The 136,476-nt window shown below is 49.4% G+C and overlaps 4 protein-coding genes across 9 annotated transcripts; 1 reads left to right on the top strand and 3 right to left on the bottom strand.

Annotated features, from left to right (window-relative positions):
* Positions 1–9,130: 9,130 nt before the first annotated feature.
* Positions 9,131–20,920, bottom strand: Cd40 (CD40 molecule). 2 transcript variants are annotated; one of them, XM_042694688.1, is made up of 9 exons: positions 20,843–20,920; positions 17,445–17,523; positions 17,013–17,138; positions 16,548–16,694; positions 16,124–16,217; positions 13,694–13,755; positions 12,406–12,504; positions 12,291–12,319; positions 9,131–11,780 (listed from the first exon to the last, which is right to left on the bottom strand). In XM_042694688.1, exons 1-9 carry the CDS (start codon positions 20,882–20,884, stop codon positions 11,622–11,624), a joined length of 837 nt encoding a protein of 278 aa, XP_042550622.1. In that variant the 5' UTR covers positions 20,885–20,920; the 3' UTR covers positions 9,131–11,621. The 2 variants fall into 2 exon arrangements, with proteins under 2 accessions (XP_042550622.1, XP_042550623.1); XM_042694689.1 differs by having other exon boundaries at positions 12,418–12,504; positions 20,843–20,909.
* A 14,124-nt stretch (positions 20,921–35,044) lies between these two features.
* Ncoa5 (nuclear receptor coactivator 5) lies at positions 35,045–74,669 on the top strand. 3 transcript variants are annotated; one of them, XM_042694389.1, is made up of 9 exons: positions 35,045–35,181; positions 53,790–53,856; positions 64,592–64,906; positions 67,014–67,150; positions 68,607–68,733; positions 70,459–70,658; positions 71,961–72,281; positions 72,767–73,359; positions 73,848–74,669. In XM_042694389.1, exons 2-8 carry the CDS (start codon positions 53,819–53,821, stop codon positions 73,354–73,356), a joined length of 1,728 nt encoding a protein of 575 aa, XP_042550323.1. In that variant the 5' UTR covers positions 35,045–35,181; positions 53,790–53,818; the 3' UTR covers positions 73,357–73,359; positions 73,848–74,669. The 3 variants fall into 3 exon arrangements, with proteins under 3 accessions (XP_042550323.1, XP_042550322.1, XP_042550324.1); XM_042694388.1 differs by having other exon boundaries at positions 72,767–74,669; XM_042694390.1 differs by lacking the exon at positions 73,848–74,669 and having other exon boundaries at positions 71,961–72,304; positions 72,767–72,901.
* A 2,649-nt stretch (positions 74,670–77,318) lies between these two features.
* Positions 77,319–117,155, bottom strand: Slc12a5 (solute carrier family 12 member 5). Of its 3 annotated transcripts, none has more exons than XM_042694387.1 (26): positions 109,137–109,466; positions 103,112–103,206; positions 102,692–102,823; positions 102,250–102,396; positions 101,395–101,449; positions 100,639–100,769; positions 97,169–97,410; positions 95,549–95,760; positions 93,330–93,500; positions 92,993–93,091; positions 92,778–92,835; positions 90,204–90,378; positions 89,351–89,469; positions 88,916–89,014; positions 87,701–87,820; positions 87,233–87,337; positions 85,915–86,083; positions 83,845–84,040; positions 82,869–83,038; positions 81,702–81,833; positions 80,358–80,465; positions 78,696–78,818; positions 78,403–78,602; positions 78,123–78,137; positions 77,784–77,917; positions 77,319–77,580 (listed from the first exon to the last, which is right to left on the bottom strand). In XM_042694387.1, the coding sequence occupies exons 1-26, from the start codon at positions 109,186–109,188 to the stop codon at positions 77,489–77,491; spliced, it is 3,351 nt and encodes a 1,116-aa protein (XP_042550321.1). In that variant the 5' UTR covers positions 109,189–109,466; the 3' UTR covers positions 77,319–77,488. The 3 variants fall into 3 exon arrangements, with proteins under 3 accessions (XP_042550321.1, XP_042550320.1, XP_042550319.1); XM_042694385.1 differs by lacking the exon at positions 109,137–109,466 and adding an exon at positions 116,987–117,155 and having other exon boundaries at positions 77,398–77,580; XM_042694386.1 differs by lacking the exons at positions 78,123–78,137; positions 109,137–109,466 and adding an exon at positions 116,987–117,155.
* A 6,933-nt stretch (positions 117,156–124,088) lies between these two features.
* On the bottom strand, positions 124,089–132,575 carry Mmp9 (matrix metallopeptidase 9). Its single transcript, XM_042694478.1, has 13 exons — positions 132,435–132,575; positions 131,810–132,042; positions 131,311–131,459; positions 131,044–131,172; positions 130,775–130,948; positions 130,081–130,254; positions 129,267–129,443; positions 128,967–129,122; positions 127,281–127,578; positions 127,045–127,184; positions 126,780–126,930; positions 126,582–126,685; positions 124,089–124,404 (listed from the first exon to the last, which is right to left on the bottom strand). Exons 1-13 carry the CDS (start codon positions 132,573–132,575, stop codon positions 124,286–124,288), a joined length of 2,145 nt encoding a protein of 714 aa, XP_042550412.1. The 3' UTR covers positions 124,089–124,285.
* Between the last annotated feature and the right edge of the window lie 3,901 nt (positions 132,576–136,476).

Below are 136,476 nucleotides of genomic sequence, written 5' to 3'. Positions count from 1 at the left end.
AGATCCAGGAACAAGGCTTTGTGTGCATGTGCTTTCTTTCCTCTGTGGGTTTGCAGCTGGGAGAGAATTGCTGGGGCCTATGGAGACCCCATGTTTAACTTTTGTTCCTGCCACACCACTTCCAAAGTGGCTGCGCCATTTTAACAACGCCAGCTGCAATGTGTGAGCATTTCAATTTCGCCCCATCCTTGCTAACACTTGTTAGCATCTGCCTTTATTTTTTTTTCTTTTGGCCCGTTCCGGGGCTTGAACTTAGGGACTGGATTCTGTCGCTGAGCTTCTTTGATCAAGGCTAGATCCCTACCACTTGAGCCACAGCTCCACTTCAAGCTTTTTTTGGTGGTTAATTGGTGATAAGAGTTTCATAGACTTCCCTGGGCAGTTTGGCCTGGAGCTAGGACCCTCAGCTCTCAACCTCCCAAGTAGCAAGGATTGCAGGTGTGAGCCACTGGCACCCGGCTAGCATCTCTCTTTTTTTTGAATCTCAGCCATCCTGTGAGGCGATACTACACTGTGGTTTGAAGGGGCATTTTGTCCTGATTTTGATTTGTGTTCCCTGGAGACTAATGATGTCATCATCTTTTCGTGTGCTTATTGGTGATTTATGTCTTCTTTAGTGAAATGTCTATACAAATCCTTTGCCCATTTTAAAATTATATTTGCTGTTTAATTGTTGTATTGTAAAGCCTTTTTACATATTCCAGATATTTCTTGAGATCCTTATTCTTTCCTTTCTTCCTTCCTTCCTTTTCTACTTTATTTATTCATTAATTTATCTATTAATTTATTTATTTGATAGGTTACTGGAGATAGGAGTCTCACAGACGTTCCTGCCTGGGCTGGCTTACAGCCACAATCCTCAGATCTCAACCTGTTGAGTAGCTAGGATTTTAGGGGTAACCACTGGTGCCTGGTTTATTTCATTAAGCTTTTGAGACAGGCTGGCCTCAGACTCTCAGGCCTCTTGCCTCCAGATCCCATGTGCTGGGATTATAGACATGTACCACCCTACCCCTATAGTTTTATTCTTCAAAGGGAACTTTACATTACTAACTAAAATTGTGAAAGCAGAGACTTGCCATACAAAGGGGACTTGTAAAAACAAATACAATTCATTATGCAGTCAACAAATATTTGATGATCATGTCTACAGCCTGGGCACCATTCTGGGCACCGAGAGAGAGCCCAGGAGTGAGAAGACAGATGTCACATTCCTATTTGTATGGTGTTCACGGTTCTGGAGAAAAGCAAAGCCAAAGGGGGGGAAATCATGTTCCACAGAGACTAGAAAGTAGGAGATGGGGGGGGGGACCACACTAGTGGACAATCAGGGCGGACATCTCAGTGGAGGTGGCCCTTGAGCCGACAGCTAGAGGAACACTAACCTTGGCAAGATAAGGGGGGAGTTGGGGGGCAGCAGGAATAAGGGGGGGGGCTGAGCTGTCTGTCAGGACAAAAGGGCCAAGGTGACAAGAGCAGAGCAGACAAGAACAAAAAAGTCCCAAGTCCAGTCCCACAAGGCCTTGCAAACCACAGCAAAGGGCTCGGATTGGTCCTAAGCATCAGCGAAGGCCTGCTGAGGGTTTGCGGCGGTGGGCTGACGTGATGGATGCTTTTGAAGCCCCTGGGCTGCAGTGTAGCCCCTGGAGGGAGCAAGGTGGGGCGGAAGACAGCATGGTGGCTGCACAGGCAGAGGGGGTGCTGGCTGCACCTCACAAGAAGAAATGGGGAGCGATGTGAGATGCAAACCTGGAGGCTCTGGCCCAAGCTGCATCACAAGGATGGCGACCGCGGCTTCGGCAGGGACCTGCTGCCGGCCTCCCTCTGGCGACAGGCGTCTCCCAGGTCACGCTGGGTTTGCAAACCTGTTTTTCTTTCTGTACCAGCAATCAGGTAGCTTCTCCCTACCGGCCATGCAAGAGGCCTGGGGAGTCCGGTGACCTGGATTCCTAGCGGTGTGACCTTAAGCAAGTTGCCCCCTGTCTCTGGACATCCGGACCCTCCTCCGCAGAGGACACAGCCGGAGCCCACCACCAGGCCACAGCAGGTTTTGGGCAAGCGGGATGCGGGGGGGACTGCCCACTCAGTAAACAGCCACTGTGTGCCCTGAACGCCATCACCCCTTCCCAGAAGCCTGCCCTCCCTGCTCCAGCATTCCTGGGCTTCCCTCCTCTGCCCTCCCCAGCCCACCCTCCCTCCTGTGGCCCAGGTAAGCCCACTGCACCTGCTCCACTCCAATCAACACCAGCCCCCCAACCCCCTGCAGGGGCCCCGTGAGGCTCTGTGCTAATTCCTCTTCCTCAATCAGATGCTCTTGTAGCCTCTCCACTGATTGCCCTTTGTTCCCTGCCAGGCTGCGCCTCTAGAACATGCTCAGACCCGCCCACCACCAGGGCCCAACTCCACCTAGACCATCCTGGGGCGTGTGCCCAGCCTGCCAGCCCCACGCCTCCCGCCCGGCTCCAGTCATGGGGTGTGTCTAGGCTTGAACAGGTCCAGACCCACAAACCCATCATGGGCCCATCAGGAACATGTGGGCGTGCACACACACACACACACACACATACACACATGATGGTAATTCTAGCCACACACACATGCACAGGAGAGAAATATCAGCCAGCCTTGAGCAAAAAATACCAAGAGAGAGCTGAAGGCCCGAGCTTAAACCCCAGTACAAGCACACACACATGCATGCACGCACACACACACACACACACACACACACACATATAGCCAAGGTGTTCATAGTTGGGCCTACTAGTTTCTTCTGTCATAAATGCTCTTTCTGGAAGTTTCTTTTCCTTGGGCAGGATAGACTGAAAGCCATACTGTGAGTACTAGAGGGGATCAAGACACCTGAATGGCAACAAGGTTCCTAGAAAGGACCAGCACATTCCCCAGGAGACAGACAGACAGACAGACAGACAGACAGACAGACAGACACACACACACACACACACACACACACACACACACAAATGTTCCAGAGGAAGCACAGATAACCAGGCAGATCTCATTTCCAGAGCCTCCTCGCCTGGTGTCCAGCTCCCACTCCACCCCACCCCACCCGTGAGCCTGGGGCTCACGTCCCTTCCAGGCCCACAGCAGCAGGAGGTGCCCATGGCCTGGCTGCCAGGCCTTGTCAGTCCCCGAAGTGCCCTTCCTGGGAAGGGACAAGAAGAGGAGTCAGTCCTGCCTCATAGCCCCCCTGTAGCTAAAGCTGGCCTTGCTGGGGAGGCTTTAGGGTCCCACCCCAGCTGCTGGCTGTGTCCCCTCCCAGCTCAGTGCTCCAGGTGTGTGGAGGGGTCCCTTGGGAGGAGAAGCAGGCAGGATCTGGACTCTGGGTCCTTCAGCAACTTCATCCCTACAGCAGTCACCTTCAGAGGCCACCGGAGCCCCTGAGCTTGGAGGGGAGACAGGAGGGACTGTGGCCCAGCCTTTGCCCAGCCTCAAGACCGGTGCCCAGCAGCAATGCGCCAGCCCTGGCCCTCAGAGGCCCTGAAAATACCCAACGGCCTCCTGACCCCCGTGGCAAGCAAGGGGCTGCCTCCAGGCCCTCTTGGCAGCCCTACCCTGGTCCAGTCCGGGAAATTAAAGAGTTAATGTTTTGTTCTTCAAAGACCCTGTCCTCTGAGGCCCATTGATTGGTGGCTGGCCTTGACTAGAAGCCGGTAATTAAGGACAGAAGCCTCACTCTGGGTTCCGAGTCTTCCCCCCACCCCTCCCATCACCACCATCACCGCGTACACGTTTCCCTGGGTGAACCTCGCCCTGTCTCCCCTGTGCTGAGCTCTCTCACCTGGGAGGCACAAGGGACTCGGGACCCCTCGCACGCTGGGGTCCTGCCTCTGGGTTTGGGGGTGAGCCAGTGGTGGGAGAGGGAAAGCAGTCCAAGCCCTGCCTTGGGCCTCAGCCTTGGGGCTGGGGAGGGGTGAGGCAGTGGTGGGAGAGGGAAAGCAGTCCAAGCCCTGCCTTGGGCCTCAGCCTTGGGGCTGGGGAGGGGTGAGGCAGTGGTGGGAGAGGGAAAGCAGTCCAAGCCCTGCCTTGGGCCTCAGCCTTGGGGCTGGGGAGGGGTGAGGCAGTGCCTCTGCGGCCCTGCAGCCCTGCTGCCCCACAGCCAGCCCCCTGCCATCCACACAGACTTAGTCCACCGTGACTTCACCTCAGCCCTGGCTCCAGAAAGATGGATGGGCCGATGAGAGGATTGTGGGATGAGCAAGGAGCTCACTGTCTGCTGCTCCCTCACGAAGCTCCCCTGGGGTCCCCGCATTGGAGGGGTCGGCTGAGCAGGAGGTGACTGGGCCCCTGTCTGTCTCTCTCTGCCACTTCTCCTGGGGAAGCGGGTAGCTTAAAGCCTAGAAAAGGGGATAGGGGCTCTGCTCCTCCACCTTGGTTACTAACAAGGTTACTTTATCACTTGGCTAGTTGGCTGGCAAGGGTGACCCACCTTGTCCTCCACTCTGCCCCGCCTCAGCGCCCAGCCTGAAGGCTAGGCCTCCACCCACTGAGTGGGCAAGGGAGATGGCCAAGGGGACAGGGCCAGGAAGCAAGGCCCTCCTCCCTCCTCTGATTGGTCAGCAGGGGGCTTATGGACAGGCAACTCCTCCAGTAGGGAGAACGAACACACAAACACACATGCTAAATAGTAGCCCGCCCATGGAAACACCTGCTAGGGAAGAGATCACAAATACAACAGCAGAAGCAAAACAGTATAGCAGAAAGGAACGTCCGATGTGGAATGGAAGAGGGCCGGAAATTGGGTTTGAGCTCTGCTGTGTGGCTTTGAACCACTCACTCAACTTCTCTGTGCCAACGGTGCTCAGCTGGCAGGTTAACCATACTCCTGCGGAGGCTCGGGAGAGGATGGTCCTGGCGGGGAAAGGGCATGTGGAGTCCTATTGTAACACCACCTGCCACACCTACCCCTCCACACACACACACACACACACGCACACACACACACCTGTTCGCCCCCTTTCTGCATCCGCACCATCTCCAACTGACCTCTGACCTCCAGGAGACTCAGAAAGGTGAGCCCGGAGGCCCCTGCCCTGCCCGGGGCCTGCTCGCCGCGTGCCCCGCCCTGCCTGCGTGGACAGGCTGCTCCTCGGTCACAGGCAGCACAGAGCTCGGGGTCACAGGTCGCACGGGGCGGGCTGGCCCGCGGCCATAGAGCCCTTGCCCACCGCAGGGCCTCCAAGGCTGAGCCGGCGCCTCCGGGTCCTGATTGGATGTCAGGATCACAGGGGAACCTATGAGAACGCGCCAAGGCCTAGCCCCGCCCTCTCGCCCGCCCCCAGGGAGCCGCCTGTCCAGCGGCCTGGGGTCAGGCCCGCGGTGGCCCGGCCACAGCGCTGTCCAGACGGAAGCTGCCTCCTCTGAGCCTCGCCTTGGGCTTAAGCTGGGGTGTCCAGGGGTCACACTCACACCCCGTCCTTAGTGCAGGGCCCGGCCTCCTCCTCACGCTGGGCCGCGTCCCCAGGCCTCGGTGGGCCCCCTCCCCGCACCCCTGTGTCCCCGTTGACCATCAGCCCCGCCTGCGCCCCCAGGACCCCCAACACCGAGGCTGAGGCCGGGCTGGGAGAGGCCGCTGCCTGGCTGCCTCCTTCACCCCGGCCCTAATTAGTATTCCGAAGAGAGCTGTCTCCAGCAGGCCCCAGGATTTGTTTGCCAGCCGGCCAGTTCCCGGCTCCCCAGTTCAGAGTGAGTAATTCTGTCCCTCCCAGGCCCATTTAAGGGAGTGAATAATTAGTTACATTCAATTAGGCCCCTCGCTGCTCCTGTGGCTCCTGCCTGCCTCACTTGGGGGACAGGCTGGCTAATGAGACAGCGCGACCGACGCAGGGGAGCAAGTCAAACACAGCCGGCCCGGGCCCTCCACCGGGCTGGGAGGGGGCAGGGGGTCCCACAGGGCCTTCCTCCCCGGCCCCCTCCCAGGGCAAGTGAGAAGAGAAACAAGGAGGGGATGAAGGCAAAAGAGAGGAGGATGAAAGACACAAGAGGAAACAGGGTGGGCACAGATGACTCACACCTGTAATCCTAGCTACTCAGGAGACTGAGATCCAGAGGATCGAAGTTCAAAGCCAACCCCAGGCAGAAAAAAAAAACCCCACAACACTCTATGTCCAAAATAACCAGCAAAAAGCTGAGCTAGAGGCATGGTTCAGTGGTAGAGCACTAGCCAAATAAGCAAGGTGAGTACAAGGCCTTGAGTTCAAACCCCAGTACCGCTGAGAGAGGCTGAAAGAGAGAGAGAGAGAGAGAGAGAGAGAGAGAGGTGGAGGCAGGAGACAGGAAAAGCTGAGAATGCATCCAAGAGAATCTCCAGAAGAAAACAGAAACTGCCTGCAAGTCCAACAATAGGGGAGTCCTCACATAAATCAAGATCCTGCCATACAAAGGAATCTATGCAGCGATTAAGAAACATGTTGTCGATCTATATTTATTGGCAGGGAGAGACAGAAGTGTCTGCTGTTCACTGCTAAGCAAAGAAGACTGCTTACCAAACAGTACATGTAATGATATCCCATAATATCCCAAGTTAAAAAAATATTTTTGGCACCAACCACAAGTCTGGAAGGACCATAACTTGTGATTGGAAGCACAGTGGGAGGCTTATGGGGGGGGGCAGGTCTTATTTTTCTATCCCTGTTTATTGCTTTTGATGGGGAGTGTCTGATGCATGAGTATGACTTTTGTAATTAGCCAAAACAATAACACTTGTTCCAAAGAGAACACAAGTGAGGTGGAGGAGCTGGAGAGGGGAAGGAGGTGGGTACAGGCAAAAGCAGGAGGGAGGAGAAGAGGGAGAAGAACAGGGAGGGAGGGAATGGAAGTCCAGGCAGTCACCACAGGGTGGAGTGAGTCCTGGGGCCTGGGGAAGGCTGGGAAGTAGCTGGGTACCAAGGCCCAGCAGGATGTGCCAGTCATCAGAAAGAGCTCAGGACAGGGTGGGAGGGCACCGGAATAAAGGCTGCATCCATCAGCTGTACTTGCTGAGCCCCACCTGGACACACACACACACACACACACACACACACACAGACACACACACACACACGCACACACACACGAGATCCCCCACCCCCAACCACAGCATGGAGTTTTCTTTCTTTCTTTTTTTTTAAAACAAATTAAAACTGCATCTCTCCACACCCCTGCAGCTGGGTTGTAATTTCCTGAGTGTCACCCTTGGGGAGAGAGGTCCTGGGGGCATCGTCTCTAATAACTTCTGCTGCTCAAGGAATCTGAGGAGCAAATGGGCTGTGGACAGAGCCTACAGGCTGCGGGCAGGCCATCTGCCTGGAGGCCCATGGGGCTGGTGCTTTAGGGGGTGGCTGTGGAATTAGGGATTCGGGGCACCCAGTTTGGCTGAACTGGGGTCCTGTCATTCTGCATGGGGGTGCTCCCTATCTCCCCAGAGCTCTCAGCAGCCTCCTGGATGGCTGTGGAGGAAAGAAACAGCCAGCATAGACACTGGCCTAGGCTGGCTGTGAATCCACCGAGGGCCTCCATTTCCCCAGGTCTAAAACGGAAGGGGTAGACACAATGACATTCCAAGTCTTCCCATCTCAACTGTCTCTTGGGCACCGACAGAGTTGTGTTTTGGTTTGGTTTGGTTTGAATTTGGGATTAATGGTGTTTACGTGTTGGGAGATTTCACAGAAAAAAATAAATCTGAATTCCCAGCCACACTCAATCTTGCTTTTGCTGGGAGCCATGGAGCAGAGCTAATAGATGCTGAGCCCAAAGATGGCTGAGGCCTCTGCTGTCTGGGACTCCTGACCCTGCAGGCCTCCCTCTCCAAGCCCTGGGCTAGTGTGGGTCTCTGATCTCTGCCTCCTCTAGAGGTTGGCTGTTCTACCCTCAGTTTCCCTCCGCTGGCAAGCAGCTACCTCTTTTAAGTTTTTTGTTTTGTTTGAGTAGTGGTAGTGGCGCTACAGGCTGCAATGCTCAACCGTGGAAACATACCCTCAGCCCTTTATTTATTATTATTTTTTTGGTTTTGAGATAGGATCTTACTATCTTTGCCTGGAGTCGACCTCAGACCCGAGCTCCACCTCCAGGGTAGCCTGGATTACTGTCTTGTGCCACCCCACCCGGCCCAGCCCCACACAGTCTTGATGGTCTGTCAACATGTGCCTGTTTCCTTTCACTGCGTGAGTAAAACCACCAGTTCTGGGTGACCCCAGTTGGGTCCACATCTCAGCTCTGCCTCCTGCGTGAGACCTGGGCCAAGTCATGCGATCTCAGAGCCTCATCTGTGAAATGGGTATTAGGAGATCACACCTTCTGTGGGTTGTCATGGTGACTAAAGCACTGCCTGGAACGTTCTTAGAGCTGTGTCCCGCACATAGTAAGCTCTTAGCTTGTCACCGCACACTGCCCTGAGAAGGGGTGCACAGTTCATGTTTGTTGAGGAACGCAGTTCACAGAGAACAATGCGGAGAGGCTGCAGAGGCTCCAGCAGAAAGTGGAAAGGCCTCATCTCCAGTGCCTGGGCAGGTGGAGAGCCCGTTCAACCAAGCCAACCTCACTGAGGACTGCCAAGTTGGTAGAGTCAGGGTCTTTGCATGTTACTTTGGTGCCACCTCCTGGCTGCTGTGTACCTCACATCACTTCCTCAGGCAACCCAGAAACCATGGGGTTCCCTCTATTTTCACGCCGGTAGGACTCACAAGGCACCTCCCCTTCATGGCACATCAAGGACAAAAGTCCGACCCAGAAAGTGACCTTCCTGAGTCTACAGAAAGCTCCTGGCCCAGTCGCATGAGAATCAACTTCCTCAAGTTACCAATTCCACACTTCCTCCCTGTGAGACACACTAGAGACACAAAATGACACCATCTTGGACACAGGTTCTGCAAAACCCAAGGGGAAATTTCTCCCAGAAACCGGAAGAAGAGGGACTGCAGAGAGAGGAAAAGATGGGAACTGGAGATGGGTTGTGGACTGGCGAGTTGAATCCAGGAAGTGGCCGTGGAGATAAATCAGGGCAGAAGGTCCGCTGTGGCAGGGGTAGGCTTTGGGTTCATCCCTCCCATGCTCCAAGAAGGAGGCCTCTACCTACCCTTGAGTACCGCGCTCATTATGATATCGTAAAAAGGAAGTAGAGGACACAGGGAGGTAGAAAACAGGAAAATTTATTAGTAAAGCAAATATAGAAAGGTAATAGTATATAACCTATGGCTGCATGGGGCCCAGAACGCATTCCCCACCCCCCTCGACTTTTCCCTCCAAAGGACACGGAGCATGGGGTGTTCATCCTGCACCCCAGGTTGACTGAGAGCGTGCTCCCAGGAACTCAGTCTCCCAGGCACATACCAGGCCTACACGCTCACCAAGCACACCTTTCAAACCAGGGCAGCTCCAAGCCCAGCCATCCAAGGCCAGCAGCAGACATTATTAGCTGCTTAAGCAGCCACATGGAAGCTCAAAGTGTGATCCCTGGACAGCAGCTTCAGTCACACTCGGGGAACTTGCTAGAAGTGCACATTCTTGATCCCTGTCCCAGACTTGCTGAGCCAATGCACTGGCAGTGAGGCCCAGCAAGCTGTCCCCTAACAGGTGGTTCTGCTGCTGCTTCAGGCCAACCAAGCACCTCTGACTTAGGAGGAAACACAGGACCAACCACACTGGCCACGAGGCTGGCCACCGTTTCCCAGGTAGCCATGATCAGAAGATCTACAATCTCACAGAAGAGGAGCCTGGGACTTGGGCAGACGAGGGTCTGGTGCCTCTCTCCACCACACAGGCCTGAGCTCCACTTGCCTGGGATCTAGGTGGCAGAGGGAGATGAGGCCCCAACATTCCCCCTCCCCACGCCTCCACCTTGCTCCACTTTCTGCACTACAGGCTTCCACCTGGTGCCTCCAAATGGTCCTCAGAACGCTTCTGGGAAGCCTGCCAAGCGGGTGCCCGTCTCTTGGCTCCTAGCTGCCCTTATAGCCACCACTGGGGCAAGTGCTCCTCACCCCTAGCCTCCAGTTCACAGGGCTTGGGGAGAAATCCAAAGCAGCTTCTCACTGGGAAAGGCTGGGATCCCTGGGTTAACACCGGCCACTCTCGGTCTTTGTGTCTGGCCTTTGGATGGCACTTTGATTGGCTCTCCCTCCACCCCCTTGTCCTCCGGCCCTCCTCCCCTCCCCTCTGCTCCCACTCCATCTGCTGCTCCTCCTGACTAGGCTCAGTTGGCACAATAGGAAAAGAGAACAGGGCGGTTTATTTTTATCCTGGGATGCTGCTGGGGGCGGGGAAAGGGAGCAGAGGGGAGGTCAGAAGGCATTGGAAGTCCCAGCCTCTCCCTGTAAGGAGCTAGACACAGAGATTCCAGAGGGTCAGTGCAGGTCCTGGGGCTTGAACTCAAGGCCTGGGTGCTGTCCCTCAGCTTTTTCACTCCAAGCAAGTGTTCTACCACTTGTGCTGCAGCTTCACTTCTGGTTTTAGAGAGGTCAGGTGAGGATAAAAGTCACATGGACTTTCCTGCTCTGGTTGCCTTCGGATCCTGGTCCTCAGATCTCAGCCTCCTGAGTAGCTAGTCACTGGAATGAGCTACAGGCATGCCCCCTGCCCCACCCCCATCTCCCCATGTTTTCTCCCTCTGTAAAAAGAAGCAGAGATGCAGACCCCGTCTGCCTGGGAAGGCTGTCTGCGAGGACTGGAGTCAAGTGGGAGAATTTTTTTTTTTAAACAAAGCTGATACCAAATGTGAGCACACTTGGAACTGCCCTAAGGGGCAGCAGCCGGAGGACATGCTTTATCTCAGAAAATGCCCTCATTCTGAGAGGCTGACAGCAAATTAAACAGCTCATGTCACCTAGCATGTCCACCCCTGGTTTTCTTTCTACATGTTTGATGATTTTTTTTGTTTGATGATTTTTTAATTACATATGCATTATGCCAATTTACTCTCCTTTGGAAAAAAAAAAAACAATGAAGCATTATGGGAAAGCTATGCCTCCCTTGGCCCAGACATTACCACTCTCGAGTTTTAAGTTTTCAGTGCGTCTTTCCAGAGCCTACATAAATGGTTATTTTTGTTATTTTGCCTCCATAAATTATATATACATATATATATATATATTGTATCATACCTATACCCACAGATATCCTTACATAACTATGCAGCAGTGTACATATACCACGCTATATTGCATACACTGTCATACACTACATATACTCTAATATAGTGTATACATGGTGTTTTAAAGTTTCTGTACCGACAACCTGCCTTTTTGGCAGTGAGTTGGGCCCGTCCCTGACTTCCAGCCTCCCACGCGCTGCTGCATCAAGATCTGTCTCTGAGTACTGACCAGCTGGGCTGGGTCGGAAGGTGTCATGGGTGCTACTTGGTGCCCCACACACACCCTGTATTCCTCCACCTTCAAAAAGCAAGTGTAGAGTCTGGATGGCTCCAGGAGAGGCAGGAAAGTTCTAGAAGGTGATCTGTGGTCTGTGTCTGTGCTGGGGCTTCTCAAACCTGAGGGGTTCCGGCAGAGAAGGCGTGGCTACGCCAGTGCCCACCCCTTGTCTTCAGGCAGTCAGCTCGCAGCAGCTCCCAGCTCTCCAGCCACAGGGGCGGCACCCGTGCGAACGCCCCATCCCACGCAGACGCAGCCTCACCGCCTCTCCTGCACTGAGATGCGGCTTTCTTTGCCATCCTCCTGGGTAACGGGCTGGCAGCCGTGCATGGTCTCCTGCACCGGGGCTGCGGGGTTGTGGCCAGAGATGTCCTCCATCTCCACGGGGTCCTGACATATGTTCTGAGGATGGAGGGCCTGGGGAGCCAGGGAGTGAGCTTAGCCCAGCCACAGGCCAGCGGTGCCCCAGGGCCACGCAGCCCACACCTGGGAAGTGGATCCCCTCCCCTAAATGGTAAGGAGGTGCCTTGGGTGCTTCCTGCCCCCTGCTGGCTGCTAAGAGGAAGCTTCTAGAGTGGGAGCCAGCGGATAAGCTTCTCTGGCCTCCCACATTGGACCAAGATTCAAGATCCAAGGTAACCCCACACACACCACCACCACCATGGCAAAATCCAGGGAGAGGATAAAGAAGTGCCAGTGCTAGACATGGCCAACGGTGCCAAGGTTAGCTCGGTGGGGAGGTATGTGAGTGCACTGAGGGAGCCCAGGCTGGACCATGGGGACAGACCATGGGAACCCAGGAGCCAGTTCTGCTGCCATCCCACTGGCCACAGGGACAGACCCTGAACCAATCCTCCTGCTTTCCAGACAAAGAATCTATCTTCCCAGATTGCCAAAACCCTGCCCAGGGCACCAGAGCTGACCTACCTTAGCCTTCCGCTTCTTAGCTTCCTTTCCTAGGGGAGAAAGGAAGAGATAGGGCATTGGGAAGGCCGGATCGGCCTCCATAGTACATCCTTCTCCCTCCACATCCTCTTCCCACCTGAAGACTCACTGATATAGACAGACGCCACGAAGACAGCGCACAGGATGCCGATCACGACAGGGATCGCCACCAGGGTTCTGCTCCGAGACTGGGGACCTGGGGAAATGGGGACTTGAGCATGATCTACCCACAACTGTTCCCTCCTCCACTGTGGTCCCTTGGCCACCTGGTAAGCCCTCCAGGGAATGAGCTCATCTACCCCATCTCCCTACACCATCTACATCATCCGTGTCCCTATGTCATCTACGTCATCTGGCCCTTGGGCAGGTCCATATCGGCTGACACCAGTTTTTAATGCATTGAGGAAGCTACCAATATTCTTAGATGGGGGAATAGGAAGATTCATATTAGACATTAGTCCCTTACCCTTAGGAAAGACCATTTTGGGAGAAGCTAGCATCCACAGCTAGTACTGAGCAGCAGTGGCTGACCTGCCCACTTCCCAACATTCTCCACTCTGACGTTGAGGACAGCAAGATTTATGCCTGCTCTGCTCCATTTGTTACAGAACCATCAAGGGGGAGAGGAGAGTATTTCTTCTGTTCAAGCAATAAACAATGGCCCCACAGGTGCACAAGGGCCCCCCCCCACCCCGCTTTCTTAAAATAAAATTTTATTAGAATCAGATTAGAATGAAGTGAATGGGGCAGAGTCCTGCAAATGCAAGGTCAGATCCTGTCTTTATTTATTTCAAATTCTGTTGTTCATTATGATTTTTTTTACTTCTTTATGAGTTTTTTTTAACATTGCTTCAAAATCTTGGTTATTGCATTTCTATGGCACTATATTAAATGTCATGTCCCAACTGCCTCCTTACCCTAGTCCCAGCCCTGCAAAGAGGAAAGTCCATCTTGCAAAAAAGCGAAGAGAACATGCTTTCTCACCCATGATCTTTCCTACTCACTAAAGGACCTGTCTGGGTCCCTGTAGTTAATAGGAGTTTGTGATCTGTGCCAATCTTCCGCGTTCTCAAATCAAAACTGAGGCTCCCAGGGAACAATGTCACAACCTTCTACTAGCTACAGGATGGTGGCAGGTGGCAGGCACGGAGGGCCTCGAAGTGGTAAGAACCCTCACCAGATATCTGCGCCAAGCTTCAGGAGACGCTGCGCTCATCCCACTTCATAGATGAAGAAATGAAGCTCCCAACAGATGTGACTTGCCCTAGCTCTCAAGATAAGTGGCAGGGCTGGAATGCCCTCCCCTCGACTCGCTTCCTCTTCCCATTTCAACGACACCTCCCCTCAGTCTCTGTGTGCCTCAGTCTCCCTTCTCCCAGACTCACCACAGATAACATCAGAGTGCTTCGTTCCTTGCTGCAGCACCACCAGGTCTTTGGCTTCACAGCTGTGCAAAGACACACATGCACACGTGTGGGTGCATGTGCACATGTGCACACACGCACATGCATACACATGCACACACATAAAAAGAAACAGTAGGGCTTCCAACCATAAGGGAGAGGCAGTTAATGAGCAGGTCCAGGCCCACTGAGCTCGCGTGCATTTCAGGCAGCATCCCTCACTGGTTATTAAGGAAATGTCAGGAAGTCATAAGTGTAAAGGAAAGGTCATTGTGCATCTTAAAGAGTAGTAAATAGGAGAGTGGATAATGAACACCAGCTTCATAAGGCGGGCTGAAGTTCCTGTCTGCAAAGGCTGACGGGGAGGGGAGGGTCATGAGCTCTATTTAAGGCAGGACAGCAACAGCAGATAGTTCGGGAGAGGGGGAAGCATTGCAGGATATATTCCTGGCCTCCTCCTCCCCAGGCATGACAACTGAAAGACGCCCAGCTGTGGCCACAGCTGGAAATGTCCCACGGGGAGCAAAACCGGTGCCAGTCAAGATGAGTTAGTTTAAGGGTCTTCTGGGAAGATTTCTATATGAAAAGCTGTGTACAGAGTCCCACAGGATGTCAAGGGAGGAGCAGCAGTGCACCGCAGCTAAGTGGGGCAGTGTGTGCAGAGGGAAGGCAGGTGGCTGGCATGCAGGTAGCACTGAGAATCTATGGGAAACTAGACACTGATATTCAGCCAGATGACCCAACTAGTGAGGGATCAACTGGCCAGCAAGCTCAAGGAAGGTGAAATTGTACAATGCCCAGCTAGGAGCCGCCACAAGAAATGTGGGACCCTAAAGAGTGGGGGAGGGGACAGAGACGTTCGTGGCAAAGGAAAAACCGTTAAGGGTGAGAGATAAAGAGGACCTCTGTGAAAGCACAGAGGTCAGCATTGTGTAAGAGCATTTAGTTTATAAAATGAGTGTGTGAGAGTGTGTGTGTGTGTGTGTGTGTGCCGGTGGTGGTGCTTGAACTCAGGACCTTGTGCTCTTGCTTGGCTTTTTTTGCTCAAGGCTAGCATTCTACCACTTGAGCCACAGTTCCACTTCTAGCTTTTCAGTGGTTAATTGAAGATAAGAGTCTCATGGACTTTTCTGCCTGGGCTGGTTTCAAACCATAATCTTCTTCTGCCTCCTGAGTAACCAGGATTACAGGTGTGAGCCACAGCACCCAGCTAACAAAACACTTGTATATGTCTTCATCTTCAAGCCTTGTGAAAGGCTTCATCTCTCTTCTAGATAAGGATGCCAAGGCTCAGAGGGGTGATGGTTGCCACCAGCAGAACTGGGGGTCAGTGTACATGGATCAGACTCTACTATAGGAGTCTCCAGTCACCAGGTAAAGACTGACTAAGCACTTACTATGTAAGGCACTGTTCCAGGTATAAGGGATGGATCAGAAGAAGAAAAGAAAAAGCTGTATCTCAAACCAGGTATGATGGTTCACACTTGTAATTCAAGCTACTCAGGAGGCAGAGATAGAAGGATCCTGGTTCAAGACAGCATGGCCTGTCTTGTAGTTAGTAAGAGTCATAGCCAAGTGCTGGTAGCTCACACCTGTAATCCTAGCTACTCCGGAGGCAAAGATCTGAGGATCGTGATTCAAAGTCATGGGGGCAAGAAAGTTCATGAGACTCTTATCTCCAATTCATCACCAAAAAATCCAGAATTAGACTTTTGGCTCAATGAATAGAGCACTAGCCTTGAGCACAAAAGCTCAGGGACAGCAGCCAGACCCTGAATTCAAGCCCCAGGGCAAGCATACACACACACACACACACACACACACACACACACACACACACACACACACACACACACACACACACACACACACACACACACACACACACACACACACACACACACACACACAGTCATGTGGTAGTGACTATAATCTTAACTATGAGGGAGTTGTCAGTAGAGGGATCATAATATGAGGCTGGATGGGTTGGAAGAAGCACAAGACTCTATCTGAAAAATAACTAAACGTGTCTCCATGTGTGGCTCAGTGTGGCTCAGTGGTAGGGTACCTGGGACTGAGGAGATGGACGGGGACCATGCTGGGGAAATGTGACCACAGATGCCCCAGAAAACCAGTCAGGAAGTCTGAAGGAAGTGGAAGACTGAGGAATGGAAGCAGGGGTAGGAGGGTAATCATGCCACCCTGAGAACAGCAACTTTAAGAATGGGAGATTGGCAATGTCAACTACAGTAAGAGCAGACAAGAGCAACATGAGGAAAGATCAAACACAAGGTCACTCTGCAGAGTGACCAGTGGGTGAGTGTGTGCACCACGGAGGAACAGGGATGGAAGGGCAGGTAGCTGGAGAGATTAAGGTAGGACCCACCACCACTTTGGAGCCAGTCCTTGTACCTTGTCCAGGGTCGACACTTTTCAGAAGCAGATGAGTCATTCGAGAAGAAGCCGACAGGGCAGGGTTCACAGACTGTGTCAGTCATCTTTGTAGCTGGGGATGGGGTAGGAGAGCACATGTGTAGCTAGCTCTCAGGGATCAGTGGACAGGCAGGACAGGAAGAGCTAGCTGCCTGGAGCTCCAGGCGCCCTCAAAGCTGCAGCTCAGCAGCACTTCTCCCATCTTCTCTGCAGGCACAAACCCTTGGCCGGAGGCAGAAGACTGAAGATCCCATCCTCTGCTCACACTAGCAGGAAGGAGCCTCCAGCCCCTCCACCTCTGAGGCTACATGCCAACTGTGCCAACTGCCCAGACTGCCTTTGGGCAAGATCCGCTGGCTCTCATCTCCCACTCCTAGAGCTGATTCCCAGATGGGCCACTTACCAATCTGCTTGACTCCAAAGCCAGGGCCACACAGCGTGTGCAGCTCACAGCTCTCGCAAGCACGGCCCAGACAGTGCAGGCCCTTCTCACAGGTACAGACTGCATCTGTCTCCGCTGTGCCCTTCCTCAGGAACTGGAGCCCTAGATCTGAGTAGAGAGGAGAAGCAAGGATGGGAACCCACTTGCTGGACTAGACTTGACTAGCTCTAACGATGCCTTAGACCCTTTGCAAGTACAGATAACAACTTATTTAAGAGAAAGTCCTGCCTAGCAAGTGCTAGGCCCTGGGTTCAATCTCTAGTATAGCAAAAATAAATAAATAAATAAAAGAAATCAGTCAAGCCAAACTCCAATTGACCAATCAGAGCAGTCTGGCTACTATGATCTGAGTGGCTGTGTGCTCAGGAATATTAGCTGAACCATCATCAGCTCCTCCCCGGTTGCCCTCCCCAGCAGCTCACGTACTGGAGTCGCAGTATCTGTGCTGGTGGCAGCGGGTCTCTCTGTTCCAGGTATCTGAGAATTCACCTCTGCCGCACTGCAGGCAATCTGTCTGGGCGAACTCGGTACATTCATTCACCAACTTCTTTCCTGGAAAACATCAGGAATTATGGCATCTCTGGCCACTCAGGGAATCCGATTCTCCATTGAGAGCAGAGGGGCTCAAAGATGAATGTCTCAGACTCTTTGTGATCTGGTTGGGGAAGATGGAAGAGATAGGACCCCCAGAGGAGAGAAGGCAGAGGTTTACCTGGCAGAGAGGGAGCCTAGAACATTCTGACAGCTGGGCAGAGTTGGGGGGGGGGAATGGGTTATTTCTGACTTCAGTTCACAGTGGGTCTTCCTCTGCCAGCAAACCAAGGATCCCACTGTGGGACTAGAGGGTTGGCATCTCACCTGGCGGGCACAAATCACAGCACTGATTGTTCAGTGGGTACTGATTTTCTCTGCATGCGGTGGTCAGTTCTGCATACACCTGGAAACACAATTGTGCGACTGGTAAGGATCTTGAAGTCTCTGCTGTGGGGGCTCCTTGGCAGGAAGGCTGAAAGTCAGCTAGGACAGCTGCTGTCACTGTTGCAGAAATCCAAAAAGCTAAAAATGGAGCCCCACAGAGCACTGAGTATGTTTGTTTTTATCTAAACTGTCAAAAAAATCTGATTATGAAAGAGTCCAGAGGATCATTCTGGTATTTTACAAAAGCCATAGCACTGGAGTCTCTAAACAAACAGAGCTGCTGAACTCCTGAGTCTCCTCTTGCCAAAGATCCAGTAGGACCAGGAGTCTTTCATACCTACCCAGGACCCTGAACGCTAGCTGGTTTCAGTTCCACCTCATTCTTCTTCCTTCCCTCTCCAAGCACGTCTCCATCTCCACATCATCAGTTCAGTCAGACCCTCCCTTATAAAATGCTAAGACTGGGGCTGGGAAGGTGGCTCAGTGGTAGAGTGCTTGCCTTGCATGCATGAGGCCCTGGGTTCGATTCCTCAGCACCACATAAGCAAAAAAAGAAAAGCCGGAAGTGGCTCAAGTGGTAGAGTGCTAGCCTTGAGCTGAAGAGCTGAGGGACAGCGCCCAGGCCCAGAGTTCAGGCCCCACGACCGGACCAAAAAATAAATAAAAATAAAATGCTAAGATTGAGAGGCTAGAAAAGATGAACCCTAAATCCTTCCTTTTACAGATAATGACACTAAGCACTAGAGAGGATGAATCTAGTGCCCAGAGATCCCCAGGAACAGAAACAGAAACTAAAAGTCTTAACATACCCTCTTTAATCCATCAACTTCTTGTAGACATCACATCAGTGACATCTGGTAGCAACCATGCTATTAATTGCGTCTTGCTAATTTAATTGCATTTCTTTTAAATGAAAACCTTATATCTTTGCTAGTATCACTTCCCATGAATAAAAGGAAACTAAAAATAAACCCAGCAGAAACAAAACATTGACATTAAACCTCAGTTGGTTGCTCTGCTGGCTGAAAGCCAGCCCTCTACCTCAGTCTACTCTCGATTCCCGAACCTTTGAGAGGCATTAACTATATTATAGCTCCAGACTTTACAAAAAAAAAGGAAAAGGAGCTGGGTGCCCATGGCTCATGCCTGTAATCCTAGCAACTAAGGAGGCTAAGATCTAAGAATGGAGGTTTGAAGCCTGCCTGGGCAGGAAAATCTGTTGAGACTCTTGTCTCCAATTAACAAGCAAAAAGCCAGAAGTGGGGGTGTGGTAGAGGGTACCAGCTTTGAGAGAAACAGCTAAGAGATAGCACCCAGGCCCTGAGTTCAAGCCCCAGGATCAGCACACACAAACACAAACAGACACACAGTGAGGAGGATTTTTAGAACTACACAATGAGTTTGTGTTTTAGTTCTATATCCATGTCTGTCTAAGATCATCCTACACTCTGAGAACAGTCAAGAAAAAAAGCAGAGAATCAGACTTCAGGTTCCAAACTTTCTAACACACACTAATTTGTGTCTCTGATCTTCACTTCCTTATCTTTAAGGTGGGAGCAATAACACGTGCCCTGCTGATAGGCCTGGCATCGCCTCTAGCCGAAGTATGGGCTCATTCACAGTTTGACTCACATCTACATGAATATCTGCTAGAATACTCAGCTCCCTGGCTAACTGGCTGACCGCTGAGAATGTAGCTAATTGGTAGCTCTCATTCAACTTAGGTTTCTGAGCAAATTACTCCATGAAATGCATCTTACCTCACAGAGGAAAGGCTGCCTGGAAGGGGCATCCCAAGGTACCACCCTCTGAACCAGAACTTGCCAAGCCACCCTCAGAGCAATCAAATCCTTTGATCACATGAGAAAAACAGCAAGTTCCCAGGCAGTCTGTCAGTTTCCACTCCTCACAGCTGTCTCACGGTTACAAAAGGCCTCAGGAGCAGGACTCTTGTCACGTGACAGGAAGAGTCAGGAATCAGACAGATGGCGGTTCAGTCAGGCTGACCACTACCTAGCTAGGAGGCCTTGGATAATGCAACTTCCCTTCCTGAGCCCCAGGTTGCTACCCTGTATGAAGACATTGGGAGAAATCAGATAAGTCAGAGAATAGATGTAGTATTTCGCTCAGTCTGACATACAAGGAACACCTGGATAAACAGCACCTGTTACTGTTATCACAGCAATCTGGGCTCTACCTGCAGCCTAAATTGGAAGGGATGAGCTCAGACTCTGCTCTGAAGGAGCCCTGACCACCCTTCACCACACCTCCTCCCACAAAGCCCTTTGCTGCTTCTCTCCAGCTCCACCTTCTTCCTGCCTCCCTTCTCCCAGAGAGCCACTACCTGGAGTGAAAATGAAAGTTTGGGACTAAAGCAATTTCCTCACTCACTTTGCTCACTACCAAATTCCAACACCAAAGACCAAGGGTCATTTCTGTCCAGGCCCTAGTCCCTGAAAGCAGTGGGGGAGAGGGGGATCTGGGGGCTGGGATGAGAAGCCAGGTACATGGGGGATTCCCAGCCCTCAGAATGAGGAACTACAAAAAATACATTTGAGCCAAAAGTGAGTCAAATGTGGGCTTCTAAAAAATCCCGGAGACATGCTTGGTTGGACCCCAACCATTCTGGTGCTCGGAAAGACCCCTGCAGATCTCTTAACCAAAACTTTCTGGAGTCCCAAGAGTTCCCTAAGTCATCTTAAATTGGAGAGACAGAGGCATAACCTTGGAGATTTCCTCCTTGGTTTGAGGAGGAGAACAGGTGTGAAAATCACCTTTCCTACTCAAACTAAAAAATAAAATAAAGTATCGGAGTGTCTGCAACCATTCCTTGTTCTCAAGTGCCCTGGAACAGGCAGCCCCAGCTGGCAAGGAAACGATAACCAGGAGAGCCTGGCCTCTGTCCACAGGGGGAGAGGGACTGGAAAGGAACAGGAAACGAGGCAGACCAGCCCCTTCCCTTGGCCAGCCTCCCTCCCTGCCCTCTGAAACCACTTCCAGTGTCTCTGCGCAGCCCCCGAGGCTGCCCCAGACCCCAGCCTGGTGCTGATGGCACCAAGGTGGGGGCTGCATAACCTCCACTGTCCCACCGGCAGGGCCCTCCCCAAGGACTCTCTGTGGACGGCCCAAGGCAGAGAAGAGGGGCTGCCCATCTCGTCTTAAACCTGCATCCTGGGGGGGGGGGCGGCCTTTGCCCAGCTCCCCACACACCCTCCAGACTCCCCTACCCCCAGAAAGCAGCTGGGACGCTCTCCTCCCCGAAGTCTTGCTTCTCCTTCCCTCCCAGGCCCTACTCTCAAATCTCAGCCGCTCTCTGGGTCGGGACAGAAACTACTCACCGCTGTCAGCAAGCAGCCCCAGAGGACGCCGAGCAGCAGCATAGCGGGGAGCGGCCGGGGCGGCGGGCGGGAGAGGCGGCCGGGGCGGGGCCTCTAGTAGCCCTGGAGCCCAGCCCGCGGCCCCGCCCAGGAAAGGGGCGTGGCTTGCGGGGCCCAATCCCGGCCGGCCCCCAAGTACTCGCCGCTCAGGGATTTTCCCGGGGTCGTTCCCGGGAATCTCATTCTCCCGGGGGAATTTGGGGACGCGCTCCGCCCGGCTGGCCCCGGGGCTTCGTCCCTGCAAAGGTCAAGTGGACGGCCGACCTCTCGGGGGGGGGAGGGGGAGAGGGGTCCGGTGGGTACCGGGGAGCCACCCCGGGGACACCCCCCCTCCCCCGCGCCTTGGTGTTCCCCGCCTCCGGGAATTCCTGCAGAACCGAAAGCGCCCTGGCCGGGATAATCGGGCCCGAGGAAGTCCCCGCCGCCACCCCAGAAGACGGGAAGGCCGCAGCTTGGAGGGCGGGCGGGGAGGCGTTTCTAGGAAACCTCTGTCCCAGCTTAGTTGTGTTCTCTTGCAAAGGAAGTCCCCTCTTGAGGACGCAACTCCCGGCCTCCCCGTCCACCCTTCCATGCATCCCTGTCCATCCCGGCTTCCGACCTGGGGTGGACAGGCACTTATTGACCTTGGAAGAGCCCTTAGAAAACGTCAGCAGACTCGGACAGAGTCCCTGTCCCCTGTGACTCCCTGTCCCCTGTGACTCCCAAACAATTCCTGTACTGGTTGCTTAACCCTGCGCCTGGGCGCTGTCCCTGAGCTTTTTCACTGGTGTTCTACCGCTTGAGCCACAGCTCCACTTCGGGCTTTCTGGTGACGAGTCGAAAATGAGTGTCTCGGGGACTTCACTGCCCAGCTGGTTTCAAACTGCAGTCCTCAGCTCTCAGCCTCCTGAGTAGCTAGGATTGCCGGCTCAAGCCCAAAGCATTCTCCAACCAGTGCAGCACAGATCCTATGGGTTCTGGTCCTGGCTCTGCCATGGATGCACTGAGCCCGCAGGAGCCTCAAACTAGAAACACTTGGGATGATTGATGATCCTGAACTTCTAGGCCAAGTCAAGAGGCCAGTCTGCACAGACCAGGAAGGATGGGAGAAGAGAAAGTTCCCAAGGAAAGAACCCCCTCCTTGGGACCTTTGCTGCAAAGGCTGTGTTGGCAGCTCTTGTGGATTCCAGCCCCCATCTTCTGTCACCTCTAGGACTGTCCCAATTCAGGACATCATCTTTCATCTTAATTCAAGACATCATTTCTCATGCGGCCTCAGAAGCCTCACTCATTCAGTAAGGAACTGAGTGGATTCAATAATAGCCTTCATCACAAAAAGGATGTGAGATGGTGGTCTCAATCCAGATGTCAATGTCAGTGGCCCCTTGGATAGAGAGGATGGTGGTCAGAGAGTAAAAGACCCAGAAGCACCTAAATCAGCACCCAGAGGCCCTTGGTAAAGCCACCCAGATATGCCCAAGATGAAGAGAAAATTAAAACATCTTTTCCTTTGAAGAAAAAAAAAACCAATAGCACATTTTTCATCCCTTTGGGAGAGGGCATTACTATAATCACTTCAGCTATTACTTATTCCTTATTTGCTTGATTCCAAAATTGGGCCCTTCACAAAACTGCCGGGGGAAGCAAGTACACAGAATTAAAACATTAATTATATTATATAAAACATATCATAGCAGCAATTAAAGCATCTTAAATTAATGTGTGAAAGAATAAATAGTAGCCTTCGGTTTGCCCCATGGGGTGCAGACCAGAGAAGATAAAGGGAAGATATTTCCGTCCTTACACTTCCCCCCAGGATACAGCCTGGCAGCAAGGCCTAGGAAAACACAAAATCCTGTTGGGCTGAGAAGTGTAAGGAAGGAAGACAGTAAGGAGATGAGGTGGGGGAGGGGGTGGCAGTAGTCAAGAGTCCCACCAAACAAGGATCCCTGATGGAATTAGCAATACAAATAGAGCAAAGGAGCCAATATTTGGACATCACAGAGGAAACAGGCAAGTGAAGAGCATGCTTATCTACAGCAGGGCCAGGCGCTGGTGGCTCACGCCTATTATCCTAGCTACTCAGGAGGCTGAGATCTGAGAATCGTGGTTCAAAGCCAGCCCTGGCTGAAAAGACTGTGAGACTCTTATTTCCAATAAACCACTCAGAAAATCAGAAGTGGTGCTGTGGCTCAAGTGGTAGAGTGTTTGCCTTGAGCTGAAGAGCTGAGGGACAGCGCCCAGGCCGAGAGTTCAAGCCCCACAACCAACAAAAAAAATATCTACAGTATTGCCAGAATCTGGCAACTAAGGGTCCAAGCTAATATGCAAACCAATATGTTCCCCCTCCCCACTAGATTGAAGTGGTTGGTAGCATCCTCAGACTTAAGCCCACAGAATGACACAGTGCTAGGCTTCCTGGTCTGCATCTCTACCCAGCCCTACTCCCTAGATATATACCATGCCATCACCTCTAACTGACCAGCCCATCTCCTTATACCTCATCCTGCAAGGCTTGGATCAGATACCCCTCCCATGGGAACTCCTCTCCAGCAGGCAAATGGGATGTGTATTCCTAGGCTCTCTCTAAACCCCTATGGCTGCTCACCAGAGGAAGTCTCCAGTTCCACCACACTGTACTTCAATTATTCTGTTTATTTGTGGAACCAGTGTATTGAAGTGACTCAACTCCGTGGGGCATAATAATGAGGCTTTTCCTCCTAATCCCTGCCTTCAGTCATGCTGTGTTGAATTTCCTTTTTCCATCCCTTAATGACATCTTGGCAGATTGCATTACTTTTGGATCACTTTCTGTTGTTAAACCTCCATCCTTCCAAACTTTATTCTCAAACTCAATTTAAATCTCATTTTCTCTTCTCCCCTATTCATCTAAGGATTGGCTTCACGCAGGGTCTGTGTTCTAGGAGTCAAAAGCAGGGGAGAGGGAGAGAGGCCTGGTTGATGGTTAAAGACTCACTGTACTACGTACATCCTCTTTTGTGAACATGGGGGCAGGGAGAAGGAAAAGGCAAATGACCCTGTCCCTCAAGAATGTTCTTTCTTCCTTTCTGTCTCCCCCTCCCCATGCCCTTTCTCGAATGGAGTGGCAAGTATTCACTTGTGGCTTCTCATGGGGCTGCATGAATGATTTTTATGGGACTGTCCTACCGCAAAGGCCATCAGCTCAGGCCTGATTCCTCCTGCCTTGCCAGCCCATCCCCTGGGCCCTGTCACTGGTGGGTCAGTCTGCATAGGCAGAACGTCAGAAATGTGTTGCAGCCTGACTAATGACTATAGTGTCCACTTGACCCACATTGCACATGCATCCTCGCTGCTCCAAGACATCCCCCTCTTCCCTCCTCCTTTCTCCTCCCCTGCTCAGATAGGCACAGTACACTGCTGAGTAGACTATGTGGGGACCCATGTTCCAGACCCCTTTCTTGTAGTCACTCTCAAGCTCTGTGAGGATTCCTTCAGGGCCCACTCCACACCTCTTCAATTGGGAGGAAAGGGAATGGCCTCCCCCCATACTTCTTAATAAATCAAAGACTTCCCCATCCCCAGGTTGAAATCAGGTCTTGGCTAGCTGAGGTAGGGCCTATTCTGCCTCCTTTAGAAAACTCTGGAGGGAGAAGATCTGGTGAGATGGAAAACAAGATACCAGGGCCTCTTGGCTTTAGCTGTGGTCCTTATTGACAGTTCCTAAGTAACAGGCAGCATTTGCTCTATAACTTTTGGACTGGCCACTCCTCGCATCTCACTTAATTTATGGAAGGAATAGTGTTGTCCTGGTGCCTGCCCAGAGCCCAGGCATGTTTTCAGAGTGAGTGCAGAACTATACAACAGTGATCATGAAGGGGCCTGCCAGGACCTGCCTGTGTGCCTCCCCCCACTGTCCTGGGCTGCTGTCCTTTCCTCCCAGATGACCAGGATCTCCAGCTGGGATTCCCAGGCTTAACTGTGAACAAAAAATATTTCCCTTTAGCTCAGCAGAGGTGGGTTGGGATTTATCAAAAGGAACTAAAGAAACTTAAGAAAGAACCCAACCAGAAATTTGGAAAACCCGAGTCAACCAAACACATGGGTAAGTTTGACAAAGTTTAGAATTTCTTTGTTGTAGTCTGGCTAAAACTGCTTACTAAGCCAGGTGTCAGTAGCTCAGGCCTGCAATCCTAGCTACTTAGCAGGCTGAGATCTAAGGATTGTGATTTAAAGCCTGGGCAAAGAAAGTCCATGAGACTCTTTATTTCCAATTGACCAGTTAAGAGCAAGAAGTGGAGCTTTGGCTCAAGTGATAGAAAGCCACCATTGAGCAAAAACTAAAGGATGGCATGTAGGCCTTAAGTGCAAGCCCCAATACTGGCATATTCACACATGCATGAGCATGCATGTACACACACACACATACACACACACACACACACACACACTATACATTGACTTGACTGATTCTGTTTCCCACGCATGATTCTGAGATGGCTTGAGTTGCAAGAGAGAGAACCCAACTCCTTACTGCACTTCAGAGTCCTCCATGACTGGCCTTCCCTCTAACCTCTCCCTCCACTGTCCACTCCTCTGCTACCTCCAGCATTCAACCACCGCCAGCTTATACCGCCAAGCTTTGTGTGCCCCTTTGCAACTCTTCATTCATTCTCTTCCACCCCAGTCAGGTATGGGGCAAATGACATGTCCTCCGGGAGGTCTTCCCCTGACTACCTCCTAGAAAAAAGCTGCCCTGCCCTCGCTGAAAAAAAAAACAAAGCTTGTGAATTTAAATGGACGAGAATATTATTGGAAGGGCATTGGGCAGTTCATGGAGGCTAAAGAGTGAAACTCAGGCCAGGACTTCAGGAGGTAAGACATAGACAAGACAGCCAGAAAAAAGTTCTGACAACCATCTCTGTGCTAGCTGGCCTCCAAGACAGTTTTCACACACACACACACACACACACACACACACACACACACACACACACACACACACACACACTCTCCCATGATCCCTACCTCCTCCTTAGTCCCTTCCCTACTTGTACCAGGGTTGGTCTGTAAAACCACAGAAGCCTGCAGGAGTTACCATCGGTCACTCTGAGTTCAGGTATTAAAAACCAGAGTCTTCCTGCTCCTCGTTCACCCAGCTTCTTACAGCTGTCATAAAGATACATAGGATGCAAATGAAGAAGTCCGTGTGACAGGAACTGAAGCTGCCAGCTATCAGCCACTTAGGAGACCTTGAAGTGTACCCACTCTTCCTAGGCGAGCCCCATGTGACTTCAGACCCAGCCAGAACCTTGATTACAACCTCATGTGAGATTCCTCAACAAGCACCACCCAGACAAGCTGCTTCGGGATTCCTGTCCTTCCTAAATGCTGAGATCATGGATGTGTCCTGTTTCAATCTGCTAAGTTTTGGGTAATGACATGCAACAGATAGTGAACACAGTCTCTCACTGACTCAGAACGTGAGCAGCATTCTTCCAAGGTTCAAAGACTTCAGAGGTCCTGCATTTGGTTTATCTCCCACAAGCTGGCTGCCATCTGTATCTTTTTGGCTTCCTTAGTCAGGGCTTTCTGAGAAGTTAAAACAGCCCACTTGCCCTGCAGAGTTCCTCCAGATTGCTTCCACTGAGTGTCCCTTTCTACCAAAGATGGCATTTTTCTTCTTTCCCTTCTTCCTGCTTAAACCTAGGCACATACCAAGTCCCATACCTAAAGGAGACCCACTTATAGGGGGAAAGAGCCTCAAAAGCCAAAAAAAGTCTGATAGGTTACTACTCCTAGCCAAGAATGCCTGTAATCCCAGCAGTTGGGAGGCTGAGGCAGGAGGATTGAGAGTTCAAGGTCAGCTTTTACTACATTAGTAAGTTCCATACCAACCTAGGCTTCATAATAAGACCCTGTCTCAAAGGAAAGATCAAACAAAACACAGCTGGAGGCATGGCTCAGCCATAGTGCATCTGCCTGATTAAGCATGAGGCCCTGAGTTCAGACCCTAGTACCACCAAAAATTAAAATTAAAAAAATACAAATAAATATGTCAAACCGCAAAAAAAGACCCACGAGAAGTATGTTCTTTCAGTGAAACAATGGAGAAAACACTGGGAATTATGATCAAGAGCAGAGTTTGACATCTCTTCATTCAGCTGTAGCCAGTGCATAAACATGCTTTTCCTAGTTTGTTAAAACAGAAAAGCACTTTGTCCTATTCCTTGTATAGCACCCTGTTAGCACCTTACCCTCAGGCTGTCTGTATTCAGCATTTAGTTCCCTATTTTTGAGCCCCTGTGATCTTTTATTGTTTCAAGAGCATGTTTAGACCTTGGTAGAGCCAGGCCAGGAGTGCCAGAGTACCATCCCTGGAAGCAGCCTTCTTTCTCCCAGTGACAAAGAAGGAGTTGGTGGGTAAATGCCCCAATTCCCCTGTCCCTGGGTGTGGTGGCTAGGAGGTGTGTTCTGTACCCTCTCCCCAGTCAAGATGATGCTGCAGTTACTCCCAGTGTGACTTGCTCCCTAGCCTTCCCGGTGAGGACTTCCTTTGTTTCACTTCCCCATGCTCCCTTTTGTGTCTTCCTGGGGTTACCTCCCCACAAATTACTTGTACTCAAGTCTTTGTCTCTGTTTCTCTTTCGGGGAGACTGCAGCTAAAACCCCTTGATTGATTTGCAGATGGGGAACTAGCTGTCAGAGGTGACCTGGTAGGTAAAAATGTGACCTCTAGCATCAGAGGCTTGGGTCTAAAACCTTGTGCCGGGGCTGGGAAGGTGGCTCAGTGGTAGAGTGCTTGCCTTGCATGCATGAGGCCCTGGGTTTGATTCCCCAGCACCACATAAGCAAAATAAAATAAAATAAAATAAAACCTTGTGCCACCAGCTGTGTGACCTTGAACATGCTCCTAACCTCTGGTTGTTCCTCTGTGAAACCTGTCTAAGAGCTTACATGGATATTGGAAGGACTAAATTATGTCATTTTCTCATCATGATGTCTAATGAAAAAAAATGATAATCACTGATACTAGAAAAACTGGTTTCTAGAGAATACAGGTAGTCCACTTATTCTTACATAAGCACCTGGGACTCTACTGCCCCATTTCAGAAGACTCTCTTGCTCTGTCTCCCACAGGCCAGGGGCTTCCTGTCAGCCTGTACTTTGAGCACTCTCAGACATATTGATGGATTCTATGTTTTTCAGTGCTGTCAAATGCTGGGATAATGGAAACATTCCATATGTATACCATCCAATATGGCAGCCATTAGCTAGCTTACATGTGCCTGGTGAACAGTGGAATGTGGCTAGAGCAACTGAAGGTGTGGAATTGTGTTTATCCTTACTTTTAATAAGTACAAAGAGCCACATGAAGCTATTGCACAGCTCAGGGCTAGAGATAGGGAGATGGGCAACGGCAAAAAGAATCTTTTCTTCTTCCCCTATTCTCTCTCGCCTCCTATCTCCTCACTCAGCCTGAGCTATTCACCCCCTTCCTGCCAGTTCCCTGCCTCCTCTTCCTTTGTATGTGGCTAGGTTCCACAGAAGGAAGCAGCAGGGATGATGACAACCGTTGTATTTTCACACACCCAGCAAGGTGAAACAAGTTCCTTTGTAATCCCTGAGCTGAAAGACAAGGTGAGTACCTGCTATAAATACAGCTGAATAAAGATCTTTCTCCAGATGGCTTCCATTGTTCCCTTCTTCCCTTATAGTATTCACGCTGAGATAATTCCAAGCTTCTCAGATCCTCCATAGTTATAAAACATACCATTACCTCATTTTTGGTTCATTAGATTTACAGGTCACAAGACTACTTTGATCCTTACCAAGTTCATCAGTAATGGTTTTAAAATAATGGTTCTGTTTCAGTGTGAGCCCCCCCCCCACAACTTCCTACTTATGAATTCTTTTATCTTCTGCTTCCTACTTTTGACTCTCTAGTCTAGACAATGGGGGCTAATGGAGCTTCCCAAATGCTAGCATGTGTCTCATATCCACGAGGATGCACCCTGCATCCTTTTCTAACTTCACAGCAAATGCAGTAAGTGTAGTCATTCTTTTTCTGAGCCATCTCATCCCAATGGGTAACCCAGAAACAGTTGCCTGAATCATATATATGATCAACCATTGGCTCTCCCAGAATATATTTCCATGGTACCTTGTATTAACTCTGTACGATGCAGTGGAATACATGGGTAGACTTTGGATCCTATGTCACTTAACAATAGGGAAACTGAATCTCAGCTTCTTCATCTGTGGGATGGAGGGAAGGCACTTACCTTGCAGGGTAGTGCCTTTCTTTTTTTTTTTTTTTTTTTTTTTTTTCTGTCGGTCATGGGGCTTGAACTCTGGGCCTGGGCGTTGTCCCTCAGCTCTTCAGCTCAAGGCGAGCGCTCTACCACTTGAGCTACAGCGCCACTTCCAGTTTTCTGGTGGTTTATTGGAGATAGGAGTCTCACGGTCTCTCCTGCCCGGGCTGGCTTTGAACCGCAATCCTCAGATCTCAGCCTCCTGAGTAGCTAGGATTACAGGCGTGAGCCACCAGCGCCCGGCTTAGGGTAGTGCCTTTCTAAAGGAAGCAAGCCACTGAACTCATTAAGAACAAGGATTCTGGCCAGGTGCTAGAGCCTTAGGTCACTAGTTACCGAAGGCTGAAATCTGAGGCTCATGCTTCAAAGCCAGCCCAGGAAAGAAAGTCTATGAGACTCTTATTTCCAATTAACCAGCAAAAAGCTGGAAGTGGAGTTGTAGTTCAAGAGGTAGTATGCCAGCCTTGAGCAAAAAAGCTAAGGGACAGTGCCCAAGCCCCAAATTCAAGCCTTAGTAGCAGAATTCAAGCCTTAGTAGTAGTCCCTACCCACAATAAAAATGAAAGTTGCTACAAATGCACATCTCTGTGGCCTTGGGAACCTCAATGTTCTTATATATAAAGTGGGCAAACAGTACCTGTGCTTTAGGATACCGGGAGGATTAAGGATATACAGTTCTCATCCATTTGCCTGACTCAAAAAAAAAAAAAAAGTATTCACCCCTTCATATGGGCTGAGAGGGCCTCTTGCCCTAACCATCGACTATTGCTTTAGAGCAGGTTAAATGTTGGTTGTGATTGTTGTGGTGGTTGGTGGTAGTCATGGGGCTTGAACTCTAGGCCTGGGCACTGTTCCTGAGCTCTTCAGCTCGGGGCTAATGCTCTACCACTTGAGCTACAGTACCACTTCCAGTTTTCTGGTGGTTAATTGGAGGTGAGAGTCTCAGGCTTTTCCTGTCCGGGCTGGCTTTGAACCTCAATCCTCAGATCTCAGCCTCCTGAGTAGCTAGAATTACAGGCATGAGCCACCGGCACGCGGCAGGTTAAATGTTTTATGTGAGGTGGATTCTTCTGGTTGTCTAGAGAATTCTATGGACCCTTCTCAGGAAAAAAAACAGACCTGTAAATGCATGAAATATGACAGTGTCACAAAGGAAGCCAACTATATCCGTAGCCATACTGCCTCTCTCTGTCTCCTGGCTCATCTCCGGTCATCATGGTGTACCAACTCAGCTCTCCATTGGGGCTGAATTGGTTTGTTGGTATTGTTTTTGTTCTTTCTTTCCTCTCTGGCCTGTTTCCTAACCGTATGATGTGTATTTGGGGGCTGCAAGCCTTTGTAACAACTGGCTGCGTGAAGCCTGCTAATTGTGTAATAAAGACTCCAAAATTCCATCGATCAAAATGTGGCTTCTTGGATAATTCACCTTACACCAAGATCAACCTAAATCATCACCAACACCATGATTTGGGCTGGTTCCTTTAGGTAATGTCTCTTCTCTCAGCATGCTGGGGTTCCCAGTAAGGAGAATGACTGCTACGAAGCCCAAACTAGGGATGTAGATAGATCACAGAAAGGCCCTGGCGCTGTGTGAGGAGACACACAGCCAACTGATGTTGAATCTGAAACACTCATCCTTCAGATTCAGGCTCTTCCTACCTGGCCAGTTCCCCAGGTATGAACTGTACAAGGGAGACTTAACATCTTCAGCTTTAGTGCCTGTGAAGGGCTCTGAAAGTTAGCGACACCTGGGAAATAGCTTCTTGCTATGTTATCTCTGCAATTTTAATTACCCAGTCCAGTGGTTTGCAAACCTTTGAGAGCTCTTTTGGAAAAAAAAATAAGATTCTCATGGTAGCTCATATTTCTAGCACTCAGAAGGCAGAGGCAGAAAGATGGTCAGTTGGAAGCTAGTCTGGGCCACATAGCAAGATCCCATCTCAAACAAAACAAGCAGCAACAGCAAAATACATTTTCTCCAGTTCTGCCTAGGATTCACAGAATCAGAATCTCCTGAAAATCTCCAGCAAGCACCAACTTGCTGACCTGTGTTGCACTTTGATACTATCATTCTGTCTCTGTGTGATTACTTGCTGAAATTCTATTCATCTACCACAACACAGAGACAAATTACAAAATAGAGGGCTGGGAAGGTGGCTCAGTGGTAGAGTGCTTGCCTTGCATGCCTGAGGCCCTGGGTTCGATTCCTCAGCACCACATAAGCAAAAAGAAAAAAGCTGGAAGTGGCACTGTGGCTCAAGTGGTAGAGTGCTAGCCTTGAGCTGAAGAGCTGAGGGACAGCGCCCAGGCCCATTGTTCAGGCCCACGACTGGACCCCCCCCCCAAAAAAAAATTACAAAATAGATCTTTGGAGAATTTCAAACGAAAGGGGCATTAATCAACTTGATCTGGTCATCTGAATAGCATAAACACAAGATAATTTCTTTATTCTATAATGATAGACACTTATAATCCTAGCTACTCAGGAGGCTGAGGTCTGAGGATCATGTTCAAAGCCAGCTCAAGCAGATAAATCCAAGTGATTATTATCTCCAATTAACCAGCAAAAAAACTGGAAGTGAAAGTGTGCCTCAAGTGGTGGAGCACTAGCTATGTAAAAGCCAAGCAAGAGTGCAAAGCCCTGCATTCAAGCTCCAATACTAGCACACAGAAAAGATAATTTTTAAACAATATCTTCCTGAGTAAATCCCACGATTGTAGAAACAGAATGATTAAATGTGATATAGCAAATGTCGTAATTATCAAAACCATGTGGATTACTTTAAAAAGTAGGTGATGTTATGGCAACAATAGAGATCCCTAAATTTGACTCTCTTATAGAAAAGGATGTTATGTGATAAAGAGCTAATGAGCCCACTTGGGGATCCAGGCCTGATTCTGGGAGCTTTGTGTTGTGATATATGCACACTCCTTCCTTTTAACATACTTCTGACTGACCTCATGATGCTTGCATTATTTTTACCCTCTCTTTGCAGCTGAAGAAAAGGAGGGGTGGAAAGGTTAAAGAACAGCTCAAGTTTGCCCAGCTAGGATGTGGTGGAGAGGAGAAATGAACCTAGACCATTCAGATCAACACCTTAGGTTTGAATATACCAAAATGTTAGAAAATGGTAAATTCTCCCCCAGAAATTTAGAGCAATGGAGATCTGTTGTTTGCTTGACCCACTAGGTCACCTCCCCATCAAGGGGGGAAGCACCGAGGGCTGCCTACTCAAGCTACAACCCTCTGTCTCTACTCCACATTCTTTCCTTGCCTCTCTCAGCCAGTCCCATGGTCCAGGACTCCCATCAGAGTCAGCATTAACAAATGTGTAATGCCTTGATTCTTATCAGTTCTTATGAGCCCTTTGAGAATTAGGTATAAGATATATTAATCTCTCTGCCTAGAAAAATGCATCTATGCACCTAATGTTGGAGCTGGGGGTGGCTAGTCAAAAGTAGCTTTAGAAAAAAAAATTCTGGCTGAAAATCAAAACCACAAGGAAATATCTCAACCTAGTTAGAATAACCATTATCAAAAAAGATAAAAACAAATACTGGTGAGGATGCCGAGAAAGGGGAGCTTTAATACACTGTTGATAAGAATATAAATTAGAACATCTATTATAGAAAAAAGTACCGATTCCTCAAAAACTAGAAATAGAACTACCATTATCAGAAATAGAAATCCCATTATCAGGCATAATCCAAGGAAACTGTAATCAAAGAGCCATCTGACAGAAATCAGGTAGCATCTACTATAGCAGAGTTTCACTTTATGGCAAACCTTGCACCCTCTCCCAGTGAAAGGTTAGAAGCTATGCAAGAATCGGGTGTCCTTTGGCTTGGATGAGAATTTCTTATCTCAGAAGACATCATTGCTAATTGTTAAAAGCACATGTTTGAGCACAAAGCTGCAGAGGTTTCATTCTGGGCGTGCAGCATACTCTCCATCGAACCATGAGCAAATTAAATGATCTCAGCTTCCACATCTGGAAAAGTGGCATCCAATACATAGGATTATTTTGAGAATCAAATGAGATTTGTGAGGGATTTAGTGTAAGATGGACATACAATAAACGTTACCTATTTTGTAAGGCAAACATCTAAATGGAAAAGCAGCATGTCTGAACGCTTGTTTCTGTGTAAGACTCTCTCCTTATAGACTTAACTAGCTCCTCTATCATCAAAGACTCATGACATATTGTGTTATTATGACTTGTTTAACACATGTATTCTCTAATGGATTGTGAGCTCCCTGAGGACAAGAATTAGCTGCACAACCAAGCATAGAGTAAGTGCTCTTTAAACGCTTATCAAGTGGATCAATGAATACATGTTTTGGCTTAAAGTCATTACGCAAGTCAAGTGCAAGAAACCAACCATGTTTTGAATTGGGTTTGATTATCCTGATAACCTCTTCTCATGTGTTTTTCTTAAATTTTCATATTTTAGGGCCTACTTTAGAGAGGAAAGAATGAACATTTTTAAAGCATCTATGATTTGTCTTTGTCTGAAGTTTCACGGAGTCTATTATAAAACAGGAATTTCAATAACCATTTTACCTGTGAGGAAACTAAGGTTCCAAGTCATACCCTCTGAGGGTTCCTATTTCTTTCCATGACAGCACTTAGTCATAATTTGAAAGTAGACACTCGAGAATCTATATTTTTTGCAGTACTAGAGTTTGAACTCAGAGTCTTATGCTTGCTAGGGAAGCTCTGTATCACTTGAGTGACACACTCCCAGTCTTTTTACCCTTCAGCAGTTTTCAGATAGAGTCTCCATTGCACCCTTTCAGGGCTTGGACAGCAATCCTCCTACCTATGCCTCCCCTGTAGCTGAGATTAGAGGCAGGCTCATCACACAAGGCTGTTTTGGGGTGTTTTTTTTTTTTGCCTAAATTCTGTCCACTAGACCACTCTCTAAGAGAGCAGAGAACAATGCCTATCAACTAGGTATATAACAGTAAAGTTACAAGGCCATTACAGATAAACAATAAAACATTCAGTGAGTAAATGAGTGAACCTATGATGATGCCAGGTGTCAGAGAAACTGAGCTGGAAGCCTTTCAATTCCACAGCCACAGCTTTTACTTAGCATGCACTATTCACCAGCAGAAAAACTAGCCCCTATGGGGGTCTCAGGAGTTTCCAGGCAGGATTCATACAGGGCTGACTGTGATTAATAGAGTGTATTTAGAATCGTGTGAGCAAATTTCATTCCCTGTGACAAATAGACTCTCTAGATGAACTGGCCCGGGAAGGGGGGCGCGGAGCAGCGTTTTACAGGCTTCACGGTCGGCAGTTACAAGCTGGGGAATTCGTTTCTGACATTGAATCACTGTTCCACGATAAATAAATAACTCAAGAAGAACCTGTGACTATCTCCAGAAGCCTTTGGCCTCACAGCCGTGAAACGAATAGACACTACGACCTATTTAAATGTAAATTTAAATACAGCTCCCCCCGCCCCAGGCTTCTCTGTTCTTTGTTCCTTGCGATCCCGCGGTTGCAGGACTATAAATCCTGTTCTCCAATACACACTTGTTCAGGAGCTTGGGGGTTTGTTTTTAGTTTGACGCGACTAAGCCCAGGTATTTGGGGATTTTAAGTGCTCTGTTTCCACATTTGAGGAGGAGGAATGCTCCCTGGAAACAGAAGGCTCAGCTCCAGTCCTTGGAGGGGAGGGCGGGCCTGCAACCCACCGTCAACCTGGGACGCCGTTACTAGGCAACGCCCGGCGTTCTCAACCGCCACCTCAGACTCCCTCCCCCGCCCTCGTCGTCAAGGAGACCGACGCCTCAACTCCGTCTTGCCGTAAAACGCGCGCGCTCTTGCGACACCGCAGCGCCTGCCGCTGCGTGCGCGCCCTCTGCCCCCACCGCCACTCTCCGCCCCGGCCGCCATTGCCTCGTGCCCGCGCCGGTCGGTTGGTAGAGCCTTTGTCCTACAGCGGGCTGAGGCTCAGGCGACAGCGGCGGGCCTGAGGCGACGGAGCGTCCAGGAGCCCGCCGCGCTGGTAGCGGTGAGTGCCGGGAAGCGGTGGCCGTCCGCCGAGGCGTAGGGTTGAGGGGCCGGCGGTTGAGGGGAAGCTGAGGCGGGAGGGCCGGTGGACGCGCGGCCGCGGCCTCTCTTCTCCCGGGTGCGCGCGGGTCTGCGCATGCCCGGAGCGGGGCGCGGTCGCCGCCGGCTCCCGTCCGGCCCAGGCCCAGGCCCAGGCCCACACTCGGGCCTGCGCCGGCAGCCCGCGGTGGGCGGAGGTCGGAGGTCGGCGGCCGGTGGCGTGCCGTCCGCGTGTGCGTGAACTGTCGGTGGAACCGCTGGGTCTCCTGTGTAGAGCCGGGCCGCGCCCCTCCTCGGGTCCCTGCGGACGCGCGCCTGCAGGGCCTCGGCGCGGCGGTGGCGCAGGCGGGATTCGAACCCGCGCTTGAGGCGGCCGGTCTCGGGGAGGGGGGACGTGGGGACACTGTGCGGCGTCCTTGGAGAGCTGTCCCCCGACGTCGCTGCCTCGGGGCCTCCCTGACCGCATCCTCCAGGCTTCGTCTGGTCGTGCGACACCCCGCCCACTTGATAGTCGCGGACCCAGAGAACGGGACGCGGACCTGGGTCAGAACCCGTTGGCTTTCCAGGGTCCTGACGCGGGCACCTTCGGCTCCCCAGTAACGGTGTCTCCCCAGGGTCAGCCTCTCGCGTCGCACCTCGACGATGTACATCTGTACGATTTACTAAACCTTACCTTTTTTTTTTTTTCCTTTTAAACGGACTCTATTGCTTAAACGCGTTTGCTCAAAGCGGAAAACTTCAATCAGAAGCCTCGTAACGGGAAGCCAGTGATTTTTTTCTAATGCTCGTAAAAGAAAATAAATACCTATCTATTAAAATCAACATTGCGTCCTTGTTCCTCTTGAAGTTATTCTGCATCCCACACTTTGAGAAACGCTGCCCTAGGAGTACAGGGCTAATTGTCGTCCTTCTGGCTTTCATTCTGTACACAGAATTCCCACCTCCTGCGGCATAGCAGATCCCATGTCCCATGAAATTCCCCGGGGTCTTCAGGCATGGCAAATTAATACTATCAACTTACTTTCTTACTGACTTGGACGTGGTAGTCCCAGGGAACTGCAGAAACTATCCACCTGATGTGACTCCTGGGTTTTCTTACAGCATTGTACGAACCGTAGTTCAACTGATAGTTGATATTTCTGCCAACCTTGATGGAGCTTTATTGGGTTTTGACAACTCTAGATTTAATATTCTCTGTGTCAGTCTGGATGTGAAAAGTAACCTGTGTTACCTCTTCCCAGATAAGACCAAGCTTTACATTATTGTGGAAATTGTGGAGATCACTTGGCTATTTGTTAGGGTCTATTTTTTCCTTCATTCTGGTTTCTTTGCTTTTCCTTCAGCTCATCTAGATTTTTTTAAATGTCTGACGCAATCAACGTAAAACAAACGGCAATTTTCCTTTTCATGTGTGCTAGAGAAATGTAAGGCTCGGTAAAGTCTAGACACTAGCTATTCAGTACTTCTGAACAAATTTAAGGGAAGCATTGATTATTTGTAAATTAATTATGCGTTCTTAAGCTCTTTTTGTGTGAGAGCAGATTAAATTTGTAAAGGTAATTCAGAAAGATCAATCCAGACCATCAACCCTCTGCCCTCCCCACACACACATACATATACACCAAAGTCTGTTTCTTGTTCCATATTGTATTCCAACAAGATGCTCATGCCTATAGCTTCAGGTGGAAACCAGAAGATCAAGCAAGGTTCAAGACTAGCTTGGGCAAAATATTAGTGAGACCTCCATCTCAACACCAACCACAAAAAGGTGTGCATAGTGGCTGGCTCCTGTCCTCCCAGCTGTGTGAGCTCGCAAGTAGAATTTGGTCCAGGCCTGTTGGTACAAAATATTCAATACCCTATTTGAAAAATAAAGTAAAAAGGATTAGGGGTGTGGCTAAAGTGGTAGAGCACCTGCCTAGCAAGTGTCAAGTCCTGAGTTCAACCAGAAATCATATTCTTAATAACAGAATAGAACTTATTTAAGAATAAGGTATTTTTCCCCAAATTTTTGACAGCAGTCTTGTATAGAAGAGAATTTGATTTTACTCTAGTCCAGTTCTAAATTTCTACACATGGAGCTTTATCAGTGCTCGAAGCTAAAAGTAAACATCCATTAAAAAGGCTTTAGAAGTCCCAGGAGAAAAGATTTGATACGAAACTTCATTTTAATAACCAGTGCAGGCTGGGAAGGTGGCTCAGTGAAAGAGTGCTTGCCTTGCATGCCTGAGGCCCTGGGTTCGATTCCTCAGCACCACATAAGCAAAAAAGAAAAAAAAGGCCTGAAGTGGCGCTGTGGCGCAAGTGGTAGAGTGCTACCTTGAGCTGAAGAGCTGAGGGACAGCGCCCAGGCCCAGAGTTCAGGCCCCACGACCAGACCCAAAACAAAAAAAAACACAATGCAAGCATACCATGTCTATGGCCTGTAGATGGCAGTGCGTTTGTAAGCCTGTTACTATAGAAAGGTTGGAATTTAGTTGTGTTTTTGAGAGTAAAAACTTTTGAAGTTTTAGCAAGGATATATTTTAGTATAATATAAAGTAAGGAAAAGTTTTAAAAAATCCTATCCCTCACAAATGAAGTGGGAGTAAAGATTCAAATGGTGACTCATACCTGCCCTAAACTTTAAGAGAGTGGTTTTGGGTTGGTAAGATGGGTGCTTCTAAACGATAAAGATGTGATCTAGGGGGATAATAGGTGATTTGAGGACTTCTTTTGTCAGATATGTCTTCCAGTTCCAATTATCTGTCTCTAACCATCATGTGTTTACAGTTTTGTGCTCGCATGTGCACACACTCGCATACACCAAAGCTTGAACTAAGGCCTCATACTCACACTTGGCTTGTTTGCTCATAGCTGACTCCTCCAATCTGGCCTTTCTGCTGGTTAATTTGAGATGGATTCTTGAGGACTTTTCTGTTGGGGCGGGCTTTAAACCTCAGTCCTCTAGGGTTCAGCCTCCTGAGTAGCTTTTGGGAGGAGGGGCATTGATAGTAGTATGGGGCTTGAACTCTGGAGCTCAGGTTTGTTTTTTGTTTTGTTTTGTCAGTTGTGGAACTTGAACTCTGAGCCTGGGCACTGTCCCTGAGCTCTTCAGCTCAAAGCAAATGCCACTTCCAGTTTTTCTGGTGCTTAATTGGAAATAAGTCTTAGGGCCTTTCTTCCCTGGGATAGCTTTGAACTGAGATCCTCAGATCTCAGCCCCCTGAGTAGCTAGGATTACCACTGTGAGCCACCAGTGCCTGGCAGGGTCTCCCGTTTATTGGCAGATACTGTACCACTTGCAACGCATACCCAGTCAGAGTTTATAGGTTTTTTTTTTAATATATCACAAGAGTAAGTAGATGTAGACAGCCTTTTGTGTCTCCTATTCATAACTTAATATCTGAAAGTAGGTGTGGTTGGAAGGGAATTAGTTGGTTTTAAACTTAAAAACCCTTAAAAAAAAAAAAGGAAAACCTTCAGAGAAAATATATTTAGCTTTTAGTTCCCTCAATTTACATTGTTAGCTGTAATGATAGAACATACAGATAGCACGACAAATGCCAACTCATTTGCTCCTGCCAATCATCTTGTGGGGTAAGTAATCTAGTATAGTTTACTATATCAGATAGTAAATGTCTAAGTAATAACTCAGAGAGATTTCCTTGTCCAAGATCACCTATTTAGTAGAACATATTAAAGACAAAATTATTGAAGATAAAAGATTGTATGGTTAGTCAAGTTGGGAAATGTTGAGACACAGTGGGTGTTCTTACTCTAGAAATTCTCAGAGATGTCTATATACTAAAGATTATATACAATGTTCATGTCCAAGAGAAGACAATCTCATTGTTCCTTTTTCTCCCATGAATGACTTGAGGTGATACTGCTCCCCAAAATGGACTGTTTTCTACTATTATTTACTCTGTACCTTGTGGTTTAGTAATGATTATCATGTATCTTTGAAATAAGTACTTTTAAAGCTTAGTGTTAACTTTCTTATTGCAAAATATTTGTCCTGGGTTGGGAAGTTGGCTCAGTGGTAGAGCGCTTGCCTTGCATGCCTGAGGCCCTGGGTTCGATTCCTCAGCACCACATAAGCAAAAAAAAAGGCGGAAGTGGTGCTGTGGCTCAAGTGGTAGAGCGCTAGCCTTGAGCTGAAGAGCTGAGGGACAGCGCCCAGGCCCAGAGTTCAGGCCCCATGACCGGATCCAAAAACAAACAAAAACAAAATATTTGTCCTATGGATAACATATACATTTGTCTAGACTATCCATTTTTTGTTTGTTTTTTTGGGTCTGGTCATGGGGCCTGAACTCTGGGCCTGGGCACTGTCCCTCAGCTCTTCAGCTCACGGCTAGCCCTCTACCACTTGAGCCACAGCGCCACTTCCGGTTTTTTTCTTTTTGCTTATGTGGTGCTGAGGAATCGAACCCAGGGCCCCTGGCATGCAAGGCATGCGCTCTACCACTGAGCCACCTTCCCAGCCCCAGACTATCCATTCTTAAGTAAACTGTTTAATTAAAAAGATAGTGCCCATGGGCTGGGAAGGTGGCTCAGTGGTAGAGCACTTGCCTTGCATGCTCGAGGCCCTGGGTTCGATTCCTCAGCACCACATAAGCAAAAAGCCGGAAGTGGCGCTGTGGCTCAAGTGGTAGAGTGCTAGCCTTGAGCTGAAGAGCTGAGGGACAGCGCCCAGGCCCAGAGTTCAGGCCCCACGACCGGACCCAAAAAAAAAAAAAAAAGATAGTGCCCAACAGAAAGTTACCCTCCATGTTAACTGTCATTAATGATTATGAAAAGATAAGGGTAAACATACTGCCTGAAACAGCAGGGAAATGTGAAGTATACTGACATTTTAAAAATACCAGCATAATCGGGGCACTGGTAGCTCACGCCTATAATCCTAGCTACTCAGCTGGCTGAGATCAGAGGATCACAGTTCAGAGCCAGCCCAGGCAGGAAAGTCCATGAGACTCTTATCTCCAATTAAACACTAGAAAACCAGAAGTGGAACTGTAGTTGAAAGTTGGTAGAGTGCTAACCTTGAGCAAAAGAAGCTAAGGGACAGTGTCCAGACCCTGAGTACAAGCCCCAGGACTGGCAAAACAAAACAAAACAAAAAAAGAACTCAGGGACACTACCCAGGCCCTGGTTTTAATCCCCACAACCACAAAAAAATAAATACACAGACATATACACCAGCATACCTGCTGCTTTTAAAATAGTGGTTTTGTTAACACCAGCTATGAATATAGGATGATGATTTTCATTCTTTTTTTTTTTTTTTTTTTGGTCAGTTGTGGGGCTTGAACTGGTTCTGGGCGCTCCCCTGAGTTCTTCAGATCAAGGCTAGTGTTCTACCACTTGAGTCACAGTGCCACTTCCAGTTTTCTGATGGTTTATTGGAGATGAGAGTCTCAAGGACTTTCCTGCCCGGGCTGGCTTCGAACCATGATCCCCAGATCTCAGCCTTCTGAGTAGCTAGGATTACAGGTGTGAGCCACCAGCACCCAGCTTTCATTTTCATTCTTTATCTTATCACTTAGAAAAAAAAAAGGAAAGCGCTAATAAGTCAGGTGAGGGAACAAAAGACACTGTATGAAAGGAAATGTACTCATTACCTGACTCAAGTGATTAATTCCTCTATACATCACCTCTATAATAACAATAAAGTAAATTAAAAAATATAATAAATTTCCCTTCTAAGAACCAAAACTTTAGGGCTGGGAATGTGGTTCAGTGGTAGAGTGCTTGCCTCACATGCATAAGGCCCTGGATTCAATTCCTCAGCACCACATAAACAGAAAAAGCTGGAAGTGGTGCTGGGGCTCAAGTGGTAGAACGCTAGCCTTGAGCTAAAGAGCTGAGGGACAGCACCCAGGTTCAGAGTTCAATCCCTAGGACTGACCAAAAAAAACAAAAACAAAAATGAAAACTTTTCCTAACCATAATACTGAACTCTTGACTTTTCCTAACCATAATACTGAACTCTTGTTATATAAACACTATTGACCTATATAAAGACTTAAATATTAGTGCTGCTTAGTTGGATTGGACAACTAACATGTTATATCTTTAATTTTAGTAGTCCCTAGTTTGTTTCTGGAATGGCTGAATTATTGAGTATTAAACTGGTGCCGTAGCTAGTGAGCAAAATACTGAGAATTTTGAATTACAAGTAATTTGAGTATGCTTAATTATGCAATCAGATATGGAGATACTAAAAAACAATTTTATAACATCTGTCTAGGGTGAGAGATAATATAAGAACTCTTTTTACCAAAAATTTCATACCAAAAGAAAAAATAGATGAGGAAAATGGGATCTTAGTTTAAAAAAAAACTTTAAAAATATATAATTGAATCTTTTGTAGCCTTTGAGAAACTAACCTTAAGACAGCAATTATCAAAATCTGACCAGTCTCTATGCTTGGGAATATAGCTCAGTGGTAATACTAGGGAGGTCCAGTCTCCAGCATTACAGGGAAAAAAAGGAAGGAGGGAAAGAAGTTGGACGGGGAGCACAGAGGGAGGACATGGGGATATGGGGTAAATGTTTCCAAAGACATGGGAACTTTTTCCATTCTGTATATATTGCTTCACCTCACACTACCTGGTCAGATTCTCTGCCACATGAGTCATACCTCAAGTTTTCATGATAGTCTTGCTTAGGCCCTCCTGAAATCGGATTTTCTTATTTGTGCGTCCTCCCTGTGTTGCTAGGATAACAGTTGTGTGCCACAGTGCCCAGCCATTATGCCTCCCAGGTAGCTAGGACAACAGGCTGGTTCCACCCCACCCAGTCATTGGTTCTTACAAACTTACATTGGTAGCTTACAAACTTTTTGCCTGGCTGCTTTTGAACAAAGACCCTCCCAAGTAGAAGGATTAAAGACCACTGTCACCCTCCAGAAGCAAGACTTGGAGCTGCATGAGCCAGATAATACAGCTTTGTTTTGCAGAATTTAGAACTTTAGTTAGCAGTTTCTCATTAGCTAAAGAAATAGATAACATGCTATCAAAAAGAGAGAAACTGCTGGGTGCCAGTAGCTCATGCCTATAATCCTAGCTACTCAGGAGGGTGAGATCTGAGGATCAAGTTCAAAGCCAGCCTGGGAAGGAAAGTCCATGAGACTCTTACCTCAATTAACTGCCAGAAAACTGGAAGTGGTACTATGGCTCAAGTGGTAGAGTGCTCACTTTGACCTGAAGAGCTCAGGGATGGTGATTAGGTCCAGAGTTCAAGCCCCACGACCGACCCAAAGAGAGAGAGAAACTCAGAGTATTTTTTTCTTCCTTTTTGCAACTAGGTAATTGGGAGAAGCAGTTTAACACTTCATATTATTTGTGTGTGTATGCATGTGGGTCCTGGGGCTTAGACACAGAGCCTGGGTGCTATCCCTGAGCTTTTTTTGCTTAAGACAGTGTTCTACCACCAGAGCCACAACTCTACTTCTAGCTTTTTCTGAATGGCTTATTGGAGATAAGATTTGCACGGACTTTCCTGCAAGGTCTGGCTCAAACCCCAATCCTCAGATATTAGTCTCCCCAGTAGCTGGGATTACAGGTGTAAGCCACTGGTGTCCAGACAGATTACTTTTTAAATGATCAGAGGAAATTAAAGGGGTAGACCGACCGCTCACTCCTGTGAAAAGAGGACAATGACCTTATAATTATTAGTAGTATTAACTTCAGTACTCTAGAAACCTGAGTTGATGATTCCATTTCCTTTGGAGTTAGCAGTGTGTTTATACTTTTTATACTGTTTAAAGGGATTACATGTTGACAAATTTTAGTGATTGTCGTGACATTTTCTTTGTAATATGGATTAATTCCTTATGAGTACTTGTTTAGAAAGGCCCCTAAATGGTAAACCTACTTATAATGTAGAAGCTAAAGAATAAGTAGATAAAAGAGTACTAGTTCCTTTATGCATCACCTGAGAAATTTGTTAAACTACATATTCCTAGGCTTAATATTTAGATTCTGTAAGTTTGAGATATGGTTTGGAGCTTGACCTTTTTTAAACTATCTTTCCAGATGGTAAGGATACATCATCATCATAAATAGACATGTATATGTGTGTGTGCGAATATGCACATATATGTATGTATGTATGAGTGAGTGAATGAATGAATGAGGAGGAATAGAATTTGTTTAAAATGAATATAGTTGAAAGTTGTGAATCTCTTACACACAATATGAATATACTTGTCACTACTGAATTATACATTTACAAAGTGACAATGGTGGAGATATAGATCAGTAGTACTTAACATGCTGAGGCCCTGGCTTCCATCTCCAACTAAGTAAAAAAAAAAAAGGGGGGGGGGGCTGAGAAGGTGGCTCAGTGGTAGAGTGCTTGCCTTGCATGCATGAGGCCCTGGGTTCGATTCCTCAGCACCACATAAGCAGAAAAAAAAAGCCGGAAGTGGTGGTATGGCTCAAGTGGTAGAGCGCTAGCCTTGAGCTGAAGAGCTGAGGGACAGTGCCCAGGCCCAGAGTTCAGGCCCCACGACCGGACACAAAAAAAAAAGGGGGGGGGGGGGAGAAGGTAGACTTTTTTTTTGGTTACATGTTCTTTAATAAAAGAATAAGGAAGAATAGTTTGCTTTTTATTTTCTTTTCTTCCTGAATAGTAGATTGAATCAACAGATGGATGGCTATTAATTACTGGCTCCTCAAGCCATTAATCTGTTTTATATTCCTTTATTAAAGATAAAAATATGACCTTATAATTGTTTCTTTTGCCTATTCCTTTACTATCAAACTAATGTTCTCAGAATAACATTACTATAATCAGAATTTTTTTAAAATTTTATTTTGTAAAGATTCTGAGGGGTTATGGTTACATGAGTAAGGTAATAAGTACATTTCTTATTGAGCATTGTTACCTCCTCCTTTGTTTTTCTCCTACTATCCCTTCCCTCTCCTACCTCCTTCACTCCTCCCTGCTCCCCCAAGTTGTAAATTTCATCTCCAACATAGTGTCTTGTGAGTATCATTGTTGCAGTGGGTCATCCTATGTCCTTGTTTCAGCATTTTGTTATTCCCTTTCCCCTCTCCAAATTAGATAAATGTATATACAAGATGCAGGGTACCAAAATCAAGTACAGAGGCAACAGGAGATATACCATAGGGGGAGGAAATATCTTGAGTAGGTTAAATACTCCCTCTATCTTTTTAGGAAGATATACATACAGTAAAAATTGATTAATTTGTCTTCTGTAGTAGTATGCTTTGGTAATTCAATCCATAGCCTTCTAATAGGCCCTCTTCCATCAGTTTCTTCCTTTTCTATAGAAAAAGGGTTTCTCAATCTGCATGTAGTCTTAACATTCACTTCACTTGTCATTCATTTCTCTTATTCTTCCTCCTGTCCCCATGTTCTCAACTAAACATAGTTTCCTGATTTATTATGTCCTTCACACCTTTGAATGTACTAGGATAACTTTTCCTGATAAACTACTTAAGATCAAGTTTTTGTTTTTGTTTTTTTGCCAGTCATGGGGCCTGAATTCTGGGCCTGAACACTGTCCCTCAGCTCTTCAGCTCAAGGCTAGCACTCTACCATTTGAGCCACAGTGCCACTTCTGGCTTTTTCTGCTTATGTAGTACTGAGGAATCAAACCCAGGGCCTTGGGCTGGGAAGGTTGCTCAGTGGTAGAGCGCTTGTCTTGTATGCCTGAGGCCCTGGGTTCAATTCCCCAGCACCACATAAGCAAAAAGAAAAAAAGCAGGAAGTGACGCTGTGGCTCAAGTGGTAGAGCGCTAGCCTTGAGCTGAAGAACTGAGGGACAGCGCCCAGGCCCAGAGTTCAGGCCCCACAACCGGACCCAAAAAAAACAACAACCAAAAACCCAGGGCCTCATGCATGCAAGGCAAGCACTCTACCACTGAGCCACCTTCCCGGCCCTAAAATCAAGTTTTAAGTATTACTTTTAGGTCTTCCCTGTCTCCACCATCATCCTCAGGTCACACATGTGTGTTCTTCCCAGTCTTCTTCTGCCCAGTTCCTCTCCCTTGCTACACATTATCTCTGCCATAATCCTACTTTGTATTGTTATTATGTACATGTACCTCTCTCTCTCTTGCTGGTCCTGGGGCTTGAAACTCAGGACCTGGCGCTATCCCTGAGCCTCTGTGTTCAAGGCTAGCGCTCTATCAGTTGAGCCAAAGCATTACTTCTGGCTTTTTCTGAGTAGTTTATTGGAGATAAGAGCCTCACAGACTTTGCTGCCTGGGCTGGCTTTGAACCCCAATCCTCAGATTTCAGCCTCTTGAGTATCTAGGAATAGGCATGAGCCACCAGCATCCAGCTGTATTTCTCTTTTATTAAACATGAACTCCTCTAAGTTAGGGACTTAAGCCTTAAAGCAGAATAGATTAGAGCACAGGGAAATTAAAATTAATAAATATTAAAAGGGCCATATTCAGACATTAGAATCAGCAAACAAATGAAGGGGGAAAAAAACAGAGCAATTAGATCTCTCCCATCACGTACTTTTAGATGTTAAATTGCAAGAGTAGGGAGATATAAAGGTACTAATCTGAATCTGCCTTCTTTGAGACAAAAACACTGTCCTGAGAGGGCTAAAGAGACAAAAATGAGAGGCATATCCAAGAAAGGAAACTATGAAGTCTACCTAATGTCCTGTGTTTTGGACAGGCCTAAATCATACATACCATCATGATTTAGAATAATAAACAGCACCCATGTTAGCCACTCAGAACCATTGACTATAGAGATTGCTAGCCAACATGACCAGTATATTCTCCCAGCTCAAAAAGTATAAAGACTGAAGACAAGAGCTGCCATTTTGAGTCTTTACTTCCATTTTCTATGCAGAGAGCAAGAAATATTTTCTCACTTTTCCATTTCTCCCTACTTTAACTGTTAGAATAGCCGGGAGCTGGTGGCTCACTCCTGTAATCCTAGCTACTCAGGAGGCTGAGATCTGAGGATTGAGATTCAAAGCCAGCCCGGGCAGGAAAGTCCGTGAAACTTACCTCCAATAAACCACCACTGGAAGTGGCGCTGTAGCTCAAGTGGTGGAGCGCTAGCCTTGACCTGAAGAGCTGAGGGACAGTGCTCAGGCCCAGAGTTCAAGCCCCACCACTGACAAAAAAAAAAAAAAAAAAAAAAAACAAGAATAAAACAAGTTTTTGCTAAACCTTCTACATTGTGAGATTCTTATTGTGAGACCTCTTAAAAGTGCTTTTCATGTGTTAATGTTATAAACCTGTGGTTTTGTATAGAAACTGGGAAGCTGAAGGAACCCTCCCTTCCTTACCCTCTTCTGATGATATAAGATTAACAGGACTTGAATCTCAAAGGACATGGAAAAGGATTTAGCTTTGGAATTTTTCTCTCTAAATCTGTCTTTGAGCTAAGTTGGGGTTTTTCCCTACCTTCTCTCTCAGATTGGCCATCTGAAAGAGGAAAGCAAGCCAAGATAGGTCAGGGGAGGAGAGAAGAGTCCTCTGTTCATAGTGTGGCTCTGAGTAGTAACTCAGTTATGGTCTGGGGATTCACAATATAAAATCAGCTGAAAGCTGGGCACCTGTGGCTTACATCTGTAATCATACCTAGTCAACAGGCTGAGATCTGATGATCACATTTTGAAGACAGCAGGGCATGAAAGTCCATTAGACTCTTATTTTTCGATTAACCACTAGTAAGCTGGAAGTGCTACTGTGTCTTCCAAGTGGTAGAGTACTAACCTTGAGTGAAAAAGTTCAAAATCCAGGCCCTGAGTTCAAGCCCCATGGCTGACCAAAAAAAAAAAAAAAAAATCAACTGAAACTCTGAAGGGCATGTGGCTGGGAGTTGGTGCTGCTTCTCTCTCCCAACCTTCCTGGTTTGTTCTACCTAATGCTAAACCTTTAAGTTTGCTTAAACTCCAAATTTTTCCCAGTATCTGTGAGGTGGGGCAGAAGGACATGACACATATGTCCAGGTCACTACAAGCACTGGCCTTGAGCCTCTCTGTCCTCTTTCAGGGCCAAGGCAACATGCCCCCTGTCCTCCCACACCAGGATTTAGTTTATTCCAGTCACCCACACACACAGGCCCCTCTGGCCAGGAGTACATCTGCACATGCACCCAGGCTCAGCTCTGGCAGATGAGCACATGAGGGACTTAAGAGTGAATTACAATTTTCCTGTCCCAGTTTGTCTTTATCTCCTGAAAGAGCTCCCATGTACTTAACAATTGTACTTAAAATCAATGTTCCAGGTTAGGGCATAGCTGAAAGGCAAGAGGACTGCCCCCTCCTTAGTTCAACTAGAATTAATAAAGCATTTGATTGGTTGTTTTAATGATTTTAAGAGGTCCTATCCCCTTGAGTGGCATTAACTCTTAATAGGCTAATTCAGTCTACCTTTTCCACAGTTACTAAGATAGCCAAGTGTCACCGTTTCAACATAGATGTAATAATTTTCACTTAAATTCGTTGCTTTTTCCTTCTTGTTTTTAAGTGATTTTTTTAAAATTAATTTTAATTTTTTGCTGGTCTTGGGGCTTGAACTCAGGGCCTAGGCACTGTACCGTACCTGAGCCTCTTTGTGCTCAATACTAACGCTCTATCACTTTGAGCCACAGTTCCACTTCTGGCTTTTTTTTTTTTGAGTAGTCCATTGGAGATAAGAGTCTCAAGGACTGTTCTGACCCTGCTGAATTCAAGCCAGGATCCTCAGATCTCAGCCTCCTGAGTAGATAGAATTATAGGTATGAGCCATCAACACCTGCTTAAGTGATTTTAATGTATTTAACATTGTACTAGAAATCTATGGTCTATGTATGTCAGTTTTCTTTAAATGTGAAAAAAGGGTAATTTACGGGGTTAAAGATATTTAAGTTTAATACATGCAAAATGACCAACATGTGCTCTCTTTTATGTGAAATGCACTTGTACATTAGGAAATAAATTAATTTTGAGTCAATGACATTACCCCCTAAACTTGTAAGAGGTCTAAACTTTGATTTTTGTTAGTGCTGCAATCTATTATCTCACCTAATCCAAAGATAATTTTACTTCAAAGATAATACATATATACAAAGGTTTTATATGTGTGTATATGTTTATGTATATATGTGTGTACATAAATGTATATACATATACATTTGCCACACACACATAGTATATCTGTAATAAAAATACATTGTACCTTACTTAAAATTCATTTATTCTAAAAGCAAAAATATATGGGGCTTTACATATTAATGACAAAATAGATCGAAATATAAATTGTCATTCTTCACACTAAAATAAGAGCCAGGTGCTGGTGGCTCACACATATAATCCTAGCTATTCAGGAGAGTGAGATTTGAGGATCATTGTTCGAAGCCAGCCAGGGCAGGAAAATCCATGAGACTCTTAACTCCAATTAACCATCAAAGAGTCAGAAGTGGAGGTGTAGTTCAAGTGGTAGAGTTCTTGTCTTGAGTGAAAAAGCCAGTCAAAAGTGCAGGGCCCTGACTTGAAGCCCTAGTACCAGCACCAAAAACCAAAACAAAAGATATAATTGCTTCCAAAAAAAGATACAATTATTTCAATTAAAGAATAGAATATAGATAATCAAATAAGAGGAAATATATGGTATTCAAAGTGGGATAACTTTTAAAGGATTGATTTAGAAACAGAGCAAACATGTCCTTATTCCTGATTTCTCATTGCGCTTTCCCTGATTTTGCAGTATATCATCAGTCATCTTCATGAACATAGCTTGAGTGAGCAGCCCTCTCATTTTCCCTCCCAGTTTTGGGAATTTAATTAATATGTGGTGTCTGCTGTCTTTGTCAGTATGGTTTTCCCTGTGACACTTTTATTTTCATGTAATTTTATTTCATGTAATTCCAATTTAGTTATTCATTCCTGGTTGTTAGTTGGTTTTTAGCTAAGCCTTTTGGAGAGCTTTATTTGTAGGCAGTTACTGAAAGCATATAGGCTTCTGGATTCTTTCAACAACCAGTGGTACTATCATTTAAACATTGTGATTCATACTCCTCTTGTTTCTGTCTCCATTGTTTTCTGTTGCTGTAGCTTTTTAGTATAAAATGTAGTTTTCAGATAAGAGAGTTGATTTATGTTGTTAGAATTTTAAAAAATCAGAGCTGGGGGCCGGGAAGGTGGCTCAGTGGTAGAGTGCTTGCTTTGCATTCATGAGGCCCTGGGTTCAATTCCTCAGCAACACATAAGCAGAGAAAGCCGGAAGTGGTGCTGTGACTCCCAGTGGTAGAGCGCTAGCCTTGAGCTGAGAGCTGAAGGACAGCGCCCAGGCCCAGAGTTCAGGCCCCATGATTGACCAAAAGAAAAAAAAAATCAGCTGCATACACCTGTAATCTTAACTACTCAGGAGGCTGACATCTGAGAATCGCAGTTCAAAGCCAGCCCAGGCAGGGTAGTCCATGAGACTGACCTCCAATTAGCCACCAGAAAACTGGAAGTGGCGCTGTGGCTCAAAGTGGTAGAGTGCTAGGTTTAAGTGAAAAATCTCAGGGATAGTGTCTAGGCCCTGAGTTAAAGCCCCATGACCGACAAAAAAAGGCAGGCAAAGCAGAGTTCTTGGTACTATGAAAGAAATGTGTATTTTTATTCAAAGACCATTGTGTGAACTCTGTCTGACGTAGTTGTTTAAAATAAAATTGTGAAAAGTTAGGTATTACGTCATTCTCTGACAGTTCTTCATCCCGTTTATGGTTTTAATTTGCTCTACCAGTTTCCTTTAAAACACCATGTTTTCTAGGTTATTATCCCAGTTTCTTTCCTTTTATGTAAATCCTTTAATTTGGCACTAGTTTCCTTTATTAAAAAAATATTTAACTGAAAAGGACATTTAACATGTCAGACCAAAGTTATGCATCTTTTGGTGATTGTGATGATTTTGAATGTAATTACTGAACTTGGAAGTATCACCCAAGTTAAACTGAAGAAGACACTGAGATTGACTTTGGGTCTTAGAAGCAATTGACCACAATATAATAGAATTGGAAAGAAGCATCAGTTCCCCATTTCTGTTTGAAGAAGACATTCCATCTCTAATTAGGAAGACTCTAATTGCCACTGCTTTTTTGTTGATTATTTCTCCAATCATACTTCCTCATCTAATATACGGGAAGTTCTTCAAATTGTCTTTCCACCTTCATTTCCTTGTCTTTACATTAACATCATATTTCTTGAGTTTTATTATATAGCTCTAAGGATTTAAGAAGGAAATAATCTGTTTAGTACAAAAACTTCTTTACGTGCTGGGAAGGTGGCTCAGTGGTACAGCGCTTGCCTTGCATGCCTGAGGCCCCAGGTTCGATTCCCCAGCACCACATGAGCAAAAAAAAAAAAAGCCGGAAGTGGCGCTGTGGCTCAAGTGGTAGAGTGCTAGCCTTGAGCTGAAGAGCTGAGGGACAGCGCCCAGGCCCAGAGTTCAGGCCCCACGACCGGACCCAAAAAATACAAAACAAAACAAAAAAACCTTCTTTACTACTAAAAGTATTTGCATTTTCAAAGGAAATTTTGTTTAAATGAACCTCTAATTGACAGGAACACAAATTTTCTAAAAGTTCTGTGTGTATATGTCAGGATTTTTTTTTTTTTTTGCCAGTCCTGGGGCTTGGAACTCAGGGCCTGGGCACGGTCCCTGAGCTTCTGTTGCTCAAGGACAGTGCTCTACCACTTGAGCCACAGCACCCTTTGTGGCTTTTTCTTTTTATGTGATACTGAGGAATCTAACCCAGGGCTTCATGCATGCTAGGGCAAGCACTCTACCACTAAGCCACATTCCCAGCCCAGGATTTAAAAAAAAATACGGAGATTGGTGGTAATGTTGGTGATCCCATTTTTACAACTTTGGCCAAAAATCTCCCAACTGTAACCTGAGCAGTCCTCTTGAATAAAAATTCATGCCAAAAATTGAACATCTCATTTTTATTCAAATCTGTTTATTCTCCTCTGTTAAGATGGATATCAAACAACCCCTTAAATTCGAGTCATGCATATGACATAGCATACTACGTGTGCTAACCTCTAAAATAAAGTAATTTGAGGGGTAGAGGTATGGCTCAGGTGGTACAGTGCTTTCCTAGTAGTACAAAGCCCTGAGTTGTGTGGAGACCTTCAGGTTTAGGATGTAGCTGAGTGGTAGTGATTGTCCAGCATGTGCAGTGCCCTGGCTTCTGTCCCTAGCATGAGGAAGGGAGAAGAGCAATATATGTCTGAAAGCTCTCTTTTTTGCAAAGTAGCAGAAACCACCTCATATAAATATATAATTGCTAGTCTTGAATATTCTTTAATACCCTTTCAAGTAATTGCAGAAAAAAACCTTTACCACTTTGAAAGTAAAATATCTTCTTCATTTTTAGAACCAGTTTTACCTCAAAGATATAATCACTTTGGTCTCATAACTCCAATATGGAACACTCAGAATCAGAGACAATGTAATGCTCCTTTTCATATGCAGAATCAAGTTACTGCATTAAATGTAAACTTACCAACTAAAGTAATACTATTTGGAGCTGGCACACACCTGTAATTCCAGCATTTGAGAGACTGAGACAGAAGTATTCCTAGTTCAAGGCCTGTGTGGGCTACGTAGTGAAACCCTGCCAAAAATAAAAACAGGGGGGCCATGTATTCTGTGTTCTTACCTAAATGCCTGCTGGGTTTAAGCAGTTGGCTCAGGCCTATAATCCTAGCTCAGGAGGCTGAGATCTAAGGATCACAGTTCAAAGCCAGCCCAGGCAGGAAAGTCCAGGAGACTCTTATTTTCAATAAACCACTCAAAAACTGGAAGTGGTGCTGTGACTCAAAGTGGTAGAGCACTAGCCTTGAGCAGTACTCAGGGACAGCACCCAGGCCCTGAATTCAACCCTCACAACTGACCTAAATAAATAAATAAATAAATCACAAGACCATTTAATGATACATAGAATCAAGCTGGTGAAATGCTTATTTAAAAGAAATGATTATATAGTTAGTGTATTCCAGTGATATTTTGAAAGCTACTTTAATCCAAGATAATATGTTTTGCTGTGAATCATAAGTATTCTATATTGGAAGTTTGGACAAAGTCAGTGACTAAACTAGTCCAGTAAACCTAAACTGGTGTTCTTCACAATTACATGTAAAAGAATTAGATTCCATAATACCTGTCTTTATGTAGTATGTAAATTGGACATTTGTGAACTTTAAGAGTTGTACATTGTAAAACTACCCTACATAGTACCAAAGCTGTGGTCAGATATTATTGGCCATTTTTATACAGAAAATTTTTCTTATTTCCTATACTTTTGTAGAATATTGTCTAATTGAAGTAAGTAGCAGTTTAGATAGAGTATACTTTCTGACTATTCAGATTTAGGTTAACCTAAGTTTTATCAAAGCTATCTTTCTCTTAGGCATAATAAAACTTCTGATTTAAAATGGAACTATGGGTCATTCTCACTGAGGAACTCAAAAGTTGGCAGCATAGCAGGGTACAGTCTATTCCAGACTACTAAATTGTTCTTGCTGTGCCCTTTCACATGATAGGAAACTGCTTGGGATCTTTTTTTTTAATACATAATTACTGTTTTAAAGCACTCTAATTATTTGAGTGTTGAGTGCCATTTGAGTCATTAGATATGCTATTAATTGTTTAATACAGAAGAGGAACAAAACTGCAGCAGGAAGCATTTTGTCATTCATCTGAAATGTGCAAGTTTTAATGTATTCAGTTATTTGTAAGCCTGTACAATTATCAAGTTTTATTTTGGGGGATAAAACTGCATTGACTCTTAAAACATAGTGCTTTTCTATTTTTGTAAAGTCAGGTATGCTTTGTTTCTTTTAGCAAAACAGGCTTTAACTATAAGCTTGTAAGATTCCACTAATCTCTCTCATCTAGTTGTATGTGCTATAGTTTTCTCTAATGATAACTTTTTATGAGGAATGTTTCATTACCTAAATCCACTTTACCAAATAGCAATTCTTATTCTTAGGTACTTGTCTACGAAGATTATAGATGTTAACAGGTCATATACTTTGATTACAAAAAATTTAATTTTCTTCTGCCCTACATCCATTTTTGAAGATTCTTACCAACGTAATACAATGCAAGACACTAAAAAGAGGTCCTGCTTCATGAAATATTGGAAATTTTAAAACAATGGATTTCAGCCATTTGTGACATAGAATTATTTTCCCTTTATTTTTTCCCAAACCCTTTTTTCTTTCTTCCTCCCCCCCCCCCCCCCCAAAATAACAACAACAAAAGCCTACATTGTGGCTTTCTGGTACTTTAGAAAACAACCTTTTCCTCTCTTTGGTTGGGAGCTGTCAGGTTTAGAGCTTTGCAGGGTTTGACATGGTCAATTTTACACAAATTATGTGTTAGCTAGAAAACTGAGGGACATTCTTTACCTACCAAACCATGACATTGTAATGCCTTAATAATAAAAATTGTTGAAAAGTGTCTCTGCTGAATGGATTTTCTTACACCATCTGGTTGTCATTGGTTTTTTTTTTTTTTGTTATTGCTTTCATTTAAAATGTGCTGATGATCTTGTTTTTATTCCGTAGCATTGAACAGATGGGTTGATTATTCTTTTCAGATATTAATAAGGCAGCGGAAAGAAGAAATATGAATACGGCTCCATCAAGACCCAGCCCCACACGAAGGTAAAGTACCCTGAAGCAGTCAGTGAGTTACCTTGGGAGAGTTGGGCTCTGGGGAGTTAAGCCCAACTTCGTACGTCAAAGGTCTTTTCTGCCCCCCAACAAATCAGAAACGCTCAAGCAAACAATAAGAACATGAACCTGTATGACGGGCCTTGCTCAAGCTTTTTTAAAACACATCAGGAGATGCAGAGGAAGCTTTGTGTTTTCCGTGGCAAGCCCAGCAAGTTCAGCTTGCAACATGAGTTGCAGGCAAGTGGAAGAGGATAAACCTCTGTCTTTGCCCTGTTCACATGTCAATGGGAGCCTCCAAAGCAGTAGGAATGCCCCAGGGTCGCTGGTGTATGCCATGCTGCATTGCAGCAGGCAGCAGAGATTCGACTCTTCATTCCAAATGGCTGCCGGTCCAGATGTTAACTCGGGTTTATTGGAAAGAGCTGCTTGAGAGATTGCTGCCGTGCCTGTGCTGCAGATCCCCTGTGCTTGCATGCTTGGGTTACCTGTTTGAGGGGAAATAAAAAGGGCAATACATCCCACCTCTTAAAAGTCTCCCTTTTTCTTAGCTTTTCTGGAAATAGGGGGCATTCCTGGAATGTACCCTTCAGTACGTATAAAAGAGGTAATCCTGGTGTGTACCCTCAACATACAAATTAAATTGGCCCTTTCTTTCATGGAAGAATATTACCAATATTGTCATTTACACCAAAGAACAGTATATTATATATTATATCCAAACTCTGTGTTTCATAACAACACACAAGTGGACATTTGTGCAGTTTGGTATGGACTGCAGCTATGTATGATGTGTCATGTCTGGTATCTCTTCCAGGTTTAAGTGAATACTCAGTATGGATTTTGCCTTTGCCCTTCAGTAAAATGCATTTTCCACAGAAACTACATACCTAATTTATATCCCACAGAAAATTACATTTCCTACAGTAAGCTAAACACCGCAAAACACAGTGAAATCTTGTACTGCTATCACCACAGGATCTGGGGAAATGCCCAACTAAGCATGTACACATAATATATAGCTGTTTGCTTTTGATCAAAAACACCTATATATTTTGTCATCTACTTACACAAAAGAATGACTTGTGTAGTTCCTGTGTATACTCCTACTTGGATATAAAGGGAAGGTGATTTCCAGTTACTAAAAATACATTATATGTGTGTGCTCTGCAGAGTTTGTGCAGACCCTAGGGGTAAGGAAATGCTGATTTCAGGTGGATTCTTTGTTTATTCTGCTCACTCAGAAGTATAATTATAGTAACACCAGAGCTGTCAGGTGGATGCTCTGTATCCTGGTTTTATTGCAGAAGTGAGCATATACATTAGTATCTTTTCTAACCATAAGTATACCTGTAGCTTACAACAACAATACTGGTTGATTTGTTGGCATATGTGATTAGCAGAGTACATAAAATACCTTCTTCCATTAGGCTGCATCTAATTATGCTGCAAATTTAGGGCATTCCCATCTGTATTGTTCCTCATTAAACGTGCAATTGGGGGGCTAAGATGGTCAGAAATACAAGGCTCCTGTTGGAAGCTACAATTGCCAAATGGGTTGAAAAGAAACTTGATGTGTGTCCAATTGCCAAAAGGCACTAATGTGTAACTTTCTAAACAAAGCAGGAGGAGTTGTGGAATTTCTAACTAATAACATAAGTGACTCCACTAGTAAAATCTTCCCACTCTGTTATCTCTATAAGGCATGTAATCTGTATGTAATGTTATTTGTGTTTTTGAAGAAGGAAAATAAAAGTAGTTCTTTATTTAGACTGGCGGCTCAAGTAATAGAGTGCCAGCCAGGAGCAAAAAGCCTAATGAGAGCAAGAGAGGGCCCTGAGTTCAAGCCCTTGTACCAACACACAGACATACACATACACACAGCATGTAGATGTTTTTTTCTGCTTGAAATTAAGAGGGTGTTTTATTCATCCTAATAATTAACCTGTTGCTTTTACATTGCTACTTGATTATAGATACTCAGAATTGCAGTTTTAGAACCTCTGGTTACTGGGGCATTAAACTAAAAAGATTAATTTTAGCCTAGCCTAAAGTACAACTCCATAATTTCATCTATAAGTGAATAGGCTTATACTTTTTTACAAAAATATATTTCCACAAATAACCTTTTCAAATGAGCTTCTTACCAGGTAGTGCAAATATAAATATATACAAGTCATTATATACCTCTAAAATGTCACCTTCCTCAGAACTAAGTTATAAAAGGAGGTCATTTAGGGCTGGGAAGGTGGCTCAGTGGTAGAGCGCTTGCCTTGCAAGCCTGAGACCCTGGGTTTGATTCCTCAGCACCATATAAGCAAAAAAGAAAAAAGCCGGAAGTGGTGCTGTGGCTCAAGTGGTAGAGCGCTAGCCTTGAGCTGAAGAGCTGAGGGACAGCGCCCAGGCCCAGAGTTCAGGCCCCACAACCGGACCCAAAAAAAATAAAAGGAGGTCATTTAGATTTGGATAAAGCAATGACTTCCTTTTATATTAGTAACCAATAGAAGGGATAGCTAGGCTAATATAATTTGATCAGTAATCAATGTTCCCTTTGCAGTATGTCTCTGTGTTCCTCAGTATGTTATTTAACATGATACAGCCATGCTTATTTACCCCATACAGCCATGCTTATTTACCCCCAGGGAAGAAGGATAGTCACATATAGTAAAATTTGTTCTGAGCAAGGTGAGTCTGATAAAGCTACTTTCTATGTATATATGTAGACATGCCAAAATTAAATCCTCCCTAAAGTACTAACTGATGTTATTTTTTAATGTAATAAATGAAATAAGAAAAAGAAAAAAAATCATTCTGAGTGAAAGGTCTTGGGATTTTACCATGATTTAAAAAAAAAAAAAAAAAACATCTCGGAGCTGGGCACTGGTGGCTCCTGCCTGTAATCCTAGCTACTCAGGAGGCTGAGATCTGAGGGTCATGGTTTCAAGTCAGCCCAGGCAGGAAAATCTGACAGCTCATTTCCAATTAATGACCAAAAAAAAAAAAAAAGCCGGAATTGGAATTGTAGTTCAAGTGGTAGAAAACTCAGGAATGATGCCCAGGCCCTAGTTCAAGCCCCAGGGTTGGCAGATGCGTGCGCATGTGTGTGCACGTGTGCACGCACGCGTGCGCACACACACACACACCAGGGCTGGTATGCTGTTGAACAACTACAATCCCAGCCTCTTGAGAGATGGAGACAGGAAGATTGTGAAATTGGGCCAGCCCCAGAAAAGCAAAAGCAAAAAGGGCTTAATTGGCAAAATGCTTAGCTAGCATGCACGAGCCCTGGGTTCAAACCCCAGTATCACAGAGGAAAAAAGTCCAGGCAAATTGAACATTGTATTCAAAATAAAGCACTGTTTCAGAAACATGGTAGCTCAAGGTACCAAGCTACATGGGAGGCAGACATGGAGGGTTGTCATTCAAGACCAGCCTGAGCATAAAAATCCTCAACTCTTAACCAAAGGCTGGGTGCATTGCTACACAGCTGCTATCCCAGCTGTAGGGAAGCACAATGCCTGGACATAGTGTCACATGCCTGTCATCCCCATTAGCATGGGAGGTGCAAGTAGGAGAATCGCCACAGGCATAAAACATGACCCTTCCTCAAAAGCTTGAGGTTTGTCTCCAATGATAGAGCAGCCAACTAGTAAATGTGGGGCCCTGAGTATGCACTAGCATTTGGTCATTGCTCTGATCATACCTTATGTCTTGAAATAGTACCCCAATAGAACAAAAGTAAAATGCAACAAGTAGGAAAGATGAGTGACTGGTTAACCTGGAAGGGGCTAATCACTTACCTCAGAGTGTACTATTTATTTGGATACTTCCAGTTAAAGCCTTGACATGATTACAAATGTACCAATAACCAAAATGCCTTCATTTGGCAGCCCTAATGAGTCTTGTGCTCCCAGCCATAGAGGATGCCTTGTTCATAAGGAGAAAAACAAAACTCACTTACCTTTATGCCTCAGTGCTTCCTACTTTTAATAAGAAAATTGCCTGGTGCTGGTGGCTCACGCCTGTAATCCTAGCTACTCAGGAGGCTGAGATCTGAGGATCACAGTTCAAAGCCAGCCCAGGCAGGAAAGTCTGTGACACTCTTATCTCCAATAAACTACTAGAAAACCGGAAGTGGTGCTATGGCTCAAGCAGTAGAGTGCTCGCCTTGAGCTGAAGAGCTGAGGGACAGCACCCAAGCCCAGAGTTCAAGCCCCACGACCGACCCTCCCAAAAAAATCTTAATAAGAAAATTATCTTTAGACATACTGACAAGACCTTTATAGCACCTTGGTTTACTGGACTTTAATGTTGAATGTCAAAACACCTAGATATATCCTTGGGAATTTTCACAAGATTATCACCTCTTCAAGTGTCTCTGTAAACCACAGTTCTCCTGGCATTGCTCTGTGATGTGCTTCCCTAGTGACTCCAACTGTCACAGTTTAATTCTGACACTGTTGGCCCAACCAAGCGCTGAACTCTGCATGAGGGACCCCTACTGGATCACATTTTAGCCTAATTCCTAACAATTTAATCCTTGGACCACATGTTGGACTGCTTTGTATATAGTGCATAGTGACTGTACCAGTTGTCTCATGTTGATCCTGAGTATTAGCATTATCCTAAAAATGATGGATCTTCATTCACTAAATCATGATTCTGATTATGTCTTAGACATTCTCAATAGCTATCATCAGTACAACACTAGCAAGCTCAGTCTTGTGTCATGAATGTATGCATACTTGGCCTCCAAGTATTAGAAGTAAGTGCATTTCCTAAACCTTCCCATATGACCTACAGAAGAACAAGTAGATTTACTTGTCTAAATCAAAGCTCTGAGGAGGATTGTGAAAGATAGTAAACATGGCATCTCTGGTGGAAGTCAGTGGGAATTGGCTCATCACAAGTAGCCTGGCTATGGAGACATTTCCAACATGGCTTCAAGTGCTTTCTATTTGCCCGTAGGGCCTTCAGTAATTCCTTGCTCCTTGGGTGTGAGATAGCCCTAACAATAGATGGGCCTCACTATGTCTCAGGCTATGCATGATCTACAACAACACTTGAAGAATGAACAATTCTCAGCAAGTACCATCTCCACCAACAGAAACACCGTATTTGGACTTGCCTGCTTCCTAGGGAAAATGCATGGGCACTTAACGAATTTTGGATCTGTGATGTACACTATATGCCACCTGCAGCTCATGGCACAGTTCTGCACAAGTCATATCTCTAACAGCATGGAGCCATCATGGTGGGGATTCAGCATTGTACAGCAACCAGCATTTAGTTAATATTTGTGGACAATATCAGAAGCTGGGAATCCTAAGAAAATATTTTCGCAGAGTCAAAAGACTTGCCCTCCAAAGGAAAATATTCCAGTGAGCAGAAAGGAAGAAAGGACAACCTGTCCTCCTCAGAAAAGAGAAAAAGATGGAGACCTTTCTCCCTGACCAGTATAGCCAAAGCCAACCACCTCTCTGGATCTGAGGTTTCAGAGGCTTGATGAAGAGCAGCTCCAGTCAGTCTTTTAGGATGACTGCAGTTCTTGGTCTGTAAGCTCGCAAATGCCTACTATTCAACAAGCTCCTTTAGTCCCCAGCAAGAGAAGCACAACTACCAGCCATCTGAGCCATGGTTTTTCCTTCACCTGTCCCTCCTTTACCTCTAAAATGTTTCCCAGTGATATGGTTGTATTTTTCTCAAAGTGAAGAATATTTGCCTCTTTCCCCTGCTTAATAGGAACTTGACAGCAAAACTTGTGTTTGCCACCTGCTTCAGTTTGTGGACTATAGTGCTGAAATTAACTGCTGTTCATTTTCTTTTTAGCTCTTAGTTACCTTGTACTAGAGGGTATGCCGCACTGGTTTTCCTTAGTAATGCACCTCCTGTGATGATACTGTGAACTATACTGTGCTCCAGAGACTTGCTTGTAGCCTACTTCCTGAGGTCAAGCTTCTCATGCAGGACGCTCCGCACATTCAGCATCCTGCACACTGTGCCACCCTTTTCTTATCTGTGTTCTTGTTTGGGGAAAGATGGTAGGGTCAGTAACAGGAGCCTTTTTCTTCTGAGAAGTTCTTTGTTTGGGTCCCAAAGTGACCCTAAAAGGATTTTTGTTTGCTTTTATCTCCAGAACAACAGTATGGAAGACCATTGTTCATCTTTTGGAAAAAGGAAAAGAGCTTTACCCTTTCATTTTAAAAGTAATTTTCTTTCTTGTCCCTATTACCACTGTTCCTTTGGTTCTTTTTCCTTTATGATTGTCACCTCTTACAGTTTCATCCTGAAGGCAATTGAAAGAAAATTAGTGGTTGAGTTGTACGTGGACTTAGGATACATTGAGTGTCTTGTTTTGATATACTGGAGACATGGACCCAGACTTAGTCAAAATAGGATATAATCGTTCTACAGGGTTAGACTCCTGACAGGTAAGTAAAATTACAGGCTCACAACTATAATCCTGGCTACTTAGGAGGTTGAGTTCTGAGGAACATGGTTCAAAAGTAGCCTAGGCCATCTGAGAACCTCATCTCCAATTAAACACACACACACACGCACACGCGCGCCATAAGTGGGGCTATGGCTCAAGTGGTAAAACAACAGCCTAGAGGAAAAAGAAAAAAAGCTAAGGGACAGCAATTAGCCTGAATTCAAGCCCCTATGCTGGCACAAGAGAGAACCATGGGGTTTGTCATCACAGCTCAATAGTAGAGCACTTGCTAATACATATGAGGCCCTGAGTTCCATCTCCAGAACATTAAAAATAACTAAAGAGAATAAACATGGCATGTATAATTGTCCTAAGTCTGAAAAACACACAGTGACATAATGTTCTTAACCATATTTCCAGCAGCCCAAGGCTTTGTATTTGGCCTGTGGTCTGTCAGGTTCATGATATTTCAGCCCTGATTGCCAAGAACACTTGAAATCTGATTCCACCTCTAATGACAACTTCCAACTGTTCCCCAAGGCAGGTTTATCCACTGATCATTAATAATCCAAAAATACTTTCCACTTGTCACTTCTTATTGGATCTTGAATTTTGCCCCTACTGTACACTTTTTCTTATGTTACATATGTTAAGAGGATTAGTTGATAGAATAGGGAAAGTTGGAATAATCATTAAGAACTAATGTTTATTGTCATATTTAAATTCCCATTTAAATGCCATGTTTGCTTCACAGCAAGAATATTAGTGTACCTTCAAATATGAAAAGACGTGTGTGCCTGTAGTGCCAACTGATTGAAAGACCGAGACAGATCATCTGAACTGAGTTCAAAATCAGCCTGGGAAAACAGCACCTCCATCTCAAATGAATACATAAATGTGTAGAAACTAGGACTTCCCCCATAGAAGTGAAATTGGCATTTAAATTGTTTTTCTGTACCTGTAAAGGTGAAGTTTCCCACCAAGCTGATGACATTGTAAGGAATTCCTTGTACGTATAGTTGTAAATGACAGAAGAACAAAACATAGTATAAACTGCTCCTAGTGACTTACAGTTTAGAAAATAATTCAGCTCATGAAATATTTTACTAAATTCCTACCAGACAATACTGTTTGGTAGGGAAGCAGTGGACACAAGTACACTGGAGCACTGCTTAATGAAGAGACTGTATTCTGAGAAGATGTTAAGTGATTCTGTTTGTGAGCATAATAGGGTATATGACTACAACATCACTTGGTGATATAAATCTTATGGAAGCTCTTGAGCAAAATATAGTACATGATTAATTACAAGACAGTTTAGTAATTGCAGTATTAGAAGTATGTACAGGAGTGAGCTTCATTTAGCATATTTATAGAGTCTCCTATGTGTCAGAGATACTGCTACCTGGTGGATATATAGTACAAAGACACGGATAGTTTGTGTAGAACTTGCAGTCTAGTAGGATAGACTACTGGATTAGGGAGTAAATTATATTTCTGTGCCAAAACATGGAAAAACCGCAAATTCACTCCTGCTGCTCAAGTGAAGAAAGTAGGAAAGATCTAGGTAATTCACAGATGAAAGGCTCATAGGCAAGAAAGTGGAGAGGGAACATGAGGTTGGAGAAGATGGGAGCCAAGATCATTCAGGATCTACCTAGGTCTGGTAGAGATTTTGGAATGAATTCTAAGTTCTTGGAAAGTAATGAAGGGTTTTACATGTTTGGTTGGGTGGGTAAGGTCATTGTGCATTGACCATCAGTGTTACTAGTGGAGGTAAAATGAGCAGAACTGACACCAGTTTTGGAGAGAGGAAGAAAAAACAGGAGGAAATGTGGTTGGAAGAGTGAATAAAGCTTGAAGGGAAGGATGACATCTCGTTTCCTGGCTTAAGCCACTGCACTTGCCATTTTCTGGGGTAGGAAGGACTGAAGAAGGAGCCTATTTGTTAGTGAAAATTAAGAGCTTGGGGCTGGGTGCCAGTTTCTCATGCCTGTAATCCTAGCTGCTCAGGAGCCTGAGATCTGAGGATCTTGGTTTGAAGCAAGCTGGGGCAGAAAAATCCCCCTGAGACTCTTATCTCCAGTTAACCACTCAAACCAGAAGTGGCACTGTGGTTTAAGTGGTAGAGCAGTAGTCTTGAGCATAAAGAGGCTCAGGGTTAGCACCCAGGCCCTAAATTCAAGCCCTATAACCAACCAAACAACAAAGTTTGGGGGAAGGTTTTACAGAGGAGGTATTCTGTAAAGTTTGTCAGACATAAGACATTATACAAAGGTAAATACCATATCAAGAGAGAGACAGATTTAAAAAAAATTACCTGAGAAATTGGCTGGGAAGGTGGCTCAGTGGTAGAGTGCTTGCCTCGCATGTATGAGGCCCTAGGTTTGATTCCTCAGCACCACATAAGCAGAAAAAAGCAGAAATGGCACTGTGGCTCAAGTGGTAGAGTGCTAGCCTTGAGCTGAAGAGCTGAGGGACAGTGCCCAGGCCCAGAGTTCAGGCCCCACAACTGACCCCAGAAATAAAAATTACCTGAGAATTGAACAAGGAGAAATCAGCAGTTACTAAGAGTTGGGAAGATTTCCTGGAAGACATAGAACATACACTTGTCCATGGGGATTGCATGGGGTTTAGATTAGGAAAATTATTCCAATAGAAAAACCATATGAATAAAAATACTGAGACTAGCCAGGTGCCGGGGCTCATGCCTGTAGTCCTAGCTACTCAGGAGGTTGAGATCTGAGAATCGTGGTTCAAAGCCAGCTCGGGGAGGAAAGTCCATGAGACTATCTCTAGTAAACCACCAGAAAACAGGAAGTAGCACTGTGGCTCAAGTGGTAGAGTGCTAGCCTTGAGGTAAAGAGATGAGGGACAGTGCCTAGGCCCAGAGTTAAGCTCCACAACTGACCAAAAACAAAAAACTGAGACTATGTTATGTGAAGCCATAAGAATACCCTATATAAAAATGAGAAGATTGAAAAAGGAGAAGGTAATCCTAATGAACCAGATTGTTATAGATTGCTTCCTGGGATCATGAGATCCAAGCTGAGGTTGATACAGATGGAAATGCACCTTTTAGGATTGTAAGTAGGTATTTATGTGTTGGATGAGTTGGATTCCAGATTTGTTTTTGTTTTGATAGAGTGGTTTTTGGAAATGTGGTGCTAGCATAGAAATAAGGGCCTGGAGTGGGCATATAAATCTAGAGGGGATAGGAAAAAAAAAAAATGAGCAGAACTCGTACTAAATAGGAACGGAGGAGAAATCAAAGTTAACTTCCTAGAATTAAGCCTTGGTAACCAAAAAGATTTTGGGCAGAAGTGAGAAAGTTAGAAATGAGACTAAGTTAGAATGGGAAATTTTTTATTTTAAATGTGTTAGGAAAAGTTTCCAGTAGAGAGTAGTAGTCATAAAGAACATTGAAGTCAGAGCAGGACACATGTATCTCTGACTTTCAACACTTAAGAACAAAACAAAAAACCTTGGGCTAGGAAGGTGGCTCAGTGGTAGACTGCTTGCCTCGCATGCATGAGACCCTGGGTTCGATCAGTACCACATAAGCAGAAAAAGCTGGAAGTGACGCCATGACTCAAGTGGTAGAGCACTAGCCTTGAGCTGAAGAGCTGAGGGACAGCGTCCAGGCCCAGAGTTAAAGCCCCACAACCAGGTGGGGGAGGGGGTGGGAGTTGCAGGACAAGAAGAATCATTCATAATCCTTTAATGTGTGTAACATAGTTTGCTTGGCTTGGTTTCTATTTCCTTGATTGTCCTACTAAATACTTTGAGTGATTTTTTTTTTTAAAGATGACCCCTTGGGTTGCTTTATATGAGATTGTGCCTTTTGTTCTTTTTGCTCTGTTCTTTTTTTTCTTCATAAGTGTTGGCCCTTCATATGTACTTCCCCTTTGTAAAGTCTCTTTCAGACAAGTCTGATGGGAGAAAATAGATTTTGGGGGAAAGGTACTTTCACTTTGAAGACCTATTGAAACATGATAATTTGACATGTAAATACTGAGTTACACCCTGAACTCTGAATGATACTATGACCCTCGTCAAATTCTTTGGGATTTGATCATGCATTGTCTCTTTGATGTCATAATCGTTTGAGATTCTAGAATGTTCTTGACCTTATTTTCTGGCCAAACAAGTTACTGTGCCTAAAATTTCAGTCATGTTCTCACTGCCATGTTTTAGAGAAAAATGCTTGGAGGGTGAAAACTTCTATGAAGAGCTGAAAGGTTGGCTGCTTGCAGTTTCATTGTCTTAGCATCTTCTTGCTGCTTCCCACAGAGATCCATATGGCTTTGGAGATAGTCGAGATTCAAGGCGTGATCGATCTCCGATTCGGGGAAGTCCAAGGAGAGAGCCAAGGGATGGCAGAAATGGCCGAGATGCCCGGGATAGAGACATTCGAGACCTACGGGACCACAGAGATAGCAGAGACATTCGGGATCACAGAGATAGCAGAAGTATGCGTGATGCTCGGGACATGAGGGATCTCAGAGGCTTTCGTGATCTAAGAGACTCTAGAGATTTTCGAGATCACCGGGACCCCATGTATGACCGATACAGAGACATAAGGGATTCCCGAGACCCAATGTATAGGTATGTACCCTTCTCCCCAATACTGCATACTTTCCTGTTGAAAGCTGTATGTGTGTTTTGCTAAACTAATTAAAAGGCTGTTAAGGACAATGACATCAGTCTTGTATTTCCAGTGTCTATGAAGTACTATATACAGTGTTGAATTTTGCTGAATGTGATGAATTATGCTTAGTGAATAAATCTGGATCTTTGTGACAACATCATCAAATGAAAACAGAAGTGGAGGAGAAAACAAAACAGAGATGTTCAAGTAGCTAATAAATGCATGGAAGATAATAGCATTAGTCATCATAAAATGTCAATGAAATACCTCTTCACACCTAGGATGGTTATATTTTTTTCCAGAAACACGGAAAATAATATTAGTTATAAAATTATAAAGAAATTGGAACCTTCATACTGTGAAATGTAAAAATGGCAGATAGTTACTTGTGGGAAACAGCTTGCCAGCTACTTAAAAAATTGAAAAGGGGTCTGAGAAGGTGGCTCAGTGGTAGAGTGCTTGCCTTTCATGCATGAGGCCCTGGGTTCGATTCCTCAACACCACATAAGCAGAAAAAGCCAGAAGTGGGACTGAGGCTCAAGTGGTAGAGTGTTAGACTTGAGCTGAAGAGCTGAGGAACAGCGTCCAGGCCCAGAGTTCAGGCCCCACGACCAGAAAAAAAAAAATTGAAGGACTCAGTTACACAGGAATAGATATAACAGAACCATACACATAAGCTAAAAGGTAGAAACAATCGGCCCCTCTGAAAAGTAAAGCAAAAAGGGTTGAAAGTGTGACTCAAGTGGGAGAGCCCCTGCCTACCAAGCAGGAAGCCCTAATTTTAAACTCCTGTATTGTTTTTTAAAAGTTAAAATGACAAATTCTTGTTACAGGTTTTACTACGATGTTAAAAAAGCATAAGGAAGGGGCTGGGAAGGTGGCTCAGTGGTAGAGCGCTTGCCTTGTATGCCTGGGTTCGATTCCTCAGCACCACATAAGCAAAAAGCCAGCAGTGGCGCTGTGGCTCAAGTGGTAGAGCGCTAGCCTTGAGCTGAAGAGCTGAGGGACAGCGCCCAGGCCCAGAGTTCAGGCCCCACGACTGGACCCAAAAAAAAAAAAGCATAAGGAAACCAGCTACTGAGGCTCATACCTGTAATCCAGGCTACTCAGGAACCTGAATTCTGAGGATTAACATTTCAAACTTGTCCAGACAGAATGAATCAAGACTCCTGTTCCTCCACTTAACCAGCACAGAGTTGGAAGCAGAGCTGTGCCCCAAGTGTTGAATGTACCAGCCTTGCTCAAAAAAAAGCCACATGAGACCACGACAAGCCCCAGTGCTGGCACCAGTGAGCAAAAAGAGAAGGGGCATGAGATGTTCCTCCAAATAAATACCAGTTATTTTGCATTGATTACATATGGTGGCCTATGCTGAGCTTTTTTTTTTTTTTTTTTTTTTGGTCCAGTCATGGGGTCTGAACTCTGGGTCTGGGCGCTGTCCCTCAGCTCTTCAGCTCAAGGCTAGCGCTCTACCACTTGAGTCACAGCGCCACTTCTGGCTTTTTTTTACTTTTTGCTTATGTGGTGCTGAGGAATCGAACCCAGGGCCTCAGGCATGCAAGGCAAGCGCTCTACCACTGAGCCACCTTTCCAGCCCTATGCTGAGCTTTTTATACATATTCCATTCCATTTTTTTAAAGTATAATCATAGCCACAGAAATGATAGCCAATGAGTCCCAGATACAAGTCTCATTTGTCTAACACCAGAATCTTGTGTCTTAGAGGGACCTAGGTCTTAAGAATTCTGTTTTTTTTTTATTGTTTGTTTTGTTTTGTCGGTTGTGGGGCTTGAACTCTGGGCCTGGGCACTGCCCCTCAACTCTTCAGCTCAAGGCTAGCACTCTTTACTTGAGCTACAGAGCCACTTCCGGTTCTCTGGTGGTTTATTGGAGATAATAGCCTCACAGTCTTTCCTGCCTGGGCTGGCTTTGAACTGCGATCCTCAGGTTTCAGCCTTCGAGTAGCTAGGATTACAGGCGTGAGCCACCAGCGCCCGGCAAGAATTCTGGTTTTTATAAAATAGGATAAAGTTTTAACTTTGTGAAAATTTTCTCAACTTTTCAGGAGAGAAGGCTCTTATGACCGATACCTGCGGATGGATGACTATTGCAGGAGAAAGGATGACGCTTACTTTGACCGGTACAGAGACAGCTTTGATGGACGAGGCCCCCCTGGCCCAGAAAGTCAGTCTCGTGCAAAAGGTAAAAGAGGAGAAATGTTATGTTTCTATTACCAGTGGAACACTTTACAAAAGAAGAGGAGGTAACTACTTGGTTAATGACTTGGCTAAACAAGTTCATTAAAAGAGAAAACAGGCCTGTGTACTGGTTGCTCACACCTATTATCTTAGTTACTCAGAAGGTTACAATTTGAAGCTACCCTTGGACTCCCATCCAGCAAAAAGCAGGGCTAGAGATACGGCTCAAGTAGAAGAGCTCCAGGAAAACATGAGGCCATAAGTTAAAACTTCAATATGGCTAAAAAGAATGGAACTGAAGTTAGTTACATGCTGCTTTTTTGCCCATTGATCAGATAGCCTTTTCTAAATCACATGAGTTTTTATCATTTTTATTTACTATATCTTTAAAGCTTTTTTTTGGTGCCAGTCCTAGAGCTTGAACTTAGTGCCCAGCTGGGTGCTGTCCCTAAAGCTTTGTTACTCAAAGCTAGCACTTGACACCTGAACCACACCTCCACTTCTGGCTGATTATAAAGATTTTTATATTACTTCATACAGACTTGGCCAAGTAGAGATGGCTAAGAACCTCATTTTTAATTGGTTACAAAAATTTAATCACTTGCCTTTTGGTTAAGATCAAGTATAATAAAACTTTGTCACTTTTTTTTTTTTTGGGGGGGGTCGTTCATGGGGGTTGAACTCAGGGCCGAGGCACTGTCCTGAGCTCTTTTGCTCAAGACTAGCCACAGCACCACTTCTGATTTTCTGGTGGTTAATTGGAAATAAGATTTCAAGGACTTTCCTGCCTGGGCTAGCTTTGAGCCATGATCCTCAGACGTCAGCCTCCTGAGTAGCTGAAATTACAGACGTGATCTACTAGCACCCAGCATGTCACTTGTTTTGTCCAAACAGAAATGTACATTTGAATAATAAAATTCTATCAAATTCACTGAAAATTAAAAGCGTAGCAATAGCATTGACTAACTAATATGTAGAGAAATAGACACTGGTTGATCCTCCTTTTTTTTTCTTTAATTTTTATTTACTTAGTTCCTTTGTTTTTGTCTCAGACAGGGACTTGAACTCCATAATGGATTCTTTCACTCATTGGCTGGCACCACCTGAGCCACACCTTTAACCTCTGTTATTTATTTTTGCCAGTACTGTGACTTGAGTTCAGGGCCTCACACTCTTGCTTGGCTTTTTTGCTTAAGGCTCTACCATTTGCACCATACCTCCATGTCCCAATCCTTAGGTATAAATTCATAACACTTTCTAGAAGTATGTATAGCTGAAGAATGAAAGAAAGAGACTGTGCCCCTTGATCCAACAGCCTCCTTTTAATGAACTTATAATAAGCAGTAATAATAGTGGTTATTTTGGGGAAGTAGATTTGAAGATTGGTTGATTCAGAATCCTGTGACTTATTTTATAAGAAGATAGTCTTTATGTAAGTTTTTCCCTCTGGTGTCTTGTAGAGCGTTTGAAACGTGAGGAACGGCGTAGAGAAGAACTTTATCGTCAATATTTTGAGGAAATTCAAAGACGCTTTGATGCTGAGAGACCTGTGGACTGTTCTGTGATTGTGGTCAACAAGCAGACTAAGTAAGAACCCTTTGCCTAGCTCTAGTGAGAAGAGTCAACACAGAAATTGAGATTCCAACTTAGTAGCTCTGTTGACAACTTGGGCTATTCTGCTATTACATAAGTAAAAGGCAGAGTTTTTTGAGCTGTTGGTGACAGAAAACCCAATTCAAATTGGCTTTATCTTCAAAGGAGCAATTTTTAAGTTTGCTTGACTGGGAAACTCAGGCTACATCCAGGGTCAAACTGTATCATCAAGACTTGTTTCTCCTGGTACCTCTGCATGGCTTCCTTGGTGTTGCCCTCATTCTCATGGCTCTGGAGAACAGAATGGCACTGACCTAGGCATGTCTCATCTTAGCTCAGCAAACCTACTGGAAAGAGAGCTGTTCTATCCCAGTACTGCTACTGAAAGTCAACAGTTGTTTTTATTAAATTCCCCAGGTTTACTTTCTATCCATGATCCTGTCACTTTGGCGAGGGGTAAGGCCTGTTCTTATCCCTAGAGCGCAGGTGGGTTAGGCCGTCTAGAACCATGCAAGCTGCAAGTAAGAATGAGGGTAGCCACTAACCCAGAAAAGCAGTAGCTCCCCCTTGGTGGGGCACCTGTGGGGCACCTGAGATCCCTCATAGTTGAAAAGCAGCTCTCTGCATTTGTCAGCCAAGAATGAAGCCTGCTTTGTGACAGGCCCCTGGCGTTGCAGAAGTGTTAGGTGTCCACGCTAACCAAGCAAGAGTTTATAGCACTGTTCCCTTCCATCTCTTCACATTCTCTCCTTGAGGACATAAGGGAGAAGGGGGCAGAGCAGCTTGCAGGCTTGGTAGGTGCTATGTTCTCTTTCCCAGACGGTCAGTAAATAAATGCATGTGTTTCCTTGCAGTTTGGGGTTAAAGAGCTAATTTCAAGGCAGTGACTAGGGAAATAGGTGTTGAGACACCAAGGGCCGGCTTGCCTTGTTCAGAGACATGCTATTTTGAATATAGGTAGCTTTTTCTGGGCGCATGACAATAGCTTTCATTTTCTGAGCACTTTGTACTACCCCATGCTAGGTACTTTTATACAAATTATTTTTAATCTTCACAGCAATTATATCCCATGTTGTTATTATTTGTACTGGAGCTATAATGGTTTAATAAGCAGATACGCACAGCGCCTTCTACTATGTGGAACTCAGTCTAGTTGAGAAGATGACAAAAATAAGTATATAAGTGAAGAATCCTAATGAGAAGAGAGCATGGCAATCTGATTTAAATTGAAGGAGAAGTCAAGGAAATGACATAGGAGTTGAGCTATATTATTCCCATTTCATTGGTTCAAGATGAGAAGTACATCTGGTAAAAGGTAAAGGGACTTGCTTAAAGCTTCACGGCATTGCAGGCAAATGTTAAGGCCGCAATCCAAAGCAGTCTTTGTTGCACTGAAGCCAGCGCTTTTTGAGCTGTACTATGTAGGCTCCCAAAGGTAGGGAGCACCAAGTGTTAGGTAGCAGGTTTGTGTGTTAAGGAAGAATTGACCACTGGACTAGAGAATCAAGAGAAAGAAGGGTATTAAATACTGTGCCACTGGAAACACCTGTGTGAGCTCAGGTAAGTCACACAGTTCTAGAAGCCTAGAATCTTTGGAGCCTCATGGGCACTGAAGGTGGCCTAGAGTTTGAGTTCTGTGTAGGAGCATGTGCAACTGGCACAGTAGCATGCAGATTGTTGGTGAGGGACTATTTACCTGGAACCTGTTTGTTCTTACAGAGATTATGCTGAGTCTGTTGGGAGGAAAGTCCGAGACCTAGGCATGGTTGTAGACTTGATCTTCCTAAACACAGAAGTGTCACTGTCACAAGCCTTGGAGGATGTTAGCAGGGGAGGGTCTCCCTTTGCTATTGTCATCACCCAGCAACACCAGATTCACCGTTCTTGTACGGTCAACATCATGTTTGGAACTCCACAAGGTATGAAGGCCCAAGTAGGTCAAAATCCTAGAAGTAGTAACTAGTGCATTCATTCTGTACCATATTCATAAGAAGTAGGTTGGGGCAAATAATTTGTGTATTTCACTTGGATTATGGTAGGGTCCTTCTCTGTGTGTACTCGGAGGTTCTCACATAGTCATTGCCTTGTCTCTCATTCTCCTCTCATTCTCTGTGATGCAGTGCTGGGCCTGCTGTTCACTCAGTTATTAGCAGTGTACAATAAGTATCTTGGGAAAATATAACAACCAGCTCTTGTGTAAGGTGAGATTTGTAGCATTTGCCAATTTCTGTAGTGTAAATACTCCCACTGTGTCCCATTTTAAGCTACAACATGAAGTCACTGAGGGGAGAATTGGAAAGAAATACACACAGTTGGCTCACCTGTGGTATCCAGCTCTGGCATGCGTATGGCACATACTGCACTGAACATGATGGAATCCTTGTTTTCACAGTGTACTGGAGAGGTGAACAGAGGAGCTGTGAGAATAGGGGAAGGTTCTGAGCCCCTAAGAGGTACAAAACAGGACAAGTCCTCCAAAGTAGCTTTTAGTGTTTTGATCCCTAAGCAGTGAGACTCAATCATCTCATACCCTGCTCAGGGATCCTCCTCCAGGCTCCTCCAGCCTAGATGTTTCCTTTCACCCCATACCCCACACCCAGACTCTTGTTTTGGCCCGACCATTGTACCTGTATGTGGCCATGGAATACATAGTGATTTCCAGGGGGGAGTTTGCTCTAGGTGTCTGAGCACATACACAGAAGGTTCTGGCCAAAAGCCCTTTGACCACTGGTAGGAAAGGGAGGTTATTTAGGGCCACAAGTAGATTTTAATCCATTACTTTTGAACTGATGAATTAAAAAACAGTAGGGCAGATCTCTCCCAAGGAGCACAGTGGAGAGCCAAGCTTTACAGAGGGCTTTTTGGCCTCCTGCTGCTGGTCTAGAGACTGCTGGGCCTACCTCCTGCAGCTACTCCCCACATGGTCTGTTTGAATCTGCAGGAGCCTGTCATGTTTCTTTGGTTTTTACTACAAGTCTGTGATCTAGGAATTTCCCCCAAAAGAATTAGCTCTCTACAAAGGCTCAAGTGCTCCCCACCAAAGATTCCGACTCACCTCTCAGCTCCTTCCCAGCCCCGCTCATACCGCCTCACGTGGCTGTTGTCACTGAAATGGTTTTCTTTCTAGTCTAAGGAGGTTAGGAAGGGCTTGGCAGAGGGCAGCAGGTGGGCACGCCCTCTCTCCTCATGGGAGAAAATAATTGTGTCATTCCTTCCCACAGAGCATCGCAACATGCCCCAGGCAGATGCCATGGTGCTAGTGGCCAGAAATTATGAACGCTACAAGAATGAGTGCCGGGAGAAGGAACGTGAAGAGATTGCCAGACAGGCAGCCAAGATGGCTGATGAAGCCATCCTACAGGAAAGAGAGCGAGGAGGCCCTGAGGAGGGCGTGCGTGGGGGGCACCCTCCAGCCATCCAGAGCCTCATCAATCTGCTGGCAGATAACAGGTATCTCACTGCCGAAGAGACAGACAAGATCATCAACTATCTGCGAGAGAGAAAGGAGCGGCTTATGAGGAGCAGCACCGACTCTCTGCCTGGTGAGCTACGTGGCAGGGCCGAGGTGAAGTTCTGACTCTGCATTTCTCTAATCCCCAGGCTCTGTTGGGAGGGTGCCAGGCCCAGGGCTGATTGGGTGGGGAAGGGAAGGGAAGCCCATCTTTTGGGTTCTCCCATGGGCCATCCATACTGATATAACTACTGTAATGATAATAACTTTAGATTTGGGTCCCGAATTCTCATCCCTATGTAGTTATTGTGGCAGTGGGGTGGATTAACATCGCTGGCTCCTTGGTAGCCAGGAGGGATGCCCTTATTTATTTATGCCCTTATTTATATATAGTTCTCCCAGGGAACAAGGCTGCTTTTTGTAAACAGTATATACCATAAAGTGGCCGTTTTGGAAATTGATGTTATTGTCTGTACTGTGTGATTGATGTGACTATGATTGTTGTTCTTCCCTTGGCTACTAGGCCTCCTGCCCTTGGAGGTGCTTTCAACCAGATGCCTCCCTTCTGTCTTCCAGGCCCGATTTCCCGCCAATCACTCGGGGCGACCTCGGGTGCCTCGCTGAAGACACAGCCAAGCTCCCAACCGCTCCAGAGCAGCCAAGTGCTCCCCTCCGCTACACCCACTCCAGCTGCACCCCCCACCTCCCAGCAAGAGCTTCAGGCCAAAATCCTCAGCCTCTTCAATAGTGGCACAGTTGTGGCCAGCAGCAGCTCTACGTCCCCCTCAGTTGTTGCCGGAAACACACAGAACCAGAATTTTTCCACAGCAGCAAACAGCCAGCCTCAGCCAAGATCACAGGCCTCTGGCAGTCAGCCTCCAAACATTTTGGGACAGGCAGGATCTGCTCGGAACATGGGCCCCAGGCCTGGGGCTCCTACCCAAGGGCTCTTTGGCCAGCCTTCTAATCGCCTGACACCCGCCAGCAACATGGCTAGCCAGAGGCCTGTATCCTCCACAGGTATTAACTTTGACAATCCAAGTGTACAGAAGGCTCTGGACACTCTGATCCAGAGTGGCCCTGCTCTCTCCCACCTGGTTAGCCAAACTGCAGCGCAGGTGGGGAGGCCCCAGGCCCCCATGGGATCTTACCAGAGGCATTACTGAGGCTCAACAGCTCCACTACTCCAGTCCCCTGGCCACCGCCCACCTCATTCTGAGTAGAGTTGTTTGGAGGATGTTTGTTGGCGCTCTCCAGGTCTACATCAAATGTCCTAAGTTGCTATCACCTGCTCCCTCTCCTGCCCAAGGCTGCGCTGCTTATTACTTACAGAATCAGAATTTATACTGCAATTGGGAGTATATTGTTTTTTGTTTTAGTAGAAAATAAATATATCCGGGGTTGCTTGGGCAGTACAGGTGTGTGTGCTTGGTTTCTATGAGAATGAGTTTCTCTGGTCCTTGTCTGCTGGCTTTGGGAGAGGAAAGGAAGCAAGTCCCAGCAAGGCTGCATCTGGAATGCCATGCGTCAGATCAGTAGCCACCGCCTCTGTTCACTTGGAACCTACCAAGGCTTTCTCCTCACACGTCCAACAGAGCTGTGATGCCCACACTCAGAGGAGCAGTCGTCTCGGCAAGGAAGATGTACTGTGCCCCACCCCTCGTGGGGGCTGTGCTCCAGGACTCAGACCAGCTGCCTGCAGGCCACAGAAGGAGCTCTTCTGTCTGTGTCAGGGCAGTGATTTCTTCAGAGTTGTTTTGAGTCTTTGTTGTTTGTTTTGTTTTTTGTTTTTGTTTTGTTTTCATATCTTTGGAGAATCGCCAGTGGACTGGACAGCTCCATTTACCAACAGTTTGATGGGAACTGGGCTGAATCTGAGCTCACCCCTCTTCTCTGTAACAATGTCAGCACCTGGAGGAGTTGGGCTGAGAAGATGGCTCTGGGCATCTGGCAGTGGACATCCAACATTTCAGTGATTTGGGCTTTTGGCTCAAAAACCTCAGGCTTAGGGGGGCGGGGGTTCTTACATGTTTTTTGAGCAGCAGGGTAGGGACCATTTTGATGTCAGACTTTGGGTACTTGAACATGTTCTTGATAAAGATGGTGTCCATAACTTTTGAGTCAGAATGAGATTGTTGGAGAGAGGGTGGCCGGTTGCTGCTCTGAATGGAGCCAAAGGAAGCTGCCCTGTCCCTGGGGACCGCTATGCTCACTAGAGTTCTGTGGATGGAGTCTTGGGTGGCCATGGCAGAGTGACGAGGGCTGTGGCTGTACTGAATCCCGAACCAGTGGCTGGGCAAACGATAGTTTCTAATTTCAAGATCCCCGATGGCAGCAGTTAATGTTCTGGCCTGTTGGTGTTACATAGTGGGTTCTGGCCTGTTGGTGTTATATAGTGGGTTACTCCGCCCCCTTTGGAACTCGTGTTATTTTAAAAAAGAAATGAAATGATCACTTTTTAATTAAAATGAAAATGTCAGCGCTGTGTTCATCTTTCTTGCCTCATTGCAAGGAACTTTTCCAAGGGTGTGCTCCTTGTCCTCAGCCTGCGGTCAGCCAACTTGAGGCTTCATGTGCAGCTCACCTGGTACAGAGTGGGAATAGTTGACAGCAAAGGCCTGTGGCCCACAATAATGCTGGGTGGACAAACAGTGTCCTGTGGCAGGTCCTCTTGTTCTGAGCGTAGAAGACAATTGTGAAAGTCTTTTCTGGATGACAGCTGGGATAGGATCTTGCTTGCATCTCAGTTGCTTCTGTCTTAGACACTGAACCTCAAAGAGCCCTCCAGAGCCTTTATAATAAAGTTGGGGTAAGTGGCACAAACCTCTCTTAGGTTAGCAGCAACCAATGTTGACAGCAAGGCTGGACTTCCCGTAGAAATGGCTCACTGCCGCCCCGGATGACACAGTGTGACTTGGCACCTAGGAAGTGCCTCTGGCCTAGGAGCCGCTCCATGCCAGGGCTTGGGCCCAGCCCAGGGATGGCCACACACTGCCTGTCAGCAGGGCTTGGGGTTTCTCCCGAATCCTCTGGGGAGCATCCAAATAATACACTTCAGGCCATGAAGGGTATAATAAAATTATTTTTATTGCATTTTGTGCAGACGGGAGTCTAAAAAATTAATACAGTAAAAGCCTCAAAGCATTAAATGGGAGCATTCAACAATAAAGGAAAGAAGTGAGCCTCTCCTTTTCATATTGGCACAAAGAACACAAGATCAATACTGAGGCAGGATGCGGAATACTGAAACACTGAAAATTAAAGGCAGGCCTAATAATAGTAATAATTGTAATAATAAATACTCTTGATTTGGCTTGCAATCTCTCCTATTTACAAGGGTTTTCAACTTCATTGCATTGCCCTGCACATAGATCATCTAAAACAAAAGCAACACTATCACTACAAGGCTATTGAAATATTGCACTCAGAATAAAAGTCACTTGAATGGACATGAAACATCTAGCTACAGTGATTAGAAAGATAATTTGATGAGTGACGTGATAACATTCATAACAAATATTGCACATGTAGCACAGAGAACTCGGGTGTTTGTTGTGGGATGTTTGTCTCAACAGAAACTGCTCTTGCCAGCCAGACAGTCTGGGCCCAGATAGTGCAACTTTGGTACCCTAATTGGTGGTGATACAGCCCCCTACCTTCTGCCCAGCCCACCACTTGAGCCTAGAAGCTGAGCCCCCTGGTTCTCCACGGGAGGTCTTTCAAAAGGATGCAGGAAGCTGTCAAACACTTGGAACTTTCCACCCAGGGCGTGGACTAGTCAGGTCTCGGCCCGCGCAGAGCGGCAGACCTTCACACCTGCCTGGCCACACCTGACCTGGCTAGCTGGCCCCGGCTGCAGCGCTCTGCCCTGGGCTCGAAGGAAAGAAGGTGGTGAGGTCAGGAGCAGCCAGTGGCCCCGGCTCTGGAAAGGGGCAGGATGTCTAACTAGGTGCGTGGGTCTGGGCCCTGGGGCTGGAGGTACTGTTCCCAGTCCCAGAAGGCGCTGGAACGAGCATGCAGTGCCTGTCCCCCTCAGTGACCGTGCCCTGGGGAGGGGAGCAGGCCGAAAAAGCCTTCTCTAAGTTGGGCAGAAGACACCTCCGACGGCCCGGCGGGGGGCGCGGAAGCATCAAGCACTCGAGTTGGCGGAGCCGAAGGCCTTGGGTCCTAGTTCAGATGAGGGCGGAGCCGCGCTGAGAACCAAGCGCAAGTGACTGCGGCCTCCCCGGCCCGGGTGCCGGGAGCCGGCGCCGGAGGTCCGGGCTCGGCCCCACCACGCCCGGACGAGCTGCAGCTGGGGAACTACGGACGGGGCTCGGGAGGAAGTGGAGGGGCGGGGCGGGGGCCTCACCCCGCTTCCTCTGCGTCGCTGGAGGGCGCCCCCTCCCGCTCCGCGATCTCAGTCTTTGGCGAGGAGCCACGGGGTCGGGGGAGCAGGCGACCAGCCGTCCGAGGAGAGACGCCTGCTCCCCCGCGAAGGCACCAGGGCGGGCGGCCGCGGGCTTCTCTCGGTGTCCCCGCCCCTCCCCGGGCCCCAACTCGCGTGAGAGCCGTCGGGAGGAGTCAGCGCGTCCGCGGGGGGCGAACCGGGAAGACCCGGGCCCCCTCGCCTCCCCGCCGTCCCCTCCTCGCCTCCGCCGGGAGCTGGAGGGGAGGGAGGGAAGCGGAGGGCGCGCCGGGGACGGGGAGGAGCGCCAGCGAGCGGGCCGGGGCTCCGGGCTCGCGGGGACCCGGGCGTCCCCGGGGCTCCGCTCCCGCAGCGGCCGCGGCGGGGAGCCCGGGCGGGAAGGGTGGAGTCCGTTGCGCCTCTAGTTACATAAATATGGGGAGGGCGTTAAAAACACACGCGATGTCTCCTGTACACTATGTACAGGCCCCGTCGGGCCGCGCCCGCACCCGGGCGCCGAGGGGCCCGCCGACGGTGGGCGGGCGGGCGCGGGGAGCGGGGCCGAGGCCGTGTGGACGCCGCGGGGCCCCGCGGGGCCCCGGCTCCTCTCCGCGCCTCCCTCGCCCGACCTTTATTGCAACGTCTCCGGCGGCGGCGGGCCGAGGCCGGGCTTAGAAAAAGGGCAGCGCGCAGCCTGGGCCCCCGCAGACCCGCGGGCCGACGGGGCGCGCTCGGGGCTCCCATCCGAGTCAGCCCCGACGGGCGTGGCCTCCGGGCTTCCGGCAGCGGGGAAAGGGGCGAGGGCACGGGCACGGGGGTCTGTATGTAAACGGTGACAGCGGCGGGGGGCGCGGCGAGGACTCCGGGGCCGCGGGCCGGGCGCGCTCGGCCCGGGTGGTAGGTCCTGGCCCTCAGGAGTAGATGGTGATGACCTCGCGGCCGCCGCCGCGGACCAGCATCACCCGGTCCAGGTGCTCGGTGAGGACCTCGAGGAATTCCATGTCTGCGGGCGGCGGTCAAGGACAAACCCCGGCCCTCCCGAGGGAGGGGGTCGCGCCCCCACCCCCGCCCCCCTCCCGGGACCGTCCGGAGCCCGGGGGCCCTGTCCGCGGTGCTGATCCCCGACCGGCCCCCCCCCCCCCCCGCGCTCAGACCCCGCTCCCCAGACGGAGACCTCCCGCGTTCCCAATCTCAGATCCAGGATACAGTTTTCGTCGCCATTGCGGTTGCGGGGAGGCCCGGGCATGTTGAGCAACACGAGCTTGGCGTCCCGGGATTTCTCCACGATGACCTCGTTCAGCCGCACCGCCGTGTGCATGCGCCGCACGTTCGACTGGTTCCTGCGGGAGCAAGGGGTCACCCTCGGTCACCCTCCCAGCCCGGAGGGCGCTGCTGCGGCCTGGCCAGGGGCCCGGGGACCCAGGAGCACGGACCACAGGCCTCTCCAAGGCGGCTGATCCAGAGACTCCAGAGGTTAGAGCCTTGGAGGGTCACGAGAGCAGAGACCATTTAAAAATAAGTAAATATACATGCTGCGACACTTACAAGTTCTCCCATTCCCTTCAGGAAACACAAGAGAAGCAGAGAAAAAGAAAGAGAGAGAGAGAGAGAAGAGGGTCAGCAAAAGAGGAAGAGGCTGGGTCATGAGCCATTGTCCTCTGCCTTGGGTGATTGCCACCTGCCCACCGCCAGCCTGAGACCTCCAGCCCTCAGCAAGCAGGGCCAGAGAGGGGAAACCCTGGGTCTTCGAGGACCCATTGTGCTCACTGGTTCTGCCAAGGTGAACCACACCCCTCAGCCCAGCCCTTCACCCCCAGGCCCATACGGCTTCATGCTGAAGAAGTCCTTGATGCCCTCGGAGGAGACAGGACTGGGACCTTTGTTCTTCTCTGCCACCGACTTGTCCTTTGTCCAGGTGAGATGCACTTTCTCCGGATCTGTCTCGCCCTCCCCCTCAGGCTCCTCCCCTGGGGAAGGTGAGCTGCTGGGACAGCTGGGAGCACTCTGGTCGTGGATCAGTTGCACCTATGGGATGAAGGAAGCCACGGCAGGTAAGTCCTTTGGTTGGCCAAAAGTTCTGCTCCCAGCAGCTGAAGCCAGACCACCCCAGCCGCACACCTCCTCCTCCGGCTTCTCCTGGCTGTCTCCAGCCGTCTCTTCTGGGACGTTGAGGCGGAGCCGAGTGTTGGCTGGGTTCTTTCTCCGGATTGAGCCACGGGACTCATCTGTGATACTCTGGATCTAAGGCGTGACAGAGGTTGGTGCCAGTTCTGCTGGGAGTCTACACCCAGGCCCCTTCGGGACTTACCGCTAGAGCCCATGTTCAGCCAGGACCCGCACATTCCAGAAATGGACGATGGCTAAGACCAAATAGTTACCACACCTCTGACCTTACCACTCCTCTCCAAAGGCCAGATCTCCATGCCATCAACCAGATGGCTAGCACCTGGACAGCAAGGCTCTGGCATAGCCCTGTGGGTTTAGTGCTGTATTCGAACTATTATCAGTTCTGGCTAGTAAGATTTCTTTTCTTTTTTCAATTTGGTAGTACTGCGGTTTTGAACTCAATCTCATACTTGAGCCGTACGCTTACAGCCCTTTCTCACTTTTTTTTTGCGGGGGGGGGGGGGTCAGTTGTAGGGCTTGAACTCTGGGCCTGGGCACCGTCCCTCAGCTCTTCAGCTCAAGGCGAGCACTCTGCCACGGGAGCCACAGCGCCACTTCCCGTTTTCTAGTAGCTAATTGGAGATAAGAGTATCACAGACTTTCCTGCCCTAGCTGGCTTTGATCTGAAATCCTCAGATCTCAGCCTCCTTAGTAGCCAGGATTACAGGTGTGATCACAGTCGTGTGATTCCTTTCTCACTTTTGTTATTTTTTTTTTTTTTTTTGGATGAGGCCTTGCTAATGTTTTGCCCCAGACTGCCTGGAGCCCCAATCCTCTGAATCACCTCCTGAGTGGCTGGGATTACAGGTGTGAGCTCATTGCACAGGGTTCACATACCACTCACTTCTTAGCATTTTTACTAAACCTGAGATTAACACCCCCGTCTTTGGAGAGACCATCCTTTCCCAGCTCAAAGGGGCCCCGGTCAGTTCCCTGAGAGTTCATCAGCCACATTCTAAGAAATACACATATCCACCCTTGGGAGACTGAAAACCCTCATCCATAGGGCCTGCCCCCTCATTCCTCAAGCACCCAGTTCCTGGAGCTCTTCTGTCCCTGAGCCTGGGGGGCCATCACTCACTTCCCCCAAGGACTCTGCTCCCTGGGGTAGATCTTTCATCCATACTCCAGGGGACCAGTGCCTTGCACCAGAAGGCGCTTACCCCATAGGAAGCTCATCACCATTATCCCTGAAAGCCCCTCAATCAAACCCTAGGAGGTTTGCCCCGAACTCCTACCCATCAGCCATGACTTTAAATATCCATCTGTTACTCACCCTCTGCGACTATTCCTGAGCCCTTGTCTCCCACATGCAGCCCACACCTCCCCCTCACATATTTACCATCCGCTGTTCTCTCTTGGGCCCCAGGGGTCACGGAGGGTAAAATCCGTGGCACATGCCAAGGTCTCTCTGTCATGGTTAGGGGAGTTGGCAGGGCCCATGTACTAACACGGCTGGAAGCTGTGTCCAAGGGGTATGCGGGTTAAGGGCTATTGAAGGAGATGGTAGCCATGCTGATGGTCAGGGGTACCAGGCCTGAGCTCCCCTACGCCTGCGCAGACCCCAAGCAGACAGCAGCGTGAGCTCTGCCAGCCATGCCAGCGTGGCCTCACCTCCCGCTCCCGCTCGTTCTTGGTTAAGTGCATCTGTTTGAGGATCTGGGAACGCTGCTCCATCACCAGTGTCTTCTCATAGGTGTATGCTGAGATGTCGCTCTCGTGCTGTGGGCAGGCAGGGGTGGGGGGAGGGGAGGGAGGGAAGAAGGGGGGCAAGGGAGGACAGCATGAGCTCAGGGGTGGGCAGCTGGCCCTCCCTCATGCCTGCCTGTGCCCTGACATCTCTCCAAAGCTGGTGGGGGTAGAAAGCAAGGATGAAAGGGAGAGGGCATCGACCTGGGGAAGCAGGCAACTGGCTCCCTGCTCACCCAGCACAGGACCAGGGTGTGAAGGATGAACTACTGAATGAGTGCATTCATTACCTGAGTGAATAGAGGGGGAAAGGTTTTTTTTTAAAAAGAACAAAAGGATGAATGAACACATAGAGAGATGAATGGAGCAGCGGGTGAATGAATGCCTCGATGAATATACAGGCAGGTTAATGCATACACACAGGGACAGGTGGATGGAGAGGTAAATGAAGATCAGTGGCGTAAAGGACAGGATTGCAAACCCCAGAGCCAGCCAGTCTGGGTTTGAATCCCGCTCTGCCACTTACTGTGTGCTGTGGGGCCAGTTACTTAACCTCTCTGTACCTTAACATTGTAATCTATAAACAGAAACTCTGATAATTGTATCTCTCTCATTGTTGGTTGTGTAAATTACTGTTTACAAGAAACATGGAACGGTATTTGGTGTAGAATGAGAACAATTAGACATGGCTATTGTGTTTGCATTTTCTTTTCTTTTTAGTTTTTTGAGACAAGAGCTTGATCTGCAGCCAGGCAGGCCTTGAACTCACTTTGTAGCCTTGGCTAGCCTTTAACTCCATCTTCTAGTCTCTGCCTCTCATGTGGTGGGAGGTATACACCATCACACTTGGCTATAACCTGCTATTCTTATTGTTGTTGTTGTTGTTGTTTTATTTGTGCCAGTACTGGGACTTGAACTCGGGGCCAAGTTGCTGTCATTTAGCTTTTTTTGGCTCAGGGCTTGGTGCTCTATCACTTGAGCTACACTTCACTTCCAGCTTTCTTTTGGTTAATTGGAGATCAGAGTCTTATGGACTTTTCTGCCTATGCTGGCTTTGAACTGCAGTCCTCAGATCTCAGCCTCCTGAGTAACTGGGATTACGGGTGTGTGCTGCTGGTGCCAAGCAGCACACAAATGATCTTATGAAAGCGTGGATTCATACAGGAAAGGGGGTTGGAGGCAGGGAGCTGGGTGTTGGGGTTGCCCAACCTGGGGCTGGGGCCAGGAGGAAAAACATCAAGGGAGCAGTTGTTAGGGCGGGGTGCTCACCATCTCCACCACCTCCACCTCAGCGGTGATCCGTAAGTGGTACAGAAATGTGGTCAGGTCCTTCTTCATCTGGATGCTGTTGTCATCCATCTGGGCCACAGTGAAGATTCGCATCTTGCACTTCCGCCACACCTGCAAGGATTGAAGGAGACCCAGGAAGGCTGAGCCCAAGGCAGTGACGTCAGTGGCTCCCACTTGTAATCCTAGCCGCTTAGGCGCTGCGGGGGAGGGGAGGTTGGTGCTGACGTCTGAGGATCATGGTTCAAAGGCAGCCTGGAAAGTCTGTTAGACTATTATCTCCAATTAACTGCCAAAAAGCCAAAGTAGAGTTGTGGCTCAAGTGGTAGAACACCAGCCTTGAAAGAAAAAGCTAAGGGACAGTGACCATGGGCCCCAAGTTCAAGCCCTAGTACCATTTCAAAAAAGAACAAAGAACAAAAAAGCAACCTCAGGCCAGGCGCTGGTGGCTCACGCCTGCAATCCTAACTACTCAGGAGGCTGAGATCTGAGGATCACGGTTCAAAGCCAGCTTGGGCAGGAAACTCTGTGAGACTCCTATCTCCAATAAAACCGGAAGTGGTGCTATGGCTCAAGAGGTAGAGCCTGACCTTGAGCTGAAGAGCGCAGGGACAGCGCCCAGGCCCAGAGTTCAAGCCCCACAACCAACAACAACAAAAAAGCAACCTCAGTCAAAGGGACCTGTCCCCTTGCCCCTCCCACATACCCACTGACCTGAACCCCCTCTCGGGAGTCCTGCCCCACAAAGAGCCCCTGGCCCAGGCCTGAGGGTCCCCTATTGAAGTGTCATGTATATTTGCCTGGGTTGAGCATTGACCTCTTTCTTTGCAGTGCACCTCTCCGGGTTATCGGGTTAACGCAGCAGTTCCTGACCTCCCGAGTGAAGGAGGTGGTCAGAGCTCACCGGGGAGGAAGGACGAGGCCTCGGGCCCTGGCCCTGGCCCTGAACCGTGCTCGCAGGCACATGCACGCGCAGTCGCACAGGCGCTACTCGGGCTCTGGCCCTGGCCCTGAACCGTGCTCGCAGGCCCGCGCACGCGCAGTCGCTCCTCCGGCTCTGGCCCTGAACCATGCTCACAGGCACGCGCACGCGCAGTCGCTCCTCCGGCTCTGGCCCTGGCCCTGAACCGTGCTCGCGGGCGCTCCCACCTTGTGGTGGCGCAGCAGGAAGGGCAGCAGCATGAGCATGCCTCCGTCGTGCACGATCCACCAGACGTCGATGCTGCCCTCAGAGAAGCGCTCCGGGTTCCCGGGGAACATGGACACGTTCTTGGTGACCAGCAGGGCCAGATGGCCAGCTGTGGTTTCCCGGACCAGTTCTGGGGAGGTCAAGGAGGCAGAGGGAGGACGGTGACTCTCGGTCCCCTTGGCTCCCAGCAGCAACCACTAAGTCTCCTCTCCTCCCCCCTCTCCCCAGCTCCCCAGCCCGCCCGCCTGGCCTAGGCCTTAGGCTGAGCCGCCAGCATCTGCCGGATTCTCCTCAAGTAGTTGTTGGATGTGGAAAAGCCTATCAACCTCTCTGAGCCTCAGTTTCCCACCTGACAAATGGCAATGACACCACCTGGCTATTGGTGGCTAAGAGTCTATAATATGTCAGTTTGCTGAGTCCTTCCTGAAAGGAAACAGGGTTGTTTGGAGTCACCAGGGCCGCCTCTTGTCTACGTGATCTAGAGGAATCTCTTCATCTCTCGGGGTCACTCTGATAAAATGGAGAGAGCAGTGTCTGGCTCTCAGACGACTAATGGGAAAATTAGAGACAGCGTCGACTTGTCTGGTGCTCAGAATCCGTTCTGTCACTGTCTGTTGTACTGCTCTTCGGTGTTGTATTCTATTGTCAGAGAGTCTGGTGACTCACAGGAGTGCAGTCAGAGCGTGGAGATGGACCAGAGCTGAGACGCCGACCCTGACCACTGCGTCTGAAGCTGTGTCTTCCCCGTGCTCTGCCCTGTTCCCCTCCCAGGGCCTGGCAGCCATGCCAGTACCAAGACTGCCCCATTCACAGCTGAATCCCAGCACCAGGTACACGTGCCCATGCTGAATCCACCCATGTGCTGAGCTTGGAGAAATCCTCAGGCCCAAAGAAACCCACTGCCAGCCGGCGCCCTCCCCAGCCCACGGGAATCACCGATGAAGTTTCTCCAGGTCTGATGATCTTCCTTCTGCCGCCAGTTACGGGGCCAGCCAACCAGCACTGTGTTGTGCTGCAGTCCTCCGAGGCCCCCAGACTGGATGAGGTGGGACACGCCGTCACGCAGGTTGGAAGAGATTACCACCTGGCAGAAACCCTTCACCTTCTCTGCCTCCATCAGGCGCCGGATCGACTGGGGGTGGGGGGAGGGGGGCAGTGGAGAGGAGCAGCCTCAGTGTCCTGGCAACGTATTGGGTCCCTAGCAGCCTCTCTCCCACCTTCCCTCCATTCACCCCTATCTTCCTGAAGCTCAGTTCTAGCACCAGAATGATGCATGGCTCCCGTCACCTACGGTCCTCATTCCTGCCAATGAATCATGACTGCCCCCTCCCATCCTTCCACCCTGCTGTGGCTCACAAAGCCCCCTCGCCTGACACGGTTCCTCAGTCCCCGACACCTTTTGTCCTGGCTGTACATTACGTCCGGGCTCGCCCCGCCCAAATGTCACCACCCTCCACCTACACAAGAATTAAACTGAGTTTCTCTGTGTGGCCAGACAAACCAGTGTGTGTGTGTGTGTGTGTGTGTGTGTGTGTGTGAACTCAAGGCCTGAGTGCTGTCCCTTAGCTCAAGGCTAGTGCTCTACCACATGAGCCACAGCTCCATTTCTGCCTTTGTTGCTGGTTAATTGGAGATAAGAGTCTCATGAACTTTCCTGGGCAGGCTTTGAATCACAGTCCTCACATCTTAGCCTCTTAAATAAGTCGGATTACAGGTGTGAGTCACCAGCACTTGACCAAAACCATTTTATTTTAACAATAATGATAAACTCTTGAAGGGCATGTTTAGTCTACACTAGGAGAAAAGTGGTTTTTATTTTCTTATTCCTGTTTCATCAATGAGGAAATTGAGGCTTAAAGAAATTAAGGCTTGCTGAAGGACACATGGCTGTTATTGTAGGGAGCCTGGTCCAGGAAGTCTCATTCACCCCTAACTCTCTCAACCAGGGCCTTGATGTCAAACAGAGCGAGGTTAATTTCCATCTCTGTCACCTCCTGGCTGTGACCTTGAGCAAGTCACCCAACCTCTGTCCTTATCTGCCAAATGGGGGGTCATGACAGCCACCCCACTTAGGAACAGGAAGAATGATCGCACACATGGATGTGAGAGCTTGCTATCCGTGTGGCAGTCATCACACTCGTACATTGCATGGCTCCACTTCTATGAGCCCTACCTCAGCACGCATCGACAGCCAACAGGGTTGAAGCCTTCTGCAAATGTGCCATCCTCTCCACCAGTGGTCGCTTTGGGGGCTAGCACTGAAACTTGAACTCAGGGCCTCACATCACATTCTCCCTTATCTTTTGCACACTGAAGACTGGCACTCTACCACTTGAGCTCCAGCTCCATTTCCAGCTTTTCTTGCTGGTTAGTTGGAGGTAAGAGTCTCACGAACTTTCCTTCCTGAGCTGGCTGCAAACTCTGATCCTCAGATCTCAGCCTCCTAAGTAGCTAGGATTCCAGGCGTGAGCCACCAGTGCCCAGCTGGCACTTGCTCTTAAACATCTCCTCTTCCCTGGTGCCTAGCCCAGTGCCTGGTCCACAAGCACACTCAGTCACTGCATGTTGAATTGTACTGACCAGTCGGGGCCTGCAGCTCAGGGCCCTGACAGATTGGTGTGAACGGCTCAGTGAGGCAGAAGCAGCAACTGTCACAAGCCATTAGAGGTGCCCCTCCCCTGTCTTCCTTGGTCTCCCTCAGGCCCTCTTTTCCCTTTCGACTCCTATTCACAATCCTGAGGGGAGAAAGGCCTGAGCTGCAGGCCAGAACCCACCAGGTTCCAAATACCCCTCAGTGCACCATACGCAGACACCTGCTGCCCCGGCCCACAGTGGCCACACATGCCGTGCATGCAGGCACAGACCCCGTGGATGGAGACAAGAGCAGGTAACATGGAGACAGGCACCTCAGTCTTTGATCCCAAGGCGCAAGGAAGGAAAGTATAGATAGGCAAAGACTTTCCCTGAGTGTCCTGGCCTCCCCCAACCTCCCACAGCCCTGCTCACCTCCTCTGCTCGCTGGGCCTGGGGATGGTTGTCCAGAAAGGTGCCCTCAAGGACAGAGCCCACAATGGTCAAGCCCTTCCCTGCCTTGAGCTGGGAGGTCAGAGAGAGCAGCTGTGGGTGCACCACATTCTGGTCCTGGTCCACGCGCACCAGCACCAACAGCTGGGGCCTGAAGAGGGTGAAGTCATGTGACTCATCAACCGGCCACCCACCACACACCCATCCGCAGCTCACCTGACCATTGTGCCCTGTGCCCCAGCCACCTGTGCCCAGCACCTGAACATCCTGCATCCATTTTCCTGAGTGACAAGCCAACCATCTTTCCCACGTATCCATCCACCCTCACCCGCCATCTCTCCATCCACCATGCTCATCTGTCTATCCATTCAGCCACCCACTCATCCATTTTATCCTCCCGTCATTCACTCCTCTCCTTATTAATTTACCTTCCATGGATTAGTCTCTCAATCACCCACATATCCACCACCCACTGGACATTCACACATCCATCTACCCCAGCTACTGTCCCGTCCACATACACACTTACACATCCTTCTATAGTACTCACTTAACTCACAGTCCTCCAACCCCTCCCTCAATCTAATAACCTTCTCCAAGAACACGTTCCAGGCTAGACCCTGTGCTGATTATTTGGGAATTGGAGCCCATAATGCAAGACCCAATGTCTGGAAATCTCAGTTTGGCCAACATGAGGACAGGCAGCCAGGTCCTAGGTAGAATCCAGAGTTCCGCCATTCTCTTGGCAAGATGGAACCTGGGGATAGGGATGGAGGGCTGGGCATGGAGCCCTGGGTGTTCAAAATAGCCAGTTAGGAAGTACCAGGCAGGGTAGCAGAGAAAAATTCTGGGTCCTCTCTGGCCTCTGATCTTCAGGTAAATAAAAATGGAGGGAGAAATCTAGAATCTCTTAGGAGAAAGATTCTCCCTTCCTCCACTTAGCTCCCAAAGCAAGAGAACAAATTCTACATGCTCTAATATTTATCCGTCACCAGTGGCACCTTCTGCACAGATCTGTGCGCTCACTACATCCCCAAGGCAGGAAAGGGCTTGCTATAGATCATGCATTCACAAACTTTCTGAACACAGGATAGAATGAATGAATGAATGAATAGGTGAGCACAGGGTCGGGAGGTTGGCATGGTGAGTCGATTTGGAGAACCAATGTCTAGAAATCAGTTCAGCCTTGATATGGCCAGGAGAAGCCAGGGTTGTGTGATACCACTCAGCAAAACAAAGCAAGTAGAATAAGTGTAGCCCTGCTCCCAGTCTGTCTCTACTTGAGTCCCCTACCACTCACCTCCAGTTCTTGGTGTGGGGGGGCCCTTCCTCTAGGCGTAAGAGGGCGTAGCGAGCAGCACTGAGAGACAGACCTCGGATCCCATCACCCCACTCCTTCTCTGCCCTGGAGACCAGAAAGGAGATCATCACATGAGGCCAGAAAGCCAGGGAATCGCAGGGAAACCCATCCGCACAGAACAGGCTGTCTAGAGTATGGCCGTCACTCCTTAGAGTGCCCTAGCACACATAGGGTGACCGTGTTGCTCTTGCTACTTGATTCAATCCAGTCTTGGCTGTTATCATAGAAAATCCCTTCTAAATCTACTATCTTACCCTTTCTGTCCACTTCCCAACGCCTCTGTCCCATCCCCTAATCCACTTCAAATCACTCATTCCCTGATGCCCAACATCCCAACCACAGCACCCTTTTCTGCTCCTCCCTCCACCTTGTACCCTTCAGCCTTACAGGCCCCATCCCCACACCTACCCACGGTACTCGATGTATTTGTAGATGAGGCCAGCAATGAGCATGGCCACAAGGGCGTAATACCAGGAGCAGATGAACATGAGGGCCAGGCAGAGGCTCATGCCCAAGAACGAGAGGGTCCTGGACAAAGAGAGACCAGACTCTGAGCCCTGGCAGGGCTGTGGCTGGAGGTGGATTGACTAACAAGAGTTGGGAGTGGTTGCTGGCCAAGACATGGGTGACTACAGTCAGGTCTAGGGGATCTCACACTACTGTGGCCATGAGATCTTTGAGCCACAGACAGCACAGCTCCACCTGACTCCTGAGTCACCATGGTCCCTTCTCCCATGTCTTAACTCTGCCAGAGAGCCCCAGCTGGGTGGGCTCTGAGACAGGGCCCTAGAGATGCTAGAGGAAGCCCCAGGAAGAAGCCACCAGCAATGCAGAAACACCAGGAAGTGCGGGGCTTCCCTGCTGCTAGTTGTGTTATCCCCAAGTCTTGCTGTGACCTGGATCAGTCCTGGCCCCTATTTGAGTTCAGTTTCCTTTTTATAGGATGCATGTCCAAGCACCAAGCCATTAAGAAAGACCTTCAGCTCCTTGGGATAAGCATTTTCCTGGGCTGGGAAGGTGGCTCAGTGGTAGAGTGCTTGCTTTGCATGTATGAGGCCCTGGGTTCGATTCTTCAGCATCACATAGGCAGAAGTAGCACTGTGGCTCAAGTGGTAGAGCACTAGCCTTGAGCTAAAGAGCTCAGGGACAGCGCCCAGGCCCAGAGTTCAGGCCCCACGACCAACCAAAAAAAAAAAAAGAAGAAGAAGAAGAAAAGCATTTTCCTGGGGTGCTCACCAAGACCCCAGAAAAGCAGTACAGTGACCGTGACCATGTCCATTTCACGAGCAGGGAAATTGAGTTTCAGTGACACTATAGCACTAGGCCAGTTCTTCACAGGCAGGAAGTGGAAGTCGTGTTTTGAATTCAGGTCAGGCTGACTCTTAACCTCCATACCATCTTGTAAGGGGCTGAGCATCAGAGACAGGGATGGCTATTTGTGATTGTGTTGTATTATTATTTAGAATTAAAAGATCCTCTCTGGGGTCTTTGTCATGCTAGTTGGCTACAAATGCTGGAGGAAATGGGACGCCACATTTAGGTTTGGACTCCTAGGGGACATGGGGCCCTGGGTGGAGGTCAGAAATGATTTTGGGGATGGCAGTGGGGGCCAGAGACACCCACCAGTGGTAATATCGAAAGCGTGGCCTCCAGTTGGGCGTCCGAAGCAGCGTCTGCACCGCACAGGCCAAGTTCACAAACATGTAGCACATTAGGAAGAACCTAGAACACAGGAAGACCTCAGGAGGCAGGTCACAGAAACAGAAATGGAGACATAAAAGGAAAGAGAGGGACCGAGGGGGAATAAATTGAAAGGCGGCTAATCACACTCTGGTGTGTAAGAAAGGAGTTCAAAGGTCATGTCTCTTTATAATACACCTGGTGTATTATACATCCTGGTGGTGGTGGGGGGCGGGGGGCTTCTCTATAGAGCAAAGGATGGGCTGCTTTGATCAGCAAGGCACTTTCTGGGGCTGTAAGGTGTTTGAATGGGTTGTCATGTCGCCAGGTAGAGAGGCCCAGGGAGTCCACACAGAGGACACGAGGATAGGCACGCACATGGACAGGATGGGGGCGACCTCATCCAGAGAGGCAATGAGGATGCCGATCTCACAGATGCAGGCAGTCAGCAGCAGTGCCCAGGTTGGCTCTCCATTGGCTTTGCCATGGCCAAAGACCTAGGGACAGAGCAACCATTATCAAAGGGCTGAGGCCTTATGAAAATTTTGTCTGTCTCACCTAGGCTTGAGCATCAGGAAGCAGAGAGAGAAGGTTTCTGCTGTGCCTTGCCCACTTTGACATGAATACCCTGGTGCAACGATGTTCAGATGACCCCTGACGGAGGAAGATGCTCCAATGCGGCAGATAGAAGAGGAGCTATCAAGAGTTCAGTTAGTGGCTGTGACCGTGTGCTCATAAATCATTTATTTTTGTGCTGATACTGGGGCTTGAACTCAGGGCCTCTCAGTCTCCCTTGGCTTTTTCACACGAGCTCTACCACTGTGCCATGCCTTTACTACTGGCTTTTTGCTGACTAATTGGAGATAAGAGTCTTTTAGATTTGTCTGCCCACGCTTCAAACCAGCCTATTAAGTAGCTAAGATTATAGGTGTGGGCTACCAAGCTATAAATCTTTAAAAAAAAAAAAAAAGCATCACCCTTTGACAGCCCCTCTGAGTCCCTGATTAATGCTGGAGCTAGAAGAGGCACATTTATTTTTCTCCTAAGAGCAGAAAAGAAGGCATTGACTGTGGGCCAAAATCCCAAGTAAGGTCTACCCATCCATCTCTCTTAGTACAGTGCTGAGCACACGTGCCCAGGAGGGGGCTCGAGGCTGGGTGTGGCTCCAGTTTGAGGAGGGTTCTAGCTGGGTGGTCTACCTGGGAACCACTGTTCTCCTGCCCACACTGACCTGCAGGAAGGGCACAATGCCATCCCTGGAGATGGCCTGCAGCAGGCGCGGGGCCCCCGTGAGGCTCTGCAGCCCAGCCCCACAGGTGGAGAAGAAGGAGCCGATGACAATGACCCAGGGAGATGGCCACGCCAGGGTGCCCACCACCAGGTTGCCATTCACAGCTTCACCAAACCTGGAATAGAGCAGTAAAGTCAGGAGATGCTGATTGAGAAACGCCACCTGGAAGTCCGGGGCGGATCTTCTATCCAAGGGCAGGACCAGCAGTATGCCAACCACAGAGTGAGGCTCTGGAGGAGTCAGAGGAGACACACAGCCCTATACATCCTGCGCAGGTCCTGTCGGTGGGGCCCTGGCGAGTCACCCTACTGAGTCTCAATTTCCTCAGCTCCAAAATGATTATAAGCCTATGTCATGTAATTGGTGTGAGAATAAAGGAAGCATGGTATGTGAAATTTTAGTACCATGTCCAGAACAAGGTACTGTGACTGTAGTAGATGTTTTTGTTGTTATAGTTGTTTTCTGTTTGTTTGCTTTCTTTGTTTGTTTGTTTTGGTGGGGCTTGAGCTCAGGGCCTGGGCACTGTTCCTGAGCTTCTTTTGCTCAAGCCTACTGCACTTGACCTATAGTGTCACTTCTGGCTTTTTCTGAGTAGTGTATTGAAGTTAAGAGTCTCACGGACTTTCCTGTCTGGGCTGGTGTTGAACTGCAATCCTCAGATCTCAGCTTCTTGAGTAGCTAGGATTACAGATGTGAGCCACCAGTACCCAGCAGGTAAATGGTTATTATTAGTGTTATATTATCCTGGGCAAATCTCAGCATAGGAGCAGGTGAAAAGTGGGCCTCGGCATCTCCTGGTGGTGTAAGAACAAAAAAGTAAAAAATAAGCCATGACCATCTGACGACGATACCACCTCAGAAAGGAAAATGTAGGATGGGCAGTGCCAGGTGCCAGTGGTTCACACCTATAATCGTAGCTACTCAGGAGGCCAAGATCTGAGAATTACAGTTTGAAGCCAGCCCAGGCAGGAAAGCCCATGAGACTCTTGTCACCAATTAATTACCAAAAAGCCAGAATGGAGCTGTGGCTCAAGTGGTAGAGCACTAGCCTTCAGCCCAAAAACTCAGGGACAGCACCCAGACCCTAAGTTCAAGCCCCAATACCAACATACAAAAACAAAAACATAGTAATTGCCATAACCAGTGCAATTTTCCTGCATAGTTGAAGTGTTTCTCTAGGTTCCACATAATACCTAATTCAATATAAGTGCTATATAAGTAGTTATTATGCTATGTTCTTTAGGAAATAAAGGAAAAAACGTCTGTACATGTTTGATACAGATGTCATTTTGCTGTGTATTTTCCATTTGGGTGGTGGAGGAGGACTGACTAGAAAGCAGCCCACTTCCTCTCGGAAGCGTCTTAAAAAGGAAATGTGGGAGATGGTGGCTCAGTGGTAGAGTGCTTGCCTTGCATGCATGAGGCCCTGGGTTCGATTCCTCAGCACCACATACACAGAAAAAGCCGCATATGGTGCTGTGGCTCAAGTGGTAGAGCGCTAGCCTTGAACTAAAGAACTAAAGAGCTGAGGGACAGTGCCCAGGCCCCGAGTTCAAGCCCCATGACTGACCAAAAAAAAAAAAGGAAATGTGCCAGGTACTGGTAGATCATGCCTGTCATCCTACCTACTCAGGAGGCTGAGATCTGAGGAACATGGTTCAAAGCCAGCCTGGGCAGGAAAGTCTGAGAAACTCTTACCTTCAATAAACTACTCATAAAAAGCCAGAAGTAGTGGGATGGCTTAGGGGTAGAGCGCTAGCCTTGAGCATAAAGATGATCAGGGACAGCACCCAGGCCCTGAGCTCAAGCCCCAGGACTAGCCAAAGAAAAATAAAAAGGGGGGCTGGGAAGGTGGCTCAGTGGTAGAGCGCTTGCCTTGCATGCCTGAGGCCCTGGGTTCGATTCCTCAGCACCACATAAGCAAAAAGAAAAAAGCCGGAAGTGGCGCTGTGGCACTAGTGGTAGAGCGCTAGCCTTGAGCTGAAGAGCTGAGGGACAGCGCCCAGGCCCAGAGTTCAGGCCCCACGACTGAACCAAAAAAAAAAGAAAAAAGAAAAATAAAAAGGGTGTGCTATAAGATGGTGCTGGCCTATACAACCCTGGGGCTCCGGCACCCTCTATTCTACTTTGAGGCCACTGCTATTGCTCTTTATTTAAAGTCTATTTGCAAGTGTGGTTATAACTTCCCAAGACCTTGACACCTCCCCACCCCTAGAATCTTGGACAATGACAAACCCAGAGACATCTAGCATTTGTTAAGTAAATTAATAAAAGAACAGTGCTTAAACTTCAGGAAAATGCTGTTCTCTTACTGAAAATGAGACATCATTCGAGCAACCTCGAACTGGAATGACATGAGAAAGAAGACATGCAGCACTAACAAGGCAAGCCTGCCAGGGACCCCACAGGCTCCTCCCCGCCCCCCCCCCCCCCCCCCCCGCAGTGTTGTTTCCCACAACTCAGCTTCCTATGCCCACCCATCCCCCGGAACATGCTTGACCCTAATTGTCTTACTTGTCCCGCAGGACGACGCCTTCGATGCAGGCTCCAAACAGAACCACGGAGCTGATGTCTGCAGCAGAGGATGAAGGAGAATCCCCAAGTGTGGAGGTTCCCCACACCACCACGACACACACCCTCCTAAACCAGCCAGGCGAGGCCGCAGCCTCGGCAGCCTCTCTCTAATTCTTCCCACCCAGGCCGGTGTCAAGCCCAGCAGTGCAGGATACAGACAGCAGAGGTGGTGGCGATGGCCAAGATGGTACCAGTGGGGATGGACTTCTGTGCGTCCCTGAGGTCCCCAGAGCGGTTAGAGCCCGCCATGATTCCTGTGAGCAGAGGAAAAGCTCAGACAAGGGCTGAGGCCATGGGACACCAGACAAGGATATTGACTCATGTAAGTCCTTGGTTTCTTCTGGACTTAATTCTCCCATCTATCCAAAGGGACTGCGCTGTGGACTCCCACTACTGTGGTCCAGTTTCAGACAAAGACTTCCGGACCTCACTGACTCTTGCCTACCCATCCATTCCCCAACAGAAGCCCTCCCTCTCTGAGTTCCCCTTCACCTGTGACAGAGGGGAAGTAGATGCCAACCAGCAGGGTGAAGTAGGAGGTCATATCACTGAAGACATAAGGGTGGTCCATGTCAACAGGAGCGCCATCTACCAGGTCCACAGAAGGCATCCCATGCTTTTCCACAATGACCCCCTTGGTCAGGTAGGAGCTCCAGAGGTTCTCTGTGGGGGAAGAGAGATGCTCAGGAGAAAGGCCAGAGGTCAGGAGATCAGAGCTTTAGGATCAAGGGAAAGTGATGGGCAAAAAGTAAAACTTAAGGCCAATGAAATCTCCCTCCCCCTGGGCCTTTGTTCTACTTTCTTTCCAACATTTCCTACACTCTTGCTTTGGGCCAGGCCATATGTAAAGATTTCATAAACGAACAGTTTGATCAATAATGGATATATGAAGATCTATCTTAGACGATCAAATATGTCCCCCCTGAGATCATTGAGATCATCACTCCCCTCCCCCTCCAAAAAAACCCACCCTGTATCTCTCTTCTCAGTGATGGCATCAGCAGCAAATCAGATGCTTTGATGCTGTCCTCAACTTCAAAATATCTCTACCAGCCAGCTGCCAGTGGCTCACACCTGAATCCTAACTACTCAGGAGGCTGAGATCTGAGGATCACAGTTCAAAGCCAGCCTGGGCAGGAACCTCCATGAGACTCTTATCTCCAATAAACCACCAGAAAACCGGAAGTGGCACTGTGGCTCAAGTGGTAGAGCGCTCGCCTTGAGCTGAAGAGCTGAGGGACAGCTCCCAGGCCCAGAGTTCAAGCCCCGTAAAAAAAAAAAAAAAAAAAATCTCTACCTTCTGCCCACTACTGCCGCTTAATATTTTTGTACATGTCCCATCTCTTCCATGCACAATCTCTCTACCTTGGCCCTAGGGACATATTGGGCCCCATGGTTCTTTGCTATGGCGGGCTATCCAATGGCCCTGTAGGAGTTTAGCAACATCCTGGCCTCTGCCCACCAAGTGTCATAGCACCCCTCCAGGTTTTGTTTGCTTGCTTGTTTGTTCATTTGTCTGCTTGTGCCAGTCCTAGGGCTTGAATTCAGGGCCTCACACTCAGTCAGCTTTCTTGCTCGTGGCTGGTGCTCTAATACTTTAGCCACACCTCCAGTTTGGTTTTTGGTGGGTTAATTGGAGATCAAACTCCCATGAACTTTTCTGCCCAGGCTGGCTTTGAGCCTTGATCCTGAGATCTCAGCCCCCTGAATAACTTGGATTACAGGTACACAATCAGGGGGCCTGAGAGAGCTAGCCATACCATCCTGACGTGCGTGTCAGATCTTAGACACGCTACTTGATTTCTCCTGGACTCAATTTTCCCATGTTTCCAGTGGGGACCGAATTTCCGGGATGTCCACCATCAGCCCCCATCCACCTCTCCAGCTGGTTGACCAAAAATATCTCCCAGTGTAGCCAAGTGCCTGCTGGGTAGCGCTGACTGAGAACTCCCTTTCCATTCCCACTGACCCCTCTGTCACTCAGCTCATCCTCCTGTGCACATGGCACCAGTGTCCTCTTGGACTCCCATTGCCATAGGCAAATACTCTAAACTCAACATGCTGCCAGGGCCAGTCACAATCTGGCTCATGGCGGCCTCTCCAGATCACGGCTTGCCCTCCTTCCTTTGTACTTTATGCCCTAGTCGGACAAAATTACTCGTGGATGGGCGGACACAATATGCTCTTCTGTGTCCACATGTGTTACACAAGCTGTTCTTAGGTGTTGGCGTACCCTTATTTCTTCAGTATTACTGACAAATCTCTTATTTGTCCTTCAACGTCTCCCAGGTGTGTACATAAAGCCTTGTCTTGTCACTTCACAGACACAAGCACTCGCTCCTCCCCTGGGACATCTCTGTTCACTGAATACACATCATGTGAACCATAATTTATTTACTAACACATCTATCTCTGTCACTACACTCCTTGAGACCCAGGACTGTGGGAGATACACTTTATATTACAGTACTTGGCCCACTGTTGGTCCTTTGCAGGTATCCAGTGAATATGAATTAAATTGGTAGCTTTCTTCCCTACTAGAGTGTAATACTTGTCATCTCTTCCCCCCTATAATGAGGACAGAACATGGTCCAGAGTAGGTGCTCAATTAAAACTAATTGAACTCAACTGAGTCCCAAAGAGGGCCCCTTAACCTGACCTACAATCCCCGTGGTGCTCCCTTGCTACCGGCCCTCCTCTCTCCCCCAGACCTTTGATGAGGCCACTGGCAGCGCCAGGGATGCCCTGGATCTCCGTGACATTGTTTTGGGTGAAGTACTCATCACAGGTGGCATTGAGAAGGTGGGAGGAGCAGAAAAGGCCCCAGAGCCTTGTGGTCACGGTCTCATTTCCTTCCCAGGCCAGCTTGGCACAGACATCAAAGCCGTGGCGAGACAGAGTGCGATTTCCCAGGAGGCAGATCCTAGAGAGAGACAAGACGAGAGGCCTGACCTTGTTCTGCCTTTTCACCAGAACCGCCGGGGGAGCCTAAAAAAAACCAAAAACAACCCACAGAGCCAAGGCCCCACGTGCAAAGGCTCTGGCTTGATTTGGAGAGAGTCTGGATATCAGCGTGGGTGGTGTTGTTGTTTTGTTTTATTTTTGTGGCAGCGGTAGGGCTTGAACTCAGAGGCAAGTACTGTCCTTTAGTTTTGGTACTCAGGCTGGCACTCTACCACTTGAGCCATAGTTCTGCTGCTGGCTTTTGCTGGTTAATTGAAGATAAGAGTCTCATGGATTTTTTTTTTTTTGCCTAAGCTGGCTTTAATCTGTGATCCTCAGCTCTCAGCTTCCTGACTAGCTAGGATTAGAGGAGTGAGCCACTGAAGCTGTTTATGCCATTCTTATATGCCAGTCCTAGGGCTTGAACTCGGGACCTGAGCACTATCCCTGAGCTTTTTGCTCAAAGCTAGCTCTCTACCACTTAAGCCACAATGCTACTTCAAGCTACTTTTTTTTGCCAGTCCTGGGATTTGATCTCAGGGCCTGGGCACTGTCCCTGAGCTTCATTTGCTCAAGGCTAGTACTCTACCAGTTGAGCCACAGCACCACTTTGGGCTTTTTCTGTTCATGTATACTGAGGAACCAAACCCAGGGATTTATGCATGCCAGGCAAGCGCTCCACCACTAAGCCGCACTCCCAGCCCCTTCAAGCTATTTTTGAGTAGTTTACTGGAGATAAGTACATCATGGACTCTCCTGTTTGGACTAGTTTTGAACCATGATCTTCATATCTCAGTCTCACGAGTAGCTAGAATTACAAGCATAAGCCCCCAGCACCCAGCCTGTCAATGCCATTCTAACATGTTGATGTAGGAGAATCAACACCTGAGTGCGTCAGTATGTTTTTGCAGCATGTCCAGCATCTCTGGGCACTGCCCTCCTGGCCAGAGCGGGACACAGAGGACTCTTGTCTTAGAACAACAAAAGCAACAGGGATCTGAGCCCCGGGCTGCCGTCTCTGTGTCTTATCCCAACCCAAAGATGTCCCACAGTAAGGGTTTCTCACATTCCAGGAGGTTATTCTGTCCAGAAAACTCTGGAACACTATCAAGTGTTCATCCCTGCAGCAGTCCTTGCCCATTAGTTTTCCTCAGCCCAGCTCCGACTGATAATCCGAGGGAAATCCCAAGCTACCCTGAAGAGGTCACTCCCAAATGAAGAGGATTTTTTTTCCCCTCCTAAGAGAGGTTGCTCCTAACCCAAACCACCCCAATTATGAGGGTCAGAGAAAGGAGACATGGCTAAAGACTGATGTGTAGACCCCAAAAAATCAGGCTGGGGGTGGTAGGAAGGGAACAAAGCCTTACGCTCAGAGAGCCAGCACTCACGGGAAGTTGGGTGGGTCGAAGGCTGACTTGATGACACCAGCATAGATGGCCAAGATGGAGAGGATGACGCAACCCAGGAAGACCAGAGCAAACTTGTTGACATACTTGACACCCACAAATACCACCGTGGCCATGCAGGTGAGCACACAGGTGCCATACACACGCATGTTGTTCAACATGGCAGCTGCCTCTCCGCTGGCATCTTCCGCCTTAAAGATGGCCATAGCTGGGAAGAGATAAGCCTGCAGGAAAGGAGCAAAGATCAGGGAAATAACTTGAAGTACAGGCAGGGCTTGGGGAGGGGAGGGGGCATGCAAAGATGCCCACTTAGGTAGTTGTAGTTATAAGACAGGAAGCAGCATCCAGTAATGGGGAAATGGCTAAGAAGGAAGATACAGTCTAGCTTGCAAAAACAGGGCAGCTGGGAGCCAGTGGCTCATGCCTGTAATCCTAGCTACTCAGGAGGCTGAGATATGAGGATCTCAGTTCAAAGCCAGCTTGGGCAGGGAAGTCTGTGAGATTCTTTTTTTTTTTGCTTTTTTGGGTCTGGTCGTGGGGCCTGAACTCTGGGCCTGGGTGCTTGTCCCTCAGCTCTACAGCTCAAGGCTAGCACTCTACCACTTGAGCCACAGTGCCACTTCTGGGTTTTTTCTTTTTGCTTATGTGGTGCTGAGGAATTGAACCCAGGGCCTCATGCATGCAAGGCAAGTGCTCTACCACTGAGCCATCTTCCCAGCCCGAGACTTTTATCTCCAATAAACCACCAGAAAACCAAATGGAGCTGTGGCTCAACATGGTAGAATGCTAGCCTTAAGCAAAAGAGTTTAGGGACAGCACCCAGGCCCTGAGTTCAAGCCCTGCAACTGAAAAAACAAAAACAAATGGCTTTATGCAGATATTGGGAGCAATTAGTTATATCTATTATCATTGCTATTCATTATATGTTTTTCTCTATGCTGGTACTGGAGTTTGAACCTAGAGCCTGAGCACTGTCCTTAGCTTTTCATTCAAGGATGGTATTTTACTTCTTGAGTCACACCTCCTCTAATTCTGGCTTTTGGGTGGTTCATTGGAGATAAGAGTCTCACAGACTTTCCTGCCTGGCCTCGCTTTGAACCACGATCCTCATTATCTCAGCCTCCTGAGTAGCTAGGATTACAGGTGTGAGCCACCAGAATGTGATGCTGTAATTATCTTAATGACTACATTATTTTATTATTTCTTGTAGGAAAGTAGGGAGAAATTAGATGTTCATCACTATAGCTTGTGCATAAATCATGATACTTCCACATATAAATGATAGAGCTGGTATCAAATGACATTATGGAATGTGATATAGTTCAGTCATAGAGCCATGTGCTCAGTATGTACACAGGACATGCTAAGAAATTTCTAGCACCAAGAAAAAAAATACAAATGTATGTATATAAATTGAATGACTCAAAACCTAGTTATGTCATATTAGATGAACACAATCAAGTGTTTTTTAAAAAAAAAATGTGTCTTATGACAAGTTTTGGTGGTACTGTGTTTAAAATCAGGGCTTAGCACTTGAGTCATCCCTCCAGCCCTATGATCTCATTTTTATAAAGTTATCTGTGGGGATAATTTACAGATATATGTACATACATTAGAATGTACATGTCTTTACAAGTACATCAAAATGTCAATAGTTTTCCCTGAATTATTAAAATCTGGATAATAATTGTTCTATTATTCAACTAGAATAAGAAGTTTTTAGAAAATGAACATTTTTCTATTTACTTATTCATTTCTTTCTGTTTATAGTGCTGCAGATCTAATTCAGGATCTTACACTTACTAGGCAAGTGCTCTACCACTGAGTTATACCCCAGCACAAAATGTGGATAGTATTAACTTCTTTGCACATCTGCATTTTCTAAAATTTTTAATAAACTTAATATGTTTACAGTGAAGTTATTTTTGCTTGTAAATTATTTCTGTAAAGGGAGCATTCAGTTATTCAGGGAAATGTTTATGACACAGTTATATTTTACAAAGGCAGACTACATCACATAGAAAAACAAAACTAAGAGAGAAAATTTATTAAAGTGTTAATGATTATTTTATTTGGATGATTTCTTTCTCCCTTTATTATTTTTACTTCGATTTGTCCCCAGTTTTATGCACTGCCCGGGATTGCTTTTATACTACATTTAAAGTTTGTGTATGTGCTTGTGTGCCAGTACGTAGGTTGGAACTCAGGGCCTAGATGCTGCCTTTTAGCTTTTTCTGCTCAAGGGTAGCCCTCTACCACTTATGCCACAGCTCCACTTCAGCTTTTTGGAGGTTAATTGACAATAACAGTCTCAGAGACTTTCCTGCCTGTGCTAGCTTTGAATTACAATCCTCAGATTTCAGCCTCCTGAGTAGCTAGGATCACATTGTGCTCCACCATTATCTGGCTTAAACATTTATTTTTAAATCACAAAGGTATATGGCCCTCCTCTCATTATTTGCCTCCCTGTGCTTTCTATCCTCCATTCGTCTTCTCCATCCTGATTTATTGTATGGTACCCCAAACTGGAAGTTCTAGCACCTTGACTTCTATTTCCCCAAGGCATTACAGTATAGTAGACAAGAGCAGGATTTCAAAGTCAGAACCACAGAGGTTCCCATCTCTGCATGCTCTTTCAACTCTCTGAGCCTTGCTTTCCTCATCTGCTGAGTGGCCCTCTTCTAATTCATGAGAAACTCGTCAGGATAAAATAAAATGATAAACTGTAAAGCCCTGGGGCCCGCAGAGGGTGGGGGCCTCGGAGATGTCAACTCCACTTTCTATAAAACCAGGGAACCCTACAGGAAGGGCAGGAAGAGCAGAGACCTAAGTCAGCATCCCTGTCCTTCAAACGCAGTCCAGCGAGCGGCTTTCCTCCCATGAGTCACGGCATCTAGCAGACCTCGATACAGGCTCCTTGTGGGTTCTTCTGTCTTGCGATCCCAGAGCCATCAGGCTTCTACCGAGCCCTCAGCACAGTCCGAGGTGTGTGTGAGGCAATCCCAAAAGGGTAGCTATTGTAGGGCACGGCCCTTCTTATGCCTATCATTAGGTTAACTCTCATCAACCCACCTCTGCCACCTCCCTGACCGCTGAGTGACCTTGAGCAAGTGATCTCACCTCTCTGAGCTTCTCATTTGTAAAATGGGCATCGGGACACTTAAACCTCTAAGGATTCAAGATAATGACTGTAAAGCACTTGGAACTGTGCTGAGAGCTCAGTGGGTGCCTGATCAACCACAGCTGTTTGTGTTACATAATTATTGTATCTTGTCTCCCCAACTAGACTGGGAACTCGTTCAAATAGACCACATTGGAGTCTGCTTTGGCCTTGCAAAGTGGCTTGGCCCCTGGGAGGTACGTATGGATCATGGGTGAACTAGCAACCTGGGACCTCCTCGCTCCATGCCACGCCCCCTCCCCCCCCATGCCTCCTCCCCAGCCCCTCTCACCAGCAGGATCTCGATGGTACCCAGGATGTACATAGCCCCAGCAAACGTCGTACCCAGGTAGAAGCAGAGGCCCACGGCACCCCCAAATTCTGGGCCCAAAGACCTGGAAATCATGTAGTAGGAGCCACCAGCTGCAGAGAAAACCAAGTGTCCACAAGAGGGTAGAAGCCAGGCACCAGTGGCTCATGCCTGTCATCCTAACGACTCTGGAGGCTGAGTTCTAAGGATCACAGTTCAAAGCCAGCCTGAGCAGGAAAGTAGGTGCTACTCTTAGTTCCAATTAACCACCAGAAAACTGGAAGTGGCGCTGTGGGTCCAAGTGGTAGAGCACTAGTCCCTAGCACTAGCTCAGGGACAGCGCCCAGGCAATGAGTTCAAGCCCCAGGACCACCACCACCACCAACAACAACCACAAAAGAGGGTTGAGGGGCATTGTGCTGCTCAGGGGGTGAGAGACAGAGGGCAGAACAGGGCTGTTCTGGGCCTCAGGCTGCAGCCCCAGAAGGGGATTGCAGAGACTCAGCCAACCAGGATATGTAAAATTTTCAGCACTAATTACCATGCTCATAGGATGGTGGAGAGGAGGGTCTCAGGCTGAGGGAGGACAGGTGGACACTAGCCACTGTTTTGCTCTCTGCCACTCTGCAATAGGCTGCTCCTATCTCTCCCATAAATTGCCACAGCCCAGCCTCCCACCAGTCTGCAATATCACGCCTCCCTCCTCCAGGAGCCCCCCCCCCACCTCCCCCCACATACCAGGCACTACACCATTGGTGGCAATCGCACTCATGGAGATGGCCGTGAGCATCGTCTGTGAGGAAAGAGTGTCAGAGTGGTGGCTGCTGGGGGCCACAGTGGTCTGGGCCAAGGCCAAGCCAGATACCCCAGAAACACCAGCCAAACCCACAGGTTTTCTCCTGCTCCAGCTTCTGCCTGGGCCGCTTCCAAGTTCTACTTGTGCCAACTCCTTCTCAAGCAAACCTCTTATTCACTGTGTGAATGGGAAGAGCAGAGCCACTTGCACCTGAGGACTCTGCATACGTCAGCGTGGCCACGCCCACCCCCAGCCTCTATGACCGGAGGCAATTCACGCCGCTTCCCTTCTCAAACCCTGAGGTCTGCCTCACACGGAGGCCCGGCCGCAACAGCACTGGCTGCCTCAGGAGTGTATCCTGAGAGAGCATGGCCCAAAACAAGTCCTCAGAGAGGATGAGAAGAATCCAGTTACAACGCTATTGGTGACATAATCTCATTTTTTTTTCTGTAAATGGGGAACCTTCCAAAACATTAACTATTATTGAATGACAGGTGACTTTTCTTCTCTGCACTGATCATTTCATCAATGAGTCTACATTCCTTGTGTAATTACACACACACACACACACACACACACACACACACACAGATCTAGGTGAAGCCTGGTTTATAGCCATCAGGGACAAGCTTGTGCAGAGCAGGAAGACCAAGTCAGACCTAATTTTCTCCCCAACATCATAAGCCGTGGTTCCTATAAAAAGCTCAGGTCTCATGCTTCCACCCTCCCTACCTCCCACCCCCAGGCCTCTGCCAAGACCCAGCTGTCAGGCCAGGCAGGGGAGGGGCATCACTCACGCAGGAGCAGCAGATGAAGACCATGCAGAAGGACTCCATGATGCCTGCAATGCCCACCACCCAGGTGAGCCGCAGGAAGAGAATGACGCCAAAGATGTTCTGCAGGCATGGGAGGTACACGCCCATGAACGTGCCCATGCGCGGGGCCTGCCAAGAAGGCCTGCATCAGTCCCTACTCATTCCCACCAACACTCGGGCCTACTCTTCCTCCACCTCCCTCCCTCCATTCTCCCCCGCCCCATCCCTTCATTCTGCTTCCCTCTGATGACATACCCTTCTTGCCTCCTCCAGCCTCCATCCCCACCCCTCTTCCTCTACCATCCATGGCCTCCCTCCTCCTCTTCATCTCCTCCCCCTCCTCCCTGCCCTGTCATCCATCCCTCCAACAGAATCCTCCCCTAGCCTCCCTCCCACCCCAGCTTCTTCTCCCCCAAGGCCCCACCTGCACCGGCTTCTTTTTTCCACCCTCATTGTTTTCTGCCTCTTCATGCTCCCTGCTTCCCTGGGGCAGGTTGGTGTAGTTGGCCAGGCCGCTGAGCAGGGAGGACACCATGGGGCTGGTGTCCATCTCCTCCTAAGGAGGAAAGGCATCTGTGTTAGGAAGCTGGGGGACCAGATTTTGGGGTGTGGGTGAGTGTGGAGGTAAACTGGATGGTAGGAAGATGGAGGCCAAACTACTGAGGCTGAGATAAAAGGGGAAAGGGGTAGAATTGAGGAGGGAAATGTGGGTGATCTGAGCAGAGGGGAAGAAGGAGGGTAAAGGAGGGATGGAGCTGAGGGAGGAGGCTGCAGAGGAGGCTACTCTTCCCAGGGAGGGAGAGAGCAGCTGATGAGCTCTGGTCCAGCCACCTGAGTATCTCACCTCAAACAGGGCCATGTTCTTCCCATCGTACTCCTTTCCCTTCTCTGTGTCGGTGCTGTTGATGAAGGGACTGCTTTCCTTGGGGTTGCCATCACCTGAGAAAGCACACAAGTCAGTGGCCTGGCACTCACTGTTACTCCCTAACCACCCAGACACACAGTAGTGTGGCTTTGGGAACCCCGGGCCTCCTTGGGTCATATCCTGGAGAAGGGGGGCACCTTCTTTGTAGCATGTACATGGAGCCCACACCCTGCCTGGTATGTTCTGGGTATTCAGTGAACAGGTGAGTGTTTTCCTGCTCCTGTGGGTTCTAGGTCACCAGGGGACCATCAGACTCTTCAGAGTTCTCTTCTTGAACATAATTGGTGTTTGGGGCAGACATGATCTCTCCTGGAGAGGAAGGCAAGAAGACAATACAGACCGAAGCCCCAAAGACACTCACTCCACCTCTTGGAAATGTGACTGACTCCCTTCTGGTACCTCTATCCCCCTCCTTGTCAGTCATCTAAATTTCTACCATGTGCCAACACAGGAATAGAGAGGGAACAAAACACAGAAAAAGACTGTCTCTGCCCTTAGGAAACCAGACCAAGGCCAGGGAGCCAAGCAGTAACCAGGAATTTCCAATCCAGAGTGATAAAGTCCAAGCAGAAAGATGAATAAGGCACTGTGGGAACACAAGAGGGTGCTCAGTCCAGGATGGGAGGTCACAGAAGGCTTCCTAGAGGAAGTGACGTGTCAGCTGTGAACCAGAGGATGAGTAAGAACTAGACTGGGAGGGAGACGGGAGGGGGTTCTCCAGGCAGACAGAACAGCAGAACAGCATGTTCAATGGCTCAGAGGTGAGTTCGAGATGCTGAATGAACTAGGATCTGGCTGAGTCTGCGGAAGGGGGCTGTGTGTATGGGGAGTGAGGAAGCAGCTAAAGAATGACCAATGGATCGGCAAAAGACCTGCCTGAGAAGGTAAGGTGGAGAGTCCTTAAAGAATGAGCAGACCATGTTAAAGAATCTAGACCTCAGGTGTGGATGGACAATCATGGAACCGTTTCAGAGGTACCATGAACCGAGATGTGTTTTAGAGCGATACAGAAACAGAAAGCAATACAGAAAGTTTCAGTAACCCAGGCAAGGACGGTTAAGATCCTGACTGCAGCAATGCGGGGCACTGAATGGGCAGACTCAAGAATCACTGGCACATTTTTTTATGCCACATGTCTGGGAAGAAAAAGAAGAATAGAAGGTAATGCCTGGGGTGTCTACCATGGGTGAATGGGTGGACGATGGTGGTCCTTAATAAACTGGAAGGCTAGAAGCCAGAGTGACAAAGATGCCAAATGTAGTTGAGGGTTAGACACTGTAAGGCCCTCAGGTGGATATGTCCAGATGCCACTGGGTATATGGATAGGGTCTGCCTAGCTAGGCTGGGGTGTACAAGTGAGGGTGAGGAATAAGCCACGTATCCAGATGATCACTCACTCAAGGAGAGTCTCTGTAGCAAAGGAAGAGTCCTTCAGAAAGATCTGAGGTGTCCATTGGACACATCCCCTCGGCCCCATCAACCTCCCTCAGCCCCAGGGCTGAATCCCAGCAGTAGACAACTCTCTGAAAATGCCCCTGGGGAGATTCCTCACTGACCAATCCCAAGTGAGATGGAGGCCTTTTGGGACTTGGCATCTCTTATCTCTTTAGTTCTTGGCATTCCTCCCCCCCCCCCCATTCCCTATTCAAATTCTGTGCATCCTTCTCCCTGCCTCCTGGAAACCTGCCTCAGTCACCCAGCTAGGGCCCGTGTCCACAGCATGACCCACCTGATCTCACCCTGACTAAAAATGACTAGACATAAAGCTGCATCAATGCCAGGGAGACTCACTGCCACCCAGCCTCCTTCACACCTCATCTATCCAGGCAGCCTGCGTGCCTAATATAGGGGGTCACTACCAGCTCTTTTTTTCTCACATGGGGCCTTCCTATGAATGTGACTCCTCCTTTCCCATTGGAGTCTACTACATCATAGATGCAGGAAATAGTCTTCAGATGTGGATTCTCTAAGGTCTTCCTTCATACTCCAGGGTCTCAAAACAGCTGTCTGGAGCCAGACAACAGAGTGTTGAGGTAGGTAGGTAGATAGGTAGGTTCTCTATGTGTCTCTGTCTCTGTCTCCCCCATCCCTCCCCCATCTCTCTGTGTCTCTGTGTCTGTCTGTCTGTCTCTGTCTCTCTCTCTGTCTCTCTCTCTGTCTCTCTCTCTCTCTCTCCCCCCCCCCAAGTTCTGGGGCTTGATTCACGGTCTAGGTGCTGTCCCTGAGCTGCTTTTGCTGGAGGCTAATGTACACTCTACTGCTTGAGGTACAGCTTCACTTGTAGCTTTCTGGTGGTTTACTGGAGGTAAAAGTCTCATGGACTTTCTTGCACATGCTAGCTTTGAACTACAATCCTCAGATCTCAGTCTTCTGAGTAGCTAGGATTACAGGTGTGAGCCACCAGTGCCTGGCTTTTTTTTTTTTGCTTTGTTTTTGTTTTGTGCCAGTGCTGTGGCTTGGATTCAAGGGCTAGGTGCTGGCTCAGCTTTTTCATTCAAGGCTGGCATTTTATTGCTTGAGCCATGGTCCCACTCTGGCTTTTTGCTGGTTAACTGGATGTAAGAGTCTCAAGGATTTTCCTGGCTTGGCTTGGAACCATGATTCTCAGATCTCAGCCTCCTGAGTAGCTACAATTATGACCTGTATGTCACTGGGGCCTAGCTTCTCTCTCCTTTTAAACTGCTGAGGAGATTTGGCCTATTCTTGATGCACTATGTAGGAACTAGAGAAGGTGCAAGGAAATGTCCCATAGCGAAGGGAAAGGGCTGGAGTCCCGGACTCAGCTTTGTTGCTGCGTCTTCAGGGCAGGCCAGTCTTCTTTGCCATGGGGTACCAATTGTGCCTAACTCAGGGTGAGTGATTAGTGGGTTCCCTGGAATAATGCACATTGGGTGTCCCCACCCTTACAAGTATAGCTACTAATGTCACTGTTACAAGTCTCCGGTGCCCAACCAACTGGTGCTCCTCACCCCACGTCCATCCTCCACGGCAAGATTTAGGGGCTGCCCTGTTTCCCGTCGGGTCCCCCCCCCCCCTCCAGCGCCTCCCTCTGCCTTCCACACCTTTACCCAAACCCTTCTCTTTTTCGGAGGGGGGAGGGAGGAGGGCTAGGTGCAGGAGGTGACTAGGTGGCGAGAAGAAGGGCGTCCTGGCCCGAGACCCCAGAACTAGGCAGCCCGACTCTGGTCTCCATGGTGACCGCGCGGGCCAAAAGCGCTGCGCGGAGCGGAGCCGGCCACGCGCCCGCAGCCGCTTATGTAACGCGGCGGCGCGGCCGCGCAGAGCCAGACGACAGGCCAAATCCCCGCCAGGAGAAGAGGGCAGGGAAGGGGGGCGGCTCGGTAAGCTCGTCCCGGGTCCCGCCTTTCCATCCGCTGTCTGGGCGGGACGCCAGGCTCCTGGCCTTGTCACCACAGCCAAAGGCCGATTTCGTCCCCCCCGCCCCCCTGGAACGCCAGGCGCACCAGTTGAGGAGGGGAGGGGGGGAAGGGGGAAGGCAGGGTGGGGAGGGAGCTTCTGAGTTCTCCAAGGAACAGGACGGCAAAGGGGAAACAGAGAGTCGGAGTGGTGGGGGAGAGCCGAGTGGCCCCAACGGGGAGGGAGGCCGGGCCAGACGGAGGCTGAGCCCTCCCCGCCCCGCCCCCTGGGAGCTCTCAGCCCGAATCGGCTTTCAATTAAGCTGTGGCGGCCAGGGCTCCCGGGGAGGAAACTGGAGAGCGGCGGAGGGCTGGGGGGCCTCCCCCGGGGCCTAGGGCTGGACCTGGGGGAATCCCTAGGCCGGCTTGGGGAGGCAGAGGGGGCTCAGACCTCAAGGGAAAAGGAGAAGTAGACGCCTGGGACAAGATCCTTAGGGTGTTCTTCGGCCCAGAGAAGACCTCTTCCCGGAGGTCAGCATCCGGGTCCTCCCATCCAGCTCCAAGAACCTAGATTCCGATTCCAGGGGCTTTTCGTCTCTCTCTTCAAGCTCAGAAAGTCTTCAGCAACTCCTACCACTTCCTCTAGGATCCCAGGAGGCCTTTCCCCTCTGGGACCCATAATGCCTGACGCAGATTCTGTCCACTCCAGTTCCAAGTCCTGGACCCTATCTATAGAAAGGTCTCCAGATGGGCTCCGGCTACCGTGTTTAGAAACTAGTAGGGAGGGAGGACAACCAAAAAGAGTTCCTCATTCGACTCCTATTGCCCACACATAGATGCCTCTTTGCTAGGCCTCCAGAGAGCCCAGGGAAATCTAGAGGCCCATTGAAGCTTTGGTAGAGAAAGCAGGTGCTAGGAGATCATGTTAAATGGGGGGGGGGGGGGGGAGGAGCAGAGAGATTACCTCCCAAGTGGAGCCCCTGTCCCAAAATGGAAGGGGATTCCAGAAGGAAACGACACCTCCTTGCTCCCTGGGCACTGCCTTTGGGACTTCTGGAGCTGCTGCAGACCGGCTTTTTGGTAAACCCCCTCCCCCTCCAGCTGAAGCCCGCGGGTGGAGACGGCGATCGGATGAGGTGACCTCAGGGTCACTGGAGAGATGGATGAGCTGGGCAGCAGGGCAGTGCTGGCTCCTGTACAGGACCCAGCCCCGGGATAAACGGGGAGGGGGAGGGCTCTCCGGCAAAGGATTTGGGACCTCTGATGTCCTAACCTTTTCAAACCCCGATTTAGCCCTGACTTGGGATCCAGAATGGAGGATCCCAGAGTCAAATCTGCCAATGTCTGGAAGATCACATTTGTTTAGGGGGGCCCCTTGGGGACCCCTTCAGCCATCTCCCGCACCCAGAGGTCTGCGGGACTCTCGGCCCAGAGGGTCAAGCAATGCCCAAGGGAGCGTTTGAAGGCGCTGAGCGCAGACAGCAGGCGCGGGAGGCGCGCTACTGCGCAAGGGACGCCGCGCCACCGGAGGGTGGGGGCTGGGGGCGGCTGACAGCCGTGATGGATGGCTGAGGCCGCTGGGGGGCGGCGGGGGGGGGGGGCGCCTGGGAACTCGAGGGGCTGGCTGGCCCCAAGACCTCGGAACCGGGAGGCCGCGGGGGAGGAAGGGGGCGATCAGGAACAGCAAAAGCACTCGCTGGGCGCCCCTTAGCTTCTGACAAATCTCCGCACCCACCGCAGCAGCGTCCGCAGTGTCGGTGCTGCGGAGCGGGGATTCGGTGGCTGGGACCCCGTGTATGCGGCCTCCCACCACGAAAGCTAAGATAGCTACCTAGAAAGACTCTTCCCTACCCGCCCTGGAAACCACACCGCTGGCCCCGGGATACCAAGAGAAGGGGCGAGAGGGAAGAAAGGAGGGTGATGGAGCTTCTCGTCCTGCATAGGAACCCACGGGGAAACGGCCAGGAGAGGAGATTGCGCAAAGTAGAGCTGGAAATCTAGAGGAGGTAGCTTCAGACTGAGGTCGGAACTCGGGAAGCCTCGGGGGAGGGGTCTGGATTGCACCAAGTGTCCCCTGAGGGGACACCTCGGCCCAGACGGGGGGCTGTCACATGCTCCCAAGCATCACGGCCACCTTTCCCCCACCTTCCATCTGGAAGGCTCAGAGCGAGGGACTGCAGCAGACTGCGCCCCCAGGCGCCGCCGGTCCCCGCTCTGCGCCAGGACGCCCGGGTCCCTCATCGGGGAAAGGAGCCATCTCCACCCCCCACCCCCAACCCGTCGAGCTGCATGACAGCCCACTCTAGATTTCCCATCCCCTTCCTGCCGCTTCCTCGGCTCAGTTAACCCAAGTCTGGCCCCCCCGCCCCGCAGGCCGCTAATCACGACCACCCCTCCGGGCCCCGTTCTGCCCCCCGGGCGCGGCGCGTTCCAGCACCTCGGACAGCGCCTGGCGCATTCCAATGGAGCGAGGCTGGGGCGGCCGCGCGTCCGCCGCCCCGGGGCTTTTCTGCAGGCGGCGGCCCCCGCTCCGCCTCCCACCCGGAGCCGCCCCCTCCCCTCCCCGGCGCCCCCGGACCACCGCTTACCGGGGTTGGCTCCCCCGTCGCCGTCCTCGCAGTCCGTCAGGTTGTTTAGCATGGTGGCGGCGCGGCTCCGGGCCGGGGATGCTGCGCGCCGCTTCGCCCGCACCCCTCTGCCCGCCTTGGCCGCTCCCGCCGCCCGCCCGCCGCCCGCCCGCCCGCTCTAGCTCTCGCTCGCTCTCCGCTCCACGGAGGAAGAAGCTGCAGTGCCCGCCCGCCCGCCCGCCCGGCGCACACACTCTCGCACGGACACACGCTCACACCCGCGCGCGCCCCCTCGCAGCCGCGGCGCGGCTCACCTCATCCCGTATGCAGGAGGCGTGAGCCACTGGCGGGCTGGGGGGGGGAGCCCGGGGGAGGAGAGGCCGGGGGCGGGCCGAGCGAGCCCCACGGCCCCCTCGCCGGAAAACCGGGGGCTTGCGCGGGTGGGATGAGAGGCGGCGGGGGGGGGGGGCGCAGCCCTCACCTCCCCCAGCAGACGCAGCTCTCCCCCCCCCTCTCTCTCCGGCGCAGGCGGGGCCCGGCACGTGGGCAGGTGCCATCCCGCGCCCTAAAAATAACGGCAGGGAACTAGGTCGCGGCCGCGGGGAGGCGGCCCCGCAGCGGCTGCCTGACTGGGGGGTCTGGGGTCACCCTCCCCCGAGGGAAGATAAGGGGGACTGGGGCGGTGAAGGGCGCTGCCATGGAATCTGGGGCCCTCGGGAGTCGGTCTGCCGAGCTGGAGAGGCCTATCCTGCGGGGAAGAGAAGCCGGAGGCTGGAGCGGGAGGGATGCAGAGCCCAAGGCCTTATAGGCGAAGCGCGCTGGGCTGCGCCCCTCCCGGGGGTCGGCCACTGGGCTGTCTGTCTGGCCCCTCCTGGTTGTAAATGAGCGAGTTACACAGAACTCTCTCCCGCTGCTTAGAACGGACAGGCGTGTCAGCACCTCACCCCCAAGGCAAGTCTCTGGAATGCACACGGGGACTTTCAGACAGGGGAGCATGGGCCTGGGGTGGGAGAGGAGGCAGCACCGGGGTTTGGGGGAGTATTTACTTTCCACCCAGGATGGTGCAGCCTCTGGGGAGGACGGGCTGGGGCCAGGGCTGGCCAGGAACCTGGTGGGGGAGGGGAAACTGGGCTGCTTGACTGTTGGGGACCAGATTTTCTCCTGGGGCGGGAGTTGTCTAATCCCCTAATCCAGGATTGCTTTCTGAGGCTTCCAGAGTTGACATGCTGTCCATGTTCCCCCCTCCTCGGCTAAAACCAGTCCCCTCTCCCCTCCACACACAGACAGGGTTTTGATTATCCTCAGATGCATTGGCACCCTAGAATCCGGGCTGGAGCCAGTGGTGGAGACTTCTCGGGAAAGGGGCATCTGAAGTTTGGGCCCTTGGCGTCTCTGGAAGCTAAACACATGAGGGCAGGAGTAAATGAAGGGAAAACGTCTTCGCAGCCTTATTGCCAATGCTGGTCCTCTCGATTCCCAGGGCTACAGGATTGGGTGAGGATGGGTCATCCTGCACCATGCTCAGCTTACCTTCTCTATGTGCAAAACACAAAGAACCAAAGAGGGAAGACCTTTGCCTCTGGGCATAACGCTAGTGAATGATGGAATTCAGCCTAGAACCTCACTCTTTTTACTCTAATTTAGGGCCTTTCTTCTAACAGGACCCCCCTTGTAAATTAGTCTTGCCCTTGATTAAAAGGAAGGAGTGGAGTATAGTAATGTACCCCTGTAATCCCAGCATTTAAGAAGCTGGAGCAGAAGGATCCCGAGTTTGAGGCCAGCCTGGGACTATATAGCAAAACTTGTCTCAAAATAGGAAAGGGAGGGAAGAAGGGAGAGAGAAGAAAAGAAGAGGAGGGGATGGGAGGTGGGGAGAGAGGGAAGCAGGGTCACAGTTAAGCTGCTCAACAGCCTCTAATTCTCCAGCTCCTGAAAAGAAAACATCAGGGATTGAGTCTAAAATGAACTTTGCCCCTTTGATACTCAGGCTTCAGATCTTCAGGATTAGAGGGGCCTTTTGCCTCACGACTGAAGACCTTCGATGGTCCCCAAGAGTCGTTCACAGCCACTGAAACCTATAGAAGGCAGGCTGATTCAGAACCATGGACAGTACCCATAATTTTCTTTTTCTTTTTCCTTCACACAAATTTGCGAATGGTCTCAGGTTGGGTCAGCCATGGAGGCTTTTGCAGGTGTCTCCGAGTGTCTCACTCATGAGGTATCACTACCATGCAGCTTTGTGGACACCCTGCCAACCCTTTAGACTCTCCCAAAGAGAAACACACACACACACACACACACACACACACACACACACACACACACACACACACACACACACACAGATGGTTTTGGATTGGTGATAGGTGATGAGAGGATAGCAGTAGAAAGACCATTTTTCAAGAATTTCTCAACACTCCACCCCCAGCAGCAGCAGCAGCAGCAGCAGCAGCAGCAATGTGGTCTTCCATTACTCTGCAGAGATGCGTAACACAGGAACACATGTCAAGTATGCTTGTTTGAGAAATACTGTGGAAAAAGACAAGTTGCCAAAGTTCCACAGCAATCCCAGGTCTGGGATGTTCCTCTGGGAAGTATTTTCCTCCATTTGTGTCCCAGAGTTAGTGCAACTCCAGGCCACTCGGGGAGTGACCCAACATCAGGAAAATCTAGCACTCTAGGAGGTTGGGGTGATTTCTCTTGAAGCTCTATCCATCCTCCCTCACTGGAGTTTTGATCTCTTGATTTTTGAGTTTTGATCTGGGGTTCGTGGATTGTGGTTCTATCCTGAGATCCCCTCCAAAGTCTGTGTGCCCCTGGACCTCTGGACCTTAGTATCCTCATTTGTAAACTGAAAGGGATAAGGATTCATAATCCTATGCTTTCTGACAATGAGTCTTAGACTACAGTCACAAAGTTCTTCCTTTGGGCTCCAGACCAATGATACAGTCCCAGAGGAAGACCCCAATCTACAATTCTTTTTTTTGGGGGGGGTCCGATAGTGGGGCCTGAACTCTGGGCCTGGGCGCTGTCCCTCAGCTCTTCAGCTCAAGGCTAGCGCTCTACCCCTTGAGCCACAGCGCCACTTCTGGCTTTTTTCTTTTTGCGTATGAGGTGCTGAGGAATCGAACCCAGGGCCTCATGCATGCAAGGCAAGCACTCTACCACTGAGCCACCTTCCCAGCCCCCCAATCTTCAATTCTTAAACCCCTCACCTCTCAAGGAGACTGAGCCTTATTCTGGGATGATACCAACTTTCTGTGGTGAACACCTCTATTGCTAGTGTGGCTTTGGTCAGTAAGAAATGGTCCTCAGCTCTAAGACCCAGGCACAAGGCTGCCCACTCAGTACTTTTTCCACCCAAAGCTCTGGGTTCCAGAGCCCTCAGAAGATGTAATGCTAACAGAATGCTCTCATTAAAGCAACACAAAAAAATGCAGAGCTGGGCAGGGTCCTATTTTTGAACTCTGAATCTCTACAATTTATACCCCTCCCACCTTATGCTTCTCAAGCAGGAAAAAAAAGCTCAGAGAAGCTGTTCTCCCTTGATCAGGATTTGAGAACTGAAAGAGACTTTATACATATTTTTCCCCACTAACCACTGGAGTCTGGGAATGGAAATAGAACAGAAGGAATTTTCTTCATGGGGTAAACTTGTGACACTGGGGACTAGAATCCAGCTCCCCAACCTCTAGCCCAAGGCTCCATCCACTGCATCAGAAGCGGGGGGGGGGGGGGGGGGGGGGGGAGGGTACATCCGGAGAAAACTGCAGTCAGCTGACTTGGTCTTTTTTTCCCCAGCAGGAAGTGTATGTTCTCTCTGATGGTTCAATCCCTACCCACCCGTATCTCCATGGCACTACCCCACAACCTGCCTACCTACCCTCAGCTGTGGTCTCCTGGAGCAAAGGCCCTGAGCTCTCTCTTCCTTCCAACTTCCCCCCATCTGCATGCCCCATCCTCCAGACTCCAAATCCTAGCAGTGAACTGATGAGTCCGGTGCATAGCACCCCCTCCACACACACACACAGGGCTCACTGCGAGCACGTCAACCACCACCGTCTCCGTGGCAACCGGGGGCTTAATTAACAGGCTGCAGGCCTGTCACCATAGCAACAGAACCCCAACAGCCCCCCTATTCCCCTGCAGACTCAGCCTCTCTCTCCCCTTTTCCCAATCCAGACCCCCTCTCACTGACCCCAGCCCCACCCCCATCCCACCTGGAGAGCTAAGGCCTGCAGATCACTCTGGTTCATTGAGAAGAGAGAAGCAGAGAGGAGGGGGATGAGAGAAAGAGAGAGAAAGAGACTTGTCACCATGGCAACTGCAGCCCGTTCATAACCAGTTTGTTGCCATGGAGAATCCGGGCTCACCTTGGGCTGAGGTACTGGGCAGTGAGGTGCTGAGTCCTATGAAACTGAGGCTACAGCAACCAGAAAACTTCTTGGACAGAGATCTCCAGATTGTGTATGAGAGAGGAGGAGGGAGGGAGAGAGGGAAGGAGGAAGGGAGGGGGGAGAGTAAATAAAGGCAGCATCCTTCCCAATTTACAGATTGAGAGATTGGGATGTGAGGCTTCCACATGGTTATGGGGGATGCAGACAGCTTGACCCTTCTAGGTGATCAGAAACTCTTAGCATTTGTGTGTGTGTGTGTGTGTGTGTGTGTGTGTGTGTGCGCGCGCGCGCGCGCGCTGGCATTGGGGCCTGGACAATGTCCCTAAGCTCTTTTTCTCAAGGCAAGCACTCTACCACCTAAGGCACATCTCCACTTCTGGATTTTCTGGTGGTTAATTGGAGACTCACAAACTTTCCCGCTTAGGCTGGCTTTGAACCTTGATCCTCAGATCTCAGCCTCCTGAGTAGTTAGGATTATAAGCATGAGCCACCTGCACCTGGAAACTCCTAGTTTTCCATAGCTGGAAGGGCCATTCTTGTCAATTTACACTGAGGCCTGGGGAGAGAAGCAAAGTGCCCAAGGCAACACCACCATAGGATCTGAGCGAGAACATGGCTGTCTTTGGTCCTGCTCCATCCCCCTAGCCTAAAATGCACTCCTTCCCCCTCAACATTAGTCCTGTCTGTCCTATGGCTCTTTCCAGTTTCCTAATTCCTGAGAAACTGAGGCACAGTGTGGGAACTAAATTAATGGAGGGGGGATATTTCAGCATTGTAACAGTTGGTCCCAGGCCACCTGTATTCAAGCAGGTCACCATCAGTCTTCCTGTGGAACAGGTGAGCAGCTGAGACACGAGGTGGACTGCAGCCCAGGGTTAATGGTGGGTCAGACCAGGGCTCAGCCTCTAATGGCCTCTCCCACCCTCTGTGAGTCGCACTGCCCCTGAGAGCTGCTATTTTGGCAGCAGAGAGCATCCCAAGGGGCAAGCTCTAGTCCCTGGGCCTAGAGTAAAGGCCAATGCTCTCACACCTGTGCCCTGCAGTCTCCCCCCCCCCCCCAGTCACTCTCACCCCCCTCCCTTTGGGCCTGGGACAAGAGGTGGGAGAATATCTCTCTGGGACCAGAAGGCTGACACAAGAACAGCTGTGAAAAAGGCTCCACCAGATGCGGCATTCCCCTGGGTGCCCTTGTCTAATTCCCCACAGGGTGACCTTTAAGGAGGAGATGCTTGAGGCCATCTCAGGGCTTGAGAGGTTAAAAGTCACTCAAACCATTCCCAAGATGGAACTTCAAGTGCAAGCTTATGCGGAGGTGCCCCTCCCACAGACAGACACAGAAATACACCCACCAGCAAGCCCATCGACACACTAGCAATACAGTGACACACATGAGCACTGAGCCACTGAGGTGCATGTGTGTGCACACACACACAAGGCCACAAGCACATAGTAGTGTACACATATCCATTTTGCACACACATTTGCACAAAGCCTGGCACTATGTTTTACTTCAACTGTGCAGAAACTTGACAGTATGAATGGAAAGACAGAACAATCACCTTGGGACACAGTACATGGCCATTTTGTTTCCAGGTGAGGGACTGGGATGCAGAGCCACTTTGTCTGTAGAGCCCTGAGTGTCCACTAAAAGCCAAGCTCTGGGTCTGGATCTCAGAACACAAAGATATAAGGATAGGGTGCCTGACCTTGAGATGTTCTAATGAAGAGACAGAGGGGTAAATAACCGCCATCCATTGGAATGTGTGCTCCAGTGAGTGGGCTGGAAAGGAATGGCCAGCGCTACCTGGGAGGGAGGGAAGGTAGGAAGGACTTGTGGAGGGGATGAAATGAGCTATAACTCATAGGGGGAGTAGGAGTTTTCCTGGCTTATGGAGGTGGTAAGTGGACAGAGATAGATATATATACCAGGAACAGAAAAAGAAAGGATTTGAATGACAGACTGAAGGCCTTCACAGTGCAGGGCACCCTGTGTGTGGGATGATTATAGAGCAGGCCTGGAGGTAGAGACAGCAGCGAGGAGGCTGTAATCAGAGCCCTGTGAGATATGGAAGGCTTGGACCAGGAGGACAGTGACAGGAGAGAAATGCAGACAGATCCTGGATCAGTTTGGGAGGTCAGTGGCCAAGTCATGAGGACCAATTACATTTGGTGAGAGAAGAGGAGGCGTGGAGAATGTCTCCAGATTGCTGACTTTTTTTTTTTTTTAAATTCTGGAAGGCTGATAGGCCATTCGTGAAAAATGCGAAAAGGAACAAGACAAATTCCAGGACAGACAGGCCAAAAAAATCCCAGTGTCCGCATCCAAGAAGCGCTCAGTTCGTAGGACTGGGGCCCTGCGGAAGTCCGGGCCTGGACTTGTCCATCTATGCGGTGAAGAGGTTGGCCAAGGAAACCCCTGAGGACCCCTGGGGGTGTGGGCCCTCGGGCTTGCTCCGGGCAGGACGAGCTCACCCGCGGCTCGGCAGCGACCCCTGGCGGACCCTGGAGGCACATTCCCCACACCCCCCTCCCCGCGCGGGGTCACTCCAAGCCGATTGGCCTCGTTCCTTCCAGTCTAGGGGCGCAGAGCTAGGAAGAGGGCGCCTCGTAAGTGCCCCCTGCAGGAGAGATTCTCTACGCCGCCGGGGTGAGAGGATCCCGGTCCCCTGAACCCCGCGTGTAACTTCCATTACCACGGCTTTGGGCTGGTGAGGAAGACGCCCCCACCCCGCCTGCCCTGGCCTCTCCCTACCCCTCGGGGTAGCTACAGGACAGAGAGAGCCGAGTTCCCCAAGATCAGGACGTAGGGGTTACCCGAGATCTAGCTGCTCGGGATTCAAACTAACTTCCCTGTCTACCCTTCCCCCAGGTCGAAGAGCGAAGGATCCACCAGACACCCAGGGCCTGCCCACCTGGCACCTGCCTCGGTGGCCTTAATTCCTGTCCCTCCCGGCCCGGTTCCCATCTTCTTAGCCCAACCCCTTCCCGCGGGTCGCGCTTTCCGGGGGTCTCCACATCGACCGAGCCCCGCCTCCTCCCCTCGGGTCTGGACACACCCCTCAAGCACACAGTCCCCCTTTCCCCTGATCCCGTCTTCCTCCCTCTTACGTCTCCTGCTGGAGGTACCCCGCCTCTTCACCGTCACCTCGGCCTGTTCCCCGCCGAGACCCCATCCCCTCCGCGGCGGGATCGTCCCCTCCTTCGCCCCCACCCCGCCCCCTGAGCCCCAACGCTCGGCGGCCCCGCTCCGCAGCGTGGCCCAGCCCACATCGGCTCTGGCCACGCCCCCTCATACTTTCCGCTCGGGCGCCCCTAGTCCCTCGGTGGGTCCCCACTGCTCTCTCTTCTCTGGGGGACCCCCCACCCCCCATTTCAGCCCCTCCGCTCCCGGCGTCAGGCCCGCCCCGCCCACGCCGCGACCCCGCCCACCGCGACCCCGCCCCCTGCGGTGGCCCCGCCCCCTGCGGCCTCTACCTTTGACGTCTTCCCCCGGGAGGTGGCGGGGGTCCGCGACTGAATGTCTGCGCGACTCGGGATCAGGGGTGCGGGCGGGCGCCGCGGCGGGCAGCGAGGTGACCGTGAACCTGCGGCTCATGGCGCGGAGCGGGGCCGGCCGGCGGCGCGGCCTGGATCGCACAAGTGGCCGCAGCCGGGCTCCCCGAGCGAGACAGAGCGGCTCCCGCCCGCCCGCCCGCCCGCCCGCCGCCCCCCGCCCCCCGCCCCGCGCCCGCCCCGCGCCGCGCAGGGTCCTAGTGCCCGCTGCGCGGGGCCTCCCAGAATCGGGCCACGGCTCTCCGAGGCCCTGGGCTCTCGGACCCACCTGGGGAGCCCACCCACCTGTGAGTCATTCCTTCCGGGGAGGCCCGGCGTGTGGCTCCCGCGGCCCGGGGCAGCCTCTGCTGGTGTCCCAGACACCTGTCCCATCGACTCACCCATTCATTCAGCAGGTTGATGGCCTCCAGTGTTTCAGGCAATGGTGCCAGGCTGGGCCACTGAGGACACAGTGAGTGAGAGGAACTGGCTTCTTGTCCTCCTGTGGCCTGTGTTCTAATGAGGAGAGAAGGAAGGAAGTGTGAGTGAGCAAACACACCATCATATATCTGTTAAGGAAAAAACAGGGTCGTGGAGTTTGGCGCGGGGGTGGGGGAGGGGGAGCTGCTTTCATGGTGGCCCCTGAGAGGCTCTCCGAAGATATTTCAGCTGAGACCTCACAGGAGAGGAGCCAGCTGTGCAAAAGCCTGGGGGTGAAGTAGCAAATGCAGAGGCCTTGTGGGGTGAGAGCAAGCCTGCACCGATCAAGAGCAGCAAGATGGCCATTGTGTCTGGAACAGAGTGGAGAAGAGACTGATAGTAGCTGAGGGAGGGGAGGGAGGCAGATCAGATTTTTTCTTTTCTTTTTTTAAGTCTTAGGGGAGGAGCTTGGGTTCTTAATTGGAAAGGGATACCACTGGTAGTTTCAGTCTGGGTAATGACATGATGTAATTTGTGTGTGTGTGTATCTGTGTGTGTGTTTGTGTGTGAATATGCGTGAGACACAAGAGACAGTGAGAATATATGTATGTGCATGTACTCGTTCTAGGGCTTGAACTCAGACCCTGAACACTGACCCTGTGCTTTTTTGCTCAAGGCTAGCACTATACCACTTGAGCCACAGTGCCACTTTCAGCCTTTGGGTAGTTAATTGGAGCTAAGAATATGGTATCCTTTCCCGGGCAGGCTTTGAACTGGGATCCTCAAAGCTCAGCCTCTTGAGTAGCTAGGATTGCAGGTGTGAGCCACCAGTGTCCAGCATTTCAATTTCTATTTTAGCAAGACTGGTCCCTCTGGCAGCTAAGTAGACATGGGATTAAAGAGCAGGAGTGGACAGTTGAAGTCTAGTGAGGAGCCCCCTGAAGGCCCCCAGGAGACAGTGGCCTGCCTAGAGAGGTAGCAGCCACCTGATTCCAGAGAAGGTCTGGAAGTGAAGGCAGCAGAGCCTACATGGCATGTGAGTGGAATCCAAGAGGGCCTCTGGAAACTCTAACTGTGGGAGAGTGTTGGGAGGCAAAATCACACTAGGAAACAGTTCAGTCGTGTTGGTGATGCTGGAGACATATACTCTGAAGGAGGAGCCCACATATCCATCCCAGGGGCCACGCAGAGGCAGGCACGCACAGGAGAAAAATTATTATAAGGTTTATTAGAGGAGCCATATTTCCCCCAAGAGGGAGCACATGGCCTCTGTCCCCATCCAGGTAGCAGGAGGGTCTAAGGGATAGGAAGTGAGGTAGATGGGAGTTCAGGTGGGTCTGGGCAGAGAGAGGGAGGGGCCAGGGGTATGGCAGGAACTCCAGGAATGGGAGGGGGCCCAGGTGTGGGTGGAGCTGAGGACCAAAGGTGAGCATAATACTAACAATTTCACTCCTAGGTACCTACTCAGAAGTGGCTGTTTGGGTGCTCTGAAAGCCCGTGTGTTTGTGTATTGTATTTAAGAGTATCTTCATAGTGGCATTATTCACAATGAGCCTTAAACAAATCTACCCAAATGTCTATCAATGTTAACGAGATCATTTGTGGTATGTTTCTCACAAAATATCACCTAGCACTAAGAATACACCATTGTTTACAAAACAATATGGATGGAAGGCTCAAATATAACATTAAACAAAAGAATCCAAAGCTGGGCCCTGGGAGCTCATGCCTATAATCCTAGCTACCTCAAGAGGTTGAGATCTGAGGATCCCTATTTGAAGCCAGCCCAGGCAGGAACGTCTGTGAGATTCTTATCTCCAATTCACCACCACAAAAGCTGGGAGTAGAGCAGTGGCTCAAGTGGTAGAGTGCTAGCTTGGAGCAAAAGAGCCCAGGGACACAAGCCCCAGGATGGGTGTACACACACACACACACACACTCAGTTGTCACTAACCCAGGGACCAGTTGTTTAGCCTGTAATCCTAACTATGGAAGAGGCTGAGATGTGAGGATTCTGGTTTGAAACCATCCTGGGCAGAGAGACTTATTTTTAATTAACCAGCAAAAACCTGGATCAAGTGGTAGAGTACCAGCCTAGAGCAAAAAAAAAGTCAAGTTGAGAGCATGAAGCCTTGAGTGCAAGCCCCAGTACCGGTGTACACAGAGAAAGAGAGACAGAGACAGAGACAGAGACAGAGAGAAAATAATGACAAGCAGACTTGGAAAGTGGAGCCAGAGGCTGAGTACCAGTGGCTCATACCTGCAATCCTAGATACTCCAGAGGCTGAGATCTGAGGATCATAGTTCAAAGCCAGCCTATGCAAAAAAGTCCCCATGAGACTCTTATCTCCAATTAACCACCCAAAAACTGGAAGTGGAACTGTGTTTCAAAGTGGTAGAGTGCTAGCCTTGAGCAAAAGGGCTCAGGGACAGTGCCCAGGCCCTGAGTTCAAGCCCTGTGTGCAAAAAAAAAAGAAGCCTGAGAGTTGGTTTTGGACCTGTTAGGTAGAAATATCTAGTAAATATCAAAGCAGCGATGTAAAAGAAACATCTGGGCAGGGTCTGGAGCTTAGGGGAGAGGCTAGGGCTGGGGTGTCAGTTTTGGACTCTCTAGCATAGAGATGCTTCTCAAAGCTGGGGGGGGGGGCGGGGCTAGGTGAGATCACAAGGACCAAGTGGACACAGAGGAGAGACAGATGCAAGAATTGTGCATGAGTGCACTGCCATTTAGAGGTGGGAAAGGGGAACCAGTGAAATAGGAGAAGAACCAGGAGGAGAGAATGTTCCAGAGGCCAAGGAAGGAAGGAATTTCCAGAGGGCAGGGTGGACTGTGTCCCACGTGCTCATGGGGGATATACAGAGGCCACAGTGGCTTTGAAGACGCTGACTCAGGCATGGTGGGTGGACAGAGTGGGTGGTTGGGGAGAGAATGGGAACTGAGGAAGCGGAGGCTGAGAGCAGAGACCACAAAGAGAAGTTTATGAATGGGGGTGGGGTGGGGACGGGGAGTAGAACCGAATCTAGGAAGAAATGGTAGAGAGGGATTTTAAACAAAGTGTATTAAAGAATGCTTGTAGGGCTGGGATTGTGGTTTAGTGGTAGAGTGCTTGCCAAGCATGCATGAAGCCCCGGGTTCGATTCCTTAGTACCACATACACAGAGAAAGCTGGAAGTGGTGCTGTGGCTCAAGTGGTAGAGTGCTGGCCTTGGGCAGAAGAAGCTCAGGGATAGTATGTATCCAGGCCCTGAGTTCAAGCCTGGGGAACAGCAAGAAAAAAAAAAAAGAATGCTTATATGCCAACAGTGAAGGGCAAACTAGGAGAAATAGGCTCTCCTCTCTCACTTCAACTCCCGCCTGAGCTCTGTGTCCAAAAGACGAGTTAGATCCAGTCAAGTCCATGAGTCTACTTGCCCACCCCTCCATCTGCTGCCCGATGAAATCAGTTCTGTCTTCCTCAGTCTGGCTTTGCCCTGCCTCCTATCTTGACCATCCCAGAATTCCCTCTGCTCCCCTCTTACCTGCCTGCTGCCCACATACACTCAAGTTGTGAGCCACCCCCATTCCCCAAACCCTCCTGCTTTTATTTTTTTTCTCCCAGAATCACATCAGGGCCCCCCATCACCATCACTGGCTGTGAGCTGCCATCTGACACACAGCAGGTTGGCATGCTTGCAATAGTACACCAGACATGGTGACTCACACCTGTAATCCCAGCTACTCCAGAAGCAGAGATCAAGGGGATCACAGAGGCTAAGCAGCTGGGCACAAAAAATTAGTGAGCTCCCCTCTCAACAAATGAGCTGAGGAGCCAGGCACCAGTAGCTCATGCCTGTAATTCTCCCTACACAGAAGACTGAGATCTGAGATCTGAGGGTCATGGTTGGAAGCCAGTCCAGACAGATAAATCTATGAAACTCATATTGCCAGCAAAATGCTAGAAGTGGAGGTGAAGCTCAAGTGGTAGAATGCCAGCCTTGAGTGGGGAAGCCAAGGGACAGTGTGAAGCCCCTAGTTCAAGCCCGAGTACTGACCCAAAGAAAATAAAAGGGTTTTTTGCTGGTCCTTGAACTTTGGGCCTGGATGCTATCCCTGAGCTTCTTTTGCTCAAGGAGAGCACTCTACCACTTGGACCACAGCCACACTCCCAGCTTTTTTGAGTGGTTTATTGGAGAGAAGACTCTCACAGTTTCCTTTCTGGGCTGACTTTGAACCCTGATCCTGAGATCTGAGCCTCCTGAGTAGCCAGGATTACAGGCATGAGCCACTGGTGCCCAATTAAGAAAAAAAAAATTGTTGCCAGTCCTGGGGCTTGAACTCAGGGCCTGGGCGCTGTCCCTGAGCTTCTTTTGCTAAAGGCTAGCACTCACCACTTGAGCCAGAGCGCCATTTCCTGTGTATGTGATACTGAGAAACAGAACCCAAGGCTTCATGCATGCTAACCACACTTCCAGTCCCAGAAAAAAAAATATTTAATAAGCTATGTCTGTGGTACCTATAGCTCCAGCCACTGGAAGTAGGTGAAACATGGTTCAAGCTGGCCCCAGAGGAAACCCTATAAAAACCAAATGGTCTAAAAGCTAAAAAGGGGCCGAGTACATGGCTCCTCTACCACAATACTTTCCTATCAAGCTCAAGGGCCTTCCTTCAAACCCTCAATACTTCCATTAAAAAAATAAGAAGAAGAAATAAACAACAGTACCTATGAGCCAAGCAGGACAATGTACAAATATAATCCTAGCAGGAGAGAGACTGAGGCAGGAGAACTGAAAGTTTGAGACCAGCCTGGGCTACCTAGGAAGAACCTAATCACAAAAACGTCCCTCTGCCAGAAACCGTGCTTGTGATCCTAGCTACTCAGGAGGCTGAGCTCTGAGGATCTCCGTTCAAAGCCAGTCCAGACAGGAAAGTCTATGAGGCTCTTATCTCCAATTAACCACCAGAAAACCAAAAGTGATGCTGTGGCTTAAGTGGTAGAGTGCTCACCTTGAGCTGAAAGGCTCAGGATAGGATCCAGGCCCAGAGTTCAAGCTCCATAACCGGAAAAAAACCAACAACAACAAAGTCCCTCTGAGGGCATTGTAGTGCCTGTCTCACAGAATTGTTTGAGCCCACACAAAGCACATGTAGCGTGGCTCTACAGGTGATAAACCAGAACTGATACTGCCATCCTGTGGAAAGCCCTCTTTTATCTTCCTTACCTCAGCCGTATTTTTTGTGTCAATCCTGGGGCTTGAACTCAGGGTCTAGGTGCTGGCCCTGAGCTCTTTTGCTCAAGGCTAGCACTCTATCACTTGAGCTACAGCTCCATTTCTAGCTTTTTTAGTGGTTAGTTGGAGATAAGAGTCTCATGGACCTTTCTGCCTGGGTTGACTTTGAACTACGATCCTCAGATCTCAGCTTCCTGAGTAGCTAGGATTACAGCCATGAGCCACTGAGCTACCTGGCACCTTAGCCATACTTTACTTACCCACTGCCTGACTCCAAGGCACTGAAGGCTTGGTCAGTTTATCAGCATATCAGAAAGATGCTGCAGTCGGCAGCTTATCCATGCTTATCCATGTCCGTGCCACAGGCCCGTGAGGGTTAGAGTGGGACGTTCTCGTTCTCAGGTTGAAGGTTTGGATGGCTCCTCCTCTAGAAGGCTGGCTCCCCTGAACCCAAAGAGCCACTTGCTCACCCCATGTGAGTCCCAGGTGAAAGGTCATCTTGCTTAGGCGCAATCTCCAACCTCAAATACAATGCACTGCTCAATCTCTCCGCCTCTCTCTGTCTCCCTCTCTGTATCTTTCTGTGTATGTCGCTCTCCCTCTCCCTCTCCCTCTCCCTCTCCCTCCATCACTTTCCCCCCCATATACACACATACACATACATACAATATAACCCACTATTGAAGAATCAAGGACTCTCAGCTGGGTGCTTGTGGCTCACACCTGTAATCCTAGATACTAAAGAGGCTGAGATCTGAGGATTGCCGTTTGAAAGTCCATGAGACTCTTATTTCCAATTAACCACCAAAAAGCCAGAAGTGGAGCTGTGACTCAAGTGGTAGAGTGCTAGCCTTGAGCACAAAAACTCAGAGTTATTACCCAAGGCCTAAGTTTAAACACCAGGAGCAACACACACACACACACACACACACACACACACACACACGCGTGTGTGTGCACACACACATGAATCAAGGACTCTACAAGCATAAAGCCACTGCCACCAGCCCCAGAATCATCCCGTCTAACTAAGTTGTACTCTCAGAACTGGAGCCCGGATCTGTGTTTGCAACTCTGTGACAAGCTCTAGCATTTGAGAACCACTATGAGATTCGAGATTCATGAAGGCAGATCTGAAGTCCAGTTCATTCTCTCCTCCCAGTGTCTAACCTAGAGTCTGTCTCTACAGAGGGGCTCAATGAATGTCTGATGAAATGAATAGCTTAGTCATTTCCTCAGCTGGGCAAGAGAAATAATCACATGACACCTTCCCAATAGGAAATAATGACACCAATAGGAAGGACTGTGTATGTCAATGTTTATGAAGAGCCTCAAGCAGAGCCTGGCCCATAGTAGTACTCTATCAATGAAATACACACGCACCGATGAACATGTATGCATGAATACAAACTACTCCTAAAGGTTACACCATCTAAGTTTATTAGAAACAGACCAACGAAAAAGGAAGGGGTGAAGAGAAGGCCCAGCCCACTTCTCCTCCTTCCGGCCTCCAGAACACATCACCAGTTTGTATCCGGCAAACTGGCTCATTCCTCCCCACGAGAATGGTCCTAGTAGAGACCCATGCGGTGCCACTGAAGCAAGAAGGAAGCCCTACTCCTCAGGGCACTGCAGGATGTCAAAGGTCACGTAGCCCACTTGATCCACCTGGTTCACCTCTTCGCGGGAACTCACACGCCAGAAGAAGCGGTCTTGACAGAAGTAGGCTTTCTCTGCAGAGGATGAGCAGGCATCAGTCCAGAGGCCATCCCTGCCCGCCCGCTGACACCCACTACAGACAAGAGCAAGAGCTCTACAATCACCCCTCCTGGACTTTCTAGATCCTTCCAAGGTTTTCACATCACACTTTTATCTCTACCACCTGCCTGGATGACGTGGAGGGCACAGACCCTATAGCTCAAACTACAGGCACAGAGCCTGGCACAAAGTAGGCACTCTGTACACATTTTGTGAATGAACCAGCAGATGAATGAGCTGATGGCCTATTTTAGTGCTCAGGACAATTCATTCAGTGTGCATTCACTAAACAAACCCATTCGTTCATTCATTTTCAACCAATATTTACTGAGTGCCTACTATATGTCTAATGCTGTGGGAGGTGGCTAGGAATACAATGAAGAAAAAGTACAGGCACAACTCAACTCTTTTAGTGCTCACTATTTAATGGGGCAAGAAAGCAATTGCCAAACAAATCTGGAAATGAGATTAGTATGACAATGTAGAAAGCTATGAACGAAATAGAAACAAGAAAACAGATAACAGGTATCCAAGACAGCCTATGAGACTGTGGCATTATGACCTGAAAGATCATAATGAGAGAGGGAGAAAGAGAGGGAGGGGGAGAGAGAGGGAGGGGAAGAAAGAGACAGAGAGAGGGAGGAGATGGGGGGGGGGGGGGGAAGACTGGTGAGAATTATGGAGAAAGCTTTCCAGAGGGAACTGGCAGAGGTGCAAAGCTAGGAATGACCTTGATCTATTCAAAGGGCAGCCAGTGTAGGTAGAGCAGAGTGAATGCCAGGAGTTTGAAGAGGAAAACACCAAGACCAAGGTACACAGTGGAAGGGGTGGTCAGATCCTTCTCTCTCTCTCTCTCTCTCTCTCTCTCTCTCTCTCTCTCTGCTAATACTGAGGATTGAACTCAGCCTTGTGCTCTCACTTGGCATTTTTGCTTGAGTCATACATAGTTATAATAGTTATAATCCTGGCTTTTTACTGATTAATTGGACTTTTCTGTCCAGGCTGGCTTTGAGCCACAACCCTCAGATCTCAGCCTCCCAAGTATCTAGGATTCCAGGCATGAGCCACCAGCACCCAGCTCAGATCCTCGTTGTCTCTCAGACCTTAGAATGGGTTTGGGGACACCTCAGGACTATTTCCCTCCAGTCCAAACATCTCCCTATGTCCAGAGAATCCACTAAAGGTGACGGACAACCAATGTGAGCTGAGGCTGAGGTGTTTGCAAAGGCGATAATGAAAAATGATAGATTAAGAAAAGACTAGAGCCAGGCGCCAGTGGCTCATGCCTGTAATCCTAGCTACTCGGGAGGCTGAGATCTGAGGATCGCGGTTCAAAGCCAGCCCGGGCAGGAAAGTCCGTGAAACTCTTATCTCCAATAAACAACCGGAAATGGCGCTGTAGCTCAAGTGGTAGAGCACTAGCCTTGAGCTGAAAAGCTGAGGGACAGCACTCAGGCCCAGAGTTCAAGCCCCACGGCGGACAAAAAAAAGAAAGAAAAGACTAGAATCAATACCTTCTCAAGTGATGGGTTTGGGCCAGTGCAAAAGAGAAAGAAAATCTAACTGTTGCTGTCATCTCAAATTTACAGCTAGGGAAACAGAGTAGCAGTGCCTTGCCTGAAGACACACAGCCATGAATTGTGTCATCTCCTGTCATATTCTTAGTGGCATCCCAGTGCCTGGCATACTATAGGCACTTGGCAACTATTGTCTAATACAGGTGCTGGGCACTGCTGGCTCACACCTAGAATCCTAGCTACTCAGGAGACTGAGTTCTGTGTTTCACAGTTCAAACATAGCCAGGTCAAAAAAATCCCATGAAACTCCTCCAATCAAACCACCAAAAAGCTCAAAGTGAAGCTGTAGCTCAAATAGTAGAGCATTAGCTTTGATTAAAAAAAAAAAAAAAAAAGCCAAAGGACAGAGCCCAGGCCCTGAGTTCAAACTCCAGGACACATATGGAAAGAGTCTCTGTCAACCACATGACCCATGCCAGAGAACAGCTTCTAGCCGGGGAAGCAGGAAATGGGGTCCTTGCCCTGCCTGTACCCCCTGGCTGTATACCTTTTTACCCTGCTGAGAACCTGCCCCCCCCCCCCTAAGGCCTGGGCTCCCCAGCAGGAGAGGGACCCGCCCCAGCCTGCAACCTTACCTCGGTACTGGAAGATGTCGTGCGTGTTCCAGGGCACCCCGGGGAACATCGTGTCCAAGTCAGTAGCGCTCTGGGGATCCACCTTCTGCATCTTCAGGTCCAGCCTGCAAGGAGAAAGCAGAGGGATGGACGCGTGCTGGGCCCCCGGGCGGGCGGGCGGCGCTCGGGCTCCCCCTGCCGGCGGCCGGCGGCACTCACCTCCAGAAGCGCTGGCCGGCGAACAGCAGCGCCTTCCCCCCTCCGCGGGGGAGGACCCCGGCCACGCGGGCCACCTCGGAGCCCAGGCCCAGCTTGTCCAGGCGCCTCGGGCCCAGCACCGACGCGCCCGAGTACACCCACACGTGGCGTCCTGCGGGAAGGAGGGGCGTGGGTCGCAGGGGAAGCGGGGGAGGCCAGGCCCCGGGGCGCAGAGCCTCTCCCCTCAGGCGGCGTTAAGTCGCCCCCGCCGGGAAGGGACACTGACCCGAGAAAAAGAAAATCTTCTTGGACAGCGGATCCTCAAACGCGGAGTCCAGCCTGGCGGGCAGCGCCGGCCAGGTGTCGGCGATCCGGAAGGGACCCTGCAGCCGGCGCCCTCCGGCCGAGGTCAGTCGCCAGTACCGCCTGCGGACATGGAAGGGAAACGCGGGGCGCTGAGCCTGACCCCCCCACAACCCCTGAGGTCGAGAGGTCGGAGATCTGAATCCCCCCCCTCCTCACCCCTCCTTGAAGAAATGCAGGACGGATCCGATCTCCGCGATGGCATCAAAAATGTGCACCTGGCAGGGATCGTCGGCCGGGTCCACAGGCGCTGTAGGAGCCTGGGAAGGGCCAGCCGTCGGGGGGCCAGTAGGCCCGGCCGTGGGGGGACTTGTAGGGCCAGCTGAGGGGGGCCCTGTAGGGCCGGATGTGGGGTAGGCAGTGGGAGGCAGGCTGGGGCAGGCTGTTGAGGGCGCTGTGGGCTGTGGCTCAGGTGCGGCGGTGGTTGGAGGCCTTGGACCTGGTGCAGGGCCAGGACCTAAAGAGAGACAGTGGCTCAGACACCCCCATTCTGTATAAGTTTCTTTCCCCCACCCCCATCCCCTTTGAACTCTCCTCACTCAGAGGCTGGAGCCTGCCTTCCCCGGCCACTGTTTCCCATACTCTAACTAGGCTTTCAATCATGCAGGTGTTAGCCATTTCTGGACTGTGTGAGACTCGGGGCTAGCTAGGCCTTGTGGACAGAAGACAGGCAGAACCCCTTCTGTCCCGTTCCAGACCAGGAGAGAAAGAGTGTGTCTTTTCGCCATGTCATACAGTGCTAACAGCTTTATAAACTCACTTTATAAACTGGCTCCTTTGATCTTCAAAGAAAGGCTGGATGAGACGCTTCAATCGCCCCACTTTTTAAAAAATGAGGCACTAATACCAGGTCATGAGAAGTGATAACAGCAAAAGCACCAAGCATGTGATGCCTACTGAGGAGCTAGATTACAGGTGTGAGCCAACGTGATGCCTCCTGTAAGCCAGGCATCTCTCTGAGACCCCGTGAGGCCAGACTATTATCAATCGTTAACCCCACTCTGCAAATTAGGAAATCAAGGGACAAAATGATATACCCAAGATCTATTTTGGAGTGGCTGGACTCTTTGGGATTGGGGAGGGGTATTTTAGTTTTAATGGTGGGGTAGAACCCAAGGCCTCCTGCATGCTAGACAAGTACTGTACTGCTGAACTAAACCCTTGAACCTAGGTCTAACTTCCCCTAGAATCTAGGGATTTGTTTTGTTTTGTTATAGGTACTGGGACTTGAACTCAGAGCCTCAAACTTGCTGGGATTGGTGGCTTACAGCTAGCACTCTACCACTTGAGCTACACCTCAGAGTTTTGTGGGGGGGGGGGGGAGTCATGAACTCAGGGTCTGGGCAGTGTCCCTGAGCTTTTTTGCTCAAGGCTAGCACTCTACCACTTTGAGCCACAGCTCGACTTCTGGTTTTCTGACGGTTAATTGGAGATAAGAGTCTCACAGACTTTACTGGCTGGCTTTGAACTGTGATCCTCAGATGTCAGCCTCCTGGGTTGCTAGGATTACAGGTGTGAGCCACCAGCACCAGGCTTCTAACTTATATTTTTGCTGGTTAACTGGAGATGGAAGTCTGGAAAGCTCTTCTGCCTGGGCTGGCTTCTAATCTTGATCTTCCTGTCTTCAACCTCCTGAGTAGCTAGGGTTATAAGCATGAGCCACCAACACCTGGCTAGGTCTGAGTTCTTCAGCCAGTACCATCTCCAACTCCTCACCTGGCAAAGAGAGCCTAGGCCCTATCCCAGAAGTGTTCGAATACACCCCTCCCTTCTTTTCCTCACTTTGATCTTCTGGTCCAGTGGCTGGGCTACACCCTTCCTTAAGCTCCTTCCACCAGGGCTCACCGTAGAGATGCTGGATGCCCTTTACATCGTCCTCATGCAGGGGGGAGCCCTCAAGGAAACGGTACATGGGGTACATGAGAGCCTCTGGCACAGACGAGTGATCTAAGCCCAGCGCGTGTCCAAACTCATGGGCTGCCACTAGGAACAGGCTGTACCCTGGAGGGAAGAGGGAGCCTGAGGCTTGAGCTCTGCCGAGGTGAGCCGAGCCAAGCCCAGCCACTCCACCACCACCACTACCACCACCACTGTGGGAAGAGGGGGCTGCAGCCTCCAGCCCCCAAGCCTCACAACCTCACCCACCTTGATCAGGGCAAAAGCCCCACTTCTTGTCATTGTCGAAGCTGGAGGTGGTGGCACACCAAAGGCGCCCATCGCTGCGCCCCTCGCTGGTACAAGTGGAGTACTCCTTGCCCAGGAAGGTGAAGGGGAAGGTGCACAGCTCTCCTGCCGAGTTGCCCCCGATCACAGTGGAGTCAGCTAGAGAGACCCCAGGGTCTTGGGTAAGCCGGGTAGGTGGATCCAGTAAGGTGCCAGGCAAGGCAAACTTAAGAGCTAGAGAGTCTTGGTGATGTGAGTGCTCATGCAAGCGTGCCCATGCTGAGGTACACATGGTTTCTTGGCCTCACTTGGCTGTGTTGCTCAAAGCTGGAGCTTTACCACTTTGAGCCACTGGCTCCACTTTCGGCTTTTTGGTAGTTAATTGAAGAGTCTCACAGACTTTTCTGCCCAGACTGGTTTCAAATCACGATCCTCAGATCTCAGCCTCCTGAGTAGCTTGGATGACAAGGCATGAGCCATGCCTGGCTCCATGATCTACTTTTGTGTATTTTTGCTTATATATTAATGTGTTTAATTTCTGGAAACAAGTCATAGAGTGGTCTATTTTTAAAAGCCCCAGAGGATGCTGTGGAGCATGGCTGGGACCAGGAAATACTAATGAGCAGAGGTGGGGATCAGACCTCAAAGAGGCTGCAGGGCAAGCAAAATATGGTCACGTGATCGAGGGGGGCGAGGTTGGTATAGGAATGTGGTCAGATGGGGAGTGGAGAAATGAGGAAGAGTCTCATTTTGGGAGCCCTGTGAAGGCGGGGGGTTGGGGGGAGACGGTCGGTACCTCGGGTGGGACAGAAGCCATACAGCTTGTCCTGGTCGTAGTTGGCCGTGGTGGCGCACCAGCGGTAGCCGTCGGAGCGGCCCGCGGTGGTGCAGGCGGAGTAGGAGCGGCCCTCGAAGATGAATGGAAACACGCAGGGCTTGCCATCCGCGTTGCCGTGCTGCGTGTAGAGCCCTGAGGAGACCCCAACGCTGAGCCAGAGGCCCCCCCCCCCGTTCCCCACTCTAGAGAGAAGGAAACAGCCCGGCGGAGGAGGTGGATCTGCACCTAAGGTTCCGACCCCTCAATGCTCCCCTAAAATGAGAGCCCCCCCTTAGATCAGCACCTAAGGTTCCGGCCCCTCAATGCTCCCCTAAAATGAGGGCCCCCCTTAGATCAGCACCTAAGGTTCCGGCCCCTCAATGCTCCCCTAAAATGAGAGCCCCCCCCTTAGATCAGCACCTAAGGTTCCGACCCCTCAATGCTCCCCTAAAATGAGAGCCCCCCCTTAGATCAGCACCTAAGGTTCCGGCCCCTCAATGCTCCCCTAAAATGAGAGCCCCCCCCTTAGATCAGCACCTAAGGTTCCGGCCCCTCAATGCTCCCCTAAAATGAGAGCCCCCCTTAGATCTGCACTGAAGGTTCCGGCCCCTCAGAGGCCCCTAAAATGGGGGCCCCTTAGGTCCGGGCGCCCCTCCCCTGACGCCGCGCTCACTCTCGCTGGGGCAGAAGCCGAACTGGCGGTCGGTGTCGTAGTTGGCCGTGGTGCTGCACCACGGGGCGTCGTCCGTGCGTCCGTCCGTGGTGCAGGCCAGGTACGAGCGGCCCTCGAAGGTGAAGGGGAAGTGGCACGGCGCGCCATTGGCGTTTCCGAAATAGGTGGGAACCACTGCGGAGGAAGGAACGGGGTGAGGACGGAGGAGGCCGGGGAGGGGAGGGGAGGGGAGGGGAGGGGAGGGGGGGCAGGGCGGCTCAGCAGCTCACCGACGCCCTTGCCCAGGGTCCACAGCTCGTCGTCATCGAAGTGCGCGTCTCCCTGAATGCCGGGGCCCGGAGGGAAGGCGTGCGCCAGGAGCCCGTCCTTCCCGTCGAAGGGGTACCCGTCTCCGTGCTCTGAAGAAGCGGGGGGGGGGGGGGGTCAGCCGAGGGCCGTGCACGGTCGGCCGGAGCTGCGGGCGCGCGCACGCGCACCGGGACGCCCGTCCGACCTCCCCCCCCCACCGACGGCCCGCGCGGCAGCGCCGTGCTCACCCGCCACGCCGAACTGGATGACGATGTCGGCCTCGCGGCCGTACACGCGGGTGAAGCTGAGCGGGGTCACCGCGCTCCACACCGCGAAGGCCCGGGCGAAGGCGTCCTCGATCACCTCGCGCGGCAAGTCTTCCGAGTAGCTCTGGATCCTGAAAAGCAGCAGGAGCCGGGTGGGCGGGGAGGACCGGGGCGGCCGGAGCCCCGCGCCCGCGCCGCACCCCTGTCACCCCACCCGCGGGGGGGGGAGCCAGGCCTGGCGGGGAAAGTCCGTGAGGCCCTCCCCGCCAGTGAAGCACCAGAAAGTCAGGTGCGGAGCTGTGGCTCAAGCGGTAGAGCGCCAGACGTTAGCAAAAAAGCGGAGGGACAAGGCCCGGGCCCCGATTTCAAGCCCCATTCCAAGGAGGGAGGGAGGGAGGAGGGAGGGGCGGGCGCAGGTGCAGGCCCGCCCCCCGCCCCAGCCCAGCCCCAGCCCAGCCCCCCGGCCGGCCCCGCCACTCACCAGTACGTGATGTTGCGGTGGTGCCACTTGAGGTCGCCCTCGAAGGTCTGGAATCTGCCCAGGTCTGGGACGCCGCAGCGCGGGGCCCGAATGGCCTCCAGGGTTTTGCTGTCCAACTCCCCCGTCTGGGGCAGGGACAGCTGCTTCTGGAGCAGCAGCAGCGCGGGGCGCAGGGACAGCTTCTCCCCTTGCATCTCAGCCACCCGCGTGTAGCCGTAGCGGTACAGGTATTCCTGCGGGTGGAGGGCGTCAGGACCTCCCCCTCCAGGGACTTAGGGACCATCCATAACGTGCTAACCTACCACACCAATGTGCATCCATCCAAGAGTGCTGCCTCCCGCCCGCACCCTCAGCTCCTTCCCTCCTGAGGAATCTGGGTCATGCCAACCTCAAAGCGCCCCTGGATGTATCCTTGCCACCAACCCCTGCCTATTCCAGAACCCTCCATAGCACCCCCCCACACACACACACACCTGCACCATTTCCCACTGTTCCTTCCCAGCCATGTCTGTCCAGATCCTCCAACATGGCCCTAAAGCATCTCAGAGGTCTATGCTTTTTCTCAGGGATACTGGACACCTTGCTGGCCAGGTCTCCCTGGCTCCCCACAAGGGCGATTGTCTACCTGTGCCAGCTGGGTGTCAGTGAGGTTGGTCGTCCTCAGGTCCCTGGGGAAGACCACAAAGGTTGGCTGGCGCTGGCGTGGGGCAGCTGAGCAGCAGCCCAGCACCAGGAGCACCAGGACCAGGGGCTGAGAGGGGCCCATGGTGAAGGTAGAAGTATCTGGTGGCAACTTCTCTGGCACAGGGGCTTTAAAGAGGCACCAGGACTGAATCAGAGACCCCGCCCCTCCCCAGTGGGTGGCTGCTGACTCAAGTGTATTGGTGAGTGAGTGAGTGAGTGAGTGTGTGTGTGTGTGTGTGTGTGTGTGTGTGTGTGTGTACCTCCAGCATAAGAAAGCCAAGAGAAGGCTTACATCACCTCCTCCACTCTCCCCTGCCCCTGCCAAAGTCAGGCAGGACCCTGGGCCCACAGGAAACCACAGCACTCTGGGAAGGGGCTGGCTTTTGCAGATTGCAGAGCTTGTGGGTAAGGGAAGGAGAGGGTCCAGCACCAGCTCAGGGCAGGGCTTGTCCTTGTAATTCTGCAGCACCCCTTCTCTTTCCTCTCCTGGAAAGGCTTCCTGACTCAGCTTCCTCTCTCAGATCCATGGAGGGGGGAGGGACAGTGGGCTCTGACAGGCAGGAATTGGGGAATTCCACAGGGGGAGCCCCTGTCTTGGGCACAGCGATTCTTTGAGGTAGTAGTAAAGGGAAGAGTTGGCATCTGTGAATTCGCAGATGAGCTTATTCGGGCCTCAGGCAAATGTCCTTGCCATCCTAGATTTGTTTCCTTGGCTGTAGGAGGAATAAAAACAACAAAAAAAACCTTTTGTCCCTAAAATGAGATCAAAGTCACAGAGTATGTAAATCCCCAATAGATGGCGATCATTGCTGCCAACCATGAAGGCAAAGATGGGAATGGGAATGGCAGCCTCCGATCAGGAGACCCGGGTCTTGGGTTTTAACCCTAAGCAAGTATCTTCCTCCTTCTGGGCTTTCTTTTTTTTTTCTTTTTATTAAGTTCTCTGTTCATAATGTAAGTTAAGTGTATGCTTTGTAGTCACCCTTTATTACATTTATTTATTTTTGTGATAGTAGAGGTCTAATTCTTTTTTTTTTTTTTTTTTTAATTTTATTTTATTTTATTTGAGAACATACTGTACAGAGGGGTTACAATTACATGGGCAGGTAGAGGTCTAATTCTTATGCATGCTAGGCAAATGATCTACCACTTGAGTCATACCTCCATTTCTAACTTTTTGCTGGTTAATTGGAGATGAGAGTCTGGGCTGGGGCTGGGAATGTGGCTTAATGGTAGAGTGCTTGCCTAGCGTGCATGAAGCTCTGGGTTCAATTCCTCAGTACCACATAAACAGAAAAGGCTGGAAGTGGCTCTGTGGCTCAAGTGGTAGAACGCTAGCCTTGAGCACAGAGAGGCTCAGGAATAAGCCCTGGCCCCGAGTTTGAGCCCCAGGACCAGCAAAAAATAAATAAGTAAAAGAATCTGGGTTTGCTGGACACTGGTGGCTCACGCCTATAATCCTAGCTACTCAGGAAACTGAGATCTGAGGATCCCGGTTCAAAGCCAGCCTGGGCAGAAAGTCTGTGAGACTCTTATCTCCAATAAACCACTAGAAAATGGAAGTGGCGCTGTGGCTCAAGCGGTAGAGTGCTTGCCTTGAACTGAAGAGCGCAGGGACAGCACCCACGCCCAGAGTTCAAGCCCCATGACCAACCCCCCCCCCACAAAAAAAAATCTGGACTGTGTTTGAATCTACTATCTTAGTCTCCTGAGTAGCTAGGATTACAGACTTGAGCCCCATTCCCTGCTCTCCTCCCACATAGGTTTTGGATGTGTGTGTGTGTGTGTATGTGTGTGTGTGTGTGTGTGTGTGTGTGTGTGTGTGTGTGTGTGTGTGTGTGTGTGCCAGTCCTGGGGCTGGTGCTGTACCACTTGAGCCATACTTCCACTGCCAGCTTTTTGGTGCTAATTGGAGATAAGAGTCTCATGTTGTAGCTAGGATTCCAGGCATGAGCAGCTGGTGCCTGGTTCAAGAGCGGCATGCGTTAGGAAATGGAGAGCCCCTCCAAGCCTGGGTTCTTTCTCTGGGTAGAAGTGGGGCACTGACCAGAATCTTTCATTGCTATGTACATATGCCATGTTTCTGAAACTTAGCACTTTAGATATTTGGGGCTGGATCTTTCCCTGTTTGAAACACTGTCGTGATCAGCATAGGATGTCCAGAAGCATCCTCAGCCACTCTGCCCCTGAGATGCCTGGAGCACCTCCCCCTGCCAGGTGTGGCAACCAGAAATGTTGCCAAACGTTGCCAAATGTCCCCTGGGTGAATGGGAGGGGCAGGACCACAGGTACATGTTGATTTCTTTCTTTTTTTTATTTTTGTAAAGAATCCAAAACTTGGGGTTGGGAAGGTGGCTCAGCGGTAGAGTGCTTGCCTTGCAAGCATGAGGCCCTGGGTTCGATTCCTCAGCACCACATAAACAGAAAAAAACGGGAAGTGGTGCTCTGGCTCCAGTGGTAGAGCGCTAGCCTTGAGCTGAAGAGCTGAGGGACAGCGCCCAGGCCCAGAGTTCAGGCCCCATGACCGGCAAAAAAACAGAATCCAAAAGTTTCATCACTATTGATGATGATCTTCCAAACATGTAAAGGCTATTCACTCAACAAATACTTGTTGACCTGTAGGGACCAGGCTCTGGGCTTAGCCGTGGGCCTACACAAGGGCTCCAAGATAGCCCTGGTCACCTTACTCATGGAGCTGAGCCCAGTAGGGGTGAAGTTGGGGGAGTAGCTATTTACCAAAAAGATAAACACCACACGGAGAGATGCTTTATCTTCTCCAGTTACCTCCATTGTACAGATGAGGAAACAAAGCCCACAGTGGCCACCCAGCAATCTGTGGACAATAAGGAACAGTTGCCACAAGCTCCCACTTTTAAACCAAGCCATCTACATTCAAATCTCAGCTCTAGGGCTGGGATGTAGCTCAGTGGCAAAGCATTTGCCTAGCAAGTGCAACGTCCTGGGTTCGATCCCCAGTACCAAAAAAGAAAAGACCAAAAAGAAAAAAAAAATACAGTTAAAAAAAAAACCCAAACAAAAAAAGAATCTCAGAGTCAAATCTCAGCTCTACCAGTCACTTGCCTGGAAACTGGTGCCTCAGTTTCCCCATCTGTGAAGGGGGAGCAATAGCAGTACTTCCCTCATCCTAAGGGCCAAGGTTAAGTTGCTTGGCCTGTGGCCCGTGTGCAAGCAGCTATTCTGGACTGCTATCCTTCAGGAGAGCTGCTAATTTTAGGTGATCAGAGAGAGAAAACACTTCCCAGGGCCCCTAAGACTTGATTCCTGGCATTGTCCCAAGCGAGAACCTTCCTTTCCCCACTCCTCACTTCCTCCTTCACTCCTCCCATCCCCCAGACCTCATCAAGGGGGAACTTGGGGGAGCTTAGCTTTCAACACTACCGTGGCAGGAAGTGGTGCTGGTTACCACATCCCCTTCCCCATTTCCCCTCCCCCTCCCTCCAAGACCACAAGAGAGTTCAGCCAAGGAGGGGAGGCCAAGAGCAAGCTGTGCCCCTGGAGTGGAGGAAGGCCATCACAACCCCAGTGTCCAGGCTGAAGTTGTAGTGTGGACTCTAAGCCCTGGGCAGGTGGAGGCCCCTGCAGGATGGAGAGGGGCCTCACCCTGGATCCCTGAGTCAGCAGCCGGATGACACAGTCCTGCAGGGTGCTATTAATAACTCTAGGCCCCCAGACCAGGGTTAGCCTCAGGAGATGAGGAATCACTCCCTCTGCCTAGGATGGGGGAACTCCAAGTCTGCTTGTCCCAAACCTGCTATAGGCAGGTGCTCAGCCTGAGAGGCTCTGGCAGGATATAGAGGAGACACTCCTCAAGTCCAGGAGGGAGCAGAAAGGTGTGTAGACAAGACACTGCCTCAGGTGCGAGATCACTCAGGATCCACTTCCCACCACAAGCACGCCTCCTGTCCCAAGCCTGGGGTGATGGCAATCCCCACAGTGACTCTTAGAGGCCTGAACAACACTAA

The sequence above is a fragment of the Dipodomys spectabilis genome, unplaced genomic scaffold (assembly GCF_019054845.1).
Source record: "Dipodomys spectabilis isolate Male_0828 unplaced genomic scaffold, ASM1905484v1 ptg000175l, whole genome shotgun sequence".
NCBI classification, from domain to species: Eukaryota; Metazoa; Chordata; class Mammalia; order Rodentia; family Heteromyidae; genus Dipodomys; species Dipodomys spectabilis.
This window is presented reverse-complemented; position numbering and strand designations above follow the sequence as displayed.

Excerpts from the sequence above, each read along its gene's own strand:
- Slc12a5 (XM_042694385.1), bottom strand. The coding sequence starts at position 117,107 with ATGAGCCGCAGGTTCACGGTCACCTCGCTGCCCGCCGCGGCGCCCGCC. Across the intron at positions 101,450-102,249 it reads TCTTCATCTGCTGCTCCTGC|ACGATGCTCACGGCCATCTC; the intron begins GTGAGTGATGCC and ends CTTTCCTCACAG. Across the intron at positions 78,603-78,695 it reads AGGAGAAGCCGGAGGAGGAG|GTGCAACTGATCCACGACCA; the intron begins GTGTGCGGCTGG and ends TTCATCCCATAG.
- Ncoa5 (XM_042694389.1), top strand. The coding sequence starts at position 53,819 with ATGAATACGGCTCCATCAAGACCCAGCCCCACACGAAG. Across the intron at positions 70,659-71,960 it reads CATGTTTGGAACTCCACAAG|AGCATCGCAACATGCCCCAG; the intron begins GTATGAAGGCCC and ends TCCTTCCCACAG. Across the intron at positions 72,282-72,766 it reads CAGCACCGACTCTCTGCCTG|GCCCGATTTCCCGCCAATCA; the intron begins GTGAGCTACGTG and ends TCTGTCTTCCAG.
- Mmp9 (XM_042694478.1), bottom strand. The coding sequence starts at position 132,575 with ATGGGCCCCTCTCAGCCCCTGGTCCTGGTGCTCCTGGTGCTGGGCTGC. Across the intron at positions 131,460-131,809 it reads CACCGCAACATCACGTACTG|GATCCAGAGCTACTCGGAAG; the intron begins GTGAGTGGCGGG and ends GCTGCTTTTCAG. Across the intron at positions 129,444-130,080 it reads TGGCTTCTGTCCCACCCGAG|CTGACTCCACTGTGATCGGG; the intron begins GTACCGACCGTC and ends GGGTCTCTCTAG.
- Cd40 (XM_042694688.1), bottom strand. The coding sequence starts at position 20,884 with ATGCTGCTGCTCGGCGTCCTCTGGGGCTGCTTGCTGACAGCG. Across the intron at positions 17,139-17,444 it reads CTGTGATTTGTGCCCGCCAG|GAAAGAAGTTGGTGAATGAA; the intron begins GTGAGATGCCAA and ends GATGTTTTCCAG. Across the intron at positions 12,505-13,693 it reads GCACTCTGATGTTATCTGTG|GTCCCCAGTCTCGGAGCAGA; the intron begins GTGAGTCTGGGA and ends CCATTTCCCCAG.